This window comes from Megascapheus bottae, chromosome 26 (assembly GCF_031878675.1).
Source record: "Megascapheus bottae isolate mThoBot1 chromosome 26, mThoBot2.hap1, whole genome shotgun sequence".
NCBI lineage: Eukaryota > Metazoa > Chordata > Mammalia > Rodentia > Geomyidae > Megascapheus > Megascapheus bottae.
Genome location: NC_143534.1, coordinates 6459396 through 6564929, shown reverse-complemented (window position 1 = coordinate 6564929; position 105534 = coordinate 6459396). Strand labels below are relative to the sequence as shown.

Sequence of the window (105534 nt, the reverse complement as noted above, 5' to 3'; positions counted from 1 at the left end):
CAGCCACATGGTTCAAAGCCAAATAGCCCACCAAGCCTTGTATATCCAAGGGCATCAAATAGCAATTTTTGTGGGGCGGGGGGATCATGGGGTTGGAACTCGGCCTGGGTGCTGTCCCTGAGCTCTTCAGCTCACGGCTACTGCCCTACTCTTGAGCCAAGCCCCACTTCCCATTTTCTAGAAGTTAATTGGAGATAAGAGTCTCCAGTCCTTTTTGTGCCTGGGCTGGCTTTGACCTTGATCCTCAGATCTCAGCCTCCTGAGTAGCTAGGATTACAGGCGTGAGCCACCACACTTGGCTCAAATAAACATTTTTAATAAAATCTGCTTAATGTCCCGTACAATCACTGCAGATTGGTTCAGGCGAATCCTAGTTTTTTGCTTGTGTGTTTGTTTGTTAGTCACGGAACGTGTGACCCATTCTGAAGCCGGCCCAGCAAGGTGGTTGTGTGTGCTATCTGGAAACACAGACACTTCCAAATCTTAGTCTGCATTTAGCTCTTTGGTCTTGGGCAGATTTCTGACTGTGTTTAGCCTCGTTTCGTAATTTGTGGAATTTCTTTTTTTTTTTTTTTACTGTCCTAAATTATTTATTAGGTGTGAATTGTACAAACATTACTTTTATTATTTAAAAAAATGGAATGCTTCACAAAGTTCTGTGTCATCTTTGTGCAGGGGGCCTGCTCATCTTCTCTGGATCATTCCAATTTTAGTGTACGTGCTGCCAAAGCAAGCACAATTTGTGGAATTTCTTAACTTGTAGAGCTATGTTCACAGGGTTGTTGAAAGGCTGTCTATTGAAAATAAAGTGTGGGTGACACTGATCAAGATGCATTGTATGCATAAACTGGTTTTGTTGAATTGAACTCCCTTTCTAACTACCAAAAAATAAACAGTAAATTAATAAAATTAAAGGAATAGTCATTGACAGGTTCATACAGAAGGAAAGAGGGAGGTTTCTAGTAACCAGAGGCATATGCTGAGGAGATTGTGATGAGACTGTTTAACACTGTATGAAACATTCCTGGTGTACTTACACAAATCTACATGATTCCCACCTGATACACCATCATCAGTGTGGCCTCTTGGGGTAGAATAAACACAAAACGTCCGAGGCTAGCACAATAGACTTTTCCAGAGTGATCTCTCTGTATCCAAAATTTACCATTAAATCAAACTCTACCTATATCTTCCCAGTCCAAATACCAATTTTAGTAGCATTTGCTCTTAAGCTGATTTGCATGTTTAGGGGGAAAAAAAAAGAAACTAGACTATTGATTCCCCAAACTCGGAATTTCTCCACACCTTTGAGCCGGTTGAAGAATAACCAGGAAGTAAAAAACTAATTGTGGACCCTAAGTAAGTGTGATACAATTAGACACAGAGACACAGAGAGAAATTCCATATTTTCACTTGTCCCTCCCATTTCTCTACCCCTCACACTAGCCAGTGTCCACAAATTCCTACTCCCTGATACGCTTTTGTTATAGACCGCATGGTAATTATTCCAAGAGTTGTCCACCTCTGGAATCTCACACCTGCGAATACCATGCTTTAATCAGATTGAGCATATGATTTCTGTATGCCTACACGTACATTTATATTATAAACCTACCACGTATGAGAGAAAACTCGTGAACTTTGTCTTTCTGAATCTGGCTTTGTTTTCTGGGTCTGCCTATTTCCCTGCAAATGACATAAATCATTCTTAATAATTGAATAATATCCCATTACATATTATATATCACATTTCTTGATCCGTTTGTCAGTTGTAGGGCATCTGGGCTGTTTCCACAGCGTGGCCTTTGTGAATAATGCTACTGAAACATGGGTGTGTGGGTGTCAGGTGTTCAGAGTGTTTCATCCTGACTTGTGTTCCTTCTGAAGCTATTTAACCCACAAATGGTGTCACTGCACAGTAAGGAAGGTTTATCTTTAGTTTACCCCCAAACTGCTTTCCCCAGCAATTGCACTAGCTTACATCCCACCAATGGTATATTAGAGCTCCTTTCCCCCTCATCTTTCCCAGCATTTCTTGTTTATGTTTTTGATAATAGCCATTTGACTGGAGTGAGAGGGAATCGCAAAGTTGTCTTGATTTTCATTTCTTTTATGGCCAGAGCTGTTGAATATTTGTTGACCATTTCTACTTCTTCTTTGAAGACTCATTTCTTCAATTAGTTTGCCCATTTACTAATTAGGTGTTCCATTTTTTTAAACTCCCTGTATATCCTAATTATTAATTCCATGTCAGATGGATAGCAAAGATTGGCAAAAATGTGCTCCCATTCTGTAGGCTGTCTTTTCATCCTGGTAAATCCATCCTTTGCTGCGTAGAAGCTTTTTAGTTCAATGCCATCCCATGTGTAAATCCTCTCTTCTATTTTCTGAGCCATGAGAGTTTTCTTTGGAAAGTTTCTATTCCAGTAAGCTTTAGTTTTGGCCCTACAGTAAGTTCAAAAATTCTTTACCTTCAGGTCTTTGATCCACTGATATTTAGAGGGGAGGGGAAGAAGGCATAAATGCTATTCTTCTCTTGGCTGCCTAAGTCCACAATGTCATCCAGAATAGTCATCCCAGCTCATTTAGTCATTATGAAGATGATGTCAGTTGTCTAGTTTGTTCAGTGAGTGATGAAGATCAATTCAATAATTGTTTTCATGAGACCATTGGCTCTGTAAAGTCAAGACAATCCAGTTATAACATAGTTTTTCTCCATTCACCTCTGGAACATCACATCTCTTGTGCCCTACCCTTCTCTGTGCCCTACCCTTCTCTCTGTACCTCAATGTTTAATCACTAAACCAAACACCACCTAAATATCTTGGATCCACCTTTTAAAATAGCATTTGCTCTCAAGATGCTCTTACATGTTTAGAAAAAAAATCTTCACCATATCTTCAAAAGCTCCTCATTTCCCCATGCCTCTGAGCCAGCTGGAGCATGTTCAACACATCTGCAATTAGAGACAAAAAAAAAATCCCACCAATTATATGTACAAGGTATAGCAATTGACTTTTTTTCTGGGGTTTTGGGACTCACATTTGCAAAACAAGAACTCTATACTTCTCCTCTCCATCACAGCTCTGTCTCCTGCCCTTTTGGATTTGGTTAGATTTTGGATGAGGTCAAGGCTGGCATTGGACCGCAGTCCTACTTACACCTGCATAACTGAGATTGCACTCAGCTTACTCGCTGAGATGTGATGGTGATCATATTTTTGCCTGGCTAGCTAGCTTCATGCCTTAATCTTCCAAATCTCCTCAAGTAGTTGGAATTACAGGTATGTGCCACCACATCCAGCCCTCTCAGAACGGACATATTTATGAGCATTCTATTTGGAGACTGCTATTGTTATCTCTCTTAAAGAAGATAATATTTACTATTTAAATGTTAGTTTACCCTTTTGCCTGTCACCATCAAGCAGCCGCGCCAAAGAAAAGGATGACGACAGAAACATCGGAACCTGAAATGCCTTCATATTTCAAGGTAGATTATGGGCCTACATTGCACCATGTCCCTGCTCCCAGCCAAAGAGCCACAAGCAATGACCAGTCCTTTTCCTTCTTCATGTTCAATGCCCCATTCAGCCCAAGGAAGAGAGAATTTCGTGGGGTTGGTATAATAAGACAGCTATGAGCGCCAACCTTGTCCCTTGCTATCTGGATCACCAGCCATCTGTACTTTTTAACTTCTGAGAATCACGAATCGGGCTCTCGTCCCTCCCCTAACACTTGGTTTCCATTCACTTTTTTTTTTTCCTGGTCCTGGGCTTGAACTCTGGGCCTGAGCGCTGTCCCTGAGCTCTTCAGCTCAAGGCTAGCACTCTACCACTTTAGCCACAACCCCACTTCCAGTTTTCTGGTGGTTAATTGGAGATAAGAGTCTCATGGGACTTTTGTGCCTGGATTGGCTTTGAACCGAGGTCCTCAGATCTCAGCCTCCTAAGCAGCTAGGATTATAGACATGAGCCACCAGCACCTGGCTTCCGTTCACTTTTTATTTCTAGTCAACAACAGCTGTCACCCAAGCGCCCATGTCTTTAGTTAAAGAGAAAAACAAGCTAATTTGCTGGAATGGAAGGTTGACCTGCCAAATCTGGTGTAGGCTTGTCTCGTTTCTTAGACTGTGTGTTTTTCCTCACTGGTCTCCACCCTGTAGCTTGGGCAATCTCATGTCTTCCTGTGGTTTCAGGAACACCTCTGTTCTGTCATCTCTCACCTCCTCCCTGGTATGTCCTCTGAGCTCCAGACCTGTGCAGATGACCTCACATCAAACATGTGCATCATTCAGTCACCTCAAAGAGAACGTGTGCCCCTCCGGGACATTTGAACTCCCCCACGTGCAACTTGATTCTTCGCCCCAGCATTTTTGGCACATACTAGCACTGCTCATTGCATTTTCTCACTGCTCATGCCGGGACCTGATGCCCCGCTCCCCTGCTGCTCTCACCAACCTTCCCTTCAAGCTCATCGGAGCCACCATCACAAGGACAAAAAACCTGATCTTTCCTACTCATCTCCCTTTCTCCAGACAACCCCGAGACATTCTGGCCTCTCCCTACAGCACAAGATCCCTACAAGCCAATTTCCCTTTCCACCTTTATTCTCAGCTTCCTGTGCAACAACCAGCACTGGGGTTCTGATGTTAGGGGTACACTTGAGTGGACGTAAGTATGTTCACATTGTGCAAACACCGCCAGCACCATCCCCCCGAGCTTTATCATCTTGCAGAATTCAACCTCTGAGACCCCTTAAAACAGAAGTTCCCAAGAATCCAACATGTATCCTACAAAATTAAGAAGAGTGAAAGAAAAAGTGGGTGAAGGAGAGAAGGGAGAGAACAATGAAAGGGGTGATATTTGTCCAGATACATTGTGTTCATAAACTGCTTTGTACATTTGTTGTACATTATATAGAGTTGTACATTTGTAAAAATGTACAGGGCTATGCGCGTGCGCGCGCGCGCGCGCTGCCGCTGCGCGCGTGTGTGTGTGTGTGTGTGTGTGTGTGTGTGTGTGTGTGTGTGTCTACTTAAATTACCACTACTCATTTTCTCTTCTCCCAGCCCCTGGCAACCACCAGAGACTCTCTGTCTCTATTAAGTATTCTTGATACCTCACATAAATGGAATTACAGAGTAATTGTCCTTTCCTGTCAGGGTTGTTTCACTTAGTACAATATCCTGAAGGGCCATTCATGTTAAATCATGTGTCAGAATTTCTTCTTAGTTCAGCTGAGTAATATTCCATTGTGTACATAGATCATATTTTGTTTATCTTTCTGTTCATGAGAGAACTCTTGGTTGTTTCTGCCTTTAAGCTATTGGAATAATGCTGTTCTGAACATAAGTATAGAAACATCCAGTTGAGGTCCTACTTCTACTCTCTAGGTTATGTTCCCAGGAGGAGGGAATCTGGGTTTCATAGTAATTCTACGATGCAAATTTTGAAGACCAAAATAAACTATTCAAAAGTTAGACCACGTCTTTCTTCTTAAAGCCCCAGGTAAACAAGTGTCAACAGGTAAACAAGTGTTGGGATTTTACCCTGGTCTGCCCTAACCTTTGGACTCCTTTCTCTCAAACCCTTACTCTCATTCCAGCCCCGCTGACTCTTCTGATGACTCAATGCCCAGAAGTCTGCATTCCGCCACCTTCGCACAGGCATCACCTCTATCTGCCATTCTTCCACTCTTCCAGTTTCAACATCTATCATGTTCCCAGCAAAGTCTGACCTACCTCCAGTATCACATCTAAATCTAGTACCCCAAAGCAGCTATGTCTTCTCATTGCTGGCAAGATCTCAGGAGGACAGGCCCTCGTCCTTCTGTCTCTCTCACCTACAACACGGAGCGCATGCCAGAAGAATGGAGAGTTCTACCCTGTGTGGGGTGCTTGTTATTCTGGCTTTTGTTTGGAAGAAGAGCTGAAGTGTATAGCCAGCAAGACAGTGCTTGTCTTCATAAAAGACAGTCTGGTCATCTGCCATGAGCACCTGTACATTTGTCTATTCCAAACTCACCTCGTCACACGCCTCTGATGTGACTAAGCTTGGTACATAATCTATGCATTATCCCCTCACATAATTTACTGTGCACATGCCTCCACTAAAAGAGTTCCAAAACTCAGAACATGTGATTCATTGATTGACTGACTGATGGTTAATAGACTTTTATGTGATCTTGCTTGTTGTTAATCCTGTCCAGTGATGTACATTTGCTGGGTTGGGTTTAAAGACATGTTTCAAAATTGGATTTATGATTATATTCTCGTTCTAAAAGAAGTCAAATCTGCTCTGATTCTAACACTTTGGATGATTATCAAACAAGTAAAATTATGATTTAGCTTTATTTCAATTACAGGAAACACATGAGGCATTGATTATGTCAGATAGTGATTTTTGTCCTGAAACACGGAGGGACAAGCCAAAAGAAGCATGACCAAGAAATAAAACAATAGAGGAAGTTTACCACCTGCGTGTAGGTAAGAAGAAATGAGTTGTGTCAAAGAAACACCTCTCTTTAAATAAAAACAAGTGTAGATTTCAATATTCATATAGGAAATCACATTTCTGAGCATGCTCAGTTTAAGGTCATAAGTTCAAGAAAGAAAAAAATGGCAGATACACTGGTGGGCATGCTTAAATTCTTACACTTTGTGTAGCCCCACTTTACAGTGAGGACCCAGAACTCAGGTTGGAACCCAGAGGTTCAAGTACTGAGCTCATATTTCTTTTCCTGGGGACTTTTCAGAGAATTAGAGAGCCCAGAAAAGGGTGCTGTTCCACTGTAATTCCCTTAGTGAGAACTGAGATTTCCTAGTTTCCTAGGAAATTATGCTATTATGTCTGTGGAAGATTTCCACACATCTAAGTAAGTAACTGAAATTTTTGGACTTCAGGCGATTAAACAGTTAATGATTGATAACCTCAATAGATTTATTCACTTACGCTTTTCTTTTCTTCTCTTTTTTTCTTTTTTCTTTTTCATTTGCTTTTTCCAGTCCTGGGGCTTGAACTCAGGTCCAAGGCACTGTCCCTGACTTTCTTTTTTTCTCAAGGCTAGCACTCTACCACTTGAACCACAGCCCCACTTCTGGCTTTTTTTTTTTTCTGTTTCTGTGGTACTTAGGGATTGGACCTAGGGCTTCATGCATGCTAGCCAAGCACTCGATTACTAAGCCACATTCCCTGCTCTCACTTATACTTTTCTTATATATAAACCCAAGACCTCTCAATTACATAATGTACTCCAGAAATACAAATACTAAAAAAAAATTTAAACTAAATGATTTAAATAATGAAAGATAAAAGTAATTTTGTCAAATGATGACAGTTTTCACTCCATTTTGGGCAGAGCTCCTCTCCTCCTTCTTCTCGCCCCCCCCCCCCCCCAAAGCAGGAATTCACCTCTTTCAAGGCTTTTCATGCCTTTGGCATTGGTTTTCACCAGTGCCACATAGAGGAAAGCAGGCGTGTGTGAATGTGGCTGTAAAAATTTTGCCCAGCATGGAGGTCTTTGTGTAACCCGTTGGCAAGAAGAAGATCAAGGACCACATTCTTGGTAAAAAGCCTCTTTCACAGAGAGAGTGCATTCAAGGAGAAAATCGAGCTTGAATTGCTGTGTCTGAGGGAAAGTTTGAAAGACAGATGGGAAGGAGCAAATTCCATGGGAAAGGAAAGAAGGAAAGAAAAGAGGTAGAAGGACGTGCCAAAGTGAAGCTGGCTGTGGCTGTGATTTCTTTCAAAACAGTCAGGAACCTTGGAAGTCATACACTTTTCTCCCCAGGGAGGAGACCCCGGGGGCAGAATGACAGTTTGGTGACTGGAAATGCCTTTCTCCAAGGCTGGAGCCCCACTCAGAAATCATTAAAGATGTGGTGAATTCTTGTGTCTTCTTAGCAAAGCAATTGTAGAATCAGAAAGAGACATAAAAACTGTAAGCAGAGGTGTTCTTAGGGTGTGGTGCTAGTGAAAAAGCACTGCCTTGCAAGTACAGAGCCCTGAGTTCAATCCACACTCCTGGCAAAAACTCCACTGTTATTATTGCAGAGAATTTCTGGATTCTTGGAAGAAGCCAGGTGCTGGTGGCTCATGTCTATAATCCTGGCTACTCAGGAGGCTGAGATCTGAGCATTGTGGTTCAAATCCAGTCTGGGCAGGAAGTCTATGAAACTCTAATCTCTAATAAACTACTCACTAGAAGAAGGAAGTAGTGCTATGGCTCAAGAGGTAGAACACTAGCCTCGAGCAAAAGAAGTTCAGAGACAGAGAGAAGGTCCAGTGTTCAAATCCCAGATTGGCACCAAAAAAACCTGAAATACAATTTACTGACTTTTTGAGTATTTGTGACAATGTACTTTACTTTAAAAAATATGTTATGGGGCTGGGAGTTTGGCCTAGTGGTTAAAGTGCTTGCCTAGCGTGCACGAAGACCTGGGTTCGATTCCTCGGTACCACATACTTAGAAAAAAGCCGGAAGTGGTGCTGAGGCTCAAGTGGTAGAGCTCTAGCCTTGAGAAAGTCCAAGGACAGTGCTCAGGCCCTGAGCTCAAGCCCAGGACTGGCAAAAAAAAATGTTATATGTGTGTATGTGTTTTGTGTATATTTGTGGAGACTAAAAGAATTTGCAAGTCCCCTAAATGAGTGTAGACTTTCACTTCCTTATGGCTTTTTCCTTCTTTTCTCAGTTATGGTTTAAAAAATAAATATCACATAAAATTATATGATTATTATACTGATCATTTTAAGTATACATTTCAGTGGCATTAAATACCTTAACGTGGTTGTACTGCCCTCACCACCATTCATGTCTACAATTTTTTCATTCATAAAGCCAAAATTGATGCTCATTAATAGTAGGTTTTCAGTACCACCCCATCCCAGTTCCCGGTCAGCACAGAACTACTTTATTTATCTATGGATTTAATTCTAAGAACCAACTATAAGTAGAATCGTATAGCTAGAAATAAACTAGCTACTCAAAAGGGTGAGATCTGAAATTCAAAACCAGCCCAAGAAGAAAAGTCCAAGAGATTTTTACCTCCAAATGACCAACAAAATACAAGAAATGGAGGTGTGATTCAAGTAGTAGAGTGTCATTCATGAGCAAAAAAAAAAAAAAAAAAGCTAAGCTAGAATGCAAAGTCCTGAGTTCATTTCTGGTATTTTTTTCCATATACAAGAAAGGAGTAGAATAATACAATATTTGTCCTTTTGTATTTAATCTATTTAACATAATGCTCTCAAGGTTTATCCACTGAATAATGAATATTCCACTGTATAAATGTGATCCATTTTGTTCGTCTTTGACTGTAGATGGACACTTGAGCATGTTCCTCCTTTTGAGTAAGACGACTAATGCTGACCTAAGCACAGATATATAGGCTCTGGGTTTATGCTTCAATTCTTTCAGGCACATTCTTAGAAGGAGAATTGCTGAATCATATAATAAGCTTAACTTTCTTGAAAAACTACCATTCTTTTTCCAAAATGTCTGCATAATTTAATATTTCCAGCATACATGCAAAAATTGCTCTCAAATGAGTTGTCTCCAGAAATGAGAGGGGGGGAGAGAGAGCGAGAGAGCGAGAGAGAGAGAGAGAGAATAGGAGGACAAAGAGGAGGAAGAGGAAGAAGTGACATGCCAGTGCCTCACATCTGTAATCCTAACTACTCAGGAGGCTGAGATCTGAGGATCACGGTTCAAAGACAGCCTGGGCACAAAAGTCTATGAAATTTATCTCTGATTAACCACCAGAAAACTGGAAGTGACACTGTAGCTCAAATGGTAGAGTGCTAGCCTTCAGCTGAAGAGCTCAGGGACCGTGCCCAGGCCCAGAGTTCAAGCCCCAAGACCGATGGAAAAAAAAGGAAGGAGGAGGAGGAAGGCCGAGAGAGGGAGGGAGGGAGGGAGGGAGAAAGGAAGGGAGGGAGGGAAAATAAAATTGCTTGATGAAAAAAGACTATACCACAGAGGAATCACCAGAGCAAACATTTTTGTCCATTTTATTTACTTCTGAATCAAATTCACAACATCTAGAACTGAATAAGGAGCTTAGAAGATGCTGGTACATATGTATAAACCCAGAATTTGGGGGTAGATACAGGAAAATCAGAGGTTCGAGGTCAGCCTGGGCTACCTGGAGAGTTCCAGGCCAGCCTGAGCCATATACAGATGCTCTGTCTCAAAAAATAGAGATATTAAAATGGAAAGATCTTCACTCTGTGAAGATTTCTCCAGCTCTGGTGATTGTCAGACATTATGGTGGACATTGATTTAGGATTTGAGGAAACACGGGTCTCAAATGGCAAAGTGCTGAGCTTTGGACCAATTTATCTGAGTGACCAGGAAGTATCTGAAGCCAACCTTGGAAAGTCTTACTTGATCTCAACCTTCTGCCTGCCCCATTTGTGCTTGCACAGGGCACATTCCCCATTTCACCACAAAGATGATTGCGTTCACAGGCCTGAGGTCACAATACTAAGGATGGATTGCTGGCTGTGCAGAATATTTTTCCCCTTGAGACAAATAACCAGAGGCTTCCCACATGTTCTACTGCAGGCTCCTGATCTGTGAGACTCCTGGGATTTTTCCACAGTGGAACAAATGACATCAATCACACACACACACAAAAAAAAACCCACAGTAGACAAATTGGAATGGTCAGGCATAAACATGGAATGAGTGTTCCTGATTCAAGTCAAAATGCAGCAGTAAATGTTGGCAGGGCCAGGCCTGCAGACAGGCAGAGCCATAGCACGGTTCTGGGGGTGGGCAGAGTTCTTCCCAACATAAAGGAATACAAGGCCTCCTGATTTTCCTCCTTGCCCGAACTTCCAAGAGATAAACCACCAGCCCAATGAGGTTGTCCTGGAAACTCAAAGCCCTGACAGCACTCCTTCTAACAAAAGAGAGCCAGTGATGTCCTGCTCAAACTCTGCACTCTGACATTGCTGTTCTAACCATCAAAGCACCGCAAGCACTAAAGATGCTCCTGCTGCCAGGGAAAGCACAGGTGGCCCGATGAGTGTACGGATGGACCAGAGGCTCCCGACACCCTCTGGGGCCTGTCCAGGAAGGAGCCCTGCACCAGCTCTTCCTAGAATGAGGAGCACATTGAAAACACCAAGGGATGCATCTTATTAATGGAGTTAGGTTCAGGGTGAAGAAGACAGAGGGAAGCGAAAAGGGACTTTCACATTTCCTCTCTTGACTTGTATACTGATTTGTAACATCTACCTGTTCAAAAAGAACCATCCTGAGAATCACTGAGGCACTGCCCAAAGATACTCTGTTCCACCAAACTTCAAACGATCCGCTCCCTGAGAATAGAAATCTCTGCAGCTTTCTATGCCTACCCTTTTTTTCAGATCCCAACCCCTTTGTGACTTGCTCAGCCATTTTGGCCCTTAGCCTCCACTCCCACATTGTCACCCATGTCACACAACCACTCAGCAATGTGTTATATGATATCTGCCACCATCATTCTGCATGGAAGGTGAGATGGCAACCATGAGATATTGGTTTCTTTACTTTGCCGAGTCCCAGATCTTAGGTGCCATTTTCTTGCTAACATTAACCTCTACTGACTGGCTTGTAGAGTAGCTCAAACCCAGGATACAACTCTCAATGAATGCATATGTTTTGTTAATAAGCATCACGGTCGTCTAGGCTCCCCAGTCTTCTTTGCCTTTGGTTGAGGTAGTTAATCTGGGAAGAAACCTGAAAATTGCTGACACCATTTATTCCCTAATCATTTAGTCCGCGTGCTGGCCTCCTTAGTATCCAATGAATGTTCTCCTATTTCTCTAGAGCCAGTTATAGACATCTCTCTGGATTAAAATTTGAGGAGTATTTGTTATCCTCTCCTTATGAAAGCTCACTAAGAAAAGTCAGTGAAGAAGAGCAATGAGACGGAATGCCTTGCCAGGCTCTGGTGTCCCACACCTGGAATCCTAGCTACTCAAGGAGAATGAGATCTGAGCATCTAAGCCTTTGTGTTTCCAAGCCAGCTTGGGCAGGAAAGTCCATGAGACCCTTATTCCCAATGAACCCCCAGAAAACTGGAAGTGGAGCTGTGGCTCAAAGTGGTAGAGCACTAGCCTTGAGTGAAAAATCTCAGGGACAGTGAGTGCCCAGGCCTTGATTTCAAGCCCCACACTGACACACACCAAAAAAAGAGGGGATGTCTAGCCCTCCAGCACTCCAGCACTACTCAAGGTGGTTCTGCCCTTACTATTGTAACCAGTGTCCTCAGAGTTGTATGCTCTTCAAGCTTCACAGACTGGAAAATGTCTGGGTGTCCTGTGCAGTCTCTGAAGCACTCACTGTGGGTCTCTGATATCCGGATCCCCCTTGCTTTTTGTTTAAGGAACTCGGATGAGATCAGGAAGTCTGAGCCATGTTTCCACTTCCAGAACTGAGTCACAACTAAAGGAAGCCCATCAGGATAGCTTTGTTCCTGGCACCTCTCTCCTGAGGGCAGACAAGTAAGTCAAGTAAGAGAAAGCCGCCTAAGTCGTCAACATTTGCTGTGAGGTGTGTAGGCTTTTCTTCCTTAATAACTGAGCAAAGGAGGGAAAATCTTTCTCCTCTGCCCCTCTCCTTCCTGCCTGGGCTCTCATGGGAGACCAGGACACATCTAACCACGGCATCTGTCACGCACTGTGATGGGGGGCCAGGCAACATATGAAAGATGGCTGAGAAGAAGGAGGAAGACCCTGTCCACTGGGGCAGCCCCCAACCTCGCCTCAGATCAGTTCTTTATGTTTCAATTACAGGACAGTAACAAGCTCATGTGAGCTTTTCCCATCAGACTGTGTACTACAGGCAGCTTATCAGTTCCTGCCCTTTGACCCCAAAATTCCACTTACACACATGTGTCTTATGAAGATGGTTAAGCATTCGCCTGATGACTCACTTAGGATTCTAAGATGCATAGGTGTTGTTTTTACAGTAAAAATAAATCTTTTACCAGCTTAAATATTCAACAACAGAGTGTGAGTGAAATTGTACAATCACACATGGCAGCTATTCAATACAGTAGAGTGCAAAGCACATAACTCCTTAATACGTCTTTAAAAAAAAATCCAAGATATGTATTACGAAGAATACATTCACTTCTTGTGAAGACACAGAGCGAGACAGAGACATGGAGAGAATTATAAGAGCAAGTATGCCAAAGTCTTCATTGTGGTTACCTGTGAAGTGATTTTTAACTTTTTTCTCTTCTGGTTATTGGCATCTTCTAATTTTCCTGCAGTGAACAAGGGCTTCTTTCCTGTATTTTCTATAGATTCTAGAATAGGGCCGGTCCACACACTAATCCAGGTAACAGAATGGGTCAAGGGAAGGAATCATTTTGGTCTTTTTGCTTTCAGATAGTTTCTAACAAGCTGGGAAGGTGGAGAAATAGAATAACTGTGCTCACAAACACAGTGAATCATCCTGAGGCCGCACTTATCACTAAACCACCTGACATGTCAAAGTACACTCCAGTTTCTAGTAGTCCAGATTATAGAGCTCACCCTCATGCAAACTATGGCTGCTCCGCCTGCTTCTGTGTGGCGCAAGGATATCTCTCGGAGTCCATACAACAGCAGTGGATGGAGAGGTTAAACTGCTGAAGGCACAGCGGGGGAAAAGTCACAGGAAGCATAACCTCCATGCCAAGCTCAATTTAAAAACCGTGTCATGGGTCAGGAGTGTGGCCTAGTGGTAGAGTGCTTGCCTAGCATGCACGAAGACCCGGGTTCGATTCCTCGGTACCACATACATAGCAAAAAGCCGGAAGTGGTGCTGAGGCTCAAGTGGTAGAGCTCTAGCCTTGAGAAAGTCCAAGGACAGTGCTCAGGCCCTGAGCTCAAGCCCAAGACTGGCAAAAAAAAAATGTCATTCTTCTACTTAGCAGCCATCACACATTAGGGGATGGGGTAGACATTAGGGATTCTAAGATGAATTAAGAGATACATACATCCAGTGCAGTGTCATTCAGCCATAAAGAATGAATAACTAAAACTCAATACTTCCAATCTAGCATCAACTACCATACAGTACTTGTACATGCCAAAGAGAGGGGAGAGTGGACCATTTTGGTGAGATTGAATTGGAGCTGTTTCACAGAGAAAGTGACACATGGACCCAGCAATGCCATGCTTCTCCCTCGCAGCCTCCGTGCCTCCTTCCTCCATAACTGATCTTTGGCGAAAACCATGAGACCAAATGACTAATATTGCTCAGAGTAAAAGTACAAACCATAGTACTTTCCTTTTATTGAACTTTGTGCATACAATGACACAGTTATAAAACAAACTGCTAAGTTGGACTAAAACGGAAGCCAAAGAGAGACAAGAATAAATTGTATCATGACATTGAATTTCTTGATTCTCTTAGGCTTAACACAAATGATAACTTTATTATTCTTTTTTTGTTAAGTTGTCACGGCTATAATGTTATCTACTCAGAAGTCCAAAGTCTTCTCAAAGACAGACAGGGCAGAAAAGTCCACTTAGACTCCATCTCCAAAATAACCAATAAAATACTAGGTTGGAGACATGGGTCAAGTGGTAGAGCACACAAGTTGAGCAAGTTCAAAGACTGAGTTTAAATTCCAATACTGAAAAAAAATAATTTCATCTTAAAGGTATTATCCATTTCAATAAAAGAGAAAAAGAGGGGTCGGGAGTTTGGTCTAGTGGTAGAGTGCTTGCCTAGCATGCACAAAGACCTGGGTTCGATTCCTTGGTACTATATACATGGAAAAAAAAAAACCAGAAGAGGTACTGAGGCTCAAGTGGTAGAGCTCTAGCCTTGAGAAAGTCCAAGGACAGTGCTCAGTCTCTGATCTCAAGCCTAGGACTGGGAGAGAGAGAGAGAGAGAGAGAGAGAGAGAGAGAGAGAGAGAGAGAGAGAGAGAGAGAGAGAGAGAGAGAGAGAGAGAGAGAGAGAGAGGGAGAGGGAGAGGGAGAGGGAGAGGGAGAGGGAGAGGGAGAGGGAGAGGGAGAGGGAGAGGGAGAGGGAGAGGGAGAGGGAGAGGGAGAGGGAGAGGGAGAGGGAGAGGGAGAGGGAGAGGGAGAGGGGGAGAGAGGGAGAGAGGGAGAGAGGGAGAGAGAGGGAGAGAGGGAGAGAGGGAGAGAGGGAGAGAGGGAGAGAGAGAGAGAGAGAGAGAGAGAGATCCTAGTAGGCATGATTTTACTGTTTCAAATCTCCAAACCCGAATTTATAAATTTGTACTATGTGACCACAGTAAACAAAGGGAGACCACTCATGTACTGTTTCTCTGCCTTTCCAATGCCTGATAACAGTATTGACTTGGTAATAGGTAACCCTGTGTCCAACAGTAAGCTAGGAGAAGCTGAGCTGTTAACAAATTCAGCTCCAAATGAAAGGCCTGGAGTTAAGCAGCTGTATTGTATTGAGAGCGCTCTTAACAAACTTCCGAGGGCCGGGAGTGTGGCCTAGTGGTAGAGTGTTTGCCTAGCATGCACAAAGACCCGGGTTTGATTCCTCAGTACCACATACATAGAAAAAGCCAGAAGTGGTGTGGTGGCTCAGGGTAGAACACCAGCCTTTAGGAAAGCCCAAGGACAGTGCTCAGGCCCTGAGCTCAAGCCCAGGACTAGCAAAAACTAAAATAAAAATAAACTTCCAAATACAGAACAAAGCATTCAGTAGTTAAAAAAAAAAAAACTATTCATTTGCTACCTACCTATGTATTACGATTTGAGTAGAAAATGTTCCCAAATGACTTGTGTGCTCTATGCTTGGTTCTCCAGTTGATGGTACAATTTAGGAAGGTTCTGGAATATTTAGGAGATGGAAGCTAGCTGGAGGAAGTAGATTCAGGTGGCTGGATCTTTGGGATACTTCACTCTTAGCATACATCTCTCTCCCCCCTGTTTCCCTCTCCCTCCCTCTTCCTTCCCTCCTTCCTTTCCTCTCTCTCCCTTGTCCTCTCCCTCTATCTCTCACTTCCCCCACTCCTGTCCACCATGACTGAAAGAACTTCGCCTCCACACACTGACAGCCTATGGGGACGACACAAAGGGATGCAATTTTAGCTCATTCTAGAGTGTTCTTTTCTCTCCAGACTATATACCTATGGTTGTTAGAACCCAGGGCAGGAGACTCAAGACGTCACTCACTCACAGAGCTACCCTGTTCTCAAGAGGTCACTCACAGAGCAATGAGAGATAAGGACAGATAGGTGGAATTCAACCCGACAGGTGGAAAACCAACTTGGGAAAAAAAAAATCTGTATTTGGTTTCTTCTTCTGGCAAGAAAGAAATGTTCTCTTTTTGGAAAAGTTCAGCCAAGCTTTCCTGTTGCACACAAGGATCAAAGTCTTTCCCCACGCCACAGTGACCCTGCAAGAAATGACAGCAGACAGCAAACACAAACACAGCCAAACTTCCTCTCCCCAACATCAATCCACCCAGCGCTTTCCTGTTGTCATTTTATTGCCATTTCTATTTCCTCGGGAATTTCTGGCTGCACCCCTTCCTCCTTTCTTACTAAGTCTTCTTCCAGGTCTGCCTCCAGGTGTGACCATTGCAGTTGCCGCAGACCCAGCCGTTACACCTTATAAGGACAGACAAACAGGAATGTAATGTTTCCCAGCCCGGAAACACCTGACTCCAGCACTTTCAGGAAGCTTCAATGAAACCACGGTTACTCACTGATGCCTGTTTACCGTTGACACAGCATCCCATGACTGTTATCTATAACGTGGGTTGGGGAGGGGTCCTTGGGGTGTCCCAGAGTTTCTGAGACAAGTAGGAATCAAAGGGAAGCACACCCTGCCTTAGGGAATGTGCCCTGAGTTAGGGACAAGCAAAATGCACATGTGACAGACACCACTCACAATGCTGCCACCCTAACATGAGAGGTGAGCTTATGTCTGCCTTATACACCTGCCAAAGTAGACAGCCAAGTGAGCATAAGTAACTGAAAAAAGGAAGCAAAGTCAAATCATATTTCCTCACTGATAGGGGGAGAAAAAATACGCTCTTCTTTTCATCATGGGCAAGGTGAAACGAGGGTCAAGATATTGGGGAGACTGTCAGATAGGTATGCTCTTCTGCTCTGACTTCATCAGTGGCATCCAGTGCCATCCATTGTCGATACTGACGATGATGACAACGAAGCTTTCTCCTCTATAGTTTTCCCACTAACATGTTTGTAAAGGTTTTCATCACCTGCCAGCCTGCGGCACCAACATGCCACCACGTGATGGAACTTAGAGTGTACAATTACTACAACTCATTGTAGTTGGGTCCTGGAGAGAATGCGTGTTCTGGCATACAGACCTTCAGAAATGACGTGGGAGAGAGCCAAAAAGATTGGTAGGATGCACTAAACCGAAATCTGCAATGTGTTAAATAACCCAGATTTACATCTTGCTTATAAAACAGGCAAAAGCAAGCAATTCCTCGGCTTATCAACATTCTGACTGCAGGACCTCCATTCCTTCCATCGTGGGGTTCTACCCACCCGGACTTGAGTTTGTGTTGGTAATGAGCAGCGGCAGGTGAGAAAGAGCACGGGAGCATCCGTGTCTTCAGAGCCACAGTGCCCAGCAGCACAGACACACGGCCCTGTGAGCCAGGTGATTCCGAGGACTAGCCGATGCCACTTGCTCTGTGTTTCCCTCATTGAAGTCACAAGCCTTTTGTGTTGGACTTATGTGGTCTTGATATTAATAAAGTCTTGGCTTCTGAGCTTTCATTGCATTCTTTATCAATCCTACCCAGCCAGCTGGGGCATCGCTATCTTATAACTGTGAGGTAATATGTTTATTCAAAAATCAGTCTATTCCATCTTCTTCCCGTGCATCTCCTCCTTTTTCCTTCTTTTTTTTCTTTTTGCATCAGGGTGCTGCTTTTGAAAGTGAATAAACCTATTGGGTATTCAATATATAATCGACTTGCTTAGTCTTCTAAGAGTCCATAATCTTAGAAAACACTAAGCTAGATATTTGGTTGGTTTCTGAAACAAGGTCTTGCTATGTATCCTGGGATGGCCTCAAACCTGTGATCTTCCTAATTTAGCCTCCTAACCATGGAGATTACAGGCATATACCACCATGACTGAGCAGATATTTCTTCAACTAAGATTAAGTTGTTGGAAAACAAGTATTGGTGCTTGATAAGGCTATTCATATTCTTGGCTTTTAAAAATTTTTATCAGTATGCATGGGCTCAGACTCCACAACTTCTAAGTTCTTATCTTTCTCTGTTATCTTGAGCATATCAAAATGTCATCACCTTGACCGACTTTTTTTAATCAATCCACAAGGTCCGAGGAAGAGATGCGATAAACAAAATCCTTTCCATTGGCCTAATATAGTTTTTTTAATTTTAAAAGATTGTATTAACACTGATTTTTGACATCATATTTTAAATGTCATGTTTAACAAACAAGTACTCAAGAAGGGAATCTCTATGTGCAATCACAGACACACCCTAATATAGTTTTAGTATTTCAAAATTGACCTTTTTTTTCAATTTGAGAGACAAGAAAAAGTAGATTAAAATCAAAGTTTTGGAAGGAGGAACTTTTTCAGAATGAGAAAATCACATTTCTTAGCTCTATGTAAAGAATACAATACCTGTGATGAAATTTCACCCTGAATCCCACTAATACAACAACTAACACATGCTCATCAAAATTTAAATAGAACACCTATAAGGAAGTAGATAGCTAACAGGTCATGAGGAACACATAAGTTTCTTTGTCACTGGCATATCAGAGGAGATAAGAAAGCTCTGGAATGAGGCAGTCTCCAGCTTCCTGGTAGGGAGCAGTGGAGGTGATTTGAAGTCTGGTTCCTTTCATCAAGACAGAGGGACTTGGAGATACTACATTGGAATAGTATCTCCCTTGCTTTTGCTTCCAGTATGTGGAGCAGTTCCACAGCCAATCTTGAGGTAAACCACTCCTTAGGCACGTCTACTAATCTCTGAATCAAATGCCCATACCCAATTTTGTCCAGCTACGCTTTCCTAAGCAAGTAGAGGGGAATCTTTCCTTATTTTATCTGCTATTTGCATCAGGTGAACAATCTGAAAAGCCAGGGGGAAGAGAAGGAAAGGGAGGGAGGAGGTAAGCCAGGACAGCATCTGGAAAGAATTCAGAAATCATTCCAGGAAGAAGTCCAATTCTTGATGTCCACTCCCCATCACAAGACTTGTTTTGCTACAGTGAGAGAGAGCTTCTGGGTAACAGTTAATAATGAAACAGCAAAAAAGTGCTTTGTGACATGAGTGGGGCTTCATGTCCTTCTAGTTTTAGAGCTGTTCTGGCTCTAGAGAATACAAATAAGTTGCCTTCTGGAAAGGATGGATTTGTCTTTTCAAAGTGATACTGACTGGCAAATGTGTCATACATAGGGAGACAGTGCATTCATTGCATGAGAGCACCAAGGAAAGCCTCACTGATAAACCTGAACTTGGCCTGAGCTAACCATGGCTCGAAAACCTACCCCTTCTTCAATACATATCAGTATTTACTTAACATTTATGTTCCCGATGTCATTCCAGTAAGAAGCAGTAAGAGACACACAGTCTCACATTGTAGAGTTCTCAGTCGTATGGGCAAAGACAGAAAGATCCATTGTATGATTTGAATGCTCTGCAAGGTCATGAAAGGATAGAAAAGAAATATAAGGAATAGTTTCCGCCCTGGACTGGCTCACAACCACCTAGACACATGGACAAGGAGCGCCAAAATGCTAGAGAACAGTTAAGTACCAGACCATGGGCACTAACTCTGACTGCCATGGGAATCCCAAAAAGGTGGGAAAACTTTAGAATAAGTTCCTTAGCAAAACTTAAACTTTCCATTTCACTGTCTTTGTTTAAAAAGAAATGGACTGGGAAATGATAAACAGGCACCGTGCTAAGCTCTGGGAATATAAGCACAGAAATGTCGAACGTCATATGTGAACGTGCTCACCATTAAGAGTGAATGAGAGAAGATATGAAAAGGACACCTGCTCAGCTAGGTTCATCTCTGCACAATTCACAATGGCCAGGGGATGGAAACGATCCAGAGGCCCTACTGCAGATGAATGGATACAAAAATTATATATATATATATATATATATACATATATATATACACACACACACACACACACACACACACAATGGAATTCTACATAGCCAACAGACAAGATAAAATAATGGTATTTGCAGGGAAGTGGATGAATCTAGAACGAATCATGCTGAGTGAGACAAGTCAAGACCAAAGGAACAAAAGGCGCATGGTATCCTTAATACATGGCTATTAGATCCAAACAGTACAAAAGCGAGGACTCAATAGTTGCATACCCAATGCTATGGACATGGTATTGGAACTATAAACACAACTACATAGATATAAATATCTATGACTCTATAGACATAATGTTTTTATTACATAGATTAACATATATCTATGACATACAAACCCTCGGCCTAATTTTAATTACGTTCTAAAATCTAAGTGCCAGTGATTGTATATAGAGATTCCCTTCTTGAATACTTGTTTGTTAAACACGTCATTTGAAATATGATGTAAAAATCAATGTTAATCAATTCTTTAATAAAAAAGAAACAGTGAATGAGGGGGGCAACAAGGCCGGGACCATGACCTGGGGTAGAGAAGCCTCTGGTGAGGCTTCTGTGGCTACAACGTGGCCAGGAGCATCACAAAAGAAGCACGTGCAAAAGTGTGAAATCACACTGCAAGACAGGCAGCCAGGAGTCAGAAGGAGCCAGTCTTGGCCTTCTTCTCTTTCATGTTGTTCGTTTGTTTAGATAGGGATCTCACAGTCTGGCTTGGAACTCACTATCCTCCTACCTTAGCCCCTGCACGTTCTGAAATCGCAGGTCTGTATCACCACAGCCTCTGCCATCTCCTCCAGTGTCACACTTTTTGTAGCATCTTGCTCTAGCAGGAACAACTAAATCCAAAACAATAGCAATCAATCTCTTCTCCTAGGTTCCACCTCCTAAAGGGTCTGCCACTTCCAGCATTGCCACACTAATGACTCAGTTTCCACACAGGAAGTCTTGGGGAATACACTTAAACAATAGTCAAATGGTACAAGTCCTAAAACAGGCTTTTGTGGGGTTGGGAGGGATGTTTTGTTTTAGAATTTGGGGGTGCCTCCAAACAGAGGTACTGTCTCTGCTGAGCTGAAAATGAAAGGCAGCAGAGAGCAGTTAGCAGGAAGGGATCGAAGCTTAAGGAAACATCAAGAGCTCAGACAATTCCATAACTTTTTGGGAACCCAAAGGGGAACAATTCCTGCTTACAGAGTAGAAGGAGTAAGATCAAGGAAAAGAGAAACTTGAGGCCAGCAAATCGTCATCCTTTACCTGCTGTAACATACGGGCGCTGACATACATCTCTGTGGAAAGATCCATGCCAGGGAGAGGCTCAAGTTCACTTCCAAGAGCTGGTGACTCACAGCACATTGACTCAGTCCTACCACCTCCACAGAGGCACTTCAGGACAATGAGAAGGCCTGACACATCTTAATGAGCCTCTTTCTGTCCTGACCCCGGCAATGCATCCTCCTTGTCAGGTGACTCAGGCTAACCTGCACATTGTAGCAGGGGGTGGACATGTAGGAGCATTAATCCTATCTACCTCTACGTAAGATAAGAGCAAATACTACATCGAAAACGCTCATATAAAATGTTTTGTTAAGTTATCCAGGGATGGACTGCTCTATCAGTGAAAGCCATGAGCACTCAGCTACTTGAAACATTATCCAAAGTATCACTGATGCTTTAACAAAGTGTTTCATATAGCCAGGCACCTGTAATCCTAGTTACTTGGGAAGTTGAGAGATGAGAATTGTAGTTTGAAGCCAGTCTAGATAGGAAACCCCATGGCATTCTTATCTCCATTGAACTACCAAAAAGCTGGAAGTTGAGCTGTGGCTCAAGAGGTAGAGGGCTAGCCTTGAGGGAAAAAAGCCCAAGGACAGCACTCAAGCCTGAGTTCAAGTCTGAGGACTGGCTCACACATGCATGAATACATGGACATGCATGCACGCATGTGTGTACACACACACACATATACACACATGCACAAAGTAGTAAAACATTTGCTTCTAAATAAACAGAAGCAGAAATAATCATCTTATATGTTCAGTCCTCACAAAAGAGTATCCTAAAAAAGCTACAGTTCGAAATCCTCATTTCTCCATCTGAAAGTGAGGCAGTAGATGGCTTTCTACAGAAAAAAATATGAAATTATTGTATACTACATAGGTTTGGGGCTGTATAACAAGTAGTGAGAAGCAATATGTTTCTAAACAACTTAGAATTAGATGGGGAAAAAGACATGGGAGTTATATAAACACTTGAAAATGATGGGAATCACTTGCATCCATCTAATGGTGCACTTTTATTTTGGGGTCAGTAGACTTTGGCCTTCTTTATTTGTCCAGTTCTTGCTCCTGAGCCTTCTTCCATCGCATCGCCCAAGGACATTCTGTAATACCTATGGAAGGACGAATACTGAGCTCAGAGAACTAAACACAGACGTGTGTTTGGTTTGGCTGGTCACAGCATGAGCTGTCACCTTTTTCTTTCAACTTTTGTTCAAGAGATCAGATTGATTTACAAAATTAATAGACTGCCAGTCAAAGAGTCGCCTTTTCTTGTTCTGGTAAATTCCTTCATTAAACAGAACATAGTGACTTATGATCCCAGCCCAATTATTAAGAGCCACCTGAGTCTGCATATATAATGGGTATGCTTGTCATCGATACTCTTGACAGATCAGTGCTCCTAGGAATTTGTTAGCAGAAGGAAGAAAGACTCAGGAACCTGTGACCTATTTATGACTTAAGCAAAAGAGAAGGTACCTGGAATCAGGCTAGAAATATACACAGGGAGGTCTGAGAGGGCCACTGAACTTAATACATAATATAGATGGTTTTACAAGCTTGGCGAGTGGCTCATGCCTGTAATCCCAGCTACTCAGGAGGCTGAGATCTGAGGATCTTGGTTAAAAGCCTGCCCAGACATTAAAGAACCAGAGATTCTTATCTCCAATTAGTCACTAGGAAATGGAAGTGGAGCTGTGGTTCTAGAGCTAGGGTGGTAGCCTTGAGCTGAAGAGCTCAGGGACAGCACCCAGGCCCAGAGTTCAAGCCCCATGACCCACAAAAAAAAATGGTTTTGCACTGGTAAATTATATGCATCTTATAATAAAAAATAGTTTGACATTAAAGGATGAAGAAAGATGCTAATGCAGTAGTTTACTGATACTAACCAAAAGAAATCTAGAGGAGCAATATTAATTTCAGACAACATGGACTTGAGAGCAAGGAAAATTATCAAGGATGAAAGAGAACTACATAGTGGTAAAAGCATCAGTTATCAAATAAGTCCTGATAGTTGTGAATATAAATGCATCAAATCACAGAACATCAGAGTGCACAAGGCAACGTGGACAGAACTGCGAGAAGATGAGTTCGCTATTCTAGCTGGGGGATCTTTTTCACTTCAGATCCTCATATCTGCTCTGGAGTAGAGCAGCTCCCATGACTCCAGCATGACACACGCAGTTTCTCTCTCATCCTCGTCTTTCAGCCTTCCGTTGCTTCCCATTCCAGGGGTTGTATTGTAGGCATGACGTGGAGGCATTCAGGTATCCCTGATATTCACTAAGGCCATAGGTTTGGAAAAAATAAAGCCCAGGAAACTTTTCTGCTTTCAGTTATGCTGTACCCCCCCCCACACACACACATACATCCACACACCCCTCTGCAATAGGCACAGAGTAGCATGATTTAAATAGAACAAATAGCGCAGGAGGAAAATAGGGGAAATGGGAGAAGAGTGAGTCACCCCACACACACACATGTAATCGAACTGAACTTTATGCTCCTGTGAAAGTGATCCACAGCAAGTGAAATAGTGCCAGGAAAACATGTAAGAAGGGAATTCACCACCAAAAAAGAAAAAAGAAACACACACACACAGGCAATTTCCCCCCAAACACAGCCACATGAGTCACCCAAGGACAGCTAGCCCAAGGACAATGAGCACTTTGCAGAAGCACATTCACCTTACAAAGACTCCGCCGATGAACTGACATATACTCGGGCGACAAACCCTGAGTCGATGTTCTCTTTGGGACTTCTTACAGACATTTCTCTTACTCCAACCTCCTGTATGCACCTAGAGTTCTCTAACATGTACATCTAGCTTACACCCCACCAGTGGTTCCCCCAATAAACTCTTTAACTTGGAGAACTGATCTATCATTTATTCTAGTTGGATACGCAGGAAGAATACATCTAACTTTTTTGTACAACTCAGGTAGTCGAACTTAGCCATTCAGTTTCTCCATAGCAAAAAATAAGACATCGTCTTTGCCAAGCCCATTCAAACTCCCTTCTGGATTAGTTTTCCCTCCTCTTTTGAGCAAATACTTGGTTGTTTTAGGGTTATTTCCTCCCTTCTCATTCCAACTTCTTGGAAATGATAAGAAATCCAAATAGCCGCTTATATCGTTTTGACATTAGAGAAAGAGAGCCAGGGCCTGGAATGCCTGGGGTCTTTGCTGTGTTTCTCTGGAGCACATAAGCCCCAGCCACCATCCAATCCTCATGAGAGAGCCTCGTGAATGGTGCAGCCTTCTGATCCCAGCACAGAGCCTTCCTCCAGTATTAGCCTCCCTGAAGATTCTCTCCGCCTGTCTTCAGAGTGTTCTGCCTGTCCTTTTCTTACTTTGTACTTCCTGTGAGACATGTGGCATGTGCAGAAAATTATGATTCCACTGCTTCCCAACTAGACTTTATATGATGCAATTGAATGAGAGGCAACCATTGGATCCAGTTAGCAGGAGAACCCCTCTGGGCCTCAAAGAGTTATGCTCTCCCCAGTTGAAGATACTGCCATTATGGTCCCAGCATAGGCTCTCCTTTCTTCTTCTAATATACCAAGTGTGTGGCTGGGTACACAGTTCCTCGCAATCAAAACCACCATCCCAAGCTTCACTTGCAGCTACGCAGAAATATTTCTCCACACAGTAAGTCGAACCCTGCGTCCATGCATTAGTTAAAGGAAGTACTGCCTACTCTAACTTGCAGTAACAAACCAGTCTTCATCTTTTAAGTAATTCATTCATAGAAAAAAAAAACTTATGTCTCACTCACAGAAAGCCCAGTTGGTTCTTCCTGATAGGGTGGCCGCCCTTATTTTCCATACAGAATTTCAACTCTATCTTTGTGGCTCTGCTCCACCTCAGGATCCTCTCTATTCAGTGCGAAAATAGAGAAGAGAGCAGTTTATACAGACAAAGTATTTTTAGGCTGGGCTAGACATACTGGTCCAGGACTAAAGACTTAGGAGGCAAAACAAACCAAAACATCATCATCTAACAGAACATCTGAATCCCTACCTGCAGTTACGGGAAGTTAGCAAACACCCTTGACTTGCAACCATACAAGTGTTCCAGGGATTCACATGAACCAAGATTTTCATGGAGGTAGTACCCATCAGAGGGAGAAAATGACCTAAAATCAAAGGGCTATGTCACCCAGAGGAAGAAACTAATTAATCCTGCCCAGTAGAGGTAAGGAAGAGGGTGACACAAGAACTGAGTCTTGACTGACAAGTGCAATGTCTCCAGAGCAGGGCATTATGGGTAGCAGGGACAGCTAAGCATAGATATCATAACGTGAAGGTAATTAATCAGACATGACTGCCGAGTGACATGAGCAGTGTGGAGAGTTCTGGAATCTTTTATTTCATCATACCTATCTAGTGATACTGCACATCCCTGCAAAGTCTAGATTCCTCCAACAAGTATTAATAACTTTTCCTCCACATATGCATCTTGCCAGGGTCGGATATAATGTCTAATTATCCTGTAGAAACCCAACAGAGCCCAGCCCAGCTCCATTCTCCTACAAAAGTCATGAACAGCCAAAGCCCAAGATGCCAGCATCATTTGTGTGGGATAAATATCACCAGATTTATCCAACAGCTGGAAATTTTGGTCACCTCCTGCTGCCCTGGTAGCTAGTTAATCGTTAGTTTCTAATTGCTACCTCACGCTGTCAGGCGGGAAGTTGTGACTCAGAACTCTAAGGACATTCCAGGAGGTCACTGGAAAGACCTTCCTCCAATGTGACATGAAGCAAGCAAGACAGAAGAGAGCTCCTTCGTCTCTGGGTGCTCCTTTGCCAACAGGATTTCTAGGGAAATGAAGCTGACCCTTGTTGCTTATCCAACTGAATTTCAGTATTGTAAAATAAATAAAGATATAAAGTCTTCTCAGACCAACATTATAAGAGCAGGTGACGTTTTTCCCATCGTCAAGGGAAAACTCTTAAATGGCTGCATAGAAAAGCACAATTTGGGCCAGGTGCCAATGGCTCACATCTGGAATCCAGCTACTAAGGTGGCTTAGACCTGAGGAATATGGTTTGAGCCAACCCAAGCTGTCATAGCCAAGAAGTTCTTTTCTCCAACTAACCAGCACCAAGCTGATATGGAGGTTTAGTTCAGGTTATAGAGCACCAGCATTTAGCAATAAAGCTAAGCAACAGCTTCAAACCCCAGTACCAGCACATATAAAAGAAAAGAACACTGCGGTCCTCAATTAAAATATGCATGTGTAGGCTGGGAATTTGGCTTACTGGTTGAGTGCTTACCTAGCATGCACTGGGAACTGTATGAGTAGAATGAAGCCCTGGGTTCAATTCCTCAGTACCATGTATACAGAAAAAGCTAGAAGCTGTGCTGTGGCTCAAGTGGTAGAGTGCTAGCCTTGAATAAAAAGAGGCTCAGGGACAGCACCCAGGCCCTGAGTTCAAGCCCCAGGACTGGCAAAAAAAATGCATATGCATGATAGGTATTTGCATATGCATATATTCATAAGAGAATATGCTTAACATAAAGCAAGACTTAGCATTTTAAAAAGGCTATTCTGATATTTTAAATCTTTGCATATACATAAACACAAAATTTAAATATGCAGAAATACAGGCTATATGTGTGCATCTTCATCTGAAGAATGAAAATACTTCAGAACAAAAGCAAGAAAAATTACTAGCTATTGTGATCTACTATTAATAATAATAGAAACTGAAACTTTATAGCTGATTCTGTACTGAGTCTATGCATTGCCTCTTTTAATTCTCACAGCAAAGATTTTTATCAGTACTTGGAAACATTAAGTTGGTATTATTATAGCTAATGACTGCAGTTATTGGGATTATTATTACTGATGAAACCTAACTTTGTAATCAAAAGACAGTCTCCCAGACTGTTATGGTTCTTCCAGTAAATAGATCCACAAACAAATGTTTTAGTCTTCTTAACTATGCTTAAGCTCATCTTCCATTCCCCATGTTTCCCTTTCCATTTGTTATCATATTTGTTTAAATAACATAGTACCAATAATCTTGATACAGCCAAAATACCACAAAAAATTTAAAAAGATATAGTCACTGTCTGTGACCAAAGCCTTCATAAATAAGTCACAGCTTTGGTCCTGGTTTTTTTCTCCCCCAAGTCCTTTAATTTGTCACACTCTCTTTCTCTCCCCTTATGTACTTCATTTGGCCAAATGTAAGACTCCATAAATTTGGAGATATTTGAGCATGCAAAAAAAATAATAATAAGCCTAATAATCTGCAGACTAATGGTTAAGAAAATGTAACTTCATTTACTAAAAGAACAAGATCTTCCTGAATGTCATAAAGAAAATATTTTCCCATGCACTGATATAATCCCTCCATTTACAGCACAAGTTCCAAACAAAGGCTTTCTTTTTGCATGGTAAGAGCCAATATGGGGAATGGAGAGATTGTGTGTAGTTATTGGTATTCAGGAGATGACCTCATGACAAAATCTCAGCTACCAGCGCCCGGGTGACTACACATAAGCAGTGCCTAGCTGATGCTGGGTCTTTGAGTCATTGATAGATGACTCCATCACACACCAGGAATGAGGTTTCTGCCATGTAGTCAAGCTCCTTCCTCTCTGTGCCCAATCCAGGAAGGCTCAGCTGAGTCACACCACTGAGGGCTTGTTGGTGCTAAGAGGCACCTCCTCCATCTATCTCCTTTGCTAAGTCAGGGACAAGCTATGCAGAGAAATCAAGAGAAGAAGTGAACGCTCTGGTGCCTCGCACTAAGAAACAGGCAACCTTCAGAAGCCAACTAGGTCCTGTTGTTATAACAACATAGAAGGCCAGAGAAGAGGAGGTGGCTGAGAACCCTTGGCTCCTGACACCAAGTCTTTAAAGCCTCCATTCTTTCCTAGACAAGAAAAATCAGGCATCATCTCAGAGTGGAACCAACTCAGAATGACTAATCATAGACTTCAAAAGGCAGTGCAGGAATGGATAGAATTCAGCTACATGTGGGGGCGGGGGCCAGTAATTGGCTTCAACTAACCAATGATGGATACTTAGTATTTTAATTGTGAATGTAGGCCTTATCCAATATGAGCAACATCTATGTCTCTCACCCATAAAATCATAAGAGGTCCATGTCGCATTATATTGCTGTTGATGCTTAAAACATGGTTCACCTTCATATTTGCTTGAAATGACTCGAAGACTTGCACTGTGTCTCATTATTCAATGTAGCATGTACATTTGTATATCAAAAGGGTTATGTTGAGTGTCATGGGTATTCCATGAAAATTATTTCCCCGTGAAGATGACAGGTTTTACTTAGGAGATTTAAGCATTCTGAGGAGTCTAGACTCAACCTAGACTATCAGAGAGGTCTATGGCATTAAAGATACATAAATAGGCTTGGTGGTGGTGGCTCACTCCTGTAATCCTAGCTACTCAGGAGCTTGAGATCTGAGGATCTCAGTTCAAAGCCAGCCTGGGCAGGAGAGTCTGTGAGACCCCGGAAAGTAGAAGTGGAGCTGTGGCTCAAGGTGATAGAGTGCTAGTCTTGAGCAAAAGAGCTCAGGACCAGTGTCCAGGCCCTGAGTTTAAGCCCCCTAACTAACAAAAAAGAAAAAAACATAAATAAATAAATAAATAAATAAAGGATATCATGTTAAATTACTAAGGCTCAGAGTGGTGAGGTCCCACCAATGACAACTTAAAAAAACAGATATTTGTCATTTTGGCAGTTCGGGAGGCTAGAAGTTCAAGATCAAGATGTCTGTAGCACAAGATCCTTCTTAGACAATGAGTAGGGATCTATTAGACCTTTCTCCTTAGCCTGCACATAGGCTGTCTTCTCCTGGAGTCTCTTCATACAACCAGAACTCCCAGGCCTGGAGTTCAAGCCCTGTACTGGCTTAAAGTGGAAGTGCACTAGCTGTGAGCCGAGTTCAAGCCCCAGGCCAGACAAAACAATAAAATACAATAAAATAAATGTATGCAGAAAGCACATGGCAATCTGGCTTCTAGGCGTCTGCAGGCCCCATCCACCTGCCCAATCACTAGAAAAGCCCCTTAAGGCTATTTAAGGTAATGTTATTTCAACAACCTTTATTGAACATTCATTTTTTAATGAAAGGTTTTATGTACACTGCTTTGTTTAGTCTGAACAATAACCTTATTTAAAGGCTCAGAAGGCTGAACATCTTGTACAAGGTCATACCATTAGAAAGGACTGAACCAGGTCCCCAGCTTAAATCCATCTGCATCCAGCCCAGCCTTTGAACAGCTCATTGTGCTATCTGCTTGGAAGAGGCAACATTTCTGTGAAAGAACTCTTGGCTTCTCGGCCTTACTCCAAGCCCTGCTAGCACACTGTTCATCTACTATTCAAAAGCCTCATCTAATGTTTGACTCCTTACCTCTTGGCTCCCATGCCATGAGCAAGCTCCCTGCAGCGCCTCTCGGTGTCTACGTAAGAACAGATCTGGCTTTCCCCGAAAGCATTCAAACATCCTGAAGTAACTGGACATGCACACTTCTTCCTCAGCCCAAGACAAGGGTATCTCTAAGGCTGACAACGAGTTCGGATGTCACCGTGAGTTAACTGACACTCGAAGTTCCAGAAGAATCCATTAAGATGCCACACACGGGTTCCTTTGGCACTTGAATCCAGGTTCCCCATGACACAAATGGTAGAATTCTAATCATCTTGACATCATCAAGGACATCGGAAGATCATCTTTCACTTCCTCCTTACAAATTCAGTCATCTGCACCTGGACTTTGAAAACAAGTTAATAAAGATGCAAAAGTTATAGCAAAGGCAAAATTAGTATTTCTTTCCTTTGTTCATTTCTTTGGCAAGTATTTAATGAGGGGTGAGCCAAAGCTAGCATAGCTCCTATCCTGCAGGTGCCTATGTCGAGTGCGAGAACAGTCTCGAAGGCAACAGTCATCCCAATAAAAAAGGAGCTGCACATCTGGGAATCCTACGAGCGAGAAGAACAGATGTTCTAATGAATGCATTTCATGGGCTCTGATCTAGCCATGAGGTTGGGATGACGCCCCTGGCACCACGATACCTCATGCATGAGGAGTTACCTGGCTGAAGAGGAAGATGGTCCTTGCTAGACAGAGGCGACTGAAAACAGGAGACCCGGAAACTGTGTTGTCACACAAGGACCCTGAATTTAGTTTAACTCACTACTGTCACCATGTTGAATGTGTGTCTTCTGATGAGAATGGGATGTGCGTTCAGGTTTTCCTGCTTGCTAGACTGGCATGCTATCACATGAACTATAATCCCAGTTCTTCCTGACCTGGTTATTTTTGAGATCGGATCTCGATTTTTGCCCAAGTGTACCTGAACTACAATCCTCCTATTTATGCTTCTAGTGTGTCTGACTAACTGGCTCCCACTATCACGCCTACCGTTTTCTACTGAGAAATGGTCACATGAGCTTTTTACACAGGGTGTTCTCTCTCAACTTAATGGTCTCAATCTTTGCCTCCTGGACATCTAAGATTATAGGACTGAGCTACCATCACCTGGATTGATTTTGTCTTTGAGCTGGCGTTTGGGAAGTGAAAACTGGTTTCATAGTGAAGGAGAATTCAGCAAGGCTCACATTAGGTAGAAAAACTGTGTGTTATATCTATAGCTGTGTAGGTGAGAATACCACGGCCTCAACAGATATCATCCTTACGCTGAACAAAGAATGTTCATTGACTGATAAGAAGCAAGCAATGGTGTCTAAGAAATGATAAGCCTTGTTACTTGTGAAAAGAAAGCTAGAGACACCAGAGTTTCTTTTGTCTCTAGCTCTCCTTACCAATAATCCAAACTCAAAATGCTTGAATTGGTATGCTACAATTTTCTATTGCTTTGGCAAGAACAAACTAGGTATACAGATACAAGGAATAAAAAAAAAAATGAGGGGGCCGGGAGTTTGGCCTAGTGGTTAAAGTGCTTGCCTAGCATGCACGAAGACCCGGGTTCGATTCCTCGGTACCACATACATAGAAAAAAAACGGAAGTGGTGCTGAGGCTCAAGTGGTAGAGCTCTAGCCTTGAGAAAGTCCAAGGACAGTGCTCAGGCCCTGAGCTCAAGCCCAGGACTGGCAAAAATAAAAAAAATTAAAAAAAAATGAGTCATGTGATTTTGGTGATTCTTCTCCAGAGTTTGAATTTAATTCTATGTCTGACTTTAAAATTGTTGTTATACAGTATAAGAATAAGCCATGAGAATGAATGCATGCCAACAATTAAAAGTATTATCTTTCTTTTCTTTGGATGACATTAAAAAGAAAGTAAAAGGCCACAGAAGAAGTTGAGGTGTGGCTCAAGTGATAGAGTACCTGCCTGGCAAGCACCAGGCTCTGAGTTCAAATCCCAGTCCTGAAGGGAGGCAGGGACAGATGAAAGAAAAATACTATATACCTTTAATGGCTCTTTTCCCTCCCTTCTTCTTTTAATAAAATATTTTTTTCTTTTCAGGTAATAAAATATTTTTGTTGGAGAAAATGTGCCAATGTTGCTAATGAGTAAATAGATTCTCTTTGTAAAGATGAGATGTGATTGGGAGAGAGCAAGGAAAGGGAAGACATTATCCAAAAAGAAATATAAGCTGGGCACCAGTAGCTCACGCCTATAATCCTAGCTACTCAGGAGGCTGACATCTGAGGATTGCAGTTCAAAGCCAGCATGGGCAGGAAAGTCTTTGAGACTCTTATCTCCAATTCATCAACAGAAAACAGGAAGTGGTGCTATGGCTCAAGTGGTAGAGAGCAGTAGTCTCTCTAAGCAGGAGCTTAGGGACAGCACCCAAGCCCCAGGACTGGCAAAAAAAAAAAAATAGATGATCCATACAAATAAGATTAATAGAGATAACTCTAACACATGAAACCCAAGAAGACACACAGGGCCCATGGCTGGCAAGGCACCAAGCCTCTTGCTGAGTTTGATGCTCTGCCATTGCTCTCTTGAAATTCTGAATATATGTTGAAACATGGCATCCCACACTTTACTTCATATAGACCTTCGTAATTTATATATAAACAGTGTTGGGTACTGGCAAGGTAGAGCCCCAAGGGTTGAATTAGAAATAAAGATGACAATGCAATGTGAATTTATGCACCTTCTATCTGGCGAATATAATGTAACCCTTCTATTAATTACAATAAAAATATATGAAAAAGGACGACAATGTATACTTAGGTTTCCAATAATGATTCACATGCACACACATCTCTATTATAGCTATGATGTGGTTTTATTTTTGTATACAGATACAAGTCTATGCACACATATATTTATCCTAGCTCTAGCCACTCAAAGGTTATAGAAACAACAGCAGCCAGTAGTCATGAATTCACTTGCAATCACATCTAGGAACAAAGGCTGTAGGAGACATGACTGGTCTTAGGGCTGAGACAGGAAAGACAGCAGAGCCTGGGCTATATTATTAGGCAAGAAACAAGGATGAGAGAATGGATGGATGGATGGATGGATGGATGGATGGATGGATGGATGGATGGATGGGTGGGTGGATGGATGGATGGGTGGGTGGGTGGGTAAGTGGGTGGGTGGATGGATGGGTGGATGGGTGGATGGATGGGTGGGTGGATGGGTGGATGGGTGGATGGATGGGTGGATGGGTGGATGGGTGGATGGGTGGGTGGGTGGATGGGTGGATGGGTGGGTGGATGGGTGGATGGGTGGGTGGGTGGGTGGGTGGATGTGTGGGTGGGTGTGTGGTGGGTGTGTGGGTGGGTGTATGGGTGGGTGGGTGGATGGATGGATGGATGGGTGGATGGGTGGGTGGATGGATGATTGGACTGAAATTTATTGACCTAATACAAATCTCATGGCCTTAAGAACACAAATATTTCTTCTATACCCCAGGATTCAACATCTCATCAAAACAAGCCTATTTTAATATTCTTTTGGGAGTAGGGATAACCTTCCTATAGCTCTTCATAGACTGCAAAAGAGTAGATTATCTCAGTTGAGGTTTCCCGTGTCTACCACCAAGGCAGGAGAGTGTTTATTTCCCTTTCAAACTTAATGTTCTTCCAAGGCTACCAACTCAGGCTTTGGACAAAATAAGAGAGTAGTTTTTTCCACTCAGACAGTCCCCTGCAGGGAGCAGAGGCTAAACTAATGAGTATCTAATGGTTATCCATGCAGGAAGATGAGACACTAAGCTAAGAACATGTTTTCTCAAATCATTCTAAAATGACAAGCAGGCATCCGGAATGGAGACGGGTGAAGCCACAATTTCCAGACCAGTGCTATATCTAATTGCAGATTTCAAAGTTTTGTTCATTCAAAGGAAACATCATTTAAGTTCATCAAGTGGCCGCAAGGGGCATGGGTTCTTAGAGCTTGAGACTGAGAGGTTCACCCACTGCTGAGCACGGACTCCTGTCCTGAGACAGGGTCTTCTTCCTTGCTATGCTTTATTCCTATTACAAAGCAAAGCATGCATCTCATAAAATCCAAATGTCTCCACTTAACCCTTCACACTTATCCTCCAATCTTACTCCCTCCTATGGCAACATAACTAATACCTCTTTCCTTTCTAACTTTTCTTTGCATGCAAACAAGGATATACACACATTTCTCATTTTAAGATATGAAATTGTAGCTGGGCGTGATGGCTCACGCCTGTAATCCTAGATACTTAGGAGGCTGAGATCTGAGGATAGAGGTTCAAAACCAGCCCAGGCACTAAAATCCATGAGCCTCTTATCTCCAATTAACTACCAGAAAACCAGAAGAGGAGCTGTGGCTCAAGGAGTAGGGCAGTAGCCTTGAGCTGAAGAGCTCAGGGACAACACCCAGGCCAGAATTCAAGTCCCACAACCAACAAAAAAATAAATAAATAAATAAATTGTATGGGCTACTTGGTAAATTGGTTTTACTCCACTCAGTGCTTGCCATGAAAGAACTTTGGAGGCTTATGCTTTTAATCCTCACTACGCAAGAGGCTGAGATGTGGAGGATCGTGGCTAAAGGCTAACCCGAGCAGAACAGGCCAGAAGACTTACCAACAATTAACCAACAAAATACCAGACAGACATGAGGCATGGCTCAAGTGGTAGAACACTAGCCATGAGCAAGGAAGCTGAATTCTAGCCTCAATATTTGCCCATACACACATAGGCATAAACCCACACATATATACACACACATACTACATACTATATTTATATATATACAAACTATGCATATATGCATATATAGGGTGTATATAAATTACATATGTGTATATGTATAATGTATATATATATGTATGTATGTATGTGTATGTATATATATATATATATATATATATATGCCCTGATCTGCTTCCTCTGCCTTCCTGTCCTGCTTCTCCACTCTTAACCAGGCTGTCCTATGAATGCTCTCATAATCACCACTTGCACAGGAATTCTCACAGCAGGGTGTGTCTGGGGAGATTACCCAAGCCGTGACTATTCCACCAATCAGAACAAGCACTTCCTATGAAGGAATTGTTCGCTGTTTCTGGCTTTTCCCCATCCCAGAGCATGCTGAGTAGATCTCTGCTCACACTCAGCCCCAACTGTGCCCTACCTTTGCCACCACCACCATTACTCAGTGGTCAAGTCAGTTGTCTGGCCTTCAGCTGCCATAGTTTCAAAATAAGAGTGTAAACACAGCTGCCAGGAACCCACTACCTTTATTAGCCGCTGCAAAGATAAATGACTCAGTGAGCTTTGTTTATTTTTTCCTGGAGTGAAGATCAAAAAGTTCAACCCACACAACTTCCCCAGCCTCCCAGGCTCAGATCCCAGGTAATCAATGCTTATCAGATACCCGGATACAACAGTCCTAAGCCTGCTGCTGTCTTCACCCAGATCAGAGATTCAGTAAGGGTCTAAGTTTCCTGAGTCTGAGAATCTACAAGGCCATCTCTCTGCCCACAGTTTCTTGACGCCATTCCATTTACAGATGGAACCTGATGGTGGGAAGACTCATTAAAATGTTGCTATGAAAAAAATTCTGGGAATTTTAAGAAGAAGGAGGAGGAGGAGGAGGAGGAGGAGGAGGAGGAGGAGGAGGAGGAGGAGGAGGAGGAAGAGGAAGAGAAGAAGAAGAAGAAGAAGAAGAAGAAGAAGAGGAGGAGGAGGAGGAGGAGGAGGAGGAGGAGGAGGAGGAGGAGGAGGAGGAAGAGAAGAAGAAGAAGAAGAAGAAGAAGAAGAAGAAGAAGAAGAAGAAGAAGAAGAAGAAGAAGAGGAGGAGGAGGAGGAGGAGGAGGAGGAGGAGGAGGAGGAGGAGGAGGAGAGGAGGAGGAAGAGGAGGAGGAGAAGGAAGCCCTAAAAAACATTGTGTGTGTGTGTGTGTGTGTGTGTTGTGTGATATGTTTTCCTGGGGATTGAACTCAGGGCCTAGGCACTGTCCCTGAGCTTTTTTGCTCAAGCCTAGCACTTGACAAGTTGAACCTCAGCTCCATTTGTGGCTTTTTTGGTAGTTAACTAGAGGTTGGCTTTGGACTGCAGTGCTCAGAGCTCAGCTTCCTGAGTAGCCAGGAATACAGGCGTGAGCTACCGGTGCCCAGCTTTCTTAAACATTCATTTTTGAGAGGAGATGCTGAGACATATGGAAATCTGTTGGGAACCCTAAGATTTAGGAGACCTTTGGGGATAACCTAGTCGCTCACTCTCTGGGGAATCACCAAGCTTTCTTCTCACAATGCAACACAGCACTAATTTAGCTCCTTCTTCTCCTCTGCATTTGTAGATTTGTCCGGAAAGTTCTCTCATCTCTGACTATAGGCTTTTACTCACTGAATAGTTTCTAAATGAAGTTTCTGGATTACAGTTCCCACCCCACTACATAGGCTTAGCAGGAACCCCGCTTCATTTTTGAAGCTTTCCACAGCCATGAATGAAGTCAGTCCAGTTTACAACACAGAGTATCATGTGACAAAAGAACTGTGACAGTTCCCACCTCCAGATTGCATGACCACATGGCTGGGAGACAGATGTGAGAAGCCATCGCCCATCTGATGGCTTTGTCACATCCTTGGGACCAGCTGGGACAGATTGCTGGCATGCACAGCCTAGGGTTCATTCTCAGACTTCTCCCTCCCTCCCTCCCTCCCTCCCTCCCTCTCTTCCTCCCTCCCTTCTTTCCTTCCTTTTCTCCCTTTCTTTCTTTCTCTTTTTCTCTTTTCTTTTTCTTCTTTCCTCCTTTCTTCTCTCCCTTCCCTCTCCCTCTCTCCCTCTCTTTTTCTCTCTCTTTTCTTTAACTCTTTTTTTTTTTTTTGCTAGTTCTGGAGCTTAAACTCAGGGCCTGGGCACTGTCCTTGAACACATTTTGCTCATGGCCAGCGCTCTGACACTTGAGTCACAGGATCGCTTCTGGCTTTTTCTGTGTATGTGCTACCAAGGAATCTAACCAGGGCTTCATGCATGTTAGCCGAGCACTCTGCTACTAGGCTATGCTTCTGGCCCTTCCCCCCCCCCCCCTCTTTCTTTCTCTCTCTCTTCTCAATCAGACTTGACAAAGTCTAAAGCTGAAGTACCTAGCTCTCATAGTCGTCTAACGGCCTATCTCTATCTTGACATTAAAAGCCTCCACTAAGCCCTGAGAATTAATGAAGAGATATGAGGGTCCCATTCAGGAAGGGGAGAATCAAATCTCCAGAAAAGTATTGCAGTCCTGATGCTGAGAATCAAAGACAAGTTGAATTCGAGGGCTCTAAACTCTTCAGTTAAAAGAGAACCTAACATCAGCCTATATGACAGGGCCAGGGGAAAAAGAATGAGAATTTTTGTGAGCTAATATGACTTACCCCCAACCAGCTCATTCATAACAAATCGGAGATGGGAGTTTGCCTCCTTCACTCCAGGCCCGGGCTCTCTCCCTCTAGAACAACACAGCCAGTGTTATTAGAACTACAATGAGCATCAAAGAGAGCAGGTTAAATGTCAGAGCTGCCCTGATGTTCCTGCCAACATCCTCCCTAATGATGATGGTGATGTTGATAAGATGCTGTGAGCACAGTGTGTTCACACATGGGGAAGCTGAAGACTAGAGGAGAAGAGGTCACAATCGCTGTTCCATCAACGGAGCGTCAGCTCCTTGGGGCCTAAAAATCAGAGCATCGATCACTGGCACAGTCGCTCAGAACACAGAGTCCTCCAGTCCCCAGCATACCCGTCCAGCTTGCTCCAGGGCGAAGCTTGGCCCATCCAGCAGGAGCATTTAATTGGTCTGGCAGAGACGGGATACAAACAAAGCTAGACAAAAAGAAAGGACTCTGTGTCAAGTTTACCTCCATAAAAGGGACCCTTGGGCCGGGAGTGGGGCCAGAGTGCTCAGCTAGCATGCACAATGCCCTGGGTTCTATTCCTTGGTACCACATACACAGAAAAGGCCAGACATGTGCTATAGATGAAGATGTAGAGTGCTAGCCTGGAGAAAACCCAGGACAGTGCCAAGGTTCTATGTCCAAGCGCCAGGACTGGCAAAAAAAAAAAGGGGTGGGGGGACATGTATTGAAGTAATATATCCAGACCCAAAGTGAATGTATATAGTATATATGCATTTACATATAAATTATAAATAATATTATATACGGTTCATGAGTGTATAATATTAATTATTAAATGTATATAGCATAAATGCATATACCTAATTTATTTATCATCCATATATCAATTATTTATGCTATATATTAATATAATTTATATTTATGTTTTCTTCATATTGTCTTAATTCATATTAATTTATGATGTATATGTATATATACAATTTATATATAAACTTGCGCTTGATTTATCTTTTATATTTATTTGTTTTTTTACTTATTATTATATAATACTTTATCTTTAAGTAGTTGTACAAAGGAGATATCATTCAGCAAACCAGTTGATGAATACAATGCATCTTGGTCAATGTCACCCCTTTTATCATCCTAATCCATCCCTCCCATCCCACTCCTTCCCTTTTCCATATGCAATGAATTGTTTTTACTTCATTCTCACCCCCCCCTCAAGATAGAGTTACTATTCCATTTTCATGAGGATTAGGGGAAAAAAAAGAAAGAAATCAATGTAAGCCCCCACACCCACAACATAATGCTTTAAAGTGGACCCAAGAGAATGAACTGACAAACGAAATCCAGGTCATAGTCCCACACAGTTCATAACTGTTCATTTTGACTGAGCTGTGTCAACACGGCAAAGCACAGAAATAAGCACGCTAAGATTTGTGTTTTACACGCTAGACACTACCGTGAGAGGTTCTCAGATGACCCTAGGATGAGCATCAAAGAGAGCAGGTCCCTCTTGGGGTCCAGGTCTGCAGCTGAGGCTCCCCTTGTTGCTAGGCACCAGAAGGAGCCACGGGTGAGAGAGGCAGGAGGAGGAGAGGCAGTACCTGTGCCAGCCTGGCCTGGGGAGACTTGACGTGAGGCAGGGCGCCCCCAGTGGGCCTCCACACATACTGCCCATTATCAACCCAGAGAAATCCAGGGTCTTTCCCAGCAGCTCTATGCCTTGACCCCTACACGGCTTGACCTGAAGAGACAATCAGAAAGAAAGAAAGTCCACAGCATAGAACATCCTCGGGCCCATGTTTCCAGGAACATCCACCTGCTGGGGAAGGCTGACCTGACACTGATCAGTCTGTCATCCAAGGAGACCACAAACTTCCCTCCCTGCCCTCTGCCCCACTGCCAGGCTGGGCCACATCTCATTTCCTTTCTCTCCTCTACACCAAAAGCCAAGGGGGAAGAATATTGGAACCAAGGATGTTGGTGGGAGCTTTGTCTTAGCTACCAACCGATGCCACAGAACGTATCTGAAGGGCTGGTTATCAGCTGGCACACTCACACCCTAACCTGGAAATGATCCAGACACCATATCAACTTCTCTTCCCCGGGAACAAGGCTGCTCTTCCCCTTACCAAAACCTGGTAGCTAGTGCACCAGAGAGCAAGTTACACTTAGTAATCCCGACGTAATGCTCTAGGAAAGACCATTGCTTTTTCATCTTTCAAGGCACAGAGAAAGAGGGACTGAAAGCTAAGCAATGTTGACAGTGGCCTTGAAGTAAAGTAATACATGTAAAGGTTCTTATTGTAAAAATTAAGTGTGCATAATATAGCCAGTTTTCTCATCCCACAAGACTCTCTGCACCCCTTAGAACTGCTTTCCTCCTGGAAATTTACTGACTGATCCAACTGGATTCAACAAAACAACAAAAACGATGTAGAGTTGATGCTCTTCTGGTAACCATGCTTATCTATCAGGCTTATTTGTTTATTGATCCACCTGTGGGATCAGCAACCAAAGGTTTAACCTCTGAGCTGGAGTCTTTGCCTATGCTGTATAGAGTGGGGCATAAAGCTATTGGGAAGTTTGAATGTTTTAACTCAAGTATCTAGCAGGCATATGTTCTTGTTATTTGTGTTCCTTCTTTGTGTTCCTCTCACACTGCCTGGTAAGAAAATCAAATTGAGATGATTTGTGATTCCCCACCCCACCCCAATCAGAAAGGGATCCACAGCCAGGCGTTGGTAGCTCTCTTCTGTAATTCCAGCTACTCAGGTGGCTGAGATCTAAAGATCTTGTGTAGAAGACAATCTGAACAATAGAGTCCAAGAGACTCTCATTTCCAATTAACTACCAAAAAGCCCAAAGCGAAACTGTAGCTCCAGTAGTAGAGCACTAGCCTTGAGCAAAAAAAAAACTAAGGGACAGTGCGCAGACCCTGTGTTCAAGCCCCATGACCAAACAAATAAAATTAATTAATTAATTCTTAAAACAAACAAACAAAGATTGTGCCTAGGCCCTGAGATCAAACCCCAGGACTGGGAAGGAAGCTAACATGGCTCCAGAGTAGAGGCTGGACAGGCTGGGAAAGAAACCAGGCTTTTCTCTTATTTTCTCTTACTTCAGCTCAGGGAGAGCTGAACTCTTGAACTGCTTGGTTGTATTTTCCTTTGTTTTGCCTGGGCCTGGACAAGCCAAAAAAGCAGTGGGTGGATGGATGTCACTGCCTATTTCCTCCTCATTGTTTTTACAGGCCTACATTTTTGGAGGGCTAATTGTGAGTGAGAGTCTTTGTCTTTCTTCCCCACAAAAAGAAAGCTTTGTTCAGCAATTAAAATCAGGCTGTCTGAGAGGCCAAGACTTTCCCAGTGGGGAAATCAAGATTTGGCTCCAAAAAAAAAAATGCAATATTGCTTGGTTTTAAAGTGTTGTTTACCTGATCGCATTTCTGTCTGCAGAGCTGAATTCAAGTTTTCCCCCTAGCAGAAATTCTGGCAGTAACATGAGGGATATTAACATCCAAATACCCAAACATGTGATCTTTGCTAGAATGAGAGCGGGTGTGTTAAGACATCTTGTTTCTGCCTCCAGTGAATGATGAAACCAATGTTGCTATGGGTTGAGTTCCAAGATGGCTCAATCCTCCATCATGTTTTGTCCATGACCCACGGCATTTCCAGGTTATGCACAGCGAAAGGGCATTGTACCAGCCTCCTGGCTTTATAAGCAAACCATCAGAAGGTATCTTTGGCACTCATCTTGTACCATGGATATTTTCCTCTGATGTTCTACAGCTGCTAATTGAAGTGATTTGTTCTGGGATTAAAGGATTGTGTTCTGTGGTTGGTTTTCATTTGGAAGTAAACTGCTTTAAGTCAATTCAGTATTTTCTTTGGGAAAAATTGCCCAAGCGTTCCCCCCCCCCACCAACCATAGAAGTCACTTCTTTTTTTTTCCCCAGTGTTGCCATGCAGCCCAGACTCTGTCCCCCACTTGACATTTTCCTGTTGCAGTTTCCTGAGTTCTAGGCTTCTAGACAGGCACTGCCACATGGGCATAAATAGGAAATTGAGCGGGGCATGGCGGCTCACACTTGTAATCTTAGCTACTTAGGAGACTGAGATCTGAGGATTGGGGTTCAAAACCAGCCCAGGCACTAACGTCTGTGAGAGTCTCTTATCTCCAATTAACCACAAGAAAACCAGAAGTGGAACTGTAGCTCAAGGGGTGGGGTGGTAGCCTTGAGCTGAACAGCTCAGGGACAGCACCCAGGCCCAGAGTTCAAGCCTGATGACTAACAATAAATAAGTAAATAAATAAATAAGAAATTGAGCAAGCTTGGGTCTGGCAGGGTGACCCCACACCAGGGCAAAGCAGCCCAGAAGAACCCTGGGCCAAGGGGAAGACCCCAGTCAGAGGGGTTGCATGCAGTGTTTTAAGTGGGCAAGGTGGTATGCACCTGCAATCCCAGCATTCAGGAAGCTGAGTGAGAGAATCGTGAACTCCAGGCCAGCCTAGGGCACATAGTGAGACTCTGCAAAATTAACCAATTTCAGCTGCAAAAACTGGGAAGGGGTGACATCATCCAAAGAGAAATGTATTCAGTACCTGACTTATGTAATTGCCGCTCTTCTATACCTCGCCTTTCTAATAACCATTGTATGTGAGCCAAGGGCTCACACCTATAATCTTAGCCACGTGGGAAGTTGATATCAGGAGGATTATGGTTGAAGGCCAGACAGAGGAAAAAAAAAAAAGATTCCAATCAATCCCTGGGTACAGTGCCCTGCAGCTGTCACGCTACACAGAGGTTAAGATGAGGAGAGTCAGTGCCAGGCCGGCACAGGCAGGAGGGTCTAAAGATCTCATCTCAGTAGAGAAGGCTGAATATAATTATGCACTCACGTCATCCCAGCTACACTGGAAGTATACACAGGAGGATCGTAACCCAGACAAAAAATGAGAACCTAGCTCAACAATAACCAAACAAAAGGGCCTGGGGTTCAGACTTTACTTCCGCTTCTGCCCTCCCTGTCCAAAAAAAACCCCAATATGTATGTACACATAACACCAAACTGCAGTACTAAACCTGCTGCATCCAGAGCTTGCTTGTGTTCTTCTGTTAAGTGTTCTGGATGTTTACTTTTAACCTGTGTGAGCTAAGAACTGTTAACTGGATCTCTGTGTTCCTCTTTTTTAAATTGAGACAGCACCCCACTCTGTAGGCCACTCTGGCCTTGAACTTGAAATCCCCACACTTCTACTTCCCACCATATCATGTCTTAATGTAAAGTGAACACGGAGGTGTTCTTAACTCAGTAGGTGTGGGATACACAGAAGGTGTTTGTGTTGCACACCTGAAACTTTGCCCCCATAGAGAAACAGCACCCACATCTCCCTCTCACCATCCCTGACTACCAAAGTCCTATTCTGAGTCTAACCACCTCAGATACTCCATGTAGGCAGATATGCTCTATTCACCCTTTACCAAGTGATTTCAGCCCTTGACTGACAAATAGCCACTTCCCTGCATGGGGCCGGGACGGGCGCATTTTGGAAAATTACTCCGTATTGTGCAACTCTGATTAAGAACCATTGAATTCAAACCAATGAGCTCTGACATCTAACGGCTAGCGCACAATCCCATTTGGCTGGGACCCAGGCGAGGTCAAAAGGCTGATGGGCTGGGATTGGCAACAGCAGGACTTGTCCCCAAGCCTGGCTTGATCCCCTAAGGGGTGAAATGCATTATTCACAGAGGCAAAGCCTGGCCTGCCGAGGGCCAGGCCAGGCTCAGTCGTGGATTCCTTCATCAGGGTAGTATCTCCCCCCACCTTCAGTCCACATCCTAACTCCCCACACACACAGCTAAGAATATTGTTATTTATTTAGAGCAATTGAATGAACAGTACTAGCAGTCTTAGTGAACTATTTAGGGATAAAAATAGTTCGTTATAACTGAGTGCTGGTGACTCAGGCCTAGAATCCTAGCTACTCAAGAGGGCGGAGATCTGAGTATCAAAATGTGAACCCAGTCAGGGTAGAAAAACCCACGAGACACCTATCTACAATTAATCAGCAAAAAACTGGAAATGGGGCTCTGGCTCAAGGGGTAGAGTGCTAGCCTTAAGCAAAAAAGGCAAGTGAGAATGGGGGGCACAAGCTGAGTTCAAGCCCCAGGACCAATACACATACAAAAAATTGAACTAGATAATAACATTACACTATACACATTTTAAGTACTTCTTTTAAAAAATTAAGGCTCTTAAAGAGAATATTGGATGATCTAGAGACTGGTTAAAATATATTGGAAATATGTACGAAATCTTAACAATAACCTCCCATATAACATAAGCTAATAAAAATTAAGGGAAATATTTATTAGTGAACATCTAGCTTGAGAAATAGAAAATACCAAACTTAAAAGCCAAAGAAACTACAAAGGAATTGAGATTCCACAATAAAAATGCTTTAAGCTCAAGGTTATCAAAAAACCAGTGTAAGCAAAAGGAAAACAGCAAGCTAAGAAAATGTGTAACAAATTTGATCCTCCTAATTATCTGGAAATACAAATGGAAAACCATCTGCCTGGTTATCCATTCTTCAGTGTTCCCTTCATGATTATGGAGCTGCCAGAGGAGCCTCAAAACTTAGCCCAAAGACGGAGAATCGTCCGCAGATTCCTTCAGTCTAGCTGGTCTAAGACTTGAGGTAGTGGAATTCATCGTCTTTCAGAGCAGTTTGCATGTGTATGAGCATGCACATGTGTGTATGTGTGCTGGCTGGGTGCTTGAACCCAGAGCCCAGGCACTGTTCTTAAGCTTTTATTGCTCAAGGCTGGCAGTCTACCACTTGAGCCACAACTTTACTTCCATTGTGTGTGTGGGTCCTTGAGCTCTTCAGCTTAAGGCTACCATCCTACCCCTGGGCCTGAGTGTTGTCTCTGAGATCTTCAGCTTAAGGCTACCACTCTACCCTTGAGCTAAGCCCCACTTCCCGTTTTCTAGAGGTTAATTGGAGATAAGAGTCCCAGGCTCTTTTGTCCTGGACTGGCTTTGAACCTTGATCCTCAGACTTCACCCTCCTGAGTAGCTAGGATTACAGGCGTGAGCCACCACCACACTATTATGATTCTTAATTGGAGGTAAGAATCTCATTGACTTTCCTGCCCCGCTGGCTTTGAACTGTGATCCTCCACTCTCATCCTCAGAAGCTAGGATTATAGGTGTGAAACACTAGCAACTGGTATAGAGCAGTCTTTTTTTTTTTCTTGGGTGAGAACCTGGAAGGCTGGCCAGCTTTGGGAGCAGACTGTGCCTGTTAAAAGTCACTGCTCTGCTGCCTGCACCCAGAATAAATTGACACATCTACTCTCTGAAAATATAGGTACTAGGTGATCTCTGTTCAACGAAAGACCCTTGGCTCTCCCTCCCCTCCAAAAGATCACAAAATGCACTCTGTGTATTTCAACCAAATGGTTTATTGATCTGGCAACTGCAAAATATACAAATTTCTCAAAGGCATCTCCTGTTTGAAAATGTAGCATAGCTTCATCCCTAGGTCATGAATTCAGACAAATATACAGAAGTCAAAAAAAAAAATCACACACAAAAGGCCCCCCCTAAACCAATTAACAAATGAAACCCAATCTAGACAGCTTTCTATTTTTTAGGCTCCCTTATACATATTAAATAAATAAATAGCACATCTGCTATCAAAACAATAAAAAAATAAATTTCAAGTATTACAAATGAAAAGATCATTGGTGTGGTTCGAACAGTTTTTTGTCCTCTCCCAAAGTGAAGGGCTTTGCCCATGGTCCATGGAGAGGGAGAAACTCACCCAAAAACATATGCAAAGTTAAAAACATTGGTCCCTGTTTTTGTTTTGGGAGGTTGGGGAGGAAACCAATAAAAGCAAAGTTCAATGACTACATCTGATTCCTCGAGCCCTCAAAAATCAGGTTACTGGCATTCACAGTAAACTGCATTTTACCTTCTCCAAGACCTCATCCTGATCTGAGAGGTAGGGTGAGCAAGGAGAATTTGAATGGTTTGGTGTGAATAAAATACAACCTTTATTGCTGGGTACCTGAAGCATAACTGTGCCTCACCTAGTCCCATCTAGAGAAATGTACATTCTTACAAAAAAAAAAAAGAAAGAAAACCTCTCAAAACACAGAGCCAGATGCTGGTAGTTCATTCCTGTAATCCTAGCTTTCCCAAGAGGCTAAGATCTGAGGACTGTAGTTCAAAGCCAGCTTAGGCAGAAAAGCTCTATCATGAGATCACCAAAATAGCCAAAAGAGGAGCTGTAGCTCAAGTGATAATAACTTAAGGGAAAAAGCTAAAGGGCAGCATCCAGGACCTGAGTTCAAGCCCCAGAACCAGCAGCACACACACAAAAATACCTCTTCGCTCTACTGCAAGCTTTGCAGGTCTATATGCCAGGCCTCACAAGCAGAAGGCATACAGTGACCTTTGGCACTAGATGAGACATGCTTAAAAGGGTCACTTGGGCAAACTGTACTGCTGAGTTTCCAAATGTTAAAAAAGTTTCTCCCCCTCTCCTGCCAGGGATTTGAGATGACAAAGGAAGAGGCAATGGTAAGTACAACTCACGAGTGTTTCCATCCATCTGACCCTCAGGACATATTTCCAACCTCTGCAGCAATGTTATGACAGCATGATGGCAAGGGACGCTGGGCGCTTCTGAACACCCCACCATGGTGCCAGACGCACAGCAGACACTTGACAAAAGCACAGGGGCAGACCAGAGGATGTGGCCCCAAAGGGAGCCCAACTTGGCCACCCTCTAATCCTGAGCACGAGAGGAAATTGGGTCTTCTCCGTGTCTTCTCACACAGTCTTACAACGATTCAAAAGTTCCAGCTTCATCATGCTCTGGAGCATGCTCAGCTTCTCATGTTCCAACATCTAAGTTCCCGAAGTCAAAGCATGACTTTCAGATCACGCTTCTGCCACCAAAATAAAATAAAATAAAATAAAGGAAAAAGTGCAATGCAAGCAGCTCCAGAACAACTGATTCAGGTACTTCCAGGGCCAGGTGGGAAAACCCAGGGACCCTAGAGCACCCTGGGAAAGGAGAGAAGCTCTCCCTTCCACTCAGGTAGCCAGTCTGTCCTTTAACTAACAGCTGCAAAGACGTGTGGCATTGTGGGAGCTGGACGTGGACTGCTCACGCCGACGATGGGTAGCTCTCGGCTTCGCAGAGAGATCTCTCAGAGGCAGAAGTTCCCAAATCCCATCTTCTCTGGGCATCTCGCCAGTCCCAGAATGCATAAAATAGCTATGAAAAAAGCTTCCAGATATCTCTTGGGCTTCAGCCTTAAGACCCAGCACTTACGCAATTCTAAGTGTCAATCTGGTGGCCCTGGCTTACCATCATGTCAGGCCAGGATCACAGAAATAAAACAAAACCCCACAGTGGCACTCAAGTGTCCCTTCTCAAGGCCTTCTGCCACCTGACCACTCCTCACCCTCCCCAAGCCTCATGGGGAGTAGCTGGAGGCCAGATATCCCTGGAAGCTCCAAGAGAACAGGCACTGGGGAGTTCTGCCACTTGCCACAGGAAGCAGGGACCCCATGGCCCCAACATCAGGGTTGGTGGGGAGAGGGGAGGGGAAGGGATGTAGCTGCTCTTCAACCAGCAGATTCCCCTTCTTCCCCACCTCACCCCAACCCAGGAAGTCCTTGGCATCATTTGGTCTCAGGTAGATGGGAGGGCAGAAGCCAAGCGGCAGAAATGGAAATGGAATGGAACGGATGCATCTTCTTCAGTGTTTACTGGAAGCTTCGTTGCCTTTCACGTTCTGCTTGTAAGACAGAGAGAAGGGCATCAGGACTTACTGCTGACCGGGTGACTCAAAGCCATGCCATGGAGATTGCTCTCCCACCCCCCACGCCCCCAAGACAACGCTTATCATGAGACAGGGGAGAGTGTCCAGGTAGGCCTCGGAACACGACAGAAAATACCGCAGTCACAGAGAGAAGGGGCTGGACACAGCCAAGAAGCCTGCTGCGCACCACGACTCTAAAAGGAGCTAAGAGGAGGCAGGGAAGAAAGGTGGGGACTGACGTGAGGCTTAGCATCCCTCAAATCCAGTGGGTCAGACGGCGCTACTGGAGGACGATGGGGCACAGATGGGGCATGCTGTGGGACCCACTGTGGGACCCCTACTGACCACACCCAGATCGGGGACAGGTTGAGGACATCTTGGGTAGGAAAGGCTTCTCTTGTGCAGCTCAGCTAACAAAAGAGCCCCCCACAGGGCTGGGAACATGGCTTAGTGGTAGAGTGCTTGCCTAGCACGCATGAAACCTGGGTTCCATTCCTCAGTACCACATACACAGAAAAGGCCAGAAGTGGCGCTGTGGTCCAAGTGGTAGAGCGAGCGAGCAAGAGAGAGCGAGAGAGAGGGGGGGAGGGGAGGAAAGGAGAGGAGAGGAGAGGAGAAAAGAGACAGAGACAGAGGGGGGGGGCACCTCATGCTCAGCTCCTGGTGTCCAGAATCTGGACGCATGAGAACAAGCACTGGGAGAGGTGACTGGAGCTGGTGGGAAAAGCTCTATCCTGGTCGTAATCTCAGGGGTCCTAACGGAAAGCTTCACTTCTCAGGCACTTGCTGGGGTTACGTGATGACTGCTAATAATAAGGAAGTCTCCCCTGAATTCTTTAGTCTATCCCTCAAAAACAGAGACAAAATTTTCTTAGTATTCCCTCTGATCTTTTCAGCATCCCGCCTCCTCCCCAAAGACACTCTGCAAAGGACAGGATCCTAGAGAGAGGACCCAGACGGGTACACAAAGAGCTGCCCCTACCCCCACAAAACTAAGGGTGCCCACTGGAGATGATTCTAGAAAGGAAACTCTCAGAACCAGAGGATCCCAGAGCCATCACTCCCCTGAGTGAGATTCTGAAGCCTATTCAACCAGCACCCTCTGCAAGAGGGCAGATCCCTGGCCATGTCCTGAATCTTGGGTCTACAGAGTCCTAGAGTCCAAGTTGTGGGTTGAGCAGGGGAACAGGGACAGTGAAGGCTGTTGCTAGCTTCACCCTTGGACATCCCAGGCCCGTGGCTCCCAGCACCCACATGGAACATGACAACAGGACAGCTACAGTCCATGTCAGAGGGCCCCTGGTGCAGGACGCATGGAGAAGACAGACAGCAAAAGACCTAATGACAATGACACCACTCGTAAACCCTTCCAGCACCAACACATGAGCCACATACTCCACGATGGCCAATTTGCACAGACCAAAATGCCCTGCAGCTGAGATGCTATGACTCAGAGATGCAGGAAGGGACAGAGGGACATGCACTGGGTCGTTTACCTTTCCAAGGTTAGTAAGGAGAAAACTTTGAGAAAATGTGACAGACAGTTCGTCTTTCAACCGTAGTGGGGAAGAGAGGGGAAAAAAAAACACAGCATGTTGGAAAATGGGAAATATATAAGTAGTATTTTGTCTGTAGTGCAAATGTGTCATTTTAAAATAAAGGCTTCAGTTTGAACGTCTACTGGACTCTCAGTCTGAAGCCATTAACACAGCCCCCCAGCAGGGTCTAGGGCCATCATTCCAGAAAACCATGATCACAGAACTGAGACCCCACGGGCTTCCCTCCTTCCAAATCTGAGTGTTCCAGCTGCTGATGGGAAGAAATCCCAATTCCACTGGCACAGGTCAAAGGGGCCTGAATGACAGGAACATTGTATTTCAGGCTCTAACATCCCAGACTGGTTTTTCATGCAAGACCCCCGTGCAGACCCTTATGGTGGCTCTGAAGGACAGCAGACGTTGCACTGTGGCACTGCGGTACTAAACGATGCTGGAAGGTAAGGGCTAGGTCCACCATTAGGCCATGGGAGGCAGCTACAAGGTGCTTATTGGAGCTGAGATGCCGCCAGATACCAACAAAGGAGCTGGATCTAGTCCTTAGGCTACAAAGATCAGGGACCCCAGGACACATTTTAGGAAGACAATATCCAGGCTACTCCAAGAAGCTGGTAGAAAGGGAGAAACTCCCCTTTCAAACCATGCTGTCCACTTGAGTTCTGGCTCTACTGCCTACCAGCCAGTGGCTGTGGGCAGGCCACTTGACCTCTGACCTCAGCTCTTCTCTTTAAGCAACACAGGAACTGCCCTGCCACCTTCCTAGGGTTACTGAAGGACCATGGATGTGAGGGTTGAGACGTCCCATTTTTCACGAGCTCTACGGGAAATATGGGGGGGGGGGGGCATTTGGCTTGGTGGTAGAGTGCTTTGCCTATGCACAGAGCCCTAGGTCAATTCCTCAGTACCACATACACACACACCAAAAAAATGAAATGGCACTGTAGCTCAAGTGGCAGGACACTAGCCTTGCTAGCCTTGAGGAAAATGTGTCCAAGGACAGTGTCCAGGCCCTGAGTTCAGGCCCCAGGACTAGCCCCAAAACAAGGAATACTGTGGGAGATGGGACTGAACAGTGAGGTGACAATTTTATGGTGGTTGTTCTACAAAAACCAAGTGTCATCGGCAGTGGAATCACCAGAGTAGATGACACATTGCAATATCTACCTGGTAGCAGCCAGAGAAAAGATAGAACTAGAACTTCCTATGGAAAGCTCTGATTAAAGGAAAGGTCAAAAGGTTCAGACTCAAAGCAGGCACCAGTGGCTCAAGGACCAGTGTCCAGGCCCTGGGTTCAAGCCCTAAGATTGGCATACACCCCCCCCCACAAAAAAAAAAAATCAGATGCGACAAAAACTGTCCTATCCTTCAATATTTTAACCAGCAAGAGGACAAACTGGCTGAGTAAGCAACAGAATGCAAGCAACAGAATTATTGAGAGAAATACTTACAGACAGGCTTTCCCTAGCAAAGGCTGCAGGGGAGAAAGTGGGGAGAGAGTGGAAGGTCAGTCAGGATGCAGGATGACACCTCAAAGTCTTAACAGACTATCCTGGCACATCAGGCCTAACTCCTGCTACAGTGTCCTACACCACCAAGTGCGTGGACCTCTGCATCCACCGCTGCCCTCCCCTCAAACACCTGCAGCCACAAACCCCCATAATGCACCTGTAGAATGGCCTAGAAATGCTGCTTCAGTACTGCTTAGTTTTCATCTTTTATGCCCTCAGATTAGGGAGCTGAAAGGAATATTTGCTTGCTAAGAGTTCTCCCAGCTAAGGACACTGATGAATAGGAAAGTAAAATGAGGTAAAGAAACCAGGCCATTAAAATCCTACATTCCCTCTCCAGGAAAAAAAACAGGGCGGGGGGGGGGGGGGGAGGGCAAGAAGATCACAAGTTCAAGGCCAGATTTAACTATACAGCAAGACTTGGTATCAAAAGGTTTTTTTAAACTACGCATGTCCTAGAGGTGGGGGGCCATTACTGAAGCCCCATTCCACGGATCAGAAAACTGAGAGTGACCTGGTATCATGCTCACGAACACAGCCATCCTGGAATTCAGCCTACATTGATTTATAAGAGGGCATGCATGGGGGTATCAGTAGGCTAGACCCTTGGGTAGCACCTCACTCAGCTGGAACCCAGAGATTTCTTTCTACATCTCACCTACTTGCAAAGGTTCGAGACTGAAAGCAAGCACACCTTTATTATTAAGCCCAGCCATCAAAATCTTCTAGCTTTTTAATCTGAGCAGAGGAGACAAGTGGGGTCTGGTTGGGTTGGTTTGTTCTGGTTTTCACTACTGCCAGGGAAATATTCAACTGTAGGCTAGAACAGAAAAATATGTCCTGGGTTCACATAGATAGAGATTTGGATGAAGACTTGGACTTGTCTTAGAAATCTCTAGGCATAAATGTGAATGAGAAGACAGATGCTGGTGGCTCACACCTGCGATTACAATTATTCAAGAGGCAGAGATCATGGTTCAAAACCAGTGCAGGCAGTGAAACTGTCTGTGAAACCATCTCCAATTAACTACCAGAAAACCGGAAGTGGCACTGTGGCTCAAAGTGTAGCGTGTTAGCCTTGAGCAAGAAGAGCTCAGGGACAGTGTTCAGGCCCTGAGCTCAAGTCCAACAATGGACAAAGAAAAAGTGAACAAGATTCAGCCATCTTGCTGTCTCTTCTGCTCTATCTGGTTTTGCTCAGTAAGGACTACCATTTTGGGTATGTGGGTCACTGTCAGTAAGGAAAGATATTGTGATAGGGATTTTGTTTATTCCCCACACCCAGAGGACCTGTGCATGCACATACACTCACACGCACACATACACACACCACCCATGACACATGACACACATACATACCAACCTACCACCTACATAACACACTTACTGGCAAATGTGAACACATTCAGCTCCAAGCCTGGGCTCATGCCCCCTCTCCTCCCCTCCCCCACCACACACAGTTCAAGGCAGAAAGAAGAGGGGAATCACTGACTTGTCCAGGCAGCTGCGTGGGCATCTCCGGGGGCAGGCAGCTGGGCAGGGCAGCAGAAGTAGAAGCCACATGCTCCTCAAAGCTGTTGATGCGAGGCTTTTTGGTGGGCTCAGGGCTGGCTAGTGGGGTGACACTATTGCGTCTCATGAGCGGGTTAGGTCCCTTCTTTGCATCCTAAGCAAGACAAAGACAAAAGAGAGAAGGCGACAGTTATAAGGAATGGGGAGGATGGGAGCGAAGCCACCAAAAAAAAAAAGTTCACTGGCTTGTGGGTGGGTTTTAGGGGTACAAGCAGATGGCCTGAGCTGAGTGAGCAGAGCCATGCTGTGTGTACTGTCTCAGCTGCAATGGGTGGCTGCTTCCTGTGTTCCTCCCCCAGATCAACCCCTAAGGCCCGGGTGACCTGGGAGGGAGATCGCTGCAGAGAAGACCTTGCCTGTTCTCGGCCACTCATCCACTATCTATTCGTGGATGCCATGACAGCTCCCCGGGTTCCTCACAGAGCCAGGCACAGGACATCAGCTACGCCCTGGACTGCCCTTTTCCAGCTTCAGCGAGCATGGTGGCTTCCTTGCTACCCTCATTCCAGAGAGGGAAGCCATGAGGTGCCCGGCTCTAGGGACCGAAAGGACCAATCGGTCCACAGAGGAAGCTGGACAGCTAATTGGCTGACACGTCATGAGCTCTTTTGTGTTGCTAGTAGACTTGTTTTGTTTTCCCCGAGGATCTCTATGAAATCCAGACTGACCTCAAAGTGAAAATCCTGTTTCCCACCAGCGCCCGGCCCATACCACACCCACGCCCAGCCTCGTGTGCTCTTACCACCCAAATCTGATGGCTAAGCTCCTTGGAAATAGCGCCGCTTCCGGTTTCCTGGTGGTTAATTGGAGATATGAGTGTCACACACTTTTCCTGCCTGCTCTGGCTTTGAACCACAATCCTCAGATCTCAGCCTCCTGAGTGGCTGTTTTCAGACTCCATCAACAGAAAGCCATGCTCAGCATAAGGGGAAGACCAGCCTATACTGGCAAAGCAAAACATTACACTTGGGGCAATGGCCTGCACGGAACAAACTCGCTTGCACACTGCACCCCCGGACGGAGAAGAGGATCTGGCGGGACGAACCCATGCCAGGTCTCAGCCCTCTCTGAAGTGAAAAACAAAACAACCAGGCACCCATCCCCGGAGTATCACCACCCCATTAGCCTCCAGTCCTTTCTCACTGCTGTCAAACGCTTGCAAATTCTGAAGCTAACTGCAAGCAGATGACTGGCCTATCCTATTGGAACCAGGCTTCTGGAACCTTCCTGAAAGTACAGTTGTAGTTACCTAAAGAAGCAATAGCTCCTGGGGTTTGGGTTATATTTACAAGAGGCTATGGAAGGAAAACAAAACTGGGGGGAGAGCAAGGGAAGGGGTGACAAGGTCCGAAATGAAATGTACTGCTTACCTGGTTTACATAATTGTAGCTTTTCTGTATGTCATCTTTGTAATGGCAATAATAACAATTTTAAAAGGCCAGACATAGGTGGCTCACATCTGTAATTCTAGCTACTCAGAAAGCTGAGCTTTGAGTACTGCAATTCTAAGCCAGCAAGAAAATCCATGAGAATTAACCACCAGAAAACTGGAAGTGGAGCTGTAGCTCAAATTGGCAGAGTACTAGCCTTGAGCAAAAGAGCTCAGGGAGTCAGTGCCTAGACCCTGAGTTCAAGTCCCACAACCTACAACAACCACAACAACAAAACAAAGGAAGCATCGCCCTCCTTAGCGCTCACTTCCCTGGTCTAGTAGCGATGGAGAGAGAGCATACAAAGAAAAGGAAAGATCCTGCCAAGGAAAATAGATCCCGAGAAGCCACAGGAAAGACAGGGCAGGGACACAGAGGTGCTGACTGTGGCAGCCAGCCCAGTAAGGGACTCAGCAAGAAAGAACCCAGACATGGAGCAGCCTGAGAGCCTGTCACCTCCTGGCCTAATGGGCCAGGATAGGGCAGAGGGCCAGACTCACCTCTGACCTCTCCCGGTGTGTGCTCACTGACTCCACATTCAGGTAAATGGATTCTACACGGCAACCTGGATGCAAAGACAGAGTAAAGGTGACTTCTGTTCCAAGGACCATCCCCGCCACAGGAAAACACGTCTCAGGCAGGGTTCCACTGTGACTCACCATAGGCAACAGGTGTCAGTTTCAGGACGGTGTGAAGGGGACATTTCAGGTAGGGCATCTCTTCTGAAGAGAGACAGAGGATCCACAGTTAGATACGAGACTTGAGGCAGGCAGAGGTAGAAGGGTCCAATCTGAGAGTTTCTGCTTTGTATGGGCACCAAAGGCCCAGCCCAAGCCAGAGCATTGGCCCCCAGGACAGAGGCCACCTGGTGGGCAACCCTAGAAAAAGACACCTAGGGGCCAGAAGCGTAGCCTAGTGGTAGAGTGCTTGTCTAGCATGCATGAAGACCTAGGTTCCATTGTTCGGTAAACTAGAGATGTACTAAGGTGTGCTGTGGCTCAAGTGATCGAGTGCTAGCCTTTTCTCAAGGCTTTCTCAGCCTAAGGACAGTGCCCTGAGTTCAAGACCCAGGACTGGCAAAAGAAAAAAAAGACACCAAGCCCAAAGAACACAGCTCAAAAAAAATACCCTGCTTTTGCTGGGCGTGGCATTTGTGTCTATAATCCCAACACAAAGGAGTCAGGGGGAGGAATAGGTCTAGTTCAAGGCTAGACTAGATTCACAGCAAGTTCCAGAGCTGTCTAGGGAGAGACAGAGAGAGCCTGTCTCAATCAAAACAAACAAAACTAAAGCAAACAACTCCAAAAAGTGGATTAAGAGTTGTTGGTTTTGTTCTGTGAGGTTTTAAGCCATTCTCCAGGCAATTTTAGGTCTGTCTTGGGATTCAACTGCAGCATGGGCCGATGTTAAGACAATATTGACAGTTTCACTGGTTTCCTGAGCTGTGTGTCCCTCAGAATGGGGTGATGAGGCTGGCCCTGGATACCCAGAACTCTCACGCAGCCCACAGAACACCTCCTGAGAGCCAGCAAGAAGACGCTGGAGGAGAGGACCGTGCAGCAGGTGGTGGGCTGGACCTCAGCCCTGCTTTCTGTAACATTCAGATGGGCAGCAGAGTAAACAAAGGCCACTTTCCCGCCTCCCTCCCCAATGTCTGCCTGCCAGGGGTACCTGCACTCTTGTCCAGGAAGTAGGCCAGCAGGCAGCGCAGGACAGCCTGGTGGCAGATGACCAACACATTCTCCTGGCGTTCCAGTTCCATGATCACAGGCTCCAGACGCTGGACCAGGTCCTGGTAGGACTGAACACAGAGGGACAGGGGGCCATGTTAGAGCAGAACACACTTGGGGAAGAAGAGCTGGTGTCATCCCCTCCCCACTAGCCTTCATGGACCAGACAAGTTTCCAGGCCATTCATCCACCAACCCATCCCTGGACATTTGATGAGATCGTCCTGAGCTCTGTCGGTCTCTCTGTCTGTCTGCCTGTCTGTCTCTCTCATCTCCTTCTTCCTACTCTTTTCTAACTGGTGTGAGATGGTAGATGTTGGGAAGAGACAAGTCTACAATGAAATAGGACTCAGTCATCAAAAGGAAATCCTAACTCACAACTACAACATGAAGGAATTTCAAAAATGTCATGTTGAGTGAAGAAAAAAAAAAAGAGCCAAGCACCCAAGTCCACATATTTTGTACATTTCCATTTCCAGGGTTGGCAGCTTCACAGAAGAAGAAATGAAATTCCTGGTTACCATGGGAAAGGAGGAAGTCTGATTCCTAACAAGTCTGAAGCCTCCTTGTGGGGAGGGGAAAGTTCTAGAGTTAGTGGCCATGGTAGCCTGGCACTGTGAATAGAAGGCTCAAGACAGAATTTACATCATGCAGGAGAATATGTGTAGGTCATACACAAATACCATCTTATATAAAAAGACTTGTGTGTCGACATATTTTTACCTACGCACGATGGTACCGGAGCAATCATGAAACTGAGCACCGGTGGCTCACATCTGAGCCTGAGGCTGAGACCTGACGATCAGAGTTCACAGTCAGACAAGGGAGGAAAGCCTGTGAGACTTATCTCCAATTAACCACCAGAAAACTGGAAGTGGTACTGTGCCTCAAAGAATGCTAGCCTGGAGCAAAAGAGCTTAGGGATAGCACCCAGGCTCTGAGCTCAAGCCACACAACCAATAATTTGAGGGAAAAAAAAAAAAGTTGCTGACTTGAGTCAGGCATCTTGTAATCTCAGCAGTCAGAAGGCAGAGGCAAAAAGATCGTGAGTTTGAGGCCAACTAGCCTGGGTAAAACAAACCAACAGTGACTTGCGGTAGAGAACAGTGGTAGAGAGCCTGCCTAACATGTGAGACACTGGTTTGATCTACACCTGGTGGTGGGGCGGGGGTCCCAGAGAGGAAATGAAGGAAAGGAACAACAGGAAGAAAAAAAAACTCAGAAGCACATACTTCCAAATGGCTAACATAATGGATTCTATGTTACATAAACTTTATAACCAGGTTTTTTTTTAAACTACAAGAACGGGTAGGTTGTCACTTTCAAAAAATAAAATGTACTTGTTTGTTAAACTTGTCATTTAAAATATGATGTAAAAATCAACGTTAATAAATTCTTTAATAAAAAATTAATTTGGAAGAAAATAGCCAAAAAATTTAAAATGTATAAAACATTTTTTTAAAGACCTTTACACCTCCTATTCATCTTGGCCCTCTGCCAGCTTTCCCTCTCCTGACATGGGTCCCAGCGGAAAGTGTGGGACAAGAGGATGGACTCTGTGCCGACCCAGCAGGGACAGAGATCTGACAAATGCTCAGAAGGGCACGAGCAGGAAGGACGCCCACTGGGTGTCAATGCATCTACCTGGCCTCCCTCCGCAGGCCCTGCGTGAGTTGGCACACCCCTTCCCATTCCCACCGTCCACAGCGGCTTGCTCTGCCACACTGGGGGATGTGCAACCCAAAGGGAAACAGTCCCCAGTGTCCACTCAGCCCCCAGCACAAGACAGGTGAGAGCCGACCTGTCCACCACTGCAGCTACAGCGCCCAGGACGGGGAGGAGAGAAAGAAGGGAGGAGGAAGCTTGTCCAGACTGAGTCACCAGTCATCCCTCTCCCTCATCCCACCTTGACATCTTCCCTGAAGAGATGTACACACACACACACACGCCTCGCTTTTGCTTATGGGGAAAGTAAGCCCACATACATGGCTCCGTTCAGGACAGCTCAAGCTCAAGGTAGCAGTGGGAGGAAGGAGCGGCAGAAGTGGTCAAGATGTGTGAGAACAGGGCTCCTGAACAGAGTCAGCCAGCCAGCCAGCCAGCCAGTCACCGGGTCCCCTCAGACCTCCCCACAGCTCTCAGTGAATCATACACATACACATATACACGTGCACACACACACACACCCTGACCACTCTCTGGGGAGCGCAGGAAGGCCTGCAGACAGGACAACAGGGGACCCCTGCTCACCTCGCCCGTGGGGTAGCGGTAGTAGTATTTATCTTGCTCCCGCAGCGCGTATTCCTCGGGGTAGGTGTCTCTGATCTCCTCGTAGGTCAGCTCCTCACACACGCCCTGGCAAAGGCCAGCAATGTTCAATCAGGGCCACCGAGACCTCGATGGTGTGATTGCAGCAGACCCGCGGGGCAGCGCCCCCCTCCCCACGGCCACTTGGGCCCCGAGACTCACAGCATCGATCTCGTTGAGCGCCTTCCACTGCTCGTAGGGCAGCCTCAGCGCCTCGGCTGTCTGGATGGTACTCTTCAGCTGGCTGGTCCACACACGGAGGTCCTTCAGGTTCTGCTCCTCCACAAACTTGCTCAGGGCACTGGCAAACTGTAGGGGTCAGGGGACATAAGGCTCATTGTCTGGGAGCGTCCCTCATCTCCCAGAGGCAAGATAGGGGAGGGTTGCTGAAAAAGCTAAGCACCCAGGCCCTGAGTTCAAGTCCTAATACTGGCGCACGTGTGTGTGTACACACACACACACACACACACACACAATCTGGGCTCCAGGGGCTCAGATACTTAGGAGGGCTGAAATCTGAGGACTGCAATTGGAAGCCAGCCTGGGCAGGGAAGCCTATGAAGACTCTTATCTCTAGGGGGAAAAGAGCCACAGTGGTTCTTTTTTTTTTTTTTGCCAGTCCTGGACTTTCTCAAGGCTAGAGCTCTACCACTTGAGCCTCAGCACCATTTCCAGCTTTTTTCTATGTATGTGGTACCGAGGAATCGAACCCAGGTCTTCATGCATGCTAGGCAAGCACTTTAACCACTAGGCCAAACTCCTGGCCAAATCACAGTGGTTCTGTGGCTCAAGTGGTGGAGCTCTACCCTTTAGCACAAAGGGGCTCAGCGACAACAACATCCAAGCACTCAATTCAAGCCCAGGGACAAGGAAAGGAAAGGAAAGGGAAAGAGGAAGAGGAGGAAGAGGAGGAGGAGGAGGGGAAAGGGAAGGGGAAAGGGAAGGGGAAGAAAGAGTTGGGACAGCAAAAACTGCCTATTCTCCCATTTCTTCCCCTCCCAAAAGAAAGAAACTGGTGACAGCAAAAACTGCCTCTTCTCCAGCTCCTCCCTGTCCCGTGGCAACCTCCAGCTCCCAATCACTGGGAGCTGGCCCCCCGTCGGGCTCTTGCCCATCTGCCCTGGGCTCCTGTCTACCTTCTTGCCTCGGCTGGACAGGCCTGAGTCCCCCCCGATCCGGCCCTGGAGGTTGAACTCGTTCTCGCCGTGGCGGCACAGGTAGATGGTGCGGGGCTGCACGTGGATGTTCATCAGGTAATACACGATTCGGCTCTGGATGTGGTCCTGAACCCTGTTGACCAGGAACCTCCGGCCAACGTCGATCACTTTGATCAGGGACAGGTCCCTGCGGGAGAAACACCACTGAGGACGTGCAGGCCGGCTGGCCGGCTGGCCCGCCCCACCAGCACAGCCAGCCCGGGGCCTGGCCAGCTTCCAGAAGACTCCAACCCTCACAGACCTGCAGTGTGAAGACTGGACCTATGCCCTGGGGTACACACCAAGAAGTCAGGGAGTAAGATTAGTGCAAAACCACCTCCACAGTGCATCTGGTCAAGAGGACAGCTGCTCTCCCAGGTGAGGGAGAAAGAAGAGAACAGCAAAGGAGGTGGTACATTTGCATCCTTCACTGGTATAGTGTCAGAAGGATATGAAACAGGGCCTGAGCACTGTCCTTGGGCATTCCTCAAGGCTAGTACTCTACCACTTGAGCCACAGCTCCACTTCTTGTTTTTTCTATGGATGTGGGACCAAGGAATCAAACCCAGGGCTTCGTGCGTGCTAAGCCAGCACTCTACCACTAGGCCATGCTCCCATTCCCTAATTCAAGCTCGTTGGTATTTGGTTTGGCTTGTTTGTTTGTTTGTTGAGGCAGGGGGTCTTACATGGAGTTCTGGCTGGATCTCTTGTTCCTCCTGCTTCATCCTCCCAAGTGCTGAGATTATAAACATGCAACACCACGCCCAGCTTGGACCATTTTGTGTGAGACTGAGCCTACTGGCTTCCTGCATCTTCACCAGTCCTCTGTCACTTCAGACATGCCCCCAGGTTCTTTTGTTCATATTTTTTGCTTTTTGAAATAGGATCTAACTATGCCCAGGCTAACTTGGAATGCTTAACTTCCTAAGTGCTGAGTTATAGATGTATAATGCCAAGTCTGGAGACAAGGAGATTTTTATGAATGCCTTTTTTTTTTTAAAGTATCTTTTTAAAGTAAGTTTATGGACATATTAAAAGTGCTTTTGCAGAAAAAACAAAAACCCAAGAACCCTTCATGGAGAGATGTTCGCCAATTAGAATTACCTGTCGCATTTATCGGGGTCAAGGGGCTGGTAGCTGGCTTCATAGCAGTTGATTCTCTTCATGAAGTCATCCATGGCTTCTGCCGAATTGCAGTCTTTGTAATCCGGGCTGGAGATTTTCACTTCCTATATAACACCACAAAGAAGTAGCTGATGAATCATGCTGGAAGGCTTTCTGCTTAGATTAAGCAGGATTTGGAGCTTTCAAAAGGGGAAAGCCCAGAAAGGCTCAGAATAAAGATTAACCTACCCAGCATTTACGTGGGGGGGAGGGGGCAGGGGGGAAAGAAAGAAACTGGATGTTGACATAGGAGGGCAACTAGGAGAGACAGTAGAATTTGGTAGCCACAAAGACACAGAAAACATACAAGGAAGTCGTAATGAACAGCTCTGAGCTACAAACTGAAGTCAGTGTCAGTCCAGTAATAGTCATCACAGACAGACTGGCCCTCCAATGAACTGGACCCTATATAAGTAGTTTTCACAGTTCCTTCTACTAAGAGCAGGCAACACTCATTTTTTGTAATCGCTGAGACTTAAAAGTGTCTCAAAGAAGACACTCAAAAGTCCACAAGGAGGCCGGGAGTTTGGCCTAGCGGTTAAAGTGCTTGCCTAGCATGCATGAAGACCCGGGTTCGATTCCTCGGTACCACATACATAGAAAAAAGCCAGAAGTGGTGCTGAGGCTCAAGTGGTTGAGCCTTAGCCTTGAGAAAGTCCAAGGACAGTGCTCAGGCCCTGAGCTCAAGCCCAGGACTGGCAAAAAAAAAAAAAAAAAAAAGTCCACAAGGAGTTTTAGTTTCTCCTAAGTGCAGAGCTTCAGAGAAGGCTTAGGTGGATGGCAAGGATGGCAGCCCAACCATCTGAACAGCACTTAATGACCTCTCACACATACTCTAAAATGGGTACAACTGAGCTGGACATAGGTGGCTCACACCTGCAAGGAAGGTGATCAAAGAATCACAGATCCAAGCCAGCTGAGGCAATAAGTCCGTGAGACCTTTGTCTCCAATTAACTACCAAAAAAACTGGAAGTAGAGCTGTGGCTCAAAGTGGTAAACAGTTCAGAGACAGCACCCAGGTCCTTCCTAAATTCAAGCCCACAGACACATGAAAAAAGCATGAGTATTTTGCAATAAAAGTATCATGAACATCCCCTGTGAAACTGCTTTGAGGCTTAATGGGTGAAAGAGGTTTCTAAACCCAGAGGATCAGGGCAAATGGTAAGCTGTATCCACGGATGAGCTAACAGATAAACTCCTAGCTAAGCACATTGAGGACTACTCACTGGGTAGGGGGCGGGGGGGGGGGATGATTTCACAGCTGAGCTGCACTTACCAAATGGAGCCACAAAAATGAAACTCAAAAAAATCCCAGCAGAGCCCTTCCCGCAGCCCAGCGCAGTATACGGCCTTTTCCTTGTGCATTGAGTCTCTTCCTTGACTCATTCCATCCATTTCCCTCACCTCAAATAGTCTGTCTTAAAATATGAACTCATTTCTTAGAAATGTCCAGACATGTCTAGTAAACTGCCTTGGAGAGAAGAATCAATGCACCCTGAGTTTTTGTGCACATACAGCAATGGCACGGCATGCCCTGCGTTCCTTTAGGCAGAGGCCCTATTCTGCTAGGTTTAAACTTGGTAGAAAAATGATCATTGACATGAGAAAGAGACCTGTGATAAAGGCTTCATTGCTATTTATGATCTCCTACCATCAAATGATAAAAATAAATTAACATATTATGCTGCCAATTACTCTGGATTTATCCAGGCCAGCTCTCCTTGGCATGGTGCATGGTACACTGCAGACTCGGTAAAGATGAATAATCAGCAGAGAGCCACTATAACTATGACCCTTCTCCCTAGACTTGACAGGTCTGGGTCACAGACCGTGCTTCTGAGTTCATTCATGCTCCTGTACATTCTTAACACAACCAACTCTGAGGTGGGGGGCATAGCTCACTCTACTCTAATGGTTTGTTTTCTCTTCAAGGGCTGATCTAGCTTCCTTATTTAGTAGGCCTGAACTCCTACTTTTTGTAGGATAGCAAAGTTCTTGCAACCTAAGTTCCACGTAAGCCGGACATCTTGAGCCATCTTACCATGATGTTGGAAGCAACCACTGTGGGGTCGTCGCACACAGATTCAATGAAAAATACCTGGTGGGAGCAAGACGAAAATGTTAATCACAGGTCAATGTCAGTGTAACATCACCATCCCACACAAATGACCTAAAAATCAACCACCACATTCTCCACCTTTTCCTGGCAGACTAGTGAGTCCACAATCCCCTAGGGGCAGAACTCAAGACAGCCAGAGGCTAAGGACTGACTACAGGGATGGAAGAGCCTGAGGCAATTCCTCCTGCAGGGGTGGAGAGGAAGAAATGCCAACTTCAGCTCACCTTGAAGTCATTCTCTTTGGCAAAATGCAGGATCATGTGCCTTCTCTCTCTAGTTGTATTAGTAGCATCAAACACCTGATGGGGGAAGAGACAGGGGTCAGGAAGAGGAATCTACAGATGAATGAGGTAACAAGGTGAACCCAAACAGCCCAATTGACCACACCTGCCATTTCCAGGAATCAGCTGAGAAATGATGCCCCAGGGACGGGGCCCTACCCACAGCTATCACTCCAGGAATGTGCCCCCCCCACCTCACCTACAGCTCCCAGAGGAGAAAGGGGAGGGGCTACAAGAGTGACTAGGCCAGCAGGAACATCCAGCGGGAGGAGGAAAACGGAAGGGCCACCTTGGAAGTGATGGCCGTGTGTCCCTGGAGAAGGTGGGTGACCGAGCACACTGTGGCTATGTCATGGCTCTGGGCATGGCTTCAGGTCGGGAAGCCCTATTAGTCAAAGCACCCAGACTTACTGCAATCTGTCCCCCTTCCTTCGTCAGGTAAGTCTTGACATCTCTCAGGGCAGCCAAGGCACACTGCCTGCAAGACAAGAAGAGAAGCCACCACGGGTCACAGCATCTGCTAGGGAAGATCTTCCTGAGCTGACGATCCCAGGCACATGGTGTCAGGAGCCCTTAGAAGGCAGGGGCTCATGACGGGAGCTTTAGAAAAACTGGGGTCAGAGCCCACCCACAGATCCTGAAGGACTGGGCCGGGGTGGGGCTGGCAGAGAGATCCCCATGAGGTCTCCACTTTCCTCCTGTGCATCACCAGCCATTCACCATCAGCTCCGGGGTTAACAAGAGATCATTTTCCAGCCCAAACACATGATTTGCAATGGAAAGGACTTTGTTCACTCCTGGGAAGTAGCTGCTTGGATCTGGCTCACATCAGCTCAGTTAAACTACCTGGGAGCAGATCAAAGCTGAGAGTCTCAGAGAGGCCACGGCATTTGCCCTCATGCTGGATAAATCTGATGAGCACCAGAGGAGAGCCGCACCACAGGCTGCCTTTCTCTTCCCACTACTGAATCTGGCTTAAAAACAAACCTCCCCACGCCCATACCCTCCCCCTGCAAACAAAAAGAACTTAAGAGTCTGCAAAGCAACTCATGTCTTACTTTCGGACTCTCATGGCATCTTCATTGTCGGGGCGGAAAAAGTTGTAGGAGCTGTACTGCTTCACGGCCTCGCGCCGGTACTCTCCCACGTTGAACACTGGACGGGGCAACAAGCACAACCCTGCATGAGCCAGGAGGAAGGGGAAACCCACCAACACCGCCCTGAGTAGAAGGATGACCTGACATGGAAACCAAAGCGGTTCAGACTGGATTTATCACCTCCTTTCTGCAGGCAGCCCTGTCTCCCAGACCACCCTGCAGTGGTGCCCACCCTGCCTGCTTCTCCTGAGGCTACCCTCTCAATCATCTAGCACAAGGCCAAGACTGAAATGGTGGGAAAGGGGGAGAGCCATAAGTCTAATTAAAATAGGGACAGTGGTTTGTTTCGCCTGTGGTATCAAAAAATGAGTGGGTCTCAGACCAAGGGGACAGTGCGTTTAATAGGTACTGGAGGGGCTGGGGTGTGGCTTAGCAAGTGCTAGGCCCTAAGTTCAATCTAAACACTCCCTCCCTTCCATAAAACAAGTTGTTGAGAACTGCAGGAGAGCAAACAAACAAAAAAAAAACACCTCTGTAGGCCTGGTGGCTTACACCTGTCATCCAATCTACTCAAAAAGCTGAGATCTGAGGCTCATGGTTCAAAGACAGATGAATCCAAGAGATCATGGTTCTAGTCCAGACAGATGAATCCAAGAGACTCTTACTTCCAATTAGTCTAGCAAAAAAGCCAGAAGTAGGGGTGTGGCCTCAAGTGGTAGAACACCAGACTTGAGCAAAAAAACTAAGCAAGAACACGAGGCTCTGAGTTTGTGCCCCAATACCAGTACAAAAACAATTTTAAAAAATAAATAATTAACAAAAAAACTGCTCCTTCTCCAAGGAATTTATCTACTTAGGAAAACTAGGCAGAGATATATCAACAGATGGAGCCTATCAGGAGAGCAAAACTACCACTAGATACAAAGGAAATTTCAATAAGACCAGCAGAGAATGAAGTGATCAGAGAACGCTCCATGAAGCAGGTGAAACCTGAGTCAAGCAGGATTTAGAAGAGTAGGAAAGAAAAAACTGGCCAATGAGATCAAACCCAACAGGGGAAAAAAAGGGGGGGGGGCATGGACACAGTGTGTTGGGACACAGCTGGAATGGGCTGTGAGTGGAACCGACTTTGATGGCCCCCGAGCACCAACAACCAGAGGTAGAAGGTCAAGGTTTCAGGAGGACTGGCAAGAAGCCCTCGATGGAAGGCCTTCGCCTGGGGACCTGGCTCACCTTTCGTTGGGACTCCGATCCAGTTGAGGTAGCGAGTCAGCTTCTTGGAGATGTAGGTCTTACCCCGGGCAGGAAGGCCTACCATGACAATCACCGTGGGGGAGTTGGTCAGCTTTGGCCCACAGGCTAGAAAAGGCAATGGAGACAAGTCACTCAAATGCAAAGGAGGAAGAACAGAGTCCTATCATCTACAGACGTTACTGAATGGCGCAGGAAATGGAGCTGTGGCTCAAGTAAGTGGTAGCGTGGCAGCCTTGAGCCATCCCTCAGCACCCAGGCCGGGAGTTCAAGCTCTAGAACTGACAAGTACATTTACACACACACAGAATGGCACCAATGTTGTGTCACTCCCCGTCCCAAGTCTCTGGCACTTGACAGTCCAGGTGCCCTAGCGATCAGAGACCTTCCTCTTGCAGCTCAATCACAACTTCCAGCTTATTTTTGATGAAGGTAGAGGGAGCGACAGTCTCACACACAGTCAGATAGGACTGTCTCTTAGCTCCACATGAAACCCCAAAGACTCAAGTGAACAGGAAGAAAACCTAGTACACCAGCGAGTAGGAAGCGGACAGTACACAGAGGAAATTTCCCCAAAATGCCAAACTAAAGAGACAAAAGAGGGACATTAGCCAGGTGACAGGGACTTGCTAATGCCTGTAATCCTCACTATTCAGGAGGCTGAGATCAGAGGATCACAGTTCAAAGCCAGCTGGGGCACCAGAAACAGAAGTGGTCAATGTGGTAGAGCGCTAGCCTTGAACTGAAGAGCTCAGGGACAGCACCCAGGCCCAGAGTTCAAGACGCATAACTGACAAAACAATAAATAATAAGCTACTTCTTAAAAGGAACTATCAAGGGGCCGGGAGTTTGGCCTAGTGGTAGAGTGCTTGCCTAGCACGCACGAAGACCCAGGTTCAATTCCTCAGTACCACATACATAGAAAAAGCTGGAAGTGGTGCTGTGTCTCAAGTGGTAGCCTTCAGAAAGCCCAAGACAGTGCTCAGGCCCTGAGTTCAAGCCCCAGGACTGGCAAAAAGAAAAAGTAACTATCAAACAAAAGCAGGTCAGACCAGGCCTTATGGGGGGAGAGGGGACAGGTAAACACCCCCATCCTCAAATCTTTCCCATTCCTTCCTGATCCACCCTCTCCCTCCTTCACTTTGCCTCTAGATTCTGAAGGATGCCAGGGTCTGCCTAGGGCATGGCCTCAGGAAGATCACTAATCTCCACCACCTAGAGTTCCCTCTAGGCCTCCACAGCTGAATGGATGACCCACATTCCTGAGACTCTCAGTAAAACCAAGCATCAGGGGCCAAAGTGTTCAGAAAGCCGACAAAAGCCCGTCCTGGAAACTGAAAGCCCAGTATTTCCTAGGCTACGGTCTTGCCCCTAAGACTCTTGTGTGACAACTGTGTCCTAGTGACAAAGGAGCTCCCAAGCCTGGGGCTGCCTGCCAACTCCCCCAGCCGTCATCACTTCTGAAGCTCAAGCCACATCGTTAGTCCAGACAGATGTCACATCTGAACAGAGGCTCAGACTCCAGGAGGAGCTGAAGGGTGTTCAGGTACCTTGAGAAATGATGTAACAGTGCCTACACCTGATTAGAAGGAGCACTTCTAGCTGAGCACATATGAATGAGCACCAGTGGCTCATTCCAGGCAATCCTAGCTACTCAGGAGGCTGAGCTCTGAGGATCAAGGTTCAAAGCCAGCCTGGGCAGGAAAAGTCCATGAGACTCTTACCTCCAATTAATCACCAGAATACCAGAAGCTGGGCTGTGGCTCCAAGTGGCAGAGGACTAGTCTTGAGCAAAAGAACTCAGGGACCGTACCCAGGCCCTGAATTCAAGAAGAAAAAGAAAGAAAGAAAGAAAGAAAGAAAGAAAGAAAGAAAGAAAGAAAGAAAGAAAGAAAGAAAGAAAGAAAGAAAAAGGAAAGAAAGAAGAAAGAGAAAGAGCACCTGTAAGCCTAAAACAGACATTGACCACGATCCCAAACTGAAGTCAAGAATCTCCTAGACACCACAGTGCATTCTGGGATCAGCTTTCTAGAGCAGCTGGCTGGGGGTGAATGGAGCCCGCATGAGAGGCAGAGATGAGCATCCAGGTGAGGGAGAGGAGGAAGTGAGGCCCTCTGAGGCCATGTGGCTGAAAGCCACCACAAAGCTTTTCCAATCTCTGACTTCCAAAGGCCTAGAAATACAGATTCCTAGAAAGCAGAAACTTATCACTGCCCCACCACAAGTGATAAGCACCACAAAGTACAAACAAGCCCCAAGGGGCTTATGGCCAAAGGTGTTCAAGAACTCTTCTAGCAGCTGCAGAAGAGCTTGCACATCGGTTAAAGTGGCAAGGACTACTCAAGTTCACTGTGCCTGGAACAAAACCCACTGAACCACTGGACACAGTTCTCATTTATCCCTCAGTGACCCCAAGCCACCACTCCAGAGAATATGCGGACACGCCCTGAGTCAGATTGGGGCACAACTGTCCAGGCATATGACATACTTTAGATGAAACCAGGCCTGAGAGGCAGCAGCTGAATGAGCTATCAAATCAAGGATTAAGTCTAATCACTAATCACAGGAGCAAATCTCCTCTGGCTGAAGACATACGGGGAGGGAAAAATCCATAAACAGAAGAGTTAATTCCTTAAGACAAAAGTTCAGGCTGAGTTTCAAACCCAAACACAGCATTACTCTCTTTAGAGGGTGAGGCAGACACCACTCTATCCATTAGCTCAGATTTGGATGAGATGTCTAGGGGAAACTAAAGCTTCAATCAACTAAGGATCTCTTATGCCTAGAGGTAGGAGTGACACACAAAGGCTTCTGATCAAATCTAACTTTTATTCCTTTATCCCCCTTATCGTCCATTTGAGTGTGTGGGGGAGAGGGAATATCTCAGCCTCCAGATCACAGGCATGTACCACCTTTATTAAACACTTAGCACATCTCCAGTGTCTTGAAGACCTGATTATCCCCCCACAAAGACGAGGGCAAAAGTCAAGCTGCACAGAAACCTTGCCACCCACCCTAAAATCTCTGGAGGAAAATAGGCTTAACCTTCCTGGCAGGAAAACACCAGCACAGACAGCTAGGCACAATCTCAACTCACACTTCTCTCTTGCTATCATGGGATCAGCTGACAGTGCCCTCAAGGCTGCTGGGGTAATAGGAAATGAGCCAGGCCTGAGGATGCAGGAAGAAGGGGGAATGTAGACAATAGACATCCTTTATCAAAAGCTCTTCTGCATTGCTAGGCCTGCCAGCATGGAACATTTCAGGGACCAGCCCAAGAGGCAATACAATAGCACAGTATGAAGTATGCAGCCCGGATTCCCATAAACAGAGTTCAAAGCCTGGCCAACACCTCCTTGGCCTTGGACAAGTTATCCGAGTCTTTATCTTCCTTTCAGTGTGGAAGTAATAGTAATTGTGACATAAGTCACGGGAAACACTTGCTGCAATACCCATGGTGGGTACCAGACACTGGTGGCTACTTTATTCTACAGTGATAAGCGGGGGCCCTGTTTGGTGTTTATCCTGTGGGATGCTCTCAAATACCCTTTCCTTAAGCAAGTGGTTCTCTACCAGTGCTGAACTTAAAGAAACTTCTAAACAATGATAATAGTAATAGTGTATCTAAAGTCCCACCCCAAGGTTAATTCTAACTTGGTTTGAGTACAGATTTTGCTTTTTTACAAATCTCACCCAAGTTCTCCTAAGGTGCAACGCTCACTGAGGGTCCCTGCTACCGTTTGTAAGGCACGGAGACTTCATAGGTAATGCTCTGGGACAACCACCCATCTCCCCTAAATTAGAGAACTATCTGTGGCTATTTATTCTCATGAAAGGAAAATCTTTCTACCTGGTTTGAGTAAAACACCTACCTTCCCTCACATGCAACCAATCCCAGACGTTGTCAGTCCTAAATCCTGAACAAAAACAATCATTTCACTCTCCTATATTTAAGAGATGGCAAGAATAAAAAAAAAAAAGCTTAGCACTTGAGATGCTGTTTTTGTATCTACTCTTTAAGGCAAGCCCGTAGTGACCCACATTAGAACCCCCTTTGCTCCATGGAAGTTGACAACTGTTTATCCTTTTTTTAATTAGCATATATTAGTTGTATAAAATAGCAACCCAATGTAGTAGCATAGCCTATAATCTCAGCCCTGCAGAGGCTAAAGTTAGGAGGATTGTTTGAGGTCAGCTTGGGCTATATAAAGAGACCCAGCCACAAGAGAAAAAAAGAAAGAAAGAAAATTGCACACATGTTTCATTTGTATGTGTATCTAACATACTTTTTTGAGATCACAGGCACCCCATGACACCTTTTATCTAATGCTTATCAAACCCCAGACCACCTCTGAAGACCCATCAAACTGTAGGAAGGAGGTCTGGGACCCCCCCATACATACATAAAATATAACCTCTAAAAGAGGGAACAAGTTCTGAGTAGTTAGTAACTCAAAGTATTCTTGGTTTTAAACAGAAAAAGAATTATTACCCAAGCCGGGCGTGGTGGCTCAGCCTGTAATCCTAGCTACTCAGGAGGCTGAGACCTGAGGATCAAGGCTCAAAGCCAGCCTGGGCACAAAAGAACCTGAGATCCCATTAACCACTAGAAAACCAGAAGTGGTGCTGTGGCTTGAGCTGAAGAGATCAAGGATAATGTCTTGGCCCAGAGTTCAAGTCCCATGACTGACCAAAAAAAAAAAAGAATTATTACACATTACAGAGGCAGAGTCGTCTTGCTAGCTGAGAACTCACTTCTTGTCAGATAAGCTGACTCACACATTCACAGAAAGTCCGGGCCTGAAGTCCTGACCTGAAAGAGGCACCCAGAGGCACACAAGTGTCTGTCTATGTGGTTTATTTCCCACTGTTCCATGCACTTGCTCCTATTTAACAGGAACCCTGCCTCACTGGTGGCAAGCCTCAAGACTCTGGGTATAAAGGCAGTAACAGATTTAGGAGACAGTAAACTTGTGCACTAGTCCAAGCCATATAAAATGACAGTCACCAGCTAAACAGTTGTGTCTAAGGAACACATCTGAATCTACACTCCAGTCACACAGCAGGCTTCCAGGAAGGGGCGGAGGCAGGCAGGGTGCACAGGTTTAAGGCACACACACACCACACCTCTCCAAAAGCTCTGAATGGTTCTGGCAGCTATTCCTTGCAAAATCTGTCTTCGTGAGAAACGTGTGACCTCGTGAGTCCAATGGACCAGTTTGTGAGGCCTGGAGGAAGAAGGCGAGGCTGCAAGCTGCTGTCCCTCTAAATCACTGCTGAGCCATGCCAACCAAATTCCATGACCTTGAAAACCCTCCGACTTTCATCTCAGACTCAAAGCACTGAGAACCCCACCGAAGTTTACAAAATACCTTGCACAAAGTATTCAAAAGTCCAAAAGAGGCAGGCTCTAGAGCTGCTCTTGCCCAGATCTCCCTGGGGTGGGATTTATTATTTATTTGGTTCAATCTTCATTTTACTGTGATCTTATTAGGTAACTCCCCTGCCGGCCTGGAACTCACCATGATCCTGTCTCAATCAAGGCTGGGGTTCCAGGCATGTAACACCACCCTCACTATCACTTCCACCCATCCTCTGGTTATGAGGCATTTCTAGGAAAGGAGAGGACAACAGACCTCCGGGCCTAGCCCGTGGTGTGGCTGAGGCCTCTCAATGTTCTCTGGGGAACAAGCAGCCGACCTGCCAAGCCCTCTCTCTGCCACCGAGCACTTAGCCAAGAAGGGAGGCCAAGATGCCTCCTAGTGGCTCCTCTCAGCCCCTGGGGTCCAGCACAGGCCCCCAAGGGGGCACCGCCCCGGAGCCACCACCCCAGGCTAAGACAGGTCTGGGCAGGGCAGCTGGTGACTCACAACCGGCCAATCTGCAGATGAGCTGTCCCATCCCGGGGTGTCCATGCAGAGAAGCGTGTGGCAGTGGAGAAACCCACCGGCCCACCTGGCACTGGGCTGAACCTGGTGTCCGAGGCTGCCTGTCACACGGCGGACCTGGACTTGGCACAATGCTCCTGACCACCCGATGGGCACCCGGGTGCGTCACCGGGGCGCGCGGCATCCCCTCAGAGCCTGTCCAATCGCTCCGCATCTGCATGTAAGGAAGGAACCCCAATCTTATAGAAGACAACTGGCGACCTGCCAGCAAACCCGGAGCTGCGGAGAGTGCGTGCGCACGTGTGCAACGCCACCAGCCGCGCAATCATCCACCCGCGGTGGAAGCTTGGATCCAGGTCGCCTTCTGATTGTCTCCCCAACCCCAGACGCACCTGCAGCCCCTGAGGTGTGAGGATTAGATGGAAATACACGGAGAGGAGGCGGGGACGCGGGCCACGAGCGGAGACAGAAAAAGCGTGGGGAGATCGAGTAGAAAGAGGAGGAACACGAGAATCCGACGTGAAGGGGGTGGGTTGGAAGAAGCGAAAATGAAGAAAGAGGTGACACTGATCGAGACGAACTGCATTCATAAACTGCTCTGCTGAATGCCAGCTCTTCTGCACAACTACTTAAAGACAATAAAAAAATAATCAAGAATCCAGCGTGTGTGCGGTGAGAGGTGGGTGCGCAGAGGTGCGCAAACGTGCAGACAGGGGAGACGGGCGTGCGGACGGGGACAGAGTGAGAGGGAGATGCGGAGAGGTGCAAGCCCGAGGCGGGAGGAGGAAGAGCCGAGGAGAGGGGTGGAGAAGCGGGCGAGCGACCGCGCCCCGGCCTCCGTGCGCCCCGGAGCCTGGCCTCCCCCACCGCGCGCCTCCCGTGCGCCCGGCGACCGCAGGTCCGAGCCCGGGCCGAGCACCTCCGCGCCCGGGGAGACAGCGCCCCTGCCGCCCGACCCGGGAAGGCGCACCCCGCCGCCCACGCCGACCACGCCGCCCCGCCGCCGGCCGGCACCAGCGCGCTCCCGGTAGCGAGGGAGCCGCACAAAGCCGCCACGTACAAAGGCCGAGCTTAGGCGCGCGGCTCCACCTGCAGCCTGTTAGCCCGCGCGGCCACACTCACATCTGGGCAACGAGGGCCGATGATCCACGGGCACCCAGATCTTCTGCACCCGGCTCTGGGTTAGCTCCAAAGGCATCTTCGCGACTACACCCGGCGGGGCCCGGGAGGAAACTCCGGCTTGGGAAGGGCAACGGCAGCCCCGCGGAACAAAAGGCAGGAGGCCGGGGCGCTGCGTGGGGAAACGTGCTTTGTGGGAAGTCCGGGACGCGGGCGGGCGCGAGGGGCTCGGCGAGGGCGCGAGGAGGCTGGGGCCGCCGGGGAAACCGGTTCCTGGAAACCCAGGGATGCTGGGACGCCGTGACAGCCGCGCTCGCCGCCGCGCAGCACCACCGCCCGTCTCCTCTCCGGCTCTGCGAGGATGCCACCCGCGCCGCCCCGCCTTTTAATCCACCCGGCCGGCCGCCGGGCGCGTCAGCCGCGGGGCGGGCCGCATTCTTTGGGTCCCAGCCCCCTTTCACGTGGGGCGGAGGTGGGAGCGCGCGGAGACGGGCGGCGCGCGCCCCCTGCGGGCCGGCGGAGGGCCTCGCCCCCACCCCGGTGCCCGGGACCCAGAGGCCGGATCCGCGCAGGGTTAAGTCTTGTTTGTTTGTTTACCCGGGGCCGCCGCTTCCCCTAACGGTCATTGTTCCCGGACCCTCCCGTGAGTGGTGCTGGGGAGGAGAGCCGGGAGGCTGCTGTCCACACTGCCTTCCGTGCATCCTCCACCAATTGGGCTTTTCTAGCGCGGGCTCAGCCTCGGTGAAAGACCCAGGCCCCAGCCGCGGTGTGATCATCCACCACCACCCAGCCCGCGAGGGGCACCTCACCCCTCACCATCGAGATCTGTCCTCCCACCCCAAGACCCCAACCCGGGGGTCGAGGAGGCGGGAAAGCCCGACAGGCCGGCTGGACGTTGGGGGAGAGGGGCGTGCGCACCTTGGTTCTCCCATTCAGAGCGCGCGATGTTCAGTGAACTTTTATGGAACCCCCGCCCCCCACTTTCCACCTGCAGCTCGTTAATGGTCTATACGCCCGGAATCACGATGCGGGGGTGGGGGGGATCTGATCACGCAGACGCCTAAGCTCTCCACGCCGCTTTCCCCCGCACGCCCCGCAGCATTTCGCGCGCCGCGGTTGGGTGCACGCGTGCCTCGCGGGGGGACCCAGGTCCGGGCCTTGCGGTGAGGATCGGGAGCGGCTGGGGGCGTGGGGCGGAGGTGACTCCAGCGGGCGGGCGAGCGAGCGAGCGAGCGAGGGCCGCGCCAGGCTGCGCTGTGATTGGAGCGCGGAGGCGGCGCCCGCTGCACCCCACACCGCAGCCCAGCCGCCACACGTCGCGCACGTCCTGCATGCGCCGCTGGGAGGGCGCGGGGCACAGCTGGCCCGCCCCGCGCTCGCCCCGCCTGGGCCTCCGCCCTCCGGGGAGTCCCGGGCGCCTCGAGATGCCTGCCTAGCCCAGGGTCCCCCCTCCCCCGGAGGGGGCGAGCCTCCCTTCTCCAACTCGCCCCCCATCATTTCGTATCCCCTCCCAGCCTCCCCCCCACTTCTTTGCGGACCGTCTGGTTACTGCGCTCCTGCAGCTGTTCAGAAACCAGATGCATTACATTCGGACTTGTTTTTCCACCATGGGAGCAAATGCCAGAGGTGACACCCTAGAATGCCCCTGGGACAGGGCCACTCCACGCCCGGAAAGGAAAGCGGCGAATGCCCGCCCCACACGGAGGATATTGGGGGTCGAGCTGCAGGGTGGCAGCTGGGGGCGGGAGAGAAGGTGCAGAGCCCTGGCCAGTGCACCTGTGTCCCTGCTGCCTGCTCCGGACCTGCCGTCCCCTCCATCTTTGAGACAGGTTCGTCGGGCCCAAGTCGTTCCATCTCCCTCCCTCGACTGGCCCAGGTACTGGGATGGCAGGCCCGCTGTCCACTCCTGGGACAACTGCCCATTCGAGTTTGTGTACACCTAAAGGTCGAGGGAACAGCCCAGATGGCAGCCTTTTAGCCTCCCTTGTTGGTCAAGGGGAGCAGACAGTTGGAGAGGTGGGGGGGGGGTGGACAAAGGAAGAGGCTCTTTCATCTCCGGACCAGGAAAACGCATCTGGCCAGTTTTGCCCTCAGGATTCTCCCAGTTGATTCTGTCCCCTGCTGAGCCTTTGCCTGGCACTTCCCCACCCACCCCGCTGAATCCATAGCACAGGAGGCGTCTAGAACAAAGGCTGAGTTCTTCCTCCCCAGCTACACTATCAGACATCCAGCAGGCAAAAGGAAGTTGCCTTAATCCTCTGCTCCGCAGCTAGGGAAGGGCTGAAAACTTGGGTGTTGGTGTGGGGCAAGAACAAATCTCTGAAGGTTTCATTGTGTCTTTTTAACAGCCTGCTAAGAACTCCCAGGTAGATGATGGAGTCATAGTGTGAGACCCACGTGCCAGTCCTATGGTTTGAACTCAGGGTCTGGGCACTGTCCCTAAGCTTTATTTTACTCAAGAGTAGCATCCTACCACTTAAGCCACAGCTCCACTTCTGGCTTTTTGGTGGTTAATTGAAGATAATGTCTCCCTGAGTTTCCTGCCTAGGTTGGTTTTAAACCCAGATCCTCCTTACACCCAGATGTCTCAGCTTCCTAAGTAGCTAGGATTAAGGGAGTGATCCACCAGGCCCAGCAACACCCTGGAGTCTTCTCCCCAGTTCTCTAGGCCATGGTCTTTACTTCCAGGCCTTCAGCAACTCCCAAATCCCTTACTGGATACCACAAACTTGTTCCTTCAGAACAGGCGGTCAAAAAACAGCAATAATATTCCTCTAACATAGTTTTTCTCATAGCCAGAACCACTCTAGGCCTGAGAGCTGGTTGGTGACCATTTCTCTCTTTGATTCTGAGTCACAGCCCTAGACCCTATTTGAGGCCAGAAGAAAAAGGACATTTGGGAATTACAGAGGTCAGGCAATTAGGTTAGAGCTCAAGGAAGGAAGCCAGTTAGGAACAGAGCTTGTTTCTGTTTCTATTTTGGGGGTGAGGTCCTCTACTTGACACAGACTGCAGATAGCTGCCCCCTCCCCTCAGGATCTCAATATAGACAGCCCACGCCTGGTGCACTGAGAAACAACAACCCTGAGTTTGAGCCAAAATAATAAATAATAAGCCTTACTCCTTGTGATATATTAGAAGGGTAGAAGCTTAATATGTCTACATGTTTAGATAAGGGCCTTTAAGAAGTGGTTAAATGCCGGGTGCATTTAAGCAGGCTGGTATAGTAGGGAAGACACTGGCACACGTTAAGAAGTGCATTTGAGGCTGGGCACTGGTGGCTCACGCCTGTAATCCTAGGTACTCAGTAAGCTGAGAGCTGGGGATCAAGGTTCAAAGCCAGCCCAGGCATGAAAGGACTTGAGACTCTTCAAATTAAACTCTAGAAAAAAATGGGAAATGGGGTTTGGCTCAAGGGTAGGGAAGTAGCCTTGAGCTGAAGAGCTCAGGTACAACGCCCAGGCCCCAGGCCGAGTTCAAGCCCCATGACTCACAAAAATGAAAAGAGATTGGAGAAAAATCCAGAAATGTACTAACACATCTAAACAAATAGAACTGATCTTGGTGCAGAACTATGCTGGGAAGGGGAAAGCATGGCCTTGTCTAATGTCTAGACAATCCCCGCCCCACAGATGCCTCCCATTAAAGAGTTTTCTTGTCAGGCACGTTGGCTCATGCCTATAATCCTAGCTACTCAGGAGGCTAATATCTGAGAACCTCAGTTCAAAGCCAGCTTGGGCGCTAAAACATGTGAGACTCTTAACTCCAATTAACCACTAGAAGTGGGGCTGTGGCTCTAGGGGTAGGGCGGCAGCTTAGAGCTGAAGAGCTCCAGGATGACGCCCAGACCTAGAGGGAGGGTGGTAGCCTTGAGCTAAAGACCTCAGGGACAGCACCCAGGCTCAGAATTCAAGCCCCATGACTGATAAAAAAAAAAAAAAAAAAAAAAAAAGGTTTCTCCCAAATCACAGATGGAAAAGAAACAAGAGCAGAAAAGCCACCACTGCCGTAGAGGACTGCATGACCTTCACAAGGTGAAACATCACAAGGTGAAACATTCCTGAGTGCATCGCAGATGTCTCCTTCCAGTCACCGTTTCAGGCAGTGTCCTCATCACTAAGGCAAACCATCCCTCAGTGATCAGTCATGACAGGAAACGAGGACAGACAGATGCAAAGACAATGAAGCCACGAGGATGGACAGCCACGCTGCCGAGGGCCTGCTCAAGGCGCCCTGTGGGCATCTCACCTTGAACCACCCCGTTTGGGCTCTTTATTCTACACAGTGCTGCTGAATAGAAAGACATTGGTCCTCCTGGAATTCAGCCTTTGGTTCCCAGTTGCTTGATACAGAATGCTCCTGTGCCCTCCCCTTCCAGTGCTCCTTCCACACACTAAGGAGCCTACGTGGACTTCACGGCGGCAGGGAGTGTTTTCTCACAGCCCACGGGAAAAGGATCACTCCATTCGTGAAAGAGTGAATTTACACACTGGGCAGCTCATGCCTGTAATTCTAGCTACTTGGAAGGCTGAGATCTGAGGATCGAGACTCAAAGCCATCCCAGGCAGGAAAAGTCTCCAATTAACCACAAAATGTTGAAAGGAGAGCTAGGGCTCAAGAGCTCAGGAAAGGTACCAGGTCTTGAGTTCAAACTCTAGTACTGGCACGCGCCCCCCCCCCCCCCCACACACACACACATGCGCCCACACACACACGAGAAGTAAATTCACCTCACCCAGCTAAAAGGTTGACACTGAGTGATACCCTTCATTATTTAGGTCTATAAAAATAAAGCAGGAGGGGGGCCTGGAGTTTAGCCTAGTGGTAGAGTGCTTGCCTAGCATGCACGAGGACCCGGGTTCAATTCCTTGGTACCACATACATAGAAAAAAGCCAGAAGTGGTGCTGAGGCTCCAGTGGTAGAGCTCTAGCTTTGAGAAAGTCCAAGGACAGTGCTCAGGACCTGAGTTCATGGCCAAGGACTGGCAAAAAAATAAAAAATTAAATAAAAAATAAAGCAGGAGGACCGGAAATTTGGCAGAGTGGTAGTGTTCTTGCCTAGTATGCATGAAGACTCAGGTTCAATTCCTCAGTACCACATACATAGAAAAAAAGCCAGAACTGGTGCTGAGGCTCAAGTGGTAGAGCTCTAGCCTTGAGAAAAATCCAAGGACAGTGCTCAGGCCCTGAACTCAAGCCCAGGACTGGCAAAAAAAAAAAAAAAAAAAGGCAGGGACTCAATTACTACAACAAGCTAGGTATGGTGGCATACACCTGTAATCACAGCACTCAGGGACAGAGGCAGGAAGGTAGCAAGTTCAAAGCCAATCTGGTCAACATAGCGAGAGAGACCCTGTCTCAGGAATAGACAAGGATGGTTGGGTGACAGGTAGAGCATGCCTGTAATCCCAGCTCCACAGGAGGTAGAAATGGGAGAGTTACAGTTTAAGGGCAGCCCAAGCCAAAACAAAAAAACAAAAAAAAATCAGTAACAAGGCTTTCTCAGAGTACATGGGGGCAAGCACCTGCAATCTCAGCTACTCAGAAGATGACAGACAAGGACCGGGAGTTTGGCCTAGTGGCCTAGCATGCACAAAGACACAGGTTCAATTCCTCAGTACCACATACATAGAAAAAAGTTGGAAGTGGTGCTGAGGCTCAAGTGGTAGAGCTCTAGCCTTGAGAAAATCCAAGGACAGTGCTCAGGCCCTGAGCTCAAGCCCAGGACTGAAAAAAAAAAAAAAGAAGATGACAGACGATCTTAGTCAGAAGCTGCCCCCAAAAAAAAGAAAAGAAGAAGAAGCAGAAATAGCTGTCCAAGGCAAAAGAACAAGACTATCTGAAAAGAAACAAACTAAAAAGCAAAAGGTCTGGATGGGTGGCTCAAGAATTGAAAGGTCCTGAATTCAATCTAGTACTGAAAGAAAAGGGAAAAAAAGAAAAAAATACAATACTAACAAAAACAACCCTAGGCAACCTGTGCCCCCCCCCCCTTACTATCAGACAGGTCTCTTCTCCAAAGCTCTAGGACAGGGAAGAACTGATGGGAATGGGGAGAGAGATGGCCAGGAAATTTGGAGCCCTGACCTTGCTCTTGACCCTGTCTGTACTCAGTCTGGAACCCTGCTCCCTTAGGCACTGATGATATCTACATCCAGATCCTGTCTTCTGGCTGCTGGCATTTTGGTCTTCGCCAGTTGGTTTCTTGGAGCCCCACCAGTGACATCTCCCTCAAGGCACAAGGGTGAGGAGGAGAGTCAAAGGAAGTCAGCTGAGGTTGCTACCCCCATTGCAACTGATGGTCTTCCGCTGAGTCTGAGAAAGCGCCCCAGTGAAGCAGGAGAAAGTGGCCGAGTTGAGAAAGTAGGGAACAGTTCTGTGTCTGTTGCAAGCCCCCCTCCCCCCCCCCCGCCGTGCCCAAGGTACAGACGCAGGCAATGGAGCAACACTTCTTGCCAGTAGAGCTGGCGATCTTCCCTGCTCTTCCCCTCCTACTTCTTCTTTCTTCCCGTAGAAAAGAGCTTAAAAGCAAAGTTAAACCAAGCCAGAAGAAGAAGGAGGAGGAGGAGGAGGAGGAAGGCAGGTTTTAGAAAGCAAGGCTAAGTAGATGTAGGACAACTGACCCCAGCTGGGCTATATTAATAATACACAGTGTTCCTGTTGGGCTATGTATGCATCTGTTTAAGAGGAGTGTCAACAAACTCTTACAGCTTCAGCCAAAAGCAGTCAGAATGATCAGGCCCCATAGAGACCCTGTGTGGAGCAATCACCAAAGCCCTCCCTACATGTGAACTAAAAGAGACTATGAGCTGGCATGGTGGTTCATGTCTACAATCCCAGCACTCAGAAAGCTGAGACAAGAGGACTGTGAATTTGAAACCAGCCTATCCAAAAAAAAAAAAAAAATAGAGGGTTCTTCAGATTTAAAATTTGCATACTTCTGATCAAAATTTGTAGTTTTTTTTTTAATAAACAAGGAATTGAGACATCTCTGATCTTCCAAAAACCATTTTGAAAGGCACTGAAAAATACATGTAATTCTCTTTCCATTTACTGGCAACAAAGATGGAGCAAATGTGAAACCATTAATCTGTTCATAAGCAGCCTACAAGAGTTGCTGGAAACTTGGCCTGTCTTATCATTTACTCTTACACAACGTAATATAAACTGTGCACACATATCACACTTCTCACAGACCAAGACATTCCTGGCAGTCAGAAGAAACAACATGGGACAGGAAAGGACAATGAGTGCTTGCATTTTCACTTTGACAACAACATTCCAGAATTCCATGTCACACTTCCACAGTCTTTACAGTGGCCAAATGAATCCTGGTCCACACCCAGCTACAGAGAAGCAAATGGAAGATGGGAAGAATAGGTATGAGGGAAATGTTAGCAGTTCTTTCTCCTATAATACGAATATTCAATGAACACCTTGCAAAGCTAGTCTTCTCATAAAAAGGAAAAGATGTGTTTTGCTGTTAGAGAAGACTGATGGCATTTATACCATCTTTAATACACATGGACAAGGCCATGCTCGAATTCATCTTTTTTCCTAAGAACTAAAGTACATGAGACAATATGCTTTATTATGAAGCATTATGTGGGCATTGTAGCCACCCCACACTTCACTGACTGTACCCCTTGGCAGGAAGGGGTTACGCAGAGGGCCCTATTTCTGGGACAGTTGTTCCTCATGCTACCCACAGAGGTGAACCGTGATTAGATAAGACATTTTCCTCTGTCAGGTACTTGTCAGAACGTGGTCATGAGAATGATGTCTATTTAAGCTCCTGTAACTTATTAGAGCCCACAGCATCCCTGATTGAATAACTATAGTATAGGTATCATTAACATTCTATCAACAGCAACTCCATAATTAGAATATTAATAATTGCACGTTTCACTTGCAACCCTATCACATGCACCACCAAAATAACTTTTTTTTTCTCCCATTTCTAACTCACTGCTCCCTGAAGGAAACATAGTACCCAGCAGTTCTATAGGAAAACTCTCACTGGCTCTTCCAAATCAGCAAAGCCTTTTTCTCATTTAGTTTGTGAACCGTGTAAATAGCAAGAATTATAGGCATAATCCACAGCATCCAACTCAGAACTCCTGTTATAACTATCCTTAAGGGCACAGTTCAAAGGAATTCCGTACCACTCACAGACTAGTTGGGCTTTCGCTAGGTAAGATCTGACCACCTCCATGGCCTGCTTTTATGCTCTGTGTTCTCTCATCCTTTTGAAAACATGCTTTCAGAAACGGATCTGATACCTACTCATGTTGAAGTACGGGAGACTGAGAAACAACTTAGGGCAAAGCATTCACATAACACTTAAAAAGTAGATGGGCTGGGTAGACAACAGCCCAGCCCAGGATGTGAGCAAGTAGGGTTCATTCCCAGTGAAGCTTGCAGTTTCCACAGTCAAACAATCAGGGATTTAGAAGAGGAAATATGAGGATTGGAAGGCTTTGTGGTCTGATAAGCATGTGACAATGTATCTCAGTTGGCCAGGAAACCCCTTGGCGGCATTCTGGTCACCTGCGCACTTCTTCCAAGGGTCTCCTGGGAAAGGAAGCCTGGAGTCTCCTGGCTATTTAAATGAGGACTTGTTGTCTAGGTTGTAGTAAGTTCAGATCCAGTCCTGGGGCTTGAACGCAGGGCCTGAACACTGTCCTTGAGCTTTCTCAAGGCTAGAGTTCTACCACTTGGGGCTCAGTAATCTTAAAGGAGGAAAAAGAATCCATGCCTTCGATACAGTGGCATAGAACAATCATCTGAGATCCCTGCCTTCAATATAGAGGCTTTAAAACACACACACACACACACACACACACACACACACACACACACACACACACACACACACACGGGGAAAATAAATGCCCATGCTGAGTATGGCAAAATGCACCTGTGATCTCAAAATCAAAGCTGATTGAACTACATAATGAGGCCCCTTCTAAAAGTGTGTGGGAGCAGGGTGCAGAGAGAGGCTCACGCCTGCACTCCTAGCTACTCAAGAGGCTGAAATATGAGGAACCCAGTTCAGAGCCAGCCTGGACACTAAAGTCTGTGAGACTCTTCCATCTCTAATTAACCACTAGAAAACAGGAAGTGGTGCTGTGACTCCAGGGGTAGGGTGGAGTTCAAGCCCCACAACCCACGAAAGAAAGAATGAAAGAGAGAGAGAGAGAGAGAGAGAGAGAGAGAGAGAGAGAGAGAGAGAGAGAGAGAGAGGAAGGAAAGAGAGAGAGAGAAAGGAAGGGAGGGAGGGAGGGAGGGAGGGAGGGAGAGAAAATAAAGTGTGTGTGTGTACAAGTCCAATTAAATCTGTGCTTACCCTCTGCAGTTTAAGGGAAAAAACAAAAATCAAAAACTTCTGGGAGTGATTCAAAAGCTAACTAGCCTTTTGAAGATAGCTGTTGTCCTCTGCACGACCCCCCAACCCTCCTCCCCACCCCCAGCCCCCCAGCACTCTGGGCCAGCTCTAGGCCAAACTTCAGGCTAGGGCAACAAAGACTTATTCCTTGCTGAGGACACACAGACAGATGCACCAGAAGCAATTAGTAAATATAACCATGCAAGCTGTCTTGAAGAATTCTGTGAGCAAAAATAAGAATCTACACTAAGAGAACACCTTAAAGTTGGTGTCCCTACTAAATTTGCAGTGTGCTTTTTTTTTTTTTTTTTTTGCCAGTCCTAGGGCTTGAACTCAGGGCCTGGGCACTGTCCTTGGACACTTTTTGCTCAAGGCTAGCACTCTGCCACTTGAGCCACATCCGGCATTTTCCAAGTATGTGGTACTGAGGAATTGAACCCAGGGCTTCATGCATGCTAGGCAAGCACTCTACCACTAGGCTATGCTCCCAGCCCAAGAGTACTTGTTTTGTACAGCTTATGACAAACCAGTTAGCAACTTTGGTCAACTTTTTTTTTTTCCTTAAAGAGGGTTGATTTCAAGAACCAAAACCTGAGCTGACCTTCGAACAAAAGCTGGATATACTTTTAAGATATTAAATTCCTAGGGAGTTTCCAGAGAAAACTCCCCATTGCTAGATCCACTGGAAGTCCCTGGGCAGAAGAGCAGGTACAGCAAGGAAGGCCTAAATCGAGGGACAGGTTGGGCCTGTTGTGAACTTCTGCCTCTGTTGGGCTCTGCCATGTCCACTTCCTAAACCTAAGGCAACAGGGTGGCTCCCTGGGGACCCACAGTGCCCTGGCTGCCCCTGCTCTGATGCAAGGAGAGACCCTGGGGAGCTGGGAAAGGCATTGCACTGTCTGGCAGACTCTGTCATCTGCCTTCCTGTCCTGGCTCGACCACAGACGAGGGGGCAGACGTTACCACATTTGGACACCATCCAATTAAGTCCAGAGTGGACCTACCTCCTGCCCTTTGCCTTCTAATCAAGGCTGTGCCTTTCCAGCAGCCATGGCACAGTCTAGAGGAAGAACAAGGCTGTGCTGGGGGGACAGGCAGGGGGCATCTCATGTCACACAACCAAGGCTACCTTTCCAGCCCACAGGTCCATGTTTGTTTTTTTTCCAGCATAAGAAAATCTTTTTCAGGAACACTTTTTTTAATTGTCAGGACAATATATAAAGGAGTTACAGTTACATTTGTCAGACAGTAGGTGCATTACTTCTCACACAATGATACCCCTTCTCATGTTTTTGTTCCCATTTTCCTCCCCCTCATGTTTGATGTTTTGTCAACACTTTGCACTTCTGAAAGAGACACCAAGCCATGGTATGGAGACCTTGCCATCTGAGGGCCTGGCAGTACCTGCTGCTTCTGATGTCCAGGTCTAACCATTCAACCACTCTTCTGGTCCAGCGTTAGCTGTACAGTGACTAGCACAGACTAGGACCAGTCCTGCTCTCCTGCCCCAGGGCCTCCGTCCCTCGGGGCCTCCTACATCAGACCTATAATGAGACCTCCAGCAGAGAATGTGTGTGCTCTAGGGGTGTGGGGATAAAGAAGAAAGAAGAAACTGACCAGGCTGGCCAGAGAAGCCAAAGTGAGGGTGAGAAGAAAGAACTCTGGGAAAAGAGAGAAGACTCCCCTGAGACAAAAGGGAAGGGCAGAAATCAGGAACGGAAGTGCCAGCTCTTTTTTTTTTTTTTTTTTTTTTTTTTTGCCAGTCCTGGGCTTGAGCTCAGGGCCTGAGCACTGTCCTTGGACTTTCTCAAGGCTAGAGCTCTACCACTTGAGCCTCAGCACCACTTCCAGCTTTTTTCTATGTATGTGGTACCAAGGAATCGAACCCGGGTCTTCATGCATGCTAGGCAAGCACTTTAACCACTAGGCCAATCTCCCGGCCCCCAGCTCTTATCTTTTGTCATTATTGTTGCTTTACTGTCATAAAACTTATTGAACTGTATTCATGTGACCAGCTCAGCAACACTAAGTGCCTTCACATCCTTCTACTGCCATCACCCCCAGCCTTCTTCAGACCTTCCCATATTCCTAATTGCAATTCTGTCCCTTAAACACTAATACACATTGCTTCTCTCTCCAGCCCTGGGAACCACATTCTACTTTCTACTTCCTGTCTCTGACCACTTAAGTCCTTCAAACAGGTAGAACCACACCATACTTGTGCTTTAATAACTGGCTTATTATGCCTGCCATGTCTCCAAGGTCCACCCAATATTGTGGTATGTGGCAGAATGGCCTTCTTTTTCAGTCTGTATAATCGTGCATTGCATGTGTGTGTGTATCACATTTTGTTTAGCCAGGTATGCTTTGGTCACTGGAGTTATTCCCACCTCTCTGTTACTATGGACGGCGCATCTACAAATGGGTGCACAAGTATCTGCTTTACTCCTTGTCTTTACTTCTAAACTTCTGTCTATATTACAGACTCAGGATGCCTTACTGTTAGGGACACAATCTACAGTTTTGGTATTTTCCAGAGAATCAATACATAGACTATTTCTTTTTTTTTTTTTTTTTTTTACCATTCCTGGGCTTGAGCTCAGGGCCTGAGCACTGTCCTTGGACTTTCTCAAGGCTAGAGCTCTACCACTTGAGCCTCAGCACCACTTCCGGCTTTTTTCTATGTATGTGGTACCAAGGAATCGAACCCGGGTCTTCATGCATGCTAGGCAAGCACTTTAACCACGAGGCCAAATTCTCGGCCCCAACATAGACTATTTCTTAAGTCACTAAAATAAACTGGAACACAAAACTGTGCATGGGTGACCAACCATATGGAAAACCAAAAGAATGAAAAGTCTAGTTGTTACAGAATTGTAGATTTCTACTTTTCCTATCTTTCCTACAATAAGACTTGTACTGTTGCTATTACCATAAAGATTTACTCCCCACCCCCACCCCCCACCAACTCTGTCTCAGGTCTATCCATGGGCCTGGGTTTCTTGCTGCATTACATAGATAGCCATGATAAATCTATCCATCTATTCATCCATCCATCCAAACTGATCTAAATCTTTTTTTTTTTTTTGCTAGTCCTGGAGCCTGAACTCAGGGTATGAGAGCTGTCCTTGAGCTTTATCAAGGTTAGGGCTCTACCACTTGAGCCATAGCGCCATTCTCGGCTTTTTCTAAATGTGTGATACTGAGGAATCAAATCCATATCTTTGTGAATGCAGGCAAGCACTCTACCACTAGGCCAAACTCCCTTCCCTCAATTTTTTTTGGGGGGGGGCAGTCCTGGGGCTTGAAATCAGGGCCTGAACACTGTCCTTGGGCTTTCTCAAGGCTATTGCTCTACCAATTGAGCCACAGCACCACTTCTGGCCTTTTCTGTGTATGTGGTACTGAGAAATCAAACCAAGGATTTGGTGCATGCTAGACAGGCACTATGCCACCTGGCCTGGCTCTTGGCCCTCCATTTTTTTGGGGTGGGGTGGGGAGGTCAGTCAGTCATGGGACTTGAACTCTGGGCCTGGAAGTTTACCCTGAGCTCTTCAGCACAAGGCTAGCACTCTACCACTTGAGCCACAGTACCACTTCCCATTTTCTGATAGTTAAGTGGAGATAAGAGTCTCACTGACTTTCCTGCCTGGGATGGATTTGAACCACAATCCTCAGATTTCAGCCTCCTGGGTAGCTAGGATTATAGGCATGAACCACTGTGCCCAGCTTTATTTTTTGCAACTTTTTATTGGTATTATAAAGGTGATATACAGAGGGTTACAGTTAGATAACTCAGGTAATAAGTTCATTTCTTTTTTGGACATCACCCCTTCCCTCAGTCTCTCCCAGTTGTTCCCTCTGATCCTTATCCACAATGTGCATAGTTCATTTTCAACATAATATCTAGTGAGTACCACTGCTGCAAAGGATTTCTATTTCCTCCTTTCTTCTCCCTTTCTTTCCCTTCCCCTCCCCTATGCAGGTGGCAGGTCCCAAGGCCTCTTCCAGTGAGTTGCCCCCAACACAGAATGACCGCCGTGCCTGCAGGTCGCAGCTATGGCTTAGGGTGACCTCCCCCGGGAGCTTGCTCATGGGTAACCCTGTCTCTAGAGATGTCTGTGGTGGCCACTGGAGTGGCTCAGCAGTCCCTCAGGGCTTATCAGACTGGAACAAACACTGGGGCTGTGCATTCCACTCTCTTATGTCAGCGCCTATGAGTCAGTCAGGCCCCAGTGCAGGTAGATCCTGGGTGTCCATCTGTCCTGCTACCTTGTTCTCCACACCAGTTTCCACCCTACCTCCCTCACTGGCTTTAGACCTGTCCATCTCCTCTCCTTCCCCTTCCCCTTGCCAGCGTCCACACCAACCCCTTTGATGGTACTGGTGGGCATCAGACAATTCACTGTGGAAGAAAGCTTCTGTCTACTCCCAGGGCACGTACAGAGGAAATACTCACCCCATAAACACAGTCTCTCAGCACAGAAAGCAGCAAACTTTTAGCTGCTATACCTAGAGAAGTTTGAGCAAAGAATAAAGGACTTGGTCAAGTCCTGGGTTAAGTTCAGGCTCCTGCCAGCTCCACTTTTTTTTTTTTTTCCTTTCCGTCAGTCCTGGGCTTGAGCTCAGGGCTTGAGCGCTGTCCTTGGGCTTTCTCAAGCCTAGAGCTCTATCACTTGAGCTACTGCACCACTTCTGGCTTTTTCTATGTATGTGTACCGAGGAATTGAACCCGGGACTCTGTGCATGTTAGGCAAGCACTCTATCAATAGACCATGCTCCAGGCCCCAGCTCCCCTTTTATCTGTTGTCCCTGGCCATATGGGAAGCAGACAGCTGCCCCACCTGCTAGCTTTGTGTTCTTGCACCAATAGCTTGAGCTCTCTGTGCCTTAGCTTTCCCACTGGTAAACCAAGAAAGATAGCAGACCTCAAGGAAGTTAAGCTGTACTTACTCATAACTGGTGTAAATAACATCTATCTTTTATTGACTACACCAGGCAGACATGTTATTGAATACCTTAAATAGGCAATTTGGTCTTTGCAATCACCAGCCATTACTGCTGTTCTGAGAAAAGAAAAGTTACAGAGAGATTAGCTAACCTGTCCCAGGATCCCTGGAGAGAGGTTGCTCTTGTAGCAAGACGACCGGAACTGGGGACAGCTGCTACAAAGGTGGTGACCAGTGCCCTATCTCATCATCTCATCACTCCCTTCTGAGAAGCAGAAGAGTAAGAGTGCCCACTGCACATACACAGGGACCCCAACGGCGCCCCTGGGCCTTCAAGCCCTCCCAAGCTAAACCCTGTGTAAGCAGGCATCACTCCACCTCATCCACCCCTCACCCAACAGAGCTCAAACATGAGCTGAACATGTCTGCCTCCTACCCGCATGAGAGTAATGCCTCCAGAGCTTTTCTGAGTGTCAGGTATATCAGGTTCTAACAGTGGGGAGGAAAGGGACCCTCAGGGCAACCTCTGGCCAGCACACTGGCCTGGAATGTTCTTCTCCCCCCCCCCCCCTAGCCACAGAGCTCTCACTCTTGTCAGCCAGGCCTTCTGGTCTCTGAGAGTGACCACTTGTGCTGGATGCCATCATCCCTTCGCCCATTCTGGTTTTTCTCCTAATCACTTGTCCTGTCCTGTCCTGTCTCAAGTATTATCTTTTCTCCCCCATGACGACAGAGATGTGTTGATCTGAAGAAGGGGTGCTCTCTCCAGTCCAGGCAGTGGCTCCACAGAAAGCTGCAGCAGAGGAAGTCAGCCTGGCTATGGAATCCCTCACCTGGCTGAACTTCAGCTGGACGCCTGGTGTGATGTGGGTAGGCAGGTGCACAGACATTGTGGCAGAGCCAGGAATGGAGCTTGTTTATTGTGCACAGAAGATGACTGTTCTAAAAACTCTGATCCAGGATTAGGAAACTAAGCTAAAGCTGGTCAGGGAGAGGTCAATTAAGTGTCAGTTTCTTCTAGTAAACAGGCAAAAGGATGAACTGGCAAGTCTGTTAGCCACACAGAAATTCCTCTACTTAATGGATGAGGAAACCGAGTCTCAGCAAGGTTAAGAAAAAAGTAAGGGCCTCCACAGGCACCTTATACTCTGACTTGCTTCTTAACACCCTTACCTCCTGTATCTGACCAGTCACCAAACCCTTCTTCTCCTTTCTTTTGTGAGTTATCTGTGTTCTTTTCACTCCACTTGGATTTTAACTCCCAAAACCTAGCCCAGAGAGACTGTGAGTCAACAGTCTCATCTCTTGACCTAGGCTTTGCTTAGCCCAGTCTGCCACACACTCACACCAAGTCTAATCTTCCCAAAACAACTAAGAGTTCACATCTCCCCCTGCCCAGACACTACCTCTGACTCCCGACTACCTGGAGGCACCAACTTCAACCTCTTTGATCTCCCCTGAAGATTCTCCATGATGGGATCTTGAGCAAGCTTTCCCCGGTTCCCCCTCAAGCATCTGACCTGCTTCTTCCCTGCAGACACACCTCTGGCAATCTACTTCTGCATTTCTCCAGAGCACTCCTCGGAGAGCCTCTTGGCCTGTCTTGTGTGCACCTCTCTGTGAATGTGTAAAGGAGTGTGTTCCCCACCCACACTCCACGATTCTACAGAACGTGGCTCTTCAAAATATCAAGCACAACTCCAGTGCAGCAAGACACAGTGGACTGATGATGCCAAGTACACACAGGCAGCCTCTTCACAAACTCCCTCCAATGGTGCTTGGTGCCACAAGCTAAAGACTACAAACAAATAATGATGATATAAAGTGTGTACAAACCTCAGGGAAGCAGTCAGGGAAGGCTTCCTAGAAGACATGGTGGGAGGTGAGTTATTTATGAAAGATTTACCCAAGCAGGCGAGTGGAGGCAGAGGGGAGATAGGACTGGGAGAAAAGACATGTTCCCAGTTAAGGCAGAGGCAGAAACACAGGCCAAGTGTAGCATATGACTAATCTCACTACCTGAGAGGTGGAGGTAAGAGTCACAGTCCAAGGGTTTGCAGAAGTGTGAGCATTAACGGGAGTCGGAGGAGAGGGCAGTTCCTGGTGGAGGCTCTGGAAAGACCCCGTGGTTGCACTGGGTGATGGCTATTGGGTAAGTAGCATACTAGAGTGATCTGCTTTCAGGAAGAGGGGAAATGGAAGATCTATAGTTTATCCTTCTTCCTGGACAGGGAAACTGGTCTTACATAAACCTGCCAATTGCACCAGTCCTCAGTACTTCAGTCTTTTAAGACAAAGTTTTTGTTTTCTGTCAGTCATGGGGCCTAGGCACTGTCCCTGAGCTCTTCAGCTCAAGGCCAGTGCTCTACTTGAGCCACTGGGCCACTTCCCATTTTCTGGTGGTTAACTGTAGGTAAGACTTTTTGTGCCAGGCTGGCTTTGAACCACGATCTTCAGAGTTCAGTCTCCTGAGTAGCTAGGATTACAGGCATAAGCCACCAGCACCCAGCTAAGACAAGGTTTGAACCTGTGCCACACTGCCTCCAAAGAGGCTTTCAGACCTGCTTATGCCATAATATCTAAAAGGACCACACATCACAGTGCAGTGTTCCTGGTTATCAGAATCCTTCACCTTTGGTGAAGGCTCCAGTCTGGGAGCCTCGCAAAGCTCAGCCATGGAAAGTGTCCATTCTCATTGACTGCTGGTACTTGTCAGGGCCCTGAGCAATTCAGTGAGGCTTGCCTGGTCACAGAGTACACGGCTGGGGTACATACTCCATGGCTTACAAGGAGAATGCAGATAACTGTCCCCCTCCCCACACCCAGGGAGCATCAATCCAGGCCAGCCCAGGTTTGGGTGAAAGGCAGAAATGCTGCTCTGAGATTTTCCATGCTTTACCAGGGGTTGTAGTCGCATTCATTCCCACCCTGGGAAGGCCCCCAGTGGCCCTTTGGCAGTCAACAAGCTCCTTATCATCCCAAGGAGTTAGCAAGGGGTCAGTGGGCTTTTCTAGGCTATAAAGGGATCAGAAGAGAAAGGCCAGGAGCTCTGTTGTAAGACAGGGTGAAGACTGGCTGGAAGGCTGGCTCTGCTCCCTAGTCTTTCTCAAAAAGCATGGCATGGAAGCTCAGCATGCCAAACATGAAGACGTGTTCTTCACAGCCTCCACATCCAGGTCATTGACTGGGCCTGCCACTGAAGACAGCTCCAGGGAGCAGGCCATGTCTAATTCGGACTTGCATGGCTTAGACTGAAAGAATTATACCTTTCTACCACCTCCTCCTTACCCTTTTCCCTGGGAGGAATGGGGGCTTTGGTCTTGTTTTGTTGTTTTTGAGACAGGGTCTCATTATATATCCCAGAGGGCTTGAATTCCCTAGGTAACCCAGGCCACCCTTGAACTCTCTATCCTCCTGCTCGCAAGAGCACAGGGACCACAGGGTGGGAGGTCCACACCCTGATCAACGCTTTGAATGTGCTTTGATAGCCAGAGACTGCCTTCACTCAATTTCACATGATCACTTCTATTCTGACTTACTGGTAACTCCAGTCCTCACCTGGCATGATTCAACTCCCAGAGCTCAGCCTAGAAAACCAATCCAGTGAACTTTCTCAGAGTGCCCTCTGCTTTCTGTAATGGACCCCCCCCACACACACACAAAGTGACCCCACCTCGAACCCTGAGCCTCAGGTCTCAACCTCCTGAGTAGCTAGATTACAGGTGTGAGTCGCTGGCACCAGGCCCTGTACTTATTTTAATAAGTGACAACATAAACTTCAAAAACTGAGACCTAGTAATTCAGACTGCCAAAACAGAAACCAGTTTTTTTATTTTTATTTATTTTTAATTTAAACATAAGGGGATGGTGCGTAAGAAATCATAGACTTTTACCTGTTCTGCCACTGGCACATCCCATGTTTTGAGGTGAGTTACTTAGCCATTCAGTGCCTGCTTCCTCATGTGGAAGCAGAAGAGCACCGTCTAGTGGATCTACAACTTTAACCAACCATGTTCCCGGTGCTTCCTGCCATCACATCCCATGAGGAGCGTGGGCACTGTCTTATTTGACAGAGTGTGTGCTGAGTTTACAGCAGAGAAAGAAAAGGAAGAGCAGCCTTCCAGTCAGCTCCTCACTCCACTCCTGACTGCCCTGCTTCCCGGACCACAAAGCCAATTGCCAGTGCCACCCCTGCCCCACCTTGCAGACAGGTTTGCTTCTGCCAGCACCTTCCTGGCTCCTGAAGTAGGCTGCAGAAGTCATCCAGACCAACAAGCAAACTGACATCAGAAAACAAATGACACATCCCATGAAGAGCCCACGCCAGCAGATTCGTGAGACGGAGGGACTTCCTCAATCTCAAGGACAGCACCAGGGTGTTCCAGAAGTCACAGTTCTGGCTTTGACACCAGGTGGTTTGGGGGTTTCCCTCCATGACTAAGACCCAAACCAAGCATTATGGGAAAAAGGAGGGAAGCATATGCTGAATCAGCCTTCAGATCAGAAGCTGCACTCCAGCTCAGACGTATGGAACCCAAGTTTGGACACTCTTTCCAAATGAGTTGCAGAAGTCCAAGCTTTTCTGACCACCAACTCTACCTCCCATAAAGAACTGTGGATTCATGTGTGTCCCCTGCTGTACTGATACATTATCTTAACCAACACATTAAAAATGAAACAGAGCCAGGTGCCAGTGGCTCATGCTTGTACTCCTAGCTACTTAGGAGATCTGAGGACCACGGTTCAAAGCCAGTCAGGGCAGGAAAGTCTATAAGACTTTTATCTCGGGGCAGGGAGTCTGGCCTAGTGGTAGAATGCTTGCCTAGCATGCACAAAGACCCAGGTTCAATTCCTCAGTCCCACATATAGAAAAAAGCCACAAGTAGTGCTGTGGCTCAAGTGGTAGAGCTCTGACTTTGAGAAAGCCCAAGGACAGTGCTCATGTCCTAAGCTGAAGCCCAGGACTGGCAAAAAACAACAACAACAACAAAAAGGACTCTTATGTCCAATTAACTACCAAAAAGCCAGAAGTCTACTGTGGCTCAAGTGGTAGAACACTAGCTTTGATGCTTTTTTTTTTTTTAGCTTTAATGCTAAAGCAACTGGTGTTCCTTCTAATTTCTAGAGCCCTCAACAATTTAACCCAAGAAAAAGTGACCTGTCAGGCACAGAGGTTTCCAGGTTACTTCTAGGGACACCACTCCCCGTCTTCGGATTAAGTGTCTATTTCTGGAACGCTGGTAAACAAGTTTCTTTTGCTGAAAAGCAGAATCATGGACTCGTTAAAAAGTAGAACAGAACATGGTGTCAACAGCTCATGGCTGAGACCTGAGGATCGCAGCTTGATATCAGCCGAGGCAGACAAATGACTCTTAATTCCAGTTACCCAGCAATAAAGACAGAATCAGAGTTGTAGCTCAAGTGGTACAGTGCCAGCTGCTTAGTGAAGCCTTTCAAGAGGGTGAGGCCCTGAGTCCAAGCATCATTACCAGCACACATACACAAATTAAATACAACAATAAAATAAAAAATAACGAGAAGAATCCTAAGGCTACACTTCCCCATCAAAAGTTTCTCCCACTTCACATAGCTCCCAACAGAAGACCAAGAAAAAGACTAGCTAATGCAAAGTAACTGTGAGCAGTAAATCAGCAAAGTCTTTCCAGATATTAAGTCATGATATCAATCTTCTCAGTATCCTAAACCTGAACCTAAAAGAAGCTAGGCAAGTTTAAGAAGATGCACATCCAAGAAACAAACACTTTACAGGAATATAAACTTGGGAGGTAGGCAGGGAGACAGTCTCCCCTCTTCAGCTCCAATCTTCAAGGCCCTTGTACTCAATGCCCAGTGGCTGGGATCTTTCCCTAGAGCATGAACACTTAAAGGTGTCAAATTGTTAAGCATGACTCTCAAAGCTTCTGCCTGTCTGCAACTGCTGTCAAAACCCCAGCATCCACCATCTCCAAGCCACCACTCAGCAGTGAGTTAAGTCTTTCACTCATCTGTGAATCATCCTTTGGGTTTGGGGAATGGATCTGATAGCCCCAAATCAAAATCTAGTACCCACAGTCTATTTGGTATTCATTGATAATGCTTCTCTACTAGACCAATCCAAAACTCCATCAGGGACTTTTTTTTTTATTATTAAAGAATTTATTAACATTGATTTTTACATATTTCAAATCACACATTTAACAAACAAGTATTCAAGAAGGGAATTTCTATATACAATCACTGGCCCTTAGATTGTAGAACATAATTACTGAGACTGAGGGTTTGTATGTCATGGACACATATTAATCTATGTAGTAAAACACTGTCTATTTTATGTCTATGTGGTTGTGTTTATATTTACAATACCATGTCATCAGGGACTAGTGTTAAGCTCCCTGTAACCCTTCTTCATCCAAACTAAGATCCTGCTCTGACTGTAGTCATGGAGATACCATTATATGCTCCAGGCCCAAGAGGAAGAGTGGAGAAGATGCTTTCCCAAGATGCACTTCATATCCAAGCAGGTCCATAGCAGTATCTTCTGGAGTTCTAGAATTAATGCTCAGTGCAGAGAAGTGACCAGATGTAAACACTGCCTCAAGTAAATTCCTCTACAGGAAAAGGTATTGGCTGGTTTGGGGCTGGATTCATTGTAAGAACCTGAAACCATGCCTACCAAGAATTGCCATTACATACACTCTATAATCCCTACTTTTTTTTTGGTTGGTCATGGGGCTTGAACTCAGGGCCTGGTTCCTGTTCCTAAACTATTTAGCTGAAAGCTATCATTCTACCACTTTGAGCCACACCTTCACTTCTAGCTTTTGGTGGTTAATTGGAAAGAAGACCCTTATAGACTTTCCTGCCTAAGCTGGCTCCGAACAACCATCCTCAGCTCTCAGCCTCCTGAGCAGCCAGGATTAAAGGTGTGAGCTACCAGCAGCCAGCTAATCCTTACCTTAAGGAGGGTTAAAGTGACTTAAATCTGATCTTTCATTAATGCGATGAAAATACACATAAGACTTCTGAAGAATGATCCTTAGGAAGGATGAAATCATTTTTTTCATACACTGACTGCCTAATTAAAAGAGGGTTACACCCCTATGCATCCTCTTGAGAGGCTTAAAGTCTAGGGGGTTCACAAAGCTGACTCAGTTCCTTCCAGACTTAACAGGGAATGGTTCCTGCTGTTGCTTATGGGGATATAACATATTCAGGTCAAAGAAACCCACTCTTTCAGTCCTTAGCGCTTCCTGGTTAGTCTTATTTCTTCCTGATCTAGGAAGGTGGCTGTAAGAAGAGAAGGAGTGGGACCGGGAGTTTGGCCTAGTGGTTAAAGTGCTTGCCTAGCATGCATGAAGACCCGGGTTCGATTCCTTGGTACCACATACATAGAAAAAAGCTGGAAGTGGTGCTGAGGCTCAAGTGGTAGAGCTCTAGCCTTGAGAAAGTTCAAGGACAGTGCTCAGGCCCTGAGCTCAAGCCCAGGACTGGCCAAAAAAAAAAAAAAAAAAAAAAGAAGAGAAGGAGTGCTTGACTGGGAAAGACAAGGGGAAAACAGCAACAGTGAACCATAGATCCTAGCACCCACTCTGTTAAACCCAATGCCATGATTTCTCATTAAGCTCCAGGATGACACTTGTAAGGGCACTGGGTTAGAGAAAACAGAATTAAGGCCCCGACTGGGAGGTGAGATAGGAAGCCTCCACTCGTGATCCTGGACACTCTACACATGGGGTAGAGAGACACAGGAAGGCTGCTTTACCGGGGCTGGACAAAACACCCAGCAAGGCCTCCATGGTGAGGCAACGCCCCGACCGCACCGTAATCCATCCCCTCAACTCAGATGAAAAGCGGCTCGGGGTCAGTCTGGTGGACTTCGTTTACTTTAGCGCCGCCATCCTCAGCACCAACAGAGGGAAACACCCAGCTGGTTCCGGGCTCCTGGAGAGGGCTGCACCGGCATCCAACCTCATCCCCTTGTGACCTGAAAGACCCCGAGGTTTGCCTCCGGTTTAAAAAATAAAAATCTGGGTCGTCGCGGGGGGAGCGGGGGGGGGGGGGGGGGCGGGGGCAGAGCAAGACCAGACTGACCCCGGGGCTCCGAGTCCGTCAAAGGCCGGCAGACAGGCGGGGGTCACGTGACCCGGCAAGGTCACGTGAGGAGTCTACCCCCCCCCCACCCGAGGCCCGCTCCGGGACGAGTCTGGGTCAGTCGAGGTGCTGGGGGGGGGGGGGCGGGGTACACCCCGAACCAGGGACAGGCGACGTCGGCGGCCCCGGCCCTCAGGGTCCCCGGGCGCCCGTCACCGCGTCCGCGACCCCCTTCCCGCCCACACGAGAACGCGGATTCACCGTCCCTCCCGCCCGCCCAGCTCCCCGCTTCGGCAAAACACCGGCGCGACCCATTTCCGGGGCAGTATTTACAAGGCTCGGCCGCTCCCAGGGCTTCTCGGAAGACGTCCTCCTCCCCGGGACAGCCGACACCGCGGGGAGGGCGGGCGCAGCGGGGCCCGAGGCCACGGCGTCCCCGCCGCGCACGCGCGGGGCAGGCCGGGAGGCGGGCGGCGGCACGTGAACGCGGCGTGCGGCGGGGCGGGGCGTGCGCTCACTGGCTCGTGGGCCGCGCGCCGCAGCCAATCCGCGTGGACCTCCTCCCCAAGCCCCGCCCCTTCCCGCCAGCGGCCGCGGGTCCTCACCCGACCTCGGGGAAGATGCTCCACCCGGCTGGCTGGACCGTGGTACCCGGGCGAGTTGCGCGCGTGCGCGGGAGACGCGGCGTCTCCAGGGGCTCTGCCGGGACCTCCCCGCCCTCTCGCCCTCCTTATCCCCCAGGCCCTGGCTATCCACATCAGTGCACCTGGCTCCGGGGAGGTCTGAAGAGGCCGGAGGCGGGGGGGCTGGTGGTCATGGCGCAGGGCTGGGGACCCTGGTGGGGGTTTCTGTTGGCAGATGTCTTGTGGAGCCCAGGAGAGCTTGGTGAAGGTCACCCCGCGTCTGCTGTCCCTTTACACCACGGGGAGGTCAGACGGGGCCACGAGGAATTGCATTTTATTTGGTCTCCTTAAAATTCCCAGGAGCCAGAGGAGATCCAAGATGAAGACAACAGTCCTGGGGGGAAATGTAAGCCGAACACGGAATGGGGATGAGGGGGAGGAAGAGAGACCAGCATGGACTTAGGAGCCGAAGGGACCCCTTGAGAGGAGGGCGGTGCACCGTGGAGGAGGTGCGTTCAGGACTGTGTGTGCATGCGTGGAGAGACCACAGTGAAACCTCCTGTGACACACTAATTCAAAAACACCTAGATCCTGTCTCAACAAAACCACTGGGGTTTGTTTGTTTTTCTAATTTCTGCCAGCCAGAAATGAGTAAAATATTTTACTGTGGCCTCATTCTGCCTTTTTCTGGTTACTGGGGAGGTTTAGTTTCTTTTTTGGGGGGGGGGGGTGGCCTCTCTTCTGCTCAAAGCTAGCCCTCTACCACTATGAGCCACATCTCCACTTCTGCTTTTCTGGTGATTAACTTTCCTGCCAGGACTGGCTTTGAACTGTGATCCTCAGATCTCAGCCTACTAAGTAGCCACTATCTCCCGGCTCAGTGTATTTCCTTATTAACATTCAGTCTGGCCTCTTGTTTTGTTTTTTGTTTCTCCAAATATACCATTTTAAGCATATAATTCAGAGGTGGTAAGTACACTCACAATGTTATGCTCTCAGAATTTTCATCATTCCAAATAGAGATTGTTTTTCGTTTTTCTGCTTGTTTTTTTTAGTTGATGGAATTTTTTTGTATCCCCAACAGAAATTTGTTCATTAAATTCTTCAGCTGGCATGTTTTTAGGGTTCAGCTATCATGTAGCTTGTACCAGAATTTCATTCTTTTGGGGGCTGGGGAAGAGTCCCTTTATCTTTACCAAATTATGTGTATCCATTCATCTGCTGATGGAAAACTTATCTGCTGTGAACAAGTTTGTCATATACAAGCTTTTTTAGTTTCTGTTTTGGATTGGTTGTTTGGTTTTGGTTTTATATGGTGCTAGAGCTCAAACCAGGGCCTTTTGTGCATGTTCACCAAGTATTTTACCATTGGGTTACATCCTCAGCCTTTGGTTTTTTACCAAAGTAAAAAGTAGACTAGCACAACCTGGGTTTTGTTGTTGTTGTTGCTTAAAAAATAAAGAACTAGCATGAGACTCTTGTCTCCAATTAACCATTAGAAAATGGGAAGTGGGGCTTGGCTCAAGGGGTAGGTTGGTAGCCTTGAGCTGAACAGCTCAGGGACAACACTCAGGCCAAGTTCAAGCCCCATGACAGACAAAAAAAAAAGGTCATACCAATCATTTAGCTATTTCTGATTGAAGCTAGAGAAAAGCAAAGCCATAAAAAAAAATTTAAATGTGTCAGTCAAGTTGGTCTTTCCAGAATATGGTTTAGGATGACTGTCACCAAATGTATTATATGATATTCTTCTCCAAATCAGTTTTTAAAGTTACAGAAGGTTGGGGGGGGGGGAATCCATTTCTTGTAAAGCAGTAGTGGTCTATGACTTAAATCATTTTCAGGACCAGGAGTTTGGCCTAGTGGTAGAGTACCTGCCTAGCGTGCACGAAGAACCGGGTTTAATTCTCCGGTACCACAAACAGAAAAAAGCCAGAAGTGGTGCTGTGGCTCAAGTGGTAGAGCACTTGCCTTGACAAAGCCCAAGAGCAGCAGTCAGGCCCTGAGTTGAAGCCCCAGGACTGACTTAGGAAAAGAAAAAAAAAGCATTTTCAATGAGAAAGCTTTCATGCTTTCACGTAATCCAGAACTTAAAACATGATCCCAGTTTGAAGTTGGGTCCCTTGTCATTCATTCTCCATGTGCATCAGGGCCACAGGACATGACAGGACAAGCATGACCCTTGGTGGAGCACTGACTTATCTTTGCTTTAAGGGTTCACATTCGAGTTTTAGATTTCTTCACAAAGAAGACAGGCAATTTGCAGGTTGACATTCCTTTGCTGTTAGTAAGAAGCAACAAGTTGATGATAAAATTCTTGTTTTGAATTTCTAGAAAGTCTGGAAAAAGTACTTTTGAAAACTAGCTTTCATTTGTTTCAAGCCTATATAACCCAGAGTTGTAAGGTTAACTTGGACTCTGTTTTGTTGTTCAAACATGAATAAGGTTTTTGTTTTGTTTTGGTGCTGGCATTAGGGCTTAACTTTAGAGCCTGAGTGCTGTCCCTGGGCATTTTTGCTCAAGGCTTGGCACTCTGCCACTCAACCAACAGCTCTATTTATGGCTTATTTCTGGTTAATAAGAAATAGTCTCATAGACTTTTCTACCAAGCTGGCTTCAAACCACAATCATGAAATCTCAGCCTCCTGAGTAGCACCATCGATGCTCAACATGTTTTGTTTTTAAATTCACCCAGGATAGCTGTGCTGGGGTTTTCACTGTGACATTTCCACACATGTAGACACTGTATCACCCTCACTCCCTCTATTCCTCATGCTCCTCCCCCTTCTTAAAACACTTCTGAAGGTGGTTTTATTGTTGCATTTTTACACAAATAAACGACTTGGACCGTATTTACCTTCATTTAAACCTGTTTCTCTAAAACGAAGCCAGGAAGTAGGTAGAACATCAGGTGTGTGTGTGTGGCACAAGGGCTGGTCGCCTATCAGAATGATCAACCAGCCACATTTGCCTGGGCAATTGGGACATCACTAGGACTTGTGATTTGATGCTGACACCAGGGAAATCTGGGCAGCCATCACCTCATTAGAAAGCTAACTTGGTCCACTGAAGGCTGGGCTGCTAGTTCAGGAAAACTTCCTGGTATGAGTATCACCCTTCTCACAAGAGCCCTTCACACTTTTATGTAAATGCATGAAAGGGGAGACAGGCAAGTGGCTTCGACATACACAAAAGTATAATTTTATGCAAATGGATAAAAGGAGAGAGTTACCTACAACATACACAGAACCAGAAAATATAGAAAGCCTAGTAAATGCTTTCCTACTAGCTTAGGAGATGCCATACCCAGTGTCCATAAGTAAACCACACAAAAATGGTGCTAGGAATCCTTTATGTGCCTTAGTGATCAGCCCCAATTTTGGGTGTCTTTTTTTTTTTTTTTTTTTTTTTTTTTGCCTTCTTTCTTTCACCACCTGATGGCAGCACCACACAGCACTGGGCCCTAGTTCAGGTTTAAATTTCTTTTCTTTTTCATTGGTAAACATGCTTGAACTCAGAGCCTGGGCACTGTCCCTGAGCAATTTTGCTCAAGGCTAGTGCTCTATCACTTTGAGCCACAGCGTCACTTGCAGTTTTCTGAAAAGTCAAGGGGACTTTTCAGCCCAAGTTGGCTTTGAACCATGATCCTCAGATCTCAGCCTCTGCAATAGCTAGGATGGCAGGCACAAATCACTGGTGCCCAACTAAATTTCTTTAAACTTTTTTTTTATGTTTGCCTTTTGTTTCTGAGCCTGCCCTCACTATGCAGCCCAGGCTGGCTTGATCTCCAGAGTGCTAGCTACTGAGATTTGCCAGGTTGTCTCTTCTTAATAGATCGGGTGACTGGCCCAGAGCAAGATGGGTATTTCTAGGTGGCTACTGCTAAGAAAATCCAGTCCTTTTGAACTATAAGCTGAACCCAGCTGCTCAGACAGGTCCCAGTGACCTCATGTGGTCTATTTAAGGTACACACACAAACTCAAAGCAGGGCCTTTAGCAACTGCTATTCGGGAGGTCATGGTGACCTTGTAACAGCTACTGAAGACACCCCCGCAATGCCTTTGTGACCAAGGGCCCCACTCTACAGCCTATCACCTCTACGCTTCCGTGAGGCTGCTTAAAAAGAAACTGTGTGCCCAAATCTCTAAAGTGCAGAGAGAAGACACAGAGTCAGCCAGGATTCCCTCTTCCCAACCCCGCCTGGCATTTTTCCATGAACAAATCCTATCTCCTCTGACCTCAGATACCCTGTGCCTGTCTACATCGTGTTCAGACTCCTACCTGGTTGCTCTACTTTATCCCGATCTCCCTATCATTCATTCTCAGGAAACAGTCACTGACTATACACTTGTATGTGTTCCAGCATTAACTTAAACCATACCTCCCCTAAAACCTCCCAGGCCTCCACAGCTCACTCTCAGCACGCAGCAATAGCCCAATCCTGACGGGATGAGGACTTAACAAAGTCTGTCCATTCCTTCTTGAATCCACCTCTGCCTACCCCCCACACCTATCCTGCTGCAAGAGTTGCCACTCTGGTTTCACCAAGGCTCAGCCTTCAGCACCTTTGCCAATCACAGCCCTGCCTGGTGTGATCCCTGGATCTAAGGGCACAGTCTACTCTTGCACCTACTGTGGTTTGTCCACGGGTCAGCTGGCAGTGGTGGTCCTAGTTAAAGCAGCCCTCCCACCCATGCTGTTCTCCTTCCTACTCCTCGTCTCCCTAGCACTTACACCCATGGACCTCAGTTTTATCTAGTTGTTGCTGTTATTTACACTGTCAGTCTTCCCTTCCCCCCCTTTCATGCTTTCTGTGCTTCATTCACTGTACTTTCACCACTTACACACAGACCTGATTTACTGAGCATTCAATAGATAGTAGTGTGAATCCACCACTACAACAAAATACCTGAGACAATCAGCTTATGATTCCAAGTAGATAAAGAAGAAAGGTTTTAACATTGACTCTGTTGCTTTGGGGCTTGGGGTGACACAATACATCACCTCAAGGCAGCCAGGAAGCAAACACAGGAAGAGGCAGATGCTGGGATATCAATATCCCCCTTCAAGGCACACCCCCATTGATCTACCTTCCTCCACAAGGCCCCATGTCTTAAAGGTTACACTATGTTCATGTTCACTGATGCCACCGGCTGGGAACTAAGCCTTCAAAACATGGGCCTTTGAAGAACATTTATCACAGGATCTCAGTCTTACCCAGAACCCTAGCTACAGGTAAGCCCAGGTGGGGGGAATTAGAACCCATAGCCGCTGCAGAGCACCTGGGCCCCACAGAAGAGTGGCTTCAGCATGGAAGATCACAGCCCAGGTATGGCGTAGCGATCAATTCACTAGAACAACATCATACTCTTCTTCAAGGAAATAGACTAGACTAATAAACATCAGAGAACACTATATCACCTAAGCCGAAGTACTATTTCAATCCATCTAATCTTGTCTAAGCATCAAAGCAAAATACTCCATCTCAATTTCTAGGGCATCATCATCATGCTCTCTTAAAAGCTTCCTGGTTAATTTGAATATGGAGCCAGAACAAGATCTCTGGAGTCTGGTTTTGTCCCTCAAGTACCAACACGGATTCCCATACAGCCACTGGTCTAAGTCAACATCTAGCTGACGGTCACTCTGCTTCTTTGCTAAAGGCCAACCTTTCCCTAGTCTGTCTGCACCCCGTCAATCTTTACCATGCCCAGGCCAGACCTTAGCTTTCCCTCATCTTGTCCCAAAGTCCACAGTTCCTTGGAGTGTGTGTCTCCCCAACTTCTCGTTTGCTACTCACTGTTGACACCTTTTTCCACTGTGATTACACAAACTCCTAGAGTGGCCTGGGCGGTGTCAGGGAGGAAGTTTCCAGAATCCCACTGCCAAAGGTCAGCATTCTCAGAAGATAGTAAAGCTGCAAACCCATTCTCTGCATGTCCAAAACATCCCTAACACCTCAGCTCCCGGGCCCATCAGAGGATGAGAATCAAAGCCCAATTGCTGTTCATGTGGCTCGAGTCTGGGCTACGGGTAGGCTGTTTCTGCCAGGGATTGATAGTACAGGGTGAACATCATGGCAGGATGCCTTTTGAAACTATATGAAGCAGGAAGACAGCCAACACACCTTTCTCTGGGTTGCCAAAGCTTGTTCAGACCCTAGGCACAAGAGACGGCCACCCAGGGAGGGAGGGGGTGTTCAGCGGAGCTGCTGCTTCACCTTACCATTGTCCCCTCCTCCAGCCCTCAACAACTCAGCAGAAAATCTTGGCATTATTCCTCTGCATAGAGTGTTTTGTCTTGTCGTTTTCTGCATTTTTCCCTGAGTTGCCTACAAATTAAACATATGGAGAAAAGACAGGAACTTCCAACTTTTGGAAATAAGTAATTGCATCTCTTCCTCTGGCCACAGATGATGCACAGTCCTTGTGTCCTAAGGGATCAGCCAGTAAAAGACTTGAGACTCTGCAAAGCCTCATGCCAAAAAACACGTACAAAAAATGCAGAGCTGTGGACCCAGCCGGAGTCAGGGGCTCTTCATCTTCCACTTCTCTGAGAACTTTCCCTCTCCCCTCTCAGATACCAAGCATGGTGCACACATAGTGTACTTTTTTGTTTTTGTTTTTGCCAATGTAGTCGTGAAGATGGGGAGGCCAGACTCTCAGTGTGTATGTGAAGTGTCAACCTCAGAATCAGAACTGCTGGAGATACAAGCTCAGCCTTCTTTTCAAAAGATGGCTAACTGTAAACATTCACACAGTGAGACTAAAGGAAGGAAACAGAGGCGCAATGCCTAAGCACCTAGCATATAAAATAATGTTTATTGAAATGAACTCCAAGAAAGGGAAATAAGGGTTTTTGTTTCTCTCTTCTTGTTTGTGTTTTCTTTTCGTCTTGTTTGTTCATTTATCCATCTTTGGGATGGGGGGCACAGAAATGGAAGGAATAAGGGTAAACCAGTGCAGCAGTGGTACTTACTGGTCATGATGGACTCACTGGACAGAGGGAAAGAGTGGGACAGAGTGAAGGAAGGGGTGACATTGCCCCCAAAAGAAATGTGCTTATTACCTGACTGACATAACCGTATACCACCTCTATCATGATATTAAAATTAAAAACTAATTGTAACAAACAAACCTGGCTAAATTGAGGCTGGTGACCTTCCAGCCTTCCTGGCAACTGCTTAGCCAGTGCCTGACTCCGGTGGACCCGTCAGTGCCTGGTTTCTGCCCTTCAGGCTCCTCCCCCTGGGACTTCCTGCCTGAGTAGCCTCCAGACTGTCTCGCAAGAATAAATGGTCAGAACATACTTACACTGAGTGGTCTACAAACACAACCAAAACATGCACGAAAACCTAGGTTCAATTCCTCAGCACCACCTCCACAGAAAAAGACAGAAGTGGTGCTATGTATGGCTCAAGTGGCAGAGCCCTAACCTTGAGAATGCCAAATGACAGTGCTCAGGCCCTGAGTTCAAGTCCCGGGACTGGCAAAAAAAAAATCACCATATGTGTACATATTCTGCAATATAGCACATGCATGTCAACTTTGTGCTTCCATCTGCACAAATCTCACACAATCAGAACACTCAGAAGGAAAGAAGAGAAAAAGAAGAATTTAATAAGGACTTCAGTCTCCAGGTTGAGCCACATTTGAATTACACATATTTTTTCTCTTTGTGTGTGTGTGTGCGTTGTGTGCAAGTGCTCCAGTGATCTCAAGATCTCTAGAGCTGATTGGATTGAGAAGTGCAATATTTAAGGGACAAAGCTCTTACAGAAGAACTACTTCGGTTCCCCTTTAGTAGTGGCACCCGAATTTAATTATGACTTCCTCTCTGTCTAGCTGACTGCTTCCTGTCCCTGCCTGTTCTTACCAATCTCTTTTGTATTTCCTGTGAGGACACTGACTTCTCCTTATTCAAGTCAATGTTTACAGACCTACTTGTCAGCTCATGGAGGGGTCACTACTCCGTCCCACGGCTGCCACAGTCACCCTGGAAACTGGCCAGGAGACAGACTGAACCCCTGAGCACAGTGTCTGTACCCCCTTCTGCCTGCTTGTCAGCTGCTGTGTGCACCTCACCCTGAACACCTGCGAGATCTAGCTCATCCCTGCCCCCACCACGTATTATCACCACTGTGGTCCAGATTGGAAGGGTGGACTATCCAGGTCAAGTCCCTCTGGCTCCAATCTAGCCAGCACCCACATCAATCTGTGTCCCTGCCAATAAGGCTGGCAGGGCCACAGTGTCGTGTCCTTAGCTGGGTCTTGTGACTCAGAAGTACTGAGCACTCAGACCCCTCCGGCACTTGTTGGAGAGCACAAGAGATGTGCTTGGTGAAGAGAAGGAAAGGATGGCTTGGCATGCACCCTCTCTGCTTCACCCAGAAAGCAGACATGCCCTGGCTTTCTGCCAAAGACGAGGCACAGGACCGGAACAATGGTCTTTGGCTATCTATCGTCCCAGCAGATCGACTCTACCAAAAGGCCAAACCTGGCAAGATGTTCTGTATGAACAGCCCCATCAGCCTAGCCATGTGACCGCCAATGCCGCGAGCTCAGAGGGACAGAGGTAGCGAAGTCTGGGGACTGACACCCACTTCCTCTCCATGACACACAAAGGAGCACATAGCTCCTGTCAGCTGGATTTGCCATTTTCTACCCAATCCTCTGTAACAAGGTCCTTTCTTCAACCCCCTCTCCATTTGCCCGTCACTTACCAGTGTCCTGCCAGGCCCTTTGAAGGAGCTGTTCCCAAGTCTTGTGGTTATGGAGAGACAGAATACAGCATGGGAGGGATTCACAGCCATCCCTTCTGGGCTGGCATCCCACTGAGGAAGCCTTCTCCATCTGGCTGCACTCTTGATTTTTGGGTAGGAGACGGCAATATCTCTCATTAAACTTTTTCTTGTTTCCTTTTAGTTTTTTTGTAGCCCAGGCTGGCCTCAAACTCTCATGATTCTCCTGCCTCTGCCTAGAGAGTGCTGGGACGATACTCCCCTCATTTCCTATTTCTTTAAATAACTCTTTGACTAGTGAATACACAGAAGAGTATGTGTGTAGACGCGTCCCCCACACCTCAGCTGGGTAGAATCTGGAGCGGGCTCCCTCTCACAGCACACCTGGTCACCTGCAGGCAACTTGCACACATCAGCAGCACACCAACACCACCCCACGCCCCAGCTCCCACTCACAGTGCTCACAACTCAACCAGCAGGGAAGCTGTCCAGATGCAAAACCTGCCAGGATCTATGCCCTCCCTGGCTCACACTACAGGTTCTAGAAAATTCTTACAGCACCGATTCCAAGCAAATGCTATTTCTCACACCCCAAGCCCTACAGAGCAAGTGAATAATATTCCCCTGGCGGCACAGAGACACTACAGATACCAACAACACACAGAGGCGACACAGAAGATGACGGGCAGTTTGCAAACGTTGTGTTCTGCATAATCGAATGATGCACAGAGGCAACATTTCCACATGCAGAAAGTCATTGAGCCAACCCACTTACTTCCCGTCTTGCCACATAAGGTCACTCATCCCCCGCTGCCCCCCCACCCAGAACAGTGAGAAATAATCAGATACCTTTGTCTTCCAGGAGTTTGCCAAACACTGACCACAAGGTCACAAAAGCCAGCTAGAGAGCTAATGAGCTCAAGTGACTTCACATTGCAGCTACTGGGGGGGGGGGGAGGAACAGCCCAGATACAAGGTGTCCACTTTGCATGGGGAGTGATGGACACAGAGAACAAGTGAGGACAAAGAAGAACCCATCCTTCCTTCCTTCCATCCGTCCGTCTTTCTGTCCCTTCCTTTTCTCTTTCTTGGCCAGGACTGGTGGGAGGCTTGAACTCAGGGCCTGGGCACTGCCCCTGACCCTTTCACTGCAGACTGGCACCCTGCCTACCTCTTAAACCACAGCCCCACCTCTGGTGTGGGGCCCGATCATGGGCGTCCCCCAGACTCCCCTGCTGGACGGGCTTCGACCCCGACGCTCAACCTCGGCCTCCCGACGGGAGCCGCCGCCGCCGCTGCGCCTTGCAGTGAGTTGTACGAGCTCCCTGCTCGTGGACCTTCCTTCTCAGCCCCCCCGCCCCCCGCACCTCCGCTCTCCAGTGGGAGGGAGGGAGGGTCGGCCGGCCCTCCTTCACAGACCGCTGCGCTGGCTGCCCGGGTACCTTGGCCTCTCCACGGGAGGGACGAAGGCCACGCGCGGTCCAGCACGACGGCAGCACCCTCACATCTCACCTGTACCGTGACGAGCGGGGAGGCAGCCCCACGGCGCAGTCCCGGCACCCCGGAAAGCCGGGGGTGGGGGTGGGGGTCCGCGGAGCCCGAGCCTCTCCCAGCCGGAGGCTCGGACCCAGGCGCACCCCGGGCCTCCGCCGACCTCCCCGCCGCCCCGGGTCCCGGGCTCATCCTGCCCGGGCTGGTGAGTTCCCAGGGCCCGCGGCGAGCGCCGGCGTCCACCTGCTCCGCGGCGCCCCAAGGCCGCACCGCCAGCCCCCCCCGGGCCGCCCACCCTCCGCCCGGCTCCCGGGGCATCCGCACCCCGCGGCCGCGTTCCGGGATCCGCGGGAAAAGTGCCGCGACTCCGCACGTGGTGTGGCCGCGGAGTCCCCGGCGGGGACGGCGGGGGCGGCGGGGACGCGGGGGCCCCGGGGGACGCGGATCCCCGCAGCAGCCCCCGCGCGCGGGGCTCCGCACCTGGCGTGGCTCGGAGCCCCCCCCCGTCCGCTCCACACCTGGCGCGGCTCGGAGCCCCCCCCCCGTCCGCTCCGCACCTGGCGCGGCTCGGATCCCCCCCCCCCGTCCGCTCCGCACCTCTGGCGCGGCTCGGATCCCCCCCCCCCGTCCGCTCCGCACCTGGCGCGGCTCGGAGCCCCCCCGCCCCCCGTCCGCGGGGCGCTCACCTCTCCTGAAGGGCATGGCGCAGGGGACGCTCCCCGCCGGGCAGGTCCGCGCGGCGGCAGCCCCGCGGCTCGGGGCGCCTGCGGGCCGTGGGGCCGGCGAGGGAGGGGACAGGGACATATTTGGTCAAAGGCTGGCGCGTCACCTCCGCGAAGCAGGAAGCGCGGGAGCCGCGTCACCCGGGGCGCTGCGGGGGCCGGACGGGGCGCGGGGCGGTGAGCTGGGGTGGGGGGAGGCCGGCACGGGGCCGGGCGGAGGCTGGCGGGGCGGGGAGCGGAGGGGGGGAGGGGGGAGGGCGGGGGCGGGTGCAG

At 47.0% G+C, this 105534-nt stretch overlaps 1 protein-coding gene and 1 non-coding gene across 10 annotated transcripts; both read right to left on the bottom strand.

The window, feature by feature from the left end:
- Nucleotides 1–630: 630 nt before the first annotated feature.
- LOC150045893 (U6 spliceosomal RNA) lies at nucleotides 631–737 on the bottom strand. Its single transcript, XR_016532775.1, has one exon. It is a non-coding gene; the product is annotated as a U6 spliceosomal RNA (small nuclear RNA).
- Nucleotides 738–44640: 43903 nt separating this feature from the next.
- On the bottom strand, nucleotides 44641–105334 carry Pfkfb3 (6-phosphofructo-2-kinase/fructose-2,6-biphosphatase 3). Of its 9 annotated transcripts, XM_090318845.1 has the most exons (18): nucleotides 71261–71426; nucleotides 64233–64358; nucleotides 62961–63057; nucleotides 62314–62380; nucleotides 61846–61920; nucleotides 61544–61600; nucleotides 59442–59566; nucleotides 58278–58485; nucleotides 57304–57450; nucleotides 57085–57189; nucleotides 54777–54906; nucleotides 53765–53827; nucleotides 53606–53670; nucleotides 52418–52468; nucleotides 51596–51769; nucleotides 50044–50066; nucleotides 48536–48588; nucleotides 44641–47012 (listed from the first exon to the last, which is right to left on the bottom strand). In XM_090318845.1, exons 1-17 carry the CDS (start codon nucleotides 71334–71336, stop codon nucleotides 48546–48548), a joined length of 1632 nt encoding a protein of 543 aa, XP_090174971.1. In that variant the 5' UTR covers nucleotides 71337–71426; the 3' UTR covers nucleotides 44641–47012; nucleotides 48536–48545. The 9 variants fall into 9 exon arrangements, with proteins under 9 accessions (XP_090174971.1, XP_090174974.1, XP_090174976.1 ...); XM_090318848.1 differs by lacking the exon at nucleotides 48536–48588; XM_090318850.1 differs by lacking the exon at nucleotides 52418–52468.
- Between the last annotated feature and the right edge of the window lie 200 nt (nucleotides 105335–105534).

What these genes read in the sequence shown, in the direction of transcription:
- Pfkfb3 (XM_090318844.1), bottom strand. Translation starts at nt 71,336, where the DNA reads ATGCCTTTGGAGCTAACCCAGAGCCGGGTGCAGAAGATCTGGGTGCCC. An exon ending in ACCGCTACCCCACGGGCGAG is followed by an intron (nt 54,907 to 57,084) that starts GTGAGCAGGGGT and finishes CTCTGTGTTCAG; the next exon opens with TCCTACCAGGACCTGGTCCA. An exon ending in CCACGCAGCTGCCTGGACAA is followed by an intron (nt 50,924 to 51,595) that starts GTCAGTGATTCC and finishes TTTCTGTTCTAG; the next exon opens with CCTACAGTTGAATATTTCCC.